At 46.9% G+C, this 144,179-nt stretch overlaps 1 protein-coding gene across 1 annotated transcript; it reads left to right on the top strand.

The window, feature by feature from the left end:
- The first annotated feature begins 34,259 nt into the window (after window positions 1-34,259).
- Window positions 34,260-114,843, top strand: LOC147692030 (cofilin-1-like). Its single transcript, XM_086938327.1, has 4 exons — window positions 34,260-34,442; window positions 54,441-54,739; window positions 112,059-112,135; window positions 113,929-114,843. The coding sequence occupies exons 1-4, from the start codon at window positions 34,440-34,442 to the stop codon at window positions 114,039-114,041; spliced, it is 492 nt and encodes a 163-aa protein (XP_086794453.1). The 5' UTR covers window positions 34,260-34,439; the 3' UTR covers window positions 114,042-114,843.
- The last annotated feature ends 29,336 nt before the right edge of the window (window positions 114,844-144,179 follow it).

Here is a 144,179-nt window from a genome sequence, read left to right as displayed (position 1 = left end):
TAGTTGACTTTATTTGTTTCTGCGACATTCAGCAGTTGGTAATGGACTATAGAGGACTCCGGCGCTGAGATGTGCCTAGATAGAGGCTTGGCTTCGCGCTTCCTGCAACTGACGGAGAACTGATATAAGCCGCTATTGCGGGTGGACACTGACTTGGCAGTAATTGAGCGGATTATACTTCTTGCATCCCTGAGCCTCGATGGTGACAGTCCCCGGAGTCCCCCCTGTGGGTCTTTTGATCTTTGTCGCTATGTCTGATTGGTTTTTCTCTGTTTTTTTGTTTTAAAATCAATAAAAATAACTTTGACAAAAAAAAAAATGAGGAAAGGCACACACACGTCCTGCACCAGGGTACGGCCACACACTCAGCGCTCAAGTAATCTGAAGCGCGGCGCAAAGCTATGAGCCGAATGTAGGGCAGCTGTGTCAGGGGGCGTGTTTCGCTCTCTCCCTGGTCCGCCCTCCACAACAAGCAGCTCTAGGCTGTGGTGGAACGCAGTCGGAGCGGGAGGCTTATGGCGCAGAGGCTTAGGTCTAGAGGTAAGGATTTAAAAGATTCAAGTGCAAAGTGCATTAAAAATGAGGAAAGGCACACACACGTCCTGCACCAGGGTACGGCCACACTCAGCGCTCAAGTAATCTGAAGCGCAGCGCAAAGCTATGAGCCTAATGTAGGGTGTCTGCATCAGGGGGCGTGTCTCGCTCTCTCCCCGGTCCGCCCTCCACAACAAGCAGCTCTAGGCTGTGGTGGAACGGGGTCAGAGCGGGAGGCGTACGGCACAGAGGCTTAGGTCTGGAGGCAGGCCCGGACTGGCCGTTGAGGGCACCGGGCAACTCCCCGGTGAGCCGCATGGTTGGGGGCCAGTTTTGGGCCCCTGGGGCCGTTTTTGTTACAGGGCCGTTATGCTGCAAAAACGGCCCTGTAACAAAAACGGCCGAAAACCGGCCCTGTCACAGAGCGCGGTCGCACCTCTCCCCGCTCCCCTCTCCTCCCGGAGGGGTGGAGGGGGGCCGGCCGAGCACTTTGCCAGGGCCGGTTCTGGTTCCCAGTCCGGCCCTGTCTGGAGGTAAGGATTTAAAAGATTCAAATTGCAAAGTGCATTAAAAATGAGGCAAGGCACACACACGTCCTGCACCAGGGTACGGCCACTCACTCAGCGCTCAAGTAATCTGAAGCACGGCGCAAAGCTATGAGCCTAATGTAGGGCGGCTGCGTCAGGGGGGTTGTCTCGCTCTCTCCCCGGTCCGCCCTCCACAACAAGCAGCTCTAGGCTGTGGTGGAATGGGGTCGGAGCGGGAGGCGTACGGCGCAGAGGCTTAGGTCTGGAGGTAAGGATTTAAAAGATTCAAAGTGCAATAAAAATGAGAAAAGGCACACACACGTCCTGCACCAGGGTACGGCCACACACTCAGCGCTCAAGTAATCTGAAGCGCGGCGCAAAGCTATGAGCCTAATGTAGGGCGGCTGCGTCAGGGGGGTTGTCTCGCTCTCTCGCCGGTCCGCCCTCCACAACAAGCAGCTCTAGGCTGTGGTGGAACGGGGTCGGAGGGGGAGGCGTACGGCGCAGAGGATTTGGTCTGGAGGTAAGGATTTTAAAGATTCAAAGTGCAAAGTGCATTAAAAATTAGGAAAGGCACACACACGTCCTGCACCAGGGTACGGCCACACACTCAGCGCTCAAGTAATCTGAAGCGCGGCGTGAAGCTATGAGCCTAATGTAGGGCGGCTGCGTCAGGGGGCATGTCTCGCTCTCTCCCCCGTCCGCCCTCCACAACAAGCAGCTCTAGGCTGTGGTGGAACGGGGTTGGAGCGGGAGGCGTACAGCACAGCGGCTTAGGTCTGGAGGTAAGGATTTAAAAGATTCAAATTGCAAAGTGCATTAAAAATGAGGAAAGGCACACACACGTCCTGCACCAGGGTACGGCCACACACTCAGCGCTCAAGTAATCTGAAGCACGGCGCAAAGCTATGAGCCTAATGTAGGGCGGCTGCGTCAGGGGGGTTGTCTCGCTCTCTCCCCGGTCCGCCCTCCACAACAAGCAGCTCTAGGCTGTGGTGGAATGGGGTCGGAGCGGGAGGCGTACGGCGCAGAGGCTTAGGTCTGGAGGTAAGGATTTAAAAGATTCAAAGTGCAAAGTGCATTAAAAATGAGGAAAGGCATACACATGTCCTGCACCAGGGTATGGCCACACACTCAGCGCTCAAGTAATCTGAAGCGCGGCGCAAAGCTATGAGCCTAATGTAGGGCGGCTGCGTCAGGGGGCGTGTCTCGCTCTCTCCCCGGTCCGCCCTCCACAACAAACAGCTCTAGGCTGTGGTGGAACGGGGTCGGAGCGGGAGGCGTACGGCACAGAGGCTTAGGTCTGGAGGTAAGGATTTAAAAGATTCAAAGTGCAAAGTGCATTAAAAATGTGGAAAGGCACACACACGTTCTAAACCAGGGTGTGGCCACACACTCAGCGCTCAAGTAATCTGAAGCCCAGCGCGAATCTATGAGCCTAATGTAGGGCGGCTGCGTCAGGGGGCGTGTCTCACTCTCTCCCCGGTCCGCCCTCCACAACAAGCAGCTCTAGGCTGTGGTGGAACGGGATCGGAGCGGGAGGCGTACGGCGCAGAGGCTTAGGTCTGGAGGTAAGGATTTAAAAGATTCAAAGTGCAAAGTGCATTAAAAATGAGGAAAGGTATACACATGTCCTGCACCAGGGTAGGGCCACACACTCAGCGCTCAAGTAATCTGAAGCGCGGCGCAAAGCTATGAGCCTAATGTAGGGCGGCTGCGTCAGGGGGGGTGTCTCGCTCTTTCCCCGGTCCGCCCTCCACAACAAGCAGCTCTAGGCTGTGGTGGAACGGGGTCAGAGCGGGAGGCGTATGGCGCAGAGGCTTAGGTCTGGAGGTAAGGATTTAAAAGATTCAAAGTGCAAAGTGCATTAAAAATGAGGAAAGGCACACACACGTCCTGCACCAGGGTGCGGCCACACACTCAGCGCTCAAGTAATCTGAAGCCCAGCGCGAAGCTATGAGCCTAATGTAGGGCGGGTGCGTCAGGGGGCGTGTCTCGCTCTCTCCCCGGTCCGCCCTCCACAACAAGCAGCTCTAGGCTGTGGTGGTACGGGGTCGGAGCGGGAGGCGTACGGCGCAGAGGCTTAGGTCTGGAGGTAAGGATTTAAAAGATTCAAAGTGCAAAGTGCATTAAAAATGAGGAAAGGCACACACACGTCCTGCACCAGGCTACGGCCACACACTCAGCGCTCAAGTAATCTAAAGCGTGGCGCGAAGCTATGAGCCTAATATAGGGCGGCTGCGTCAGGGGGCGTGTCTCGCTCTTTCCCCGGTCCGCCCTCCAGAACAAGCAACTCTAGGCTGTGGTGGAACGGGGTCGGAGCGGGAGGCGTACGGCGCAGAGGCTTAGGTCTGGCGGTAAGGATTTAAAAGATTCAAAGTGCAAAGTGCATTAAATAGAGGAAAAGCACACATACGTCCTGCACCAGGGTACGGCCACACACTCAGCGCTCAAGTAATCTGAAGCGCGGCGCGAAGCTATGAGCCTAATGTAAGGCGGCTGCGTCAGGGGGCGTGTCTCGCTCTCTCCCCGGTCTGCCCTCCACAACAAGCAGCTCCAGGCTGTGGTGGAACGGGGTCGGAGCGGGAGGCGTACGGCGCAGAGGCTTATGTCTGGAGGTAAGGATTTAAAAGATTCAAAGTGCAAAGTGCATTAAAAATGAGGAAAGGCACACACACGTCCTGCACCAAGGTACTGCCACACACTCAGCGCTCAAATAATCTGAAGCGCGAAGCTATGAGCCTAATGTAGGGCGGCTGCGTCAGGGGTCATGCCTCGCTCTCTCCCCGGTCTGCCCTCCACAACAAGCAGTTCTAGGCTGTGGTGGAACGGGGTCAGAGCGGGAGGCGTACGGCGCAGAGGCTTAGGTCTGGAGGTAAGGATTTAAAAGATTCAAAGTGCAAAGTGCATTAAAAATGAGGAAAGGCACACACACGTCCTGCACCAGCGATACGGCCACACACTCAGCGCTCAAGTAATCTGAAGCGCGGCGCAAAGCTATGAGCTTAATGTAGGGCGGCTGCGTCAGGGGGCGTGTCTCGCTCTCTCCCCGGTCCGCCCTCCACAACAAGCAGCTCTAGGCTGTGGTGGAATGGGGTCGGAGTGGGAGGCGTACGGCACAGAGGCTTAGGTCTGGAGGTAAGGATTTAAAAGATTCAAAGTGCAAAGTGCATTAAAAATGTGGAAAGGCACACACACGTCCTGCACCAGGGTGCAGCCACACACTCAGCGCTCAAGTAATCTGAAGCCCGGCGCGAAGCTATGAGCCTAATGTAGGGCGGCTGCGTCAGGGGGCGTGTCTCGCTCTCTCCCCGGTCCGCCCTGCACAACAAGCAGCTCTAGGCTGTGGTGGAACGGGGTCGGAGCGGGTGGCGTACGGCGCAGAGGCTTAGGTCTGGAGGTAAGGATTTAAAAGATTCAAAGTGCAAAGTGCATTAAAAATGAGGAAAGGCACACACACGTCCTGCACCAGGGTACGGCCACACACTCAGCGCTCAAGTAATCTGAAGCGCGGCATGAAGCTATGAGCCTAATGTAGGGCGGCTGCGTCTGGGGGCGTGTCTCGCTCTCTCCCCGGTCCGCCCTTCACAACAAGCAGCGCTAGGCTGTGGTGGAACGGGGTCGGAGCGGGAGGCGTACGGCGCAGAGGCTTAGGTCTGGAGGTAAGGATTTAAAAGATTCAAAGTGCAAAGTGCATTAAAAATGAGGAAAGGCACACACACGTCCTGCACCAGGCTTCGGCCACACACTCAGCGCTCAAGTAATCTGAAGCGCGGCATGAAGCTATGAGCCTAATGTAGGGCGGCTGCGTCTGGGGGCGTGTCTCGCTCTCTCCCCGGTCCGCCCTCCACAACAAGCAGCTCTAGGCTGTGGTGGAACGGGGTCGGAGCGGGGGGCGTACGGCGCAGAGGCTTAGGTCTGGAGGTAAGGATTTAAAAGATTCAAAGTGCAAAGTGCATTAAAAATGAGGAAAGGCACACACACGTCCTGCACCAGGCTTCGGCCACACACTCAGCGCTCATGTAATCTGAAGCGCGGCACGAAGCTATGAGCCTAATGTAGGGCGGCTGCTTCAGGGGGCGAGTCTCGCTCTCTCCCCGGTCCGCCCTCCACAACAAGCAGCTCTAGGCTGTGGTGGAACGGGGTCGGAGCGGGAGGCATACGGCACAAAGGCTTAGGTCTGGAGGTAAGGATTTAAAAGATTCAAAGTGCAAAGTGCATTAAAAATGTGGAAAGGCACACACACGTCCTGCACCAGGGTGCGGCCACACACTCAGCGCTCAAGTAATCTGAAGCCCGGCGCGAAGCTATGAGCCTAATGTAGGGCGGCTGCGTCAGGGGGCGTGTCTCGCTCTCTCCCCGGTCTGCCCTGCACAACAAGCAGCTCTAGGCTGTGGTGGAACGCAGTCAGAGCGGGTGGTGTACGGCGCAGAGGCTTAGGTCTGGAGGTAAGGATTTAAAAGATTCAAAGTGCAAAGTGCATTAAAAATGAGGAAAGGCACACACACGTCCTGCACCAGGGTACGGCCACACACTCAGCGCTCAAGTAATCTGAAGCGCGGCGTGAAGCTATGAGCCTAATGTAGGGCGGCTGCGTCTGGGGGCGTGTCTCGCTCTCTCCCCGGTCCGCCCTCCACAACAAGCGGCTCTAGGCTGTGGTGGAACGGGGTCGGAGCGGGAGACGTACGGCGCAGAGGCTTAGGTCAGGAGGTAAGGATTTAAAAGATTCAAAGTGCAAAGTGCATTAAAAATGAGGAAAGGCACACACACGTCCTGCACCAGGGTACGGCCACACACTCAGCTCTCAAGTAATCTGAGACTGTTCCGATTCTAAAGGGAAACAAGGTTGTCATGCTTATGCGGTTGCCAAAAACTACTCCCCTCTTGTTTACAAGGAATTTCTAGTGGCCTCTGAGTTAGCTGGCACACAAAGTAATTAAGTGTAATATACTCGATAGGGGCATACTGACCTCAGTCCTATGCCAAACCTATAGTGTATATTATTCCAATGAGCAGAGCCTATTAGGGAAATAGAAACTACACTACAGCGCAATGGGCCAACCTCCCGCTCTCTTTATCGGATCACATTGCGGATGTCAAAATGAAAATTTTACCCAAACTTCTTTACTTGTTCATTAATATCCCCATCCGCCTCAATCTTCCGGTTTTTAGCTCTTTTCAGCACTGCTCTCCTTTGTGTGGGGTGGCAAGAAGCCCCGATATAGCTGGGAGGTGATGGTATTGCCGTTTGAGAGGGGAGGCTTTGAAGCCCCAGATATGTGCTTATACTATCTCTGCGCACAGGCCCAGTTTGCACATTATTGGTTCTACCCACAACGATTCCAGCCGCATGTAGCTATTGAAGCTGACGCAGTCATCCGGATGGCCCTGGCTGTGACCACCTTGTCTAGTGGAGGTGGTGGACCAAGAATTGAAATGAACCCCGCACTTTGCATGGCATGGGCGTGGAAGACGCTGGCGACGCGTACACAATTGCAGTATCTCTATGCCCCAAGGTTATCGCTTTCTGCGCACCCAGAGATCTCAGCTGCAAAAGAGCCGGCTGCTCTTACAGCGTTGGGTGCGGTGGGAATTACTCAATTGGGGGACCTTTATAAACAGGGCCAGTTCAGATCGCTCTCTGACATACAGGGTGGTAGGGACCGAGGGTTTATGCTCGGGTTCACTTATGTGCGTGTGAGGCAGGCTATACGATCCATTTACCCCGATTACCCAGCCGTTGTTAGCACTGCAGCAAGTGTTAGCAGGTGCAGGTCGCACAGGCATGATCACGAAATTGTATGCGGCGTCTCTTAGGGAAAGAGAACAGCTCGACTCCCGTTCATATAACAAAAGGGTGGCAGTACTGGGGACTTCAATGTCACTGGAGATGTGGAGGTTTTGCTGCGTTCTCACTGGCCGGCTAACAGCAAAATGTAACCTCCACATCATCCATTTTAAATACCTGCACCAGCTATATTATACTCCGATTCATATGATGCGGTTTGGTCTGCGGGAGAGCTCCTGCTGTGTTCGTTGTGGACAGGGGGATGGGGGCTTCTTGCATCTCGCATGGAACTGCAAAGGTATATACCGTTTTTGGGGTACAGTTACTAGCCTGCTTACGAAGGTGGTGCCGTAAACTGTGCAATGCACTCCGGAGGTTTGCTTGCTAGGCTGGGTAAAGAATCTATAGCCCTGCAATCGCAGGCTAGTGGCGGTCTCAACCTTATTAGCAAAAAGAGCAGTGGCGCAGTACTGGGGCTCTAGACTCACCCCAACCCGGAATAAGTGGGTCCGGGATTTGCTGCATTGCAAAGATAAACTTGAGACCTAGGCTGAGGAATTGCCTGAAACTTCCCACCCTAAAGACTGTTGGGCTCCGCTCTCTGTGTATCTTCTTACAACCCTTGTTGTACAATAGATGTTGTAATCTGATGTTCTTGCTGTGTCTATTCTTGGGACTGCAATGGTCTGTACCGCTGTCGAATGTGATGAGATGCTCCTTTGGGGACACAATTTCTCCTTTTTCAGTGCCATTGGGATAACAGGTTGGAGGGTGGTGGGTAGTTACTTTGCTCTATGGGAACAAACAAACGCTTGCACTATTATTAATTCTTGATGTCCGCATTGGCCTCTTGCATGAGGACCTGCTGTGTATTATACAAACTGATCAATAAACAAATTTAAAAAAAAGAAAGCTCTTAGTTAAGCGCCCACCCTACAGAGTTTTGATACTTCAGCGACTCCATTTTGATTACTGATGTGAGTTCTAAAGGGTTTGGGGCGGTGCTTAAACAGGTGAAAGATGGCAAGAAGGTAAACATCATGTTTTTATCTAGGGCACTTGAAATACAATATTCCGTAATTGAAAAAGAGGCTTTGTGTATCTTTTGGGCCATCAAGAAATTGAAGACATTTCTCTGGGGGAAATTCCTTTGTAGTCAGGTCTGGCCATAAGTCTTTGAAAGATGTTTTTTGCAAAAAGAGCCTGGAAGCGTTCTCATCCAGGATATGTAGGTGGGTGGTTGTCTTACAAGATTATAGTTTTGTGGTAGAATATATACCAGGAACTGAAAACAGAGTTGCGGATTACCTTTCTCATCTGGTTACCAGTCAGTCTGATTACAGGACTGATGATCCTGAGAAGTTGTGAGAAGAGGATGACTATAAAGTGTGTGAAGTCGCAGAGCAGGCTATAAGTGAAAAGAAGTGGAGGAATATAATGAAATCTGACGTTGAGATTTGTGGAGTACATAAGATGGTGACCAATGGATGGAATGGAGTAAAAGATTTAAGTGAGGAAGTTTGCAAGTACTGGAATGTGCGGAACGGGTTGTCTGTGAGTGGGGGCTTGCTTTGGAGAGGCACTAAACTCATTCCCTCAGTATCAGTCAGGACGAAAATAATCCAATTAGGACATCAAGGTCACCAAGGTATTTCGAAGTCTAAGGAAAGAATCAGGTTACATTTTTGGTGGCCGGGCATTGATGTCCAGGTAGAACGTTTGGTGAGAGATTGCATGGAGTGAATGCGTGTGACAAGGTGTGCAAGACAAGGGTTCAACCCATGGTTATGAGAGAAATTCCCAAACTGAGTTGGCAGGGGGTGGCATTAGACATATCACCAGCAGAACAGGCCAGTCATATGTTCTTGTTTGGGTGGACATGTTCTCTAGTTGGCCGGCGGTGCAAGTTGCACAAAGCATTGAGACGAAAGATGTTGTAAAGTTTTTGGATCTTTGGCAAAGAGGGGCTACCTGAATGCTTGCTGACAGACAACGGTGTCCAACTGGTCTCACTGCCCCTGTAATTGAGTCCATGTTAGAGCAGAGCATCTTAAAGGAGATACCAGGGAGTCCATACAATTCCCCTATAATGGACCAGCAGAAACCAAATAAAAAGTGATGAATAGTGCAGGTCCTTGGAAAGGTCAATAATATTGTTATCATGTGGGACCAAACCCTACTGTGATACTGTTTGAAATACCCGTTGAGGCTGAGTGGGTCGCAATCATCAACCTGTGCCAAGCATTGTTATCCATTCCATTGCATGAGGACAAACAGTTCGTCTTTGCATTCCAATTTCAAATCAACATTTTGGCATTGTTGTCAAGTCCCACAAAGGATATACAGAAAGACCCTCAATCTTTAATCAGATACTGAAAAATAATCTGGAGACTTTGCAGTTATTGTGCAACTCAGTCCTGGTCCAATATATTAATGCCCTACTGGTGGCATCGACAAAGCAAGAGGCATGGGGACAAAATCACCCAGTTGAACCATTTAACTGAAAATGGACAAAGTTTCCCCAACAAAATTGCAATAGTGTTAGAAGGAAGTCCTATTTCTGGGACATCATATTGAGATATGAAGTTAAAAGGAAGTCCTATATTTAGGACATCATATTGAGATATGAACCAGAAAGTTGTCCAAAGTGAAAATCTCTACCATACTGAAAATGAATCCTCCTACCACATAAAGAGAAGTCAGGATGTTTCTGGGAATAGAGGGTTAAAGTGTTCAGTGGATTCCCAACTTCTGCCTAGTGGCAAGACCTTTACAGAGGCTTACATGCAAAGATGTGTCTGATCCGCTACCATTGTACAACAGATGCATGAAAACCTACCTCGAACGGAGAGAAACATTTCTGCCATGCCCCGTCTCTAGGAATGTCTATGAGAATGATTTAGTTTTATAGTGCGGTGAAAGGGCCGGGTGCTCCCTCACTTGTACTCACACAGATCTGTGGCAGTTCCAAATGCCCTGGGGAATGCTTATTCGCCACTCTTGAACAAGGAGCTGGTGTGTTGCTGAATTGCCTAAAGGCAGATGCTGCAGTTGGTGTCAGCATACAGCAATGTGAGGGTATACTAATGGGATACCTTCTTACAGTATTGGTTTCACACTCTGTTGAGGTCTTGCTCAACCGCACTTGAACCCAATACGTGACCAATAGCAGACTGACCAGCTATGAACAGGTTATCCTAGTTGCAGAGAACATCACTCTGTGGAGGGGCTCCTGTCTCAACCCTGCCACACCTTTGCCTTACCTGAAACTGATAAAAATGATGATGGGGTTGACCATGACTGTCTTGATGTTGCGGAATTGCGTACCAAGCCAAGACCCGACATTCAAGACATCCCTCTGGAAGAGCCCCATTATATCTTGTTTTTGGACTGCTCTTTGATCAAGGGATTTTGAAAGTAGCCTATTCCCTTTGCACTTTAGAGGGTATAGTGGAAACCTCCTGTTTGCACAATATAACCTCTGCACAGGTGACGGAACAGATTGCTCTCACAAGAGCCTGTTGCGTTTCTAACAATTTAGGAGTCTCCATCTACACTGTTAGCCAATATGGGTTTGGCATGGTGCATGATTTCACACAGTTGTGGTAACAGAAGTGTCATGATTTTCGCTGTCTCCCCCATGCGGGATGGGAACTATGTTATGGACCAACTTGAGGATATGCAATTCTATTACAGGACCAGAGGCTTCGGATTATGCTTCTCATTCTATTTTATTGCCACTCAGAGCAGCCAATCAAAATGTTTTTGTATGCAAACAAAACTACACATCCCATGATGCTTTAGGTATACCTCACTTCCTGCATGACCCTATAAGAGCCACCATATCCATTACGTGAGCCTCTTTCTTTGCTGTTCACGCAGGAAGTTAAGTGCTGAAAGTTATATTCATGATTTATGTGATAAGGATGCTTATTTAATGCATGCGCAGACATTGCGATAACTTTAATGTTTGTTTTTCTTGGATGCGCACGCATCGCACTGCTGTTCATAATACTGTTTGCTGAATATACGTGCATATCGCACTAATGTTTCAATCACTTCGTTTTATGGTGCGCATGGCTCGCGCTGATGTTCTAACCTCATTTAAATGTTAGCGTGTACATCGCGCTGGTGTTTCAGCCCCCGAACACTCTGTCAGACTCCCGCTAAGAAGCGGTAATTAAAGTGTATGCTGGCGGCCCAGTCGGGCTTCGGAGTTATCCCACGCTGGTACTGCACCGCCGTCGGCAGTGATCAGCTGCTATGTTTAACGCTACAGGCTTCCTCTAATAGCCGTTGCGCTTTCAGGAGAGTTTTTACTGATTCCACGTGCGTAGACCAATTGGGCTACTTTCCATGTAGGATTCGGCTAGGCATGACTTTTTCGCCCCTAAACTGCTCAGGAGCTCATTTAACTCAGAGCTTTTTCAGAGAAAGCCCCTGCTTACGCCTGACGTGGCTGAAAGAGTTGTCTGGCCTTGGAGTGTGCACAGACTCCTTAGAAATCTTTGTTCTCTTGGCTCTCCCTATGCCCTATGGGCTGTAAGAATATTTATACAGCTTTGATGAGGAGCTAGGTACTTTATTTGGTTGTGTACTGTGGGTTGGCTCCCTCTCTTACTCCTCTATTCTGTCCAATACAATTATAATTCTGCCCTACAATGGAAGATTGGGTAAGTTATGAGGATGACAACTTATATGAAGGGGAAGTGACAACCCCTTCCTTGGAGGATAATATTGTGAAGGCCCTAAACGCTTCTTTCCAGGAGTCCGTGAATAAGGCAGTTGAAAAGGCAGTTCCTGGGACTGTGCAGCAAGCGCTGGCTTCTGCGCTGAAGCCAATAACGAAACAACTAAAGCGATTTGCCAAACGTCACAGCTTTAATAACCCTGCTGAACCAGCAAAGGATACCACGACTAGTGGGCCCCAGTTTAAGTCTTGGCCTCATGCTGATGCTCTCTCCTCTCTACCTCCTTCTGGCAAGGCCAAGCGTCCTGACACTGATGCAAACATGGACACTAATACCATAGGGACTGACATCCCTGATGAGGCTCCCCTGAAGAGAAAGGCTAAGAAAACAAAAAACATGGAGCAAGACCTATCTCAAACTATGTCTACCCTGTTCACTTTCAACCCTACCAACACACTCCATCCTAGGTCTTCGGACTGGGCTCCTGCACCAGAGGTGGCGGCGTATCTGCATGACAATCTCCAAAGGAGGTGCGTAATAGACTACACTCAGAATGCCCCAGGCCCGATATTCCGGACAAGGTTACGGACACCCCGGATATCGACGCAAGTCTACTTCAGGGCTCGAAAAATCCACTTGACCGCTCGCATTTCCGAGCTATTTTTAGGTCCTACTCGTCCTTTCTGGCGAGTAGGAAAACATACTAAGTTTTGTCCTCCGTCTTTGAAAACGGAGCAAATGTGCCAAGATAACAAGATTTAAAGGCCTTTTTATTGCTCACAAAGCAAATAAGCAATAAAGATCCCTTTAAATCTTGTTATCTTGTCACATTTGCTCCGCTTTCAGAGACGGAGGTCAAGTAGGTAACTGTTAGGTCGAGGAGTTTTTTAAAGTACTAGACCTGCAGGACTAGTGCCATTTTTCAGATTTTTCGAGCCCTGTACTTACCATCCTCAAGAAGTTTGCGAAGGACCCAAAGAAAGGTATTGCTCGGGCCTGGCGAGGCTGCCAGGACAAACTCCTGGACGTGGGAGGCCCTCTTGCCAAGATCTTAGAAATGGCCGTAGAGGCACAAGAGCCGGGCACTGCGGTGAACGCAGATGTCCTTGCAGGGTGGACCCAGCGAGCCATATGCCTATTAGGTAACGCGAATTGCGCTATATCTATGGAGCGGCGCAAGTCACTCCTCATGCGGATGGACTCCAACCTTACTGAATTGGCTGCAGCAGAACCAGGCTGCAGCGGGACTGGGCCCCTTGGCAGAGGGCAATCTCTTCGGAGAACGTTTTGTCAAAGGCTCAGTCTGGCATCAAACGAGTCTTTCAGGCTGGCCTTTTTCGCCGGGCGAGGACGCTCGCCCGGCCGCCAATTTTCCCAAGGTCCTCAGTGGGGAGACTACGGAAGAGGCCACAGAGAGTAGGATTCCACTTGCGGGGGATCCTTCTACCCCACCAGACAACCCTTTAACCGGAGGCGTTTCCACAGGGGTGGCCACCGAGGGGGATTCCACACCCCAGACTCTGCATGTAAGTGCTCCCGACAACTTTCTAATACCCTTGGGGGGTCGCACTCAGTTTTTCTATCATAATTGGTTTCAAATTTCACAGGATGCATGGATCCTACAGACATATCAGGGGTTCCATCTAGACTTCTGTCAGACTCCCTATCAGGACAAGCGACCCAGGCAGCTTTCTTTTTCCCAACTAGAATGCAATTTATAGATTCCAATCTAGACGAATTGCTGCAGAAACACACAATTTTATTTCTTTATTTTATTTTTATTTTATACGTTTTATATAGCGCTAGCTAGACCCGGGGGTATCAGAGCGCTTTACATACATAGGTGCATAACATAGCATGAAAGAGGGATGCATACAGATAAAAGCTAAACATTATAAGTAGTCATACATTGCATAGCAGGCCATAACGGTGCTTGAGGATATAAGCAACACATTATAATTTGGCACGCAGTGAAGGATAGAGAGGGAGTTCACGAGGTTGAAAACAGTCCAATCTCCACTTATCCATGATGGACAAATAAGCAGGGAGTCAACTAGGTTATTGGAATCTTGGTTCGTTGACTAGGACGGTAAGGTATTTCTTGAGGAAAATTAGGTTCAGGTCCTTTTTGAAGCACAGAAAGGAAGGGTTGCATCTGAGGTCAATCGGAAGGGAGTTCCATATCCTGGGTTCGTTACAAAAAAAGGATCGGGACTGAGTGGTTGTCTTTTTGAATTTTGGAGGGATGAGAAGAAGTGAGTTGGAACTTCTCAGGGATCTGGATCTTCTAGCTTTGACCAATTTCCTGTTAAGGTAGTAGGGGGAATGTGAGTGGAGGGTTTTGTGTGTGATGCAGGCCAATTTGTAGATACATCTGCCCTCAATGGGTAGCCAGTTGAGGGAGGGGAGGGATGGTGTGATGTGATCAAACCTTCTAACCCCCGTTATGAGTCGAGCAGCCATGTTAAGGACTGACCTTAGAGGGGCTAGGTGAGTTTTTGTCGTCCCTGTAAGGATTATGTTCCCGTAGTCCTGTTTGGATAGGACATGGGATTGAACAACAATCTTGAAATCATCTTGGGGATTTAAAGTTTTCATTTTCTTCAGGTGTTTTAAAGAATACAGCGCACTTTTTGTAGAGTTTTTGATGCGGTCCTTCATCAATAAGTTCTTGCCCAAGGTAAAGCCTAGTGACTTAACCGAGTCGGTTATAGCGAGGGAGCAGTTTAGGGCATCCAGGTTCTTGAACCAGTCATGGATAGAAAGGTGGTTACTTTTTGTAGCGAACAGTATTTAATTCCGTTTTGTCTGGGTTCAACTTTAAGTGGTTTGCGTTAAACCAGGATTGGATTTTGGTTAGTGTGACATTGAGGTGTTGAATGTCGCTGGGTGATTTGATTTTGTGGTAGAGTTGAGTGTCATCTGCATATAGGTGATATTTAACTCCTGCTTCTTTCAGTATAATTGTAAGGGGTTTCCATGAAGAGATTGAAGAGGGCAGGGGAGAGGATCAAGCCTTGAGGGACCCCGAGTGGGACTTGTGTTGGCTTAGAGAGACAGGAGTTGATTTTAATTTGTTGAGACCGATGCTGGAGGTAGGAAGAGAACCATTTTAGTACCATGCCATCAATGCCAGAACGGCCTTTCAGAGTCTCGAGTAAAGCTAGGAGATTAAATGTGTCAAAAGCCACGGATAGGTCAATAAGGATGAGAAGACAGGCTTCACCTTCGTCTAAGGCTCTGTGTATATTGTCCAAAATATTAAGCATGGCTGTTTCAGTGCTAAACCGTTTCCTAAATCCCGATTAAAAGTGCCGAGGAGGTTGAAGTCATCAATATGTTTGTTAAGTTGTTGGAGAACACACTTCTCCAAGGTTATGGCCAGGAACGGGAGGTTGGAGATAGGTCTGAGGTTGTTGAGATCATTAGGGTCGGCTCTTGGTTTTTTGAGTATGGGTGTGATTTGTCCTAATTGAAGGGAGTCTGGTACACAGCATGATGTGGGAGAGGAGGTGATGCTCTTAGTCCGGAAAGGGGTAATGATGTGGTTGAGTTTTTGTACAATAGTGGCTGGGAGGGGGTCCATAGTGTGGGAGGTGGGCTTTACCGTACTGCAACGAGGGCCCTGGTGGTTTTTGCAGCAATATTTTCTTAGTGCAGACGAAAGGCGGAGGTCGCAGTTTAGTATTGAAATTGAAAGAGTTCAACCAGTTCATGACCTACAAGCACTTCAAGATGGAAGGCATCCACCTTTTCTTCTGAAAGAAGGAGACTGGATGGTCCGGTTGGACCTGAAGGACGCCTATCTGTCAATACCTATTTTTCCTCCTCACCACCATTTCCTACACTTTTAATGGCGGAACCGGTGGTTCGAGTACTTGGTCCTTCCTTTCGGGCTCTCCTCAACACCATGGTGCTTCACCAAGGTGATGAAACCGGTGATGGCTCACTTGGGAGAACAAGGTATTCGCATGATAGTATATCTGGACGATATACTCATCATGGTGCAGTCTCCAGGAGTAGCTGTTCAGCATTTACACATGACCATAACTACTTAGCAAAACCTGGGGTTTGTGATCAACAAATCCAAATCAGCTCTATCTCCCTCTCAGACTGTGGACTTTCTGGGGTTCGTCATAAATTCTCAGATGGCCCAGGTGAGTCTCCCCCGCTCCAATCTGAAAGTCATCAGAAAGGAGCTCTCCACTCTGTTATCCAAGCACACAGTCTCACTGTGAGTGATTGCCAGGATTGTGGGTCTTCTGGCATCCTCCATATAAGCAATATTTCCGGGTCCTCTTCATTATCGGGCCCCTCAGAGATTAAATATACAACATCTTCAGAAAGGTCTCTCTTACACGGACGTTGTCCCTCTCTCCCAGGAAGTGCGGGAAGAGATACAGCGGTGGCTGAGCCACGTGGAGGCATGGAACAGCTGAGCCATTTTCGAGTCCCAGCCAGAGGTAGTTATCAATCAATCAATCAATCATATCATTTGTAAAGAGCACTACTCACCCGTGAGGTTCTCAAGGCACTGGGGTGGGGAATGCTGATACTGCTCTAAAAGCCAGGTCTTGAGGAGTTTTCTGAAGGTCAGCAGGTCTTGGGTCTGCAGTAGGTGGATGAGGAGGGTGTTCCAGGTCTTGGCGGCGAGGTGGGAGAACGATCTGCCGCCAGAGGTCGCTCTTCGGAAGAGGGGGACTGTGGCGCGAGCGAGGTCGGCGGAGCGGAGCTGGCGGTTGGGGTGTAGAAGCTGGGTCGTCTGTTGAGGTACGTTGGTCCGGTGTTGTGGAGTGCCTTGTGTATGTGGGTGAGGAGCTTGAAGACTATCCTCTTGTTGACCGGGAGCCAGTGCAGGTCTCTCAGATGGGGTGTGATGTGGCTGCGGCGAAGGATGTCAAGGATCAGACGTGCAGAGGCGTTCTTGATGCGTTGGAGCTGTCTCAGGAGTTTGGCCGAGGCTCCTGCATAGAGGGCGTTTCCGTAGTCCAACCTGCTGCTGACGAGGGCCTGGGTGACAGTTCTTCTCGTTTCAGTGGGGATCCATTTGTAGCTCCTACGGATGGTGTTGAAGCAGGAGGAGGAGATCGCGTTGACCTGTTTAGTCAAGGAGAGAGTGGAGACATGGATGCCATGTAGATGTTAAACAGAGTTGGGCTGAGGGATGAGCCCTGGGGTACGCCGCAGATGATCTTGGTGGCTTCGGAGCAGAAGGGGGGGAAGGCGGACGCTCTGTGTTCTGCCGGAGAGGAAGGAGGTGATCCAGTCCAGGGCATTCTCTTGGATACCGCAGTTGTGGAGGCATGTTTGTAGTGTGCGGTTCAAAAATAGGGGGGGTGGTGATGAACAGAGTGTCTGAGTTAAGCAGACCACTCTTACCCAGTCCAAAGATCAGGGCTTGATCCATCACCGTTTTTTAGCTCACTGCACCATCCCAGCTCAGAACTTGGCTATATGCAAATTAGTCTGACCCTAGCCCAGTGCATCATGTAGTGTGTGGTGGCAGACCGTGTCGACGGCGGCTGACAGGTCCAGGAGGATGAGGGCCACCGTTTCTCTGTTGTCCAGTAGGGACTTGATGTCATCGGTGGCGGCAATGAGGCCAGTTTCGGTGCTGTGGTTGCTGTGGAACCCGGACTGGGAAGGGGCCAGGATGTTGTTCTCCTCGAGGTAGCTGGTCAGTTGTTCGTTGACGGTCTTCTCGATGACCTTTGCTGGGAACGGGAGCAGGGAGATGGGCCTGAAGTTCTTGAGGTCCACCTTGGGTTTCTCGAGTAAGGCGTTGATCTCGGCGTGCTTCCAGCTCTCTGGGAAGGTTGCTGTCTCGAAGGAGGTGTTGATGACTTTCTGGAGATGGGGTGCGATGGCTGTGCTGGCTTTGTTGAAGATGTGGTGTGGGCATGGGTCTTACGGAGATCCGGAGTGGATGGTGTTCATGATCTTGATGGTGTTGTCCTCATTGATGTTGGTCCAGGAGAGCAGGTGGTTGGTGCGGATGGTGGTCGTGGGGGCGGAGGTCTCAGTGGTTGTCTGGGCGATCGTGGCATTGAAGCGGTTGTGGATGTTTGCAATCTTGCGGTGGAAGGTGGCCACCGAGTCGCACAGGTCTTGCGAGGGTGGGACGTCGTTGGTGTTGGAGCTGGGGTTGGAGAGTTCCTTCACGATTTTGAACAGCTCTTTGCTGTTGTGCACATTGTTGTCTAGGCGGTCTTTGAAGGAGGCCCTTTTGGCGGATCTGATGAGGTGATGGTGTCTGCCGGTGGCGTTCTTGTGGGCTGCGTGGCTGTCCGGTGTTCGTTCACAGAGCCAGATCTTCCCCAGCTTTTGGCAGGTTTCCTTGGAGGCCCGGAGGTCTTCAGTGAACCAGCTGGCTTTTTTGTTGGTGTGACTGTTGGAGGGTTTCTTGATCGGGGCGAGGGTGTTGGCGCAGTCAGTGATCCACTGTCTGAGGTTGCGGGCGGCAGTATCGAGGTCGGTGGGGTCAGCGGGTGGGTTCTGGGCGAGGGTGGTGGTTAGCTGGTCTTCGGTGACTTTACTCCAGCAGCGGCGAGGCATCTGTTGGGTGCGGTGGTGCGTGGTGGGTTTCTTGAAGGTGAAGTGGATGTAGCGATGGTCGGTCCAGTGGAGTTAGGTGGTGTGGTTGAAGGAGACGTGGGGGCTTACGGAGAAGATGGGGTCAACCTTGTGACCGGCGGAGTGGATGGGTGTTGTGACGAGTAGTCTGAGTCTGAGGTTGGCTAGGTTGTCGATCGGGGTGTTGGAGTTGGTGTTGTTGTTCTCGAGGTGGAAGTTCATGTCCCCGAGGAGGATGTAGTCCGTGGAGGCGAGGGCATGTGTGCTGATGAAGTCGGCAATGGAGTAATTAACTGAGGTCGGCGTTCGGGGGGTCTGTAGATGAGGGTTCCTCTGAGGGTGGTGTTGGGGGTCGGTGTGGATCTGGAAGTGCAGGTGTTCTACGGTGCTGAGGGTGTCGGTCGAGACTCTGAGAGTGTTCCTGTGGACGATGGCGATTCTTCCTCCTGCTCCGTTGGTACGGTCCCTGTGTCAGGTCGCCAGTAGCACAAGATATAAAGTACACCACTAACCTTTCTCTTGTGACCAGGAGCGAGGATGGTAGATGATAATCCCCCAATACCCCTGAACGCGGCCCCCAACTGAGGAAGAGATTCCTGCTGCGTGCGTTCGTGCCCGGGGGATAAAGGGATAGGGATAAAATAACAAACTTGCTGCTAGCGCTCTGGTCCCTTCAAGGTCTGGTCTAGGAGACTGTACAGCACCCGTCTGGATATTACACTGCAGGACAAAAGGAAAACACAACAGGTATGAGGAGCACACTCTAATGTCAGACAGGCTCTAATAAGATTTCTCTACACCCACTCACCAGAAGTTCTGCAGCTAAGGTACAAAATAAGAAGGCACTGAGAAGTTCAAGACTAGAAAGGTTCACTACTAGTATGAAACCAGAAACAAGGGTAAGTGAAAGTCGCAATTCCAATGCAGTGAAAACAAAAAGACGACTGTTGAAATTCACAGCAACTCAAGTAGTTCCATGTAAACACTGCCCAGAGTTATAAATCCACAAACTCTTCTTGTGGAAATCCACGGTGTATACTCCTGCAATGTTAATGCCCTAGAAATATGGAGTGAATGTCAAGAGGAAAACAAGGTCCAGCTCACAGGTACATTAAACACAATGCACCCCTGTGCTGGCATGAAAATGTCATTTTTGAAAAAAGGTAAAACAATCTGGGATAAAAAAAACAACTTCCGGTATTACTCTTCGGTAAATTAATCAGATCACGGAATCTAGAAACAAGAGGCTGACAACATTTTAACAAAATGAAAGACAGACAAATGTTGCGGTGCAGAAGTAATGCGCTCCGGCGCGTCTTCTACAACTGCAGGGTTTGAAAAGAAATGAAAACCCTAGTCGCAGCAACAAAGAAAGTGCTCCGGCGCTTCTTTGGCGTTACCGCGGCTCTGGCAAGCAGGAAACAAAAGAAAAGGGCACACGAAGGAGGCGCACCAGCGCTCCTTCCAAAAATACCTAGACCACCAAAGAACCTCTCCAGGGAGTTCAGCGGGCGAGTCTCGGTCCGTGGGAAAAGTCAGGAATGATGCGGAAATGCTTCTTGCTGGAATCCGGCGGGGAACACCATCCGCCATCTAAATCTCCAAATACGATTGTCAAGCACCTTCCTCATGAGGAGGAGGTGCTTAAATAAGGACTGCCCTTCGTCTTTCTTTGACTCGCCCCACTGCCTGCTGGGTACTGTAGTTCATAGGGCCTTTTCTTAACCTAAGCCCGGGAACTGGATTGTAAATGTGGCGGTTCTTAGCTTGTTTGACTGTCCTCTGGTAGGTGATCGCTACACCCTGCGGGTGATCTAGTAGCCTTCCGGGACGGCTATGGATGTGTCGGGTGCCGAGGCGGGGTACAGCCAGGCCTTCGTCAGGAAGGCAACATCTGGGGATGTTGAGTCGAGTAGGTCCCAGAATTCAATAGTGTGTTTGTGGGCGGAGCAGGTGTTGAGAAGGATGCATCTGAGGTGGTTGGGTTCTTTCCTGGTCGGCAGCATGGTGGGCGGATGCTTGTGAAGCTGCAGTTCCGGCAGGTGAAATCTCCGTGGGTGCACTTCGGGGTGGCCAGGAAGCAGGTGTGTGATCGTCCGGTGTTGAGTGCGTGGAGGCTTCTGGCATCGTATCGGTGTTGGGTGTCGTGGCGTTCGCGGGGTCCAGGAGTCCTGGCGCGGGGCGCGGACAGGATTGCCTTAGGCGCGTCCGCTTTGCGGCCTCCATATGAGGGGATGTGGGAGGGAGGGGCAGCTGGGAAGTGGGAGCGGTCGGCGAATGGGATTTCAGGGGGGCAAGGGGGCAGGGCCGCAGGGACGAGGCAGCGGGAAAAACGGGCGGGCAGCGTGAGAACTGGGCACAGGAAGGAAAAACAAGTTTAGGCAAGAAAACAAGTACAGGCACAGAGGAATAAAAACAAGTCTGGGCAAGAAAGCAAGTACAGGCACAGAGAGTTATAGGGTCTGACGCCGCCTTCGGGGCTAGGGTGCGCGTTGCAGAGAGATCTCCACAGGCGGGCGATGGTCCCTGCGCGTACTCGATCTTCACATCAACTTCCTAGAACTCTTAGCGGGATCGTTTGCGATCCGGACACTGGCACCCAAACAGCTCTCGTGTTGCATCCTACTTCGGATGGACAACATCTCAGCAGTGAGGTACATCAACAAGTTGGGAGGCACAAGGTCCTCACTGCTTGCAGAGATAGCGAAGGACTTCTGGCATTACTGCCTAGGTCGTCAGATATCGGTGATAGCCGAATATATCCAGGGCAGTCGAACATAGTAGCGGACTGGAATTTCCGGCACCTCAGGGACTACAGCGATTGGCAACTTCAACCCCAGATAGTTAGTTGGTTGCAAGCGATCTGGGGCAGTTGCGAGATTGACTTCTTTGCATCCAGGCTGAATCAACAGTTGGAGAAGTTCTTCAGCTGGAGGCCGGGTCCGTTAGCTCTGGCGACGGATGCTGTTTCTCAGGACTGATCCAAGGGCCTGAATTATGCTTTTCCCCCCATTCATATTGATTCCCAGGGTAACGACACAAGTAAATCGCCATCTGGCGGAAGTGATTTTAATAACCCCCATGTGGAAGTCGCAGCTTTGGTTCCCAATATTATTGGAGATGAGTTGCAACTCCCCCAGGATGATCCCTTCGTCCTCGACAATGCTCCAGGGCCCTCATGGAGAAATGCACCCCATGGTGTTATCGGGACAGTTGTCTCTAATGGCCTGGAGGCTTTCAGGCAAAGATGGGAAATGCCTGGATTTTCGGACGAAGCTGCAGCTTTCATCAACCAAGCTTGGGCTCTCTCCACCAGGAAATGATATTCTTCGGCCTGGAATAGCAGGGTTCGTTGGTGCATGGAACAACATATGGATCCCGTGGGGGCTGACTTACCCCATGTTGTAAATTTTTTTGTCTGAAAAAGCGTCAGAAGGTCTGGTGTACTGTTCGGTTAACAATTTCCGTTCGGCCATTTCAACTGGTCATTCTCAGCTAGAAGGCAAGCCGGTAGGTATGCATCCAGTAATTTGTAAGTTAATAAAAGGTATTAGGGTAGCAAACCCTCCTAAACCAAAGTATTCCTCTCTGTGGGATGTGTCTCTAGTTCTTTCCTTATTTGACAAATGGCCACATAATACCATTTTGACGAGGAAACAACTATTGTGTAAGTTAGCTATGCTATTATGCCTATCTGCCTGTTGGCGATCTTCTGATGTGAAAGCCCTGGATCTTACAGGTAGAGTATTTACTCCGGAGGGCGTTTCCTTTAACATCACTGCCAGGCCTAAGACTTTGTCAAGAAGTGTTAAATACCATGCTTTTCCTGGTAATGCAAAGCTGTGTGTAGTTCAATGTCTAAAGCCTTATGAGGAATGTACAAGATCTATACGACCTGATGGTGTGGCACAATTACTAATTGCACTGCAGAAACCCTATAAACCAGTGTCTGCGGCTGCTATAGCCAGATGGTTAAAGTCAGTCATGCAAGGAGGGGTATTGATACCCAAGTGTATGGAGCTCATTCTGTGTGTGGGGCTATGGCCTCCAAAACCTTTATGTCGGGTTCTACTATTCAAGATATCATGCGATCTGCTGACTGGTCTTCTGAGTCAACTTTTCAACAGTTTTATTATAAACCGGTGGGTGATATAGCTTCAGTTGTATTTGATAAGCGTTAGACTAGCATAATCCAAAGCCTCCGGTCCTATAATAGAATAAAAAATTAGCTAGCATTCGCTCCAAGAATTTTCAATTCTATTAAGGACACGGAGGCGAGGATTATCCCACCTGGTTATATTACAATATTTGTAATGTTTACCCACCCGTCTTTATTGATTATTCTGTTTAAGCAAAAGTTATGGTTTCTTGTATCTCCTTCCTTCCAGGTCCTGAGAAGAAGATGGAGTAGCAGGACTTCAAGGTTAAGAAGAGGTTAACATTCCAGTTTGGTTTCTTCTACGTAGGAGGATGTTTGTTTGGACTTGTATTATTCTTTTGGGACTAAAACGTTCAAGCAAAGAAAGAGGCTCACGTAATGGATATGGTGGCTCTTTTAGGCTCATGCAGGAAGTGATGTATACCTAAAGCATCATGGGATGTGTAGTTTTATTTGCATACAAAAACGTTTTGATTGGCTGCTGTGAGTGGCATTAAAATAGAAAGAGAAGCATAATTCTTGCCTCCGTGTCCTTAATAGAATTGAAAATTCTTGGCAAGAATGCAAGCTAATTTTGTATTGCCTATTGAAATAGCAGTGATAAATTGTGCAAAAGAGTGGATGTGATTTTGTGATTGCTGGCAACTTGGCTTGGCTAGGTTGTCGATCAGGGTGTTGGAGTTGGTGTTGTTGTTGTTCTCGAGGTGGAAGTTCATGTCCCCGAGGAGGATGTAGTCCGTGGAGGCGAGGGCATGTGTGCTGATGAAGTCGGCAATGGAGTAATTAACTGAGGTCGGCGTTCGGGGGGGTCTGTAGATTAGGGTTCCTCTGAGGGTGGTGTTGGGGTCGGTGTGGATCTGGAAGTGCAGGTGTTCTACGGTGCTGAGGGTGTCGTCGGTGTCGGTCGAGACTCTGAGAGTGTTCCTGTGGACGATGGCGATTCTTCCTCCTGCTCCGTTGGTACGGTCCCTGTGTCAGGTCGTCAGTAGCACAAGATATAAAGTACACAACTAACCTTTCTCTTGTGACCAGGAGCAAGGATGGTAGATGATAATCCCCCAATTCCCCTGAACGCGGCCCCCAACTGAGGAGAGATTCCTGCTGCGTGCGTTCGTGCCCGGGGGATAAAGGGATAGGGATAAAATAACAAACTTGCTGCTAGCGCTCTGGTCCCTTCAAGGTCTGGTCTAGGAGACTGTACAGCACCCGTCTGGATATTACACTGCAGGACAGGAGGAAAACACAACAGGTATGAGGAGCACACTCTAATGCAGAGGTCTCCAAACTTTTTTAGGTTGAGCCCCCCCAGCTGAATTTATTTAGATGTCGGGCCACCCACCACTTGACAAAAAATTCTGGAACCTGGTATTCTACATAATCGACTGTCATCCGCATTTCCCATTCCATATCTGGCTAATAATGTTAAACACAGTAAGAGTGTTTAGAAAACTGCAGGTTTGCGAGTAGGTGTGGTGAAATGACAGAGGCTTACTACACAGTCCAAAACTACATTTTTCAAGATAAAATGTGTGCAAATTGTTACGGGTTCTCCACTTAATTCTTGCAAAGCCTCCTCAAAAAAATTTCTGTGGTCAATAAAATGAGTACCATTAAAAGACCATGCTCTCCACTGAGAAGCACTGTCCAATGGCATTAAAAAAAACAATTTCAACTCTGGCCATCCTAAGCAGCACTGGGTGTAAAATTTAAACTGCAGTCGGTGAGCAGGCAGCGATTTACGGCAGTGCTTCTGTATCCGATAACACATGAACTAAATAACCTGCAGAAAATCCTGGCACATTTTAAAAGCCCTTCTGGAAGGAGAATGCCATTTATATTCACAAAAGATTCCAAATTCAACTTTTTCTCAATCCATCTGCAGAAAAGTGCAAATAAGCATAAGCTGGGGAAAATGGGTTTCTCATACTTATGCTTTTTCTACCTAAGCGCGCTATGGTGAGCCCAGGCGGTCCATATGTTACTGTAAGTGACAAAAAGACCACTGTTAAACACTTTGCAAAACAATAAATACATAAATAACATACTCACGTTCTTGTTTTCACTTATTCTCGTTCACTTGCACTTTTTTCCTCTTTCTCTCTCCCTCACACACACTCTCATCTTCTCTCATTCCCTTTCCCTCCATTTTGTTGCCCAATTTTACGCTTCTTCTTTCCCATTTCGGTTTCTATCTCTTCCTTTCTCTTTTCACTCCCTTCTATTCCACACTCACTTCCTATCTCCCTCTTCCTCCTACTACCACCCATTTTTTTCATACCTCCTAACCTCTCTCTTCCTCTGCCCGCCTTCTTTTTTTCACCTTTCAGTATATACCTCTCCTTACTTCTAAGGCCTCGTTCATCCCCTTCCCCTGCCATGTTTTCTCGTCCTCCATTATGCTTCTCCCTCTTCCACTCTCCTTCCTCCTCTGCTTCTCCCACTTCCTCTCATTCTCCTTCCTACACTTTTTCACTCTATGCCTCGTTCTAATCCCAGATCCTTTCATGTGTTTCATCTCCTGCCTCCTCCGGCTTGTCTTTAACTGTCCCAGTTCCCTCTGGATGCCAGCAAAGCGTGAGTGTAAATGCCAGGCCGTGTATGATGCCCCTGCCCTCCCGTTCTCCGGACAGATCTGGATCCTTAATGGTACCCTTATTAATCTCTACCGGAAAGGGCACGGTTTCTACAAGGAGCCCGAAAATCTCTCTAAATGTTTTCATCTTACTGGGTACCCTGTTAGACAAGTATTGCAAGGACTCTGGAGAAGGGAACGCTATTTCCGTGGTGCCTTCACTACCTCTTCATTATTTTTATGCTGCCAGCAGCCGGTGAATAATTTTGCAGATATCACGAGCCAAAAACAGGCGCGCAACGCCCATTGGAATTAAAGGGCTTCTCTCGACCCCCCCCCTCCTGCGTCTCTGGGTGGCAGCCCAGGATGAGACAGCTTCAGCTTCGCAGACACACAGCCCCCTTCGAGTACTTCACAGGTCTTTTAAAGACCTTTTGCATGTTAATCAGCCGTTGATGGTTTTCACCCCTTCTTAGGGCCCCTGCAGCTCCACTCTGCCTCTCCGCCGTGGGAAACAATGAAAGGTGACATTTTATGGTGGAGAGTGCGCCCCCCCTGAGATGGCGTCGTGCCCCCTCAGGGGGGCGCGCCCCACAGTTTGAATAACTCTGCTCTAATGTCAGACAGGCTCTAATAAGATTTCTCTACACCCACTCACCAGAAGTTCTGCAGCTAAGGTACAAAATAAGAAGGCACTGAGAAGTTCAAGACTAGAAAGGTTCACTACTAGTATGAAACCAGAAACAAGGGTAAGTGAAAGTCTCAATTCCAATGCAGTGAAAACAAAAAGACGACTGTTGAAATTCACAGCAACTCAAGTAGTTCCATGTAAACACTGCCCAGAGTTATAAATCCACAAACTCTTCTTGTGGTAATCCACGGTGTATACTCCTGCAATGTTAATGCCCTAGAAATATGGAGTGAATGTCAAGAGGAAAACAAGGTCCAGCTCACAGATACATTAAACACAATGCACCCCTGTGCTGGAATGAAAATGTCATTTTTGAAAAAAGGCAAAACAATCTGGGATAAAAAAAACAACTTCCGGTATTACTCTGCGGTAAATTAATCAGATCACGGAAACTAGAAACAAGAGGCTGACAACAGTTTAACAAAATGAAAGACAGCCAAATGTTGCGGTGCAGAAGTAATGCGCTCCGGCGCGTCTTCTACAACTGCAGGGTTTGAAAAGAAATGAAAACCCTAGTCGCAGCAACAAAGAAAGTGCTCCGGCGCTTCTTTGGCGTTACCGCGGCTCTGACAAGCAGGAAACAAAAGAAAAGGGCACACGAAGGAGGCGCACCAGCGCTCCTTCCAAAAATACCTGGACCACCAAAGAACCTCTCCAGGGAGTTCAGCGGGCGAGTCTCGGTCCGTGGGAAAAGTCAGGAATGATGCGGAAATGCTTCTTGCTGGAATCCGGCGGGGAACACCATCCGCCATCTAAATCTCCAAATACGATTGTCAAGCACCTTCCTCATGAGGAGGAGGTGCTTAAATAAGGAATGCCCTTCGTCTTTCTTTTACTCGCCCCACTGCCTGCTGGGTACTGTAGTTCATAGGGCCTTTTCTTAACCTAAGCCCGGGAACTGGATTGTAAATGTGGCGGTTCTTAGCTTGTTTGACTGTCCTCTGGTAGGTGATAGCTACACCCTGCGGGTGATCTTGTAGCCTTCCGGGACGGCTATGGATATGTCGGGTGCCGAGGCGGGGTACAGCCAGGCCTTCGTCAGGAAGGCGACGTCTGGGGATGTTGAGTCGAGTAGGTCCCAGAATTCAATGGTGTGTTTGTGGGCGGAGCAGGTGTTGAGAAGGATGCATCTGAGGTGGTTGGGTTCTTCCCTGGTCGGCAGCATGGTGGGCGGATGCTTGTGAAGCTGCAGTTCCGGCAGGTGAAATCTCCGTGGGTGCACTTCGGGGTGTCCAGGAAGCAGGTGTGTGATCGTCCGGTGTTGAGTGCGTGGAGGCTTCTGGCATCGTATCGGTGTTGGGCGTCGTGGCGTTCCCAGGGTCCAGGAGTCCTGGCGCGGGGCGCGGATGGGATTGCCTTAGGCGCGTCCGCTTTGCGGCCTCCATATGAGGGGATGTGGGAGGGAGGGGCAGCTGGGAAGCGGGAGCGGTCGGCGAATGGGATTTCAGGGGGGCAAGGGGGCAGGGGGGCAAGGGGGCAGGGCCGCAGGGACGAGGCGGCGGGAAAAACAGGCGGGCAGCAAGAGAACTGGGCACAGGAAGGAAAAACAAGTTTAGGCAAGAAAACAAGTACAGGCACAGAGGAATAAAAACAAGTCTGGGCAGGAAAGCAATTACAGGTACAGAGGAATAAAAATAAGTCTGGGCAAGAAAGCAAGTACAGGCACAGAGAGTTATAGGGTCTGACGCCGCCTTCGGGGCTAGGGTGCGCGTTGCAGAGATATCTCCACAGGCGGGCGATGGTCCCTGCGCGTACTCGATCTTCACATCAACTGCCTACAACTCTTAGCGGGATCGTTTGTGATCCGGACACTGGCACCCAAACAGCTCTCGTGTTGCATCCTACTTCAGATGGACAACATCTCAGCAGTGAGGTACATCAACAAGTTGGGAGGCACAAGGTCCTCACTGCTTGCAGAGATAGCGAAGGACTTCTGGCATTACTGCCTAGGTCGTCAGATATCGGTGATAGCCGAATATATCCAGGGCAGTCGAACATAGTAGCAGACTGGAATTTCCGGCACCTCAGGGACTACAGCGATTGGCAACTTCAACCCCAGATAGTTAGTTGGTTGCAAGCGATCTGGGGCAGTTGCGAGATTGACTTCTTTGCATCCAGGCTGAATCAACAGTTGGAGAAGTTCTTCAGCTGGAGGCCGGGTCCGTTAGCTCTGGCGACGGATGCTGTTTCTCAGGACTGATCCAAGGGCCTGAATTATGCTTTTCCCCCCATTCATATTGATTCCCAGGGTAACGACACAAGTAAATCGCCATCTGGCGGAAGTGATTTTAAAAACCCCCATGTGGAAGTCGCAGCTTTGGTTCCCAATATTATTGGAGATGAGTTGCAACTCCCCCAGGATGATCCCTTCGTCCTCGACAATGCTCCAGGGCCCTCATGGAGAAATGCACCCCATGGTGTTATCGGGACAGTTGTCTCTAATGGCCTGGAGGCTTTCAGGCAAAGATGGGAAATGCCTGGATTTTCGGACGAAGCTGCAGCTTTCATCAACCAAGCTTGGGCTCTCTCCACCAGGAAATGATATTCTTCGGCCTGGAAGAGCAGGGTTCGTTGGTGCGTGGAACAACATATGGATCCCGTGGGGGCTGACTTACCCCATGTTGTAAATTTTTTTGTCTGAAAAAGCATCAGAAGGTCTGGTGTACTGTTCGGTTAACAATTTCCGTTCGGCCATTTCAACTGGTCATTCTCAGCTAGAAGGCAAGCCGGTAGGTATGCATCCAGTAATTTGTAAGTTAATAAAAGGTATTAGGGTAGCAAACCCTCCTAAACCAAAGTATTCCTCTCTGTGGGATGTGTCTCTAGTTCTTTCCTTATTTGACAAATGGCCACATAATACCATTTTGACGAGGAAACAACTATTGTGTAAGTTAGGTATGCTATTATGCCTATCTGCCTGTTGGCGATCTTCTGATGTGAAAGCCCTGGATCTTACAGGTAGAGTATTTACTCCGGAGGGCGTTTCCTTTAACATCACTGCCAGGCCTAAGACTTTGTCAAGAAGTGTTAAATACCATGCTTTTCCTGGTAATGCAAAGCTGTGTGTAGTTCAATGTCTAAAGCCTTATGAGGAATGTACAAGATCTATATGACCTGATGGTGTGGCACAATTACTAATTGCACTGCAGAAACCCTATAAACCAGTGTCTGCGGCTGCTATAGCCAGATGGTTAAAGTCAGTCATGCAAGAAGGGGTATTGATACCCAAGTGTATGGAGCTCATTCTGTGTGTGGGGCCATGGCCTCCAAAACCTTTATGTCGGGTTCTACTATTCAAGATATCATGCGATCTGCTGACTGGTCTTCTGAGTCAACTTTTCAACAGTTTTACTATAAACTGGTGGGTGATATAGCTTCAGTTGTATTTGATAAGCGTTAAACTAGCATAATCCAAAGCCTCCGGTCCTGTAATAGAATAAAAAATTAGCTAGCATTCGCTCCAAGAATTTTCAATTCTATTATTCTATTATGAACACGGAGGCGAGGATTATCCCACCTGGTTATATTACAATATTTGTAATGTTTACCCACCCGTCTTTATTGATTATTCTGTTTAAGCAAAAGTTATGGTTTCTTGTATCTCCTTCCTTCCAGGTCCTGAGAAGAAGATGGAGTAGCAGTACTTCAAGGTTAAGAAGAGGTTAACATTCCAGTTTGGTTTCTTCCACGTAGGAGGATGTTTGTTTGGACTTGTATTATTCTTTTGGGACTAAAACGTTCAAGCAAAGACAGAGGCTCACGTAATGGATATGGTGGCTCTTTTAGGCTCATGCAGGAAGTGATGTATACCTAAAGCATCATGGGATGTGTAGTTTTATTTGCATACAAAAACGTTTTGATTGGCTGCTGTGAGTGGCATTAAAATAGAAAGAGAAGCATAATTCTTGCCTCCGTGTCCTTAATAGAATTGAAAATTCTTGGCGCGAATGCAAGCTAATTTTGTATTGCCTATTGAAATAGCAGTGATAAATTGTGCAAAAGAGTGGATGTGATTTTGTGATTGCTGGCAACTGCTACACGAATGAAGTAGCCAGATGTTGTGTTCTTGGTCTTGCACTTTCAATGGAGATTGTTCAAATGATTTTGAAAATTATGTTTCTAAGAACCTCTTGTTGCTGAGCCATGGAATGAGATCTAGAGGAGGAAGAAATTGAAAGTGAGCTAAAGGAGTGGGTCAGAGCAGGGTGTGTGAATAATCAGGGTGAGACCTGGGTGTCAACAGACGGGAGGACTGTTTTGCCAGATCCTATGTTGCCAGCTACGGCTAGACATTTTCTCAGCCCAACTCATATATGGAGCGATGCGATGATGCGCTTGTTTAGGATGCTCTGGTTCAACCTGTTTCCATCTCATTGCTGAAAATGTATGTCACCTGCCAGCAGCTACATATAGGCAGAAGGCATGTGGTGACCATGAGAGATATAGGGAGATCAGGTGGTCCTTTCAATTGCATGCAACTTGATTTTGTTGAAATGCTTCTGTGTAACGGGCTCTGCCACATCTTATTTGTAGTATTTTTTCATTTTGGGTGGAAGCATATCCGACCAGGAGAAATGAGAGTCTCATGGTAATCAAACTGTTGTTGAGGGAGTTGATCCACCAGTTCCACCTTCCAGTTTCTTTGGAGTGAGATCGCGGATCTCAGTTTTAATAATTAGGTAATAAGGATGCTGTGTGTAGCTCTTCAGTTGGATCAGAGACTTAATTGTAGTTGCCAGCCTGAAGCATAAGGTACTGTTGAACAGATCAACAGGAAGCTGAAGTCCAGACTTGCCAAATTCACATCCCGTAAGTGGGTAGATTCTCTTCTTGTGATTCTGATGAGCCTCCGAAGTACCTCTCACTAGAGGGCAGGACTGTGCCCTCATGGGGAGAGTGAGGAGACATCCTGCTGTGCTTGAAGCTGCTCTTGTGAATATAGCAGATGATATGGTTCTTGCATACTGCACTTGACTGGCTAATGTAGTGCGTTCTGTCATCAGGTCGGAGAAGCAATTCCCCTTCCGAACCAAGATCAGTGCCACGACCTTAGTCCAGGGGGCTGGATCCTAGCGAAGAAACACATCAGGAAGTGGTTCCTTGAGACCTACTGGTGTGGCCCCTTTAATGTCATCCTGGTGACCAACACTAGTGTGAAGTGCGGTGCCTTTCTTAATTGGGTAAATGTTTCTCTCACCCAAATAGTGAGAAATGCTGATGAAGAAGTGGGGACCACAACCACTAATTTGCAGAGTCAAACTCCAGAGCAGAACAAACGGCCAGAAGAGAAAAGTGTACTAGTGTTTTTCAAAGTCTATCTGAGAAACGTGCTGACCCTGTAGCCACAGTGAAATGAGCTAAAGAGGCTGTGAATGATAAGTCATATCCTGAAGAAGGGTCAAGCAGTGCCTCCAGAAGTGGCCCAAGAAGAGAAATATTGCCAAGGATTGGCGAGACTGAGAGCGGTTGTGCCCCAGGAGTGCATCCCAGAGATGATTTACCTGCATTCATTGTGAATAGAATGACCTGCCATCACTTACCTCTTACCTACGCCCTTTTGTGTAGTATAATGATTGGTCTACTTTATCATCAGGGTCACTTTGAATATTATTTTTCAAATTTTTACCTGGTGCCTATGTAAAAACATTTGAATCCTCATATTAAAATGCTAGATACATGGATACTGTGTGGGATCTCTGAACACGATCAATGTTTGTAATGCTAAGAAGGAAGGGTTGACATGTAAGATGTCTACCTCTGAGAAAGAATGTATTGAAGTGTTGGAGGGCAGAAGGCAAGAACTTCAGAACAAGGCAAAGAGAGGGTCTTTGAGTAGGAAAAGGAGGAAGAAAATCTAAAGAATTCAGAGCTACACCAAAAGTTGAATTTGGATTAGCAAAAGCAAGTAACACTGTGTTTTAATCCTCAGATGATTGGCTGGAGTGAGTGCCCACAGGGATTTGAAATGTTGGGAGAGCAAGTATTTGGGGGAAGAGAACCTGTCATTCCTGGAGTTTATTAAGTTTGTGGAGAAAATGCTTTTTTCCTCCTTCCTTTGTATTGGGTTGGCAGTTGTTACCTAGCTTTAGTGCTTCCTCAGATGTACTATGTAAATAAATAAGATGTGATTTTTCATGGAAGACAAAAGCAAGTGCTTTGCAATAAGCAAGTGGCATGTCTGACACTCTGATTCCTTCTGTAGGAGTAGTTTTGGAATACCTGAAGGTTAAAAAGCTATCTACGTTGGTAAAAAGCTTGGTGTCCAATACTGCCGGAGCGTTGCCTGCTATTAACTCAGAGCTTGTGGCAGTTATGGTCATGGTTTTACAAAATAGGCTTGCTTTAGATATTTTACTTGCAAAGAAAGGTGGAGTCTGTGGCATGCTACGCATTAAGCAATGCTGCACGTATGTGCCTGATAAGAGCAAAAAGATTGACAAGTCTGTAAATAACATTACTGGGGTTTTGAAAGATTTTAAAAAGTTAGAAACAAAAGGTGCCTGGGAGGCACTTGGGAAAGATTTTTCTGCAGTAGGTAGCTGGCTTAGTGGCATACTGGGACCATTTTGACCCCCATACCAATCATTGCTGATATAGTCATCAGTTAATTTTTGGGTATGAGATGGACTACTGGAAGGAGTGTTTTAAGGAGTAAGGGAAGAGAATCCGAGAAAATGGGAAGCAAGAGAAATGGGAGAGAAGAAGCAGAGCTGAAGGAGCTACAGTGTCATATTTAAGACAAGTTCAAAGACTTAGAGGAGTCTCAACTTGAACAGCAGAAGTTAACAGACATTTGAAATGCAGTCATGAAGGGGACTTGTGAATATTTTGTGTGGTGTGAGCCACAGAGGGGGGAAATGGTGAAGCACTGCCACTGCTTTTTGTTTTGCTTTACACATGTACTGATGCATATTAAATATATTCATTGAGCAAGTATTATTTCATGTAAAGTTTGATCATAGTGATTTTCACATTCTAATTGACCATAATTAGAATGTGTGCGTGATAATTTAGCCATAGTAAATGTAGGCCTCAGTTCGACAACTCGTGCTAACGTTTAAAATTGCTTTTTGCCTGCTGTGTTATCTCACCCTTTTTTCTCGTTTCAGGAGTCAAGCTCTAAATTGTCATAGTTTGAATAATGAATAGTTTCAGTTGTTTACATTTCCACAAAAGCTGTTATTAATGTTAGTTTCACTGAAAGTTGGATAATTAGTTTCATGCAGCTGTGTTCGGAACGACCTGACCAGAAAGTATCCTCCTGTGTCAAATAGCTCCTGAAAGGTGTGCAGCTGTGAGCCTCCGTTGTGCGATGCCTGGGAAGGAGGGCAAAGTTATTTTATCATAAAACTATGGTTTGTGATTGGTCCCCTCCTCTTGGTAACTGTAGGGTGATGTACTTCACTTTACAAATAGTATGTTTAATTCTATATAGCTGAACTAGGTAGTTTCAGATGCTCCTATCTACTCTTTCGAGAGCAGATTCCCCTTTCCAATCTCTTAAGACTCAATGCTTATTTAAAATTAAACTCTTGTGCTAACCAATTCCTCTTTGTCTGACTGAACCTTCATGTAGTTCTGCCTTTAAGCCACACTTGCTAACATCTGCTACTTGACTCCCTCCTGCTAGCGACCACATCTGAACCCCCAGCTTAATTTGGAAGGGGGGGGGGGGGACAGAACCTTTTTTGCTTTCCAGATGACTATCTTTAAATAATTTGCCTCTGTATTCGCTGTATTGACCTGCACAGGATTATACTGAACAATGTGGCTTAACGGCTAGAGCAGAGACTTTGAAGCTGGGGAACCATGTTTGAGTCTAGCGGGAAGCTTAAACATCCTGTGATTCTTGGCAAAACCCTTAATCTTGGTGTGCGTTAAAATGAATGTCCCCATCTGGAATGCAACTAGTGCTCATGTAAAGCGCTCTGATACCTTTGGGTTGAGTTTGCGCTATATAAAAACTGAAGAAAATAAAGTGCTGTAACGTGATTATTGATTTAGGAATAATTTGAATTTGCAATTTTGCTAATAAACCTTCACGGATTGCAAATCTACTACTCTCTGTTCTTCCTTTTTTTCCATCTTGCATCCTATTTCCTATGTATTGTTCTTTAAATATGTCCATAATTTGTCCCCTCATTATCTAGTCCTCTCTCGTTCATTTATACGGTCAATTGTTCCAACCCCCCCCCCCCCCCGCCCCCCCTTATTTGCCACCCAACAGGTTCCCCAGCCTTCGCGTACACTCTCTAGTTTTAAATAATTTGCCTAGCTAAATTCTGGCACCCGCCCCCACCCGCTTTCCTTATGCGCTTTTCTCCCTTAGTCCATCTTTCGTACCTATTTGAAAGCCAACCTTCTACAAAAGAGTTCCCCTCCAATAATTATTCAAGCAGCTAATTTGACCCTATTTTACCTTCCTGCACATATATTTATATAAACCGCTTGCATACTTGTCATAGTTCTCGCAATAGTGTTTTGTAAATACAAGAACATGAAATGTATATGATGGAATAATATCTCGTTGAAATGAATACATTAATCAAATTTTAGTAAAACATGGGAAAACAATTGCTCCAAAATCTAATTAAAACTAAATAATATCCTGCATTTCAGCAAAAATAGCAGAGCCCTATATGGCTGAATCCTGAGAGCTGGCGATGGATGCCCTCTGCTGTTATGTTCTGCCGCTTTTCCACAAAGGCCAGCCTTCCCTGGAATGATGCCGCGGATCTCTGGATGCTAGTCACCCCACCTCTCTGCCGGGATTGGTGAAGCAGCTCCCAGCGTGCATCGCGCCAGCCCCTCCTCACATTCTGAGAAAGCTGAAGGGGGTCTCACCATTACTGTCTTTACTCACCGTCGGAGCGAAGCCGGGATCGTTTACCTCTTCATCCAGCCATGGTAAGTGGACACTGCAACGGCTCGTGCATTTTCCCACCCGTGGCAGTTGATTAAGAAGCCGCCCACCCTCCACAAACCAGGGCATTTAGACCCCCTCCCCCCGCCTGAGGTTTTGTGTTGCAGAGTTAACTGCCTGCAGGTCGAAAAGACGGCTAGCTCTATCTGATCTTTTGGCACTAAGGGAAAAGCGGCTTTTAACGTATAATTATTGTTGGGAGGGAAAGTACCGTTATCCTAACGGTCCGACTTGCGTAGCCCCGCCCCCTTCGAGCATACACCTGGCGCGAGCGGCCATTTGATGGTAGCTTGACTGACGCGGACGTCGTTGTGTGGTTTATTTTAAAATGTCTGGTTAAGCTTTAGACATTCTAGCACTAGTTGTGTCGTGAGTGCAACATTCCCAAAGGCGCAGCCACACCCAGCCAATGGCCGAGTTCGTCAACCATAGCTACGGAGGGAATACAGATCGCAGTACGCGCGCGCGTCTGGCGTCACAGGCATTGTGTTGGACTGAGCCATCACCTCGAGTTCTGAAAGGGGTGTTTTGAATTTTCGCGCACCCTTTTATTTCGTCCTTATTTTCGTCACAAGAGACGTTTTGACTTTATGTAGTTTACGTGCACTCGTCCACCTGCTACGTTCGTAACTTCTGTAGATAAATTGGTCATGTTGTTAGGTCTACCGGTGTATTCTCGAAGGGCTGCGGGGCCTTGATTCGAGAAGTGAAAGGCGCGTGGGTTCTGCAAAAGGGATGCGAGGGTCACTACTGCACTGCAGAGAGGGGTGTCGACCAGCCCGGCAGCTGATGTGTGTTGAGGACTCACTGGAGAATGGGTGCAGTCATGTTGTGGATAATGTTGTGCATTTTAAAATGCAGTTTAATTGCTTATTAGCATAGCTGAACAGCAAGGGAAACAAGCGGTAGACGCACGTGCTACTCCGATAGAGGGGCTTTAACCCAGAGATGGAGAGGACAAAGAGAGTAAGTCATTGACTGGTAGACGCGGAAGGGCGCAGAAACCGAGTGGCGTTCCTCGCAAATAGTGCAGCAGGCCGAAAGGCTGAATCTTTACTCCCCTAGAGTACTTTACCAGGCCAGCCCATGATGTCATTTAACGGTTAGTTAACGGTTAGTTGGATGCTCTCATTAAAAGTCTATCCTCTTAGGAAAGATCACCCTGGAGAAAACACTCTTCTTGCAATGCATTGTACCCACACTCGATGATTCCTCCTCAGTGACGAGATCAGAAAATGGAAGAAAAAAAATCTCTCTACAATGACAGCGTGTTTGTCGTGTGACACCGTCTGTCCTCATTGAAAAAGATTCTGCGGGTGCTCAGCTGTTTTTTTTTTTTGTTTTTTTTTTGTTTTTAATCGTTGTTGTCTTTGTCGAATAGAAGTACTGTAAAGAAGAAACTTTAGAGCCGTATTCCGTCTTAACATAAACCCAACTTACCCATCCTTCATAGCCTTGAACCCTCTACCAGTCATTTTAAATCACGCAGTGATTTTTAAGTTTACAGATGATACACCAGTCTTTTGGGGTTACCATTTCACAACATAATCTTTATTGCCATCTGTATCTGGCGTCGAGGACTCCACGGAAAAAATGCGCACCTGTTCTCTGGACCAGTTGAGAGATGGTGACCTAGATGGCGATGAATATTGTTTATGTGCAACATAAGTAACATCCACGCAGTTATTGCGAAAAAAGCTACCAGTTTTCAGATACTAATATAATCTGATAAAAACGCTGATGCGCGATGCTCGTGTGATGTTTCCTTTTAAGGATTTTTACTAGACTCACCCTTACTGCATTTCTTATATCCTGTGCCATTTTCTGCCTGCACTCTAATATCCAGTGGTCTGTAGTACCAAGTGTATCTGTGATGGTTAGGAGCAGACAACTAACATATTCCATGTTCCCGTAAAGCAATTCATGTTGCTTTTTCATTCCCGTTAGGTTGGTATGCGTGGTTAATTGTCGGGTTTGTTGCATATTCCGTTACACCAATTTAGCTTTTTTCCAAGTAATGCATATGTCCATTTAGGCTACTCTACTCGGTTGTAACCCTATTACTCAGGCAATAGAATAGGACCATCCCTGATTGCAGTGACTATGATCGGCTTACCCATCTATGTACACACTAGGCCTTCTGTAAAAACTCGCAGACGCATGGAAAATGGGATGGAGATTACAACAGACGGCAGATTTTTGATTTTTTTGTAGTAATCTGTTGACGCTTGTGGTGGTAGCATTTTCATCTATGTGATATTGTAGACTTGAACAGTTGCACCGTCAGAGAGGCATCACCAACACTGGTCACGTTTTGTGACAAGAATTTGGAACGTAGTTCAGATTGATATTGAAAGCACTGAGCCAATTTCCCCTCTTGCTTTGGCAAAGCTATAGTGTGGCCACTGGAATTATGCAGATGCAGCTGATCAACATTTTGTTTCTAGCTCAAACGGTTCAAAAGTTGAAACAAAATAGAACTGTTGCCGTGCAGTGGAAGGCCCTTTGCAAAGGTTGACTGCCACCTTTCTGTAGCTTATCACTATATATGGTGTTAAATTGGTGGTAATGAGGTAATGCGTGCTAAGCTTAAACATGGGAAACAAATGAGGTAATACTATGATTAAATGTGCTGCATAATTTGCCTTTTCTTGCTGCATAATTTGTGCAACCCTGCCACATAATCTGACCCTTCACTGCCACTTAATTCCAGTGGCCATGGCTATGTAAATGTAGTGTATTTTGTAAAGCGCACAGCTGCCCCAACGTGGGGCGTCCCGGCGCTGTAAAACGCTGTGGAACCCTTCCTGGCTCTCCCTGCGAGATGCCCTTCCTGGGCACCCCCAAGGTGAAGCCAGGCATCCCAGTGTTGTAGGGGCCGTTGTGGAGATTAAGCAAGCTCTTGCCCAGAGTTGCAGTGTGGGACCCATTATTAGAGTAGGTGCCGGGGCGAGAATTATAGAGTCTGCGGACATTGAGCCCAAGACCCTGCCGCGTCAGGACTTGAACCCTGGTCCCGGGCCTGATCTCTGCTTTCAGAGTCTGCTGCTCTAACCAGTGAGCCACACTTCTCCACTATAGTTGAGAAATAGACCCCCTTTTTTGTTTTTAAATAGTTACCTGGGTAAAATCTCAGTATTTTATTTTGCATCTGAAAACTGCATGGCTGTCTTAGAATGCATTTTGTGAAGCTGGAAAATATTTCTTCTTTGTTATGTTAAAAATGATTATTAAGCGCACTGACACAGATTTGGTTTCCTGGCACTGTCGAAGAACAGGAGACGTGACCAGAGGTTTTAATGCGTGCTGGGTTATTGATATGCTTGTCTATAGAGCCAGGTCTTTAGTGCTTTCCTAAATGACATGAGGTCCGGACAGGCACGGATCTCAAGTGGGAAGGCATTCCACAGGCGAGGAGCCAATGTAGCAAATCTGAAGCCGCCTGAGCGCTTGCGTTTAAAGGAAGGTGTCTGAAGAAGGCCCAAATGGGCTGAACGCAGATTGCGGGACGGAACATACTTCGTGATAAGTTTATCAATGAATTTAGGACTTTTACAATGAAGGGATTTGAAGATCGTGCAACCTGTTTTTAAGGTGCAACGCTGGGCCATGGGAAGCCAGTGGAGTTTCCTAAGCAGTGGGGTGGCAGATTGCCATCTATGGTTCAGAATCCATCTGGCAGCGTAATTTTGTACCATCCGCAGGCGTTTCAGCAGGTAGAAGGGTAAGCCTATGTAGATAAGATTCGCGTAGTCCAGGTGGGAAAGCACAGTGGAGATCACCATCTGGATAATGGCCTCCGGGGTGAGAAAGCGCCAAACCTTCCGAATTTTCCTAAATTTAAAAAAACACTTGGAGACCACCTGGCCCACTTGTGTTTTCAGTGAGAGATCACTATTCAAGGTGACTCCAAGTGTCTTTGCCGAGGAGGAAGGAATCGGAGCTTAGCCCATGTCTGGTGACCAGTAGTGCGAGCCCCAATATTTGACACTGTCTCCTGTGAGAACCAGCTCAGTTTTTCCCGGGTTTAATTTTAAATGATTTTGGTCCATCCAAGCTTGGATGAACCTCATAGTGGACTGCAAGTTGGAGATGGAAGTTTCAGAGTTGTCTATTGTGAAGAGCATTTGCAGGTCGTCTGCAGAAACAAGCTTCCGAAGACCGGTTTCTGGCATTCCAGCCGTCTTCAGCCCGGCTTCCTTGAATCCAGTGGCAAAGTGAGCAAGGGACTCGCGTCTGAGCATACCGTGCCACACTTATGGCGGCCAAAAGGGGGTGGTGATGGACGGAGCATCTGAATCAATCAAACACTCACACCCAGTCAAAAGATCTGGGTTTAATCCATCACTGTTCTTTAGTTCGGGCTGGACTGTTCCCATGAGGCACAGGGTCAAGGCTGATATGCATATAGCCAGTGTCTGACCTAGGGTGGTGTGGAGTGCAAAAAAATGATGGATTTAGGCCCAGATCTTTGTACTGGGGTGAATGTATGACATTGTTCTGCATTCTGTCCATCAACTGTGTTTTTTGCAATTTTCACCCAGAGTGGGCTGGGTATGCTCAGACGTGAGTCCCAGGCTCTCCATATCACTGGAGTCAAGCTATCCAGGCTGATAGCCAGAAACCGGTCCTTGGATGCTTTATTCCGGTCTAGGAAAGACATGGCTTGGTAGTTCGGGCTGGACTGTTCCCATGAGGCACAGGGTCAAGGCTGATTTGCATATAGTCAGTGTCTGACCTAGGGTGGTGTGGAGTGCAAAAAAACGATGGATTTAGGCCCAGATCTTTGTACTGGGGTGAATGTATGACATTGTTCTGCATTCTGTCCATCAACTGTGTTTTTTGCTATTATATCAGGGGCAGAGTCCGGGGTCAGCCAGGTCTCGGTAAGTAGGAGAATGTCAGGTTTATCAGTGTCTAACAGAAGGAAAATGTCCATCAGGTGTTTCACCAGGGAACAGGTGTTTAGATGGAGAATGGCCAAGGAGTGAGAGTGGGAGCCAGGCCCTGCCTGACTGTTGGGGTCGAGGCTCAGCATATTAGAGGGATCTATGGAGGGAGTGCAGTCGACTAGGATCCCTGGTCTCCTGGCCCGGTTGTACGCATCCCTTGACAGATGACCATGGCCTCTGTTGTATTTCAGACGGTCATTCCGGGATTATGAGAACAAGCAAGCAGCAGCATCCGCCCGAACACACAAATCGCCCCCTATCGTATCTCAAATTTACAGCAAATGTAGTTTTACTGGCACCTTTTTGTAAATTTTACTTTGACGAGTAATTTTAGGTATCTGTTCTTTGGTTTAATAATTTACAATTTCCGTGACACAATTGTGCTTCAGTGTGGTACTTTCTATTCCCTTTTGTTTTGCTGATGTACGAGGCAGCAGTTTGTGTGGTGTGGCATAAGAGGTACAAGCAAACTTTCAGTCTCTTAGTGGTGTCCACATTATCTGTATGCTGCAACCATTGACAAGTCGGAGATGGTCTCCTGTACGTGCGGAATTCACCTGCAACAGAACACTCAATCCGTTGCCACTTGGAACTGAAATTGCCTCCTTATCAGTCCTTCTTGTTCCAGTCCAAACAGTGAGCATCTGCTCCCTTAACAGTAAAATTAACTAAAATAACATTCCCCACTCACTAACATGTCCTCCTCGTGCCAGGCCTCCCATAGTGAATCAGCAGAGCTATCCCACCCAGTTACTGTCTGAGACTACATTTTGCAAAGCAGCACTTGTGAGACTAATCATGTTAATTTAAATGATAGTGTTTGTGTTGTATCGAGTACCTGATATATATATTTTCCCTTTTTAGGTCAATCCTCTCGGCAGCGCGCATGCGCTGCTCGCTCTGCAAGGCATGCTGTAGTCTAGTATGCTTTAGGAAGCCTCGCTTCTCACCTCCCATATTTTTCATATGCTGGTGTCCTAGTCCTAGGTAAACGCTGGCTTCCAATTCATTTTGAGGCTTCTAAGTCCTGCCTTGGTACCGCCCTGTCTCAATTTGTTGCCCCCCATAAGGACTGGACCTTTTACTTCGCTCTTAACACAGCATACTTTATCTAGTGGGTGAGCACTATTTAGTTTATTGACAATGGCGTCAGCTTTTTAGGTCTCGCCTAGACGAAAACAAAAGCGAAGCTTTTGCTGTCTAGGGCGAGACAACTTATGTAATCACTTTTGGGGGAATGTGGACAGCAGACTGTCACAAGCTTCTCCTGCCGGAGATTGGACCTCGTGGGCGCGCACGCCCAGCCGGCGCCGTGCACATCCCCTGCCTGGTGCGCGCTGTTCAATGAATGAAACAAACTGGCTGCAGTGCCTCGCATCTCGGGCTCAGGGCAACAGCAGGGCATGGGCGGAGTCCCTCTCGGGGGGACTCGGACGCGGTTGGAGCCTCTTGGGGCTCAGGGCAACAGCAGGGCATGGGCGGAGTCCCTCGCGGGGGACTCGGTTTTTGTTGGGGGCCTCTCGGGGCCGCGGCGGCAGGGCATGGGCGGAGTCCCGCTCGGGGGACTCGATGTTCGTTGAGGTCTCACGGGCCTCATGGCACAAAAAGTCTCGGCCTGGAGGGGAGGGGCGGGCACCAGCAATGTGCCCCGACACCCCTCCTCTCTATTCGGGACTCACCGGGTCGGCTGGCGCTCGGCGGCGGCCTGGTCTCTCCTTCTCCAGCGGGGGCTCCCTCTTCTGCACGGGGGCCCCCCGCCATGGCTGGCACGACATCTACGGTCTCCCTCACGACTCGGGAGACCGGAGGACAACAGGCAAAGCTTCCGCAAGGCAGTGGGAGCGGACACACCTCTTCCTGGCCCCGCCCACAACCAGGCGGCGGGCCGGACGTCTGCTTCCGGTGTTTTCCTCGGGGCTGCGGCGGTGATTGTTCTCTCGGCAAATGAGGGGGGGGCATCCTCGGGGCACGGCACAACGTTGTCAGGCCCTTTACATCATGGTGAGCTCTACGCATTAGAAAGTCACACATTAGGACAAAAAGGTAAGAGCAGAGAGAATCGATCCGCCACGGTGCTGTACAGCACTGGGGCTCTAGTATGGCAGCTCTTGTGAGAGCTGCGCTCACCGGTGCTCGGCTTTCACCGGATTAGAAACAAAATATATGCACCAGCAGGCAGCATAATATCACAACATACAGAGATGCAAACACAGCCACTGTATGGATACATTCAGGCAGAACATTTCTGAGCAGTTGGTGGAAATGACAGCGTTCCTGTGGGCAAAGGTGATAAAAACGTGAATATTTCATACTGGCGGATCACACTGCTGGGCCTCGGGGTAGGGGTGGGGGGGGGGGGGGGGGGGACTGGGGCAATTTGAACTGGCATCAGCAAATGCATTTCCCATCTTCAGCTGCCTGTATAATGAGCTGTGTGCGACTGTGAATCATCTCCCACGGCCCGGCTTGCTCGGCAGCCCAACTGCTCCGCTCGCCAGAGAGCACAAAACACACAAGCCACCGCTGCCTGCCAGCCAGAGCATCTGCACTCACTGCCAGCCCCCACCTAAGCCCCACAGCATCGGCTCCAACATAAATGTGTGTGTAGCATGGGCGATGTGCGTGTGTGTATGCGGTGAGAGTGTGAGGCTAGCGTCTGTGTGGGGTGTCATGCAAGCGTGGGGGCTGCATATGTGTGGTTTGGTTATAAGGGGAAAATGAGGTACATCATGCAGGGACGGCTCCTCTGTAATGGCGGACGAGCGTAGCCCCACTGCCAGCACAGGATAAATAAAATAACACATTACGTTGTTTTTATAGTTTATTATTAATTATAGTATTAATTATTAAAAAAAATAAAAGCCATTGTTATTTGTAATATCAATATATCTAAGTCATGTAAATACAACACATATTGCATTACAAATGCTATAGATGTCACATTTTCGAAAGTTAAAACTATTGGCATTGTAAATGACAACTATTAATTTCGCTATTTTCAAAACCAACACAAATAAAAAAATTGTCATTTACAATACCAATAGCTCAAACTTTCCTAATGCGAGACCTATTGCATTGCAAATGCTTGTTTTTTGTTGTAGGTTCATACTGAGTGCGGCGCCTGCTTCAGGGACACCGTGCTCTTTTTTTTACAATGCGAGAGGTTAAAAACTCGCTATTGCTACACCTATAGCATTGTAAATGCTTGTATTCTCTCTCTAGCTTTGCTGCCCTTGAGCACGGTGATTTGGCACCAGAGCACTATATAAAAGACAACAACGAACAAAAAGTTGTGGGTTCAAGTGAAGACGTTCCTTGCAGAAGGGTGGAGGGTGTGTGAAAGATATGTGGAAGTGCCCCAGGGGGGTAGTACAACGGGGAGGGCAGAAAAAGCCTTTTGTACGAGCCTCCAAGTCTGCATACATAAAGATCGGCATCTATCGCCATTGTACGTCCAGGTCCATGCAGCTAGACCGCTTCTGGGGGCGCGCTCAGGACCAACCCCCGCTTCAGGAAGCTCTCGGGCTGACATCTACTGCTCTCCAGGGGTTTCACCCCTCTTATTTGCCCTGGTCCCTGCAGGATCCTTCGCAGTGATTGTGGCCTCGGATTGCTCCGCCCTCCGGAGCGCATGGGCCCCTCGCAGCTCACGCACTAGTGTCCTTAGTAGAACATAGGCTGTTTGGATATTTGGACCCGAGTAACGCAGCGATAAACTTGCATCACGTGCAGCGGCCTCCTGCACGTTTGGAAAGATGCAGAAGTAGCCTTATTAGAACTTGGGGTGGTACATGTGTCATTTATTCCTCGCTGAGAGAAATGCCTTTGGTAGAGTTCTTTGGTTAATTCGCTCAGAACTCTTGGCTGCCTTGCTTTGCCGCCTACGTGGCAGCTCTGCATTGTTTCCTCGTGTGACTGCTTCTTTGTGGCTGAATAGTTTATCCAATTAGATGTCATTTTCAGGGGCATGTGTTTCGTACATTTCAACTCTGCTTTGTGGCAGGGCTTGGTGAGTGGTTTGAGCACTCACTGCGGAGGTCTGAGTGTAACCAGTGCGAATCCTAGCAAGGCTGCCTCAGCCCTACATCCTGAGTTTGGAGAAAAAAAACCTAGCACAGTGGAGGTTTCCAACAGTAGGGCACCTTCTCGTCCATTATTTTGTTACTGATCTAGCTTCTGTGTGGACTGACCCTCTGAATTAAAACTCAAGCAACCCCTGTCTGGTTTCTGCTTTGTTCAATACAACCATTAGTGCATTACTGAATGAATGCAAGGCTGAATATTTACTGGCAAAATGAGTGTGCACTAGTCCTTCACAATCACAACTTGTCTCAGTACCTCATGCAACAACTAATTCCTTGAAGTGCAGTTCTCTCCAGGTTCGCAAAGAGACCTGAAAGCAATATGTGGTGCAAGATGAAACTTTTAATTCTCTTTGTAGCTCCTCTTCGCTCCAGCTCACGCAAGAGAAGCTAGGAGGCAAAGTTGCAGTGTACTTATCAGGACACAGCACTGCAGCTTTCAGGCTCCTTCTTGGTAATATACCAGAACTGCATATACTGACATCGAGATGCTCCGATTGAGGACACCTTAAGAGCTAACTGCTCCAACGCAAAACATATACTGTAGACGGGGCACTTTGCACTCAAAAAAGAACAAGCATCGTTCCCAGACATTTGGAAGAAAACAGTAGTATTTCCACTTAAACCGCTTCGCCGTGTGCTGATGACGAGCTGAGCTCGTCATGTAACGTGGGTTTTTGAAATCTGCAGCACACCACTGTAAATCGTACCGCGGTTACGGTGTTAAGAAAAAAAACAGGACTCTGAATATATGACCCAGCTAACTATCGCCCCATCTCAAGTACCTTATTTATCCAAAGTTTTGGAATGTTTAGTTAATAAGCAATTCCAAATCCTTCCTAGAATCTAATAACCTATTCGCCCCTTCAGACAGGCTTTAGAGCCAATAATAGTACTGAAAACAACTCAACTGGCTGTTTATGATAATATTAGTTCACCAGTTGATCAAGGCAGATACGTAGCATTGAGCTTACTGCAGCCTACAATACGGTTTCACATATCAAACTACTCCAAATCCTGCACAAAAGAGGGATCTGCTCCAAAGCCCTGTCATGGTTCCCCTCTTGTCTGAAAGACCGAACCCAAACATTTCAAATTGGATCCTGCACCTCAACCGCAAAGAGCGTTAAGTGCGGAGTCCTGGTCCCTCCCTCTTTAATACTCAAGTTTAATCTCTAGCGGATATTAGTAGGAAATGGGAATTTGACATCCGCTCCTACGCTGATGATACGCAATTGGCGATTCCCTTGATAGACAGGCTGACCAACGCTGAGACAAAAAATACCATAATAAACTGTCTCACTGAACTTTCAGGATGGATGTCCCAACACGGTTTAAAATGAAACGCAGGGATATCTGATCCTGCTTTTCGGAGGTGCCCAGGGTAGTTGGGACAATAGCTGGTGGCACTAGGCACCGCCCCAGAACCCACGCGAGCGGCAAAAAAAAATCAGGGCATCTTTATCTATGCTAGACAAAGTACGCATGTTGTGTGGTAAAGCCTATGCTACATTGAAACTTTTCAGACAACTTTCCCTGGATTACACAAAATTGCAGACAAACCGTTACCCAGGCTCTGCTTACGAGCAGAGTTGATTATGGCAATACCCAGTATGTAGGCATGGCTGACTATCTTTTCACCAGACTTCATGTGGTTCAGAGCGCTGCCGCCAAACTAATGTTTAATTTGAAAAAATATAGTTAATCATCCCTCTGCCTGAAGGAATTACACTGGCTACCAGTCCGCCAGAGAGCTCGTTTCAAGCTTCTCTGTTTTGCGCATAAAACCCCACATAAAAAAGACCACACTTTCTACAAGATTAGCTACAATTCCACATCTCTTTGCGTAATCTAAGATCATGCCATCAAGCCCTCTCCTCAATTGAGCGCAGTTCCAAGACCAGAATGGGCAACTGGTCGTTCTTCAAATCAGCTGCGGTACTCTTGAACAACCTACCCCTTAACCCTCCCCTGGCAGGCGACTACCTACTGTTTAGGAAAAATTTAAAAACCATCCGTTCCCTAGATACTGACCCTACCAATGTTGAAATTGAATTGCACTAGTCTCTAATCTGTCCTAGCGCCGTGATGTCCCCCGAGATGATTGATGTGCTCTATAAATACTGCTAAATACAAAACAGGCAGATTCCACATGAGTCTCAGGCAGGCCAAGACAAGTCAGGGAGGTGGGTACAAAACTACGGTTTGAGTTTATGGAAGAGACTAGTCCCGGCTGTTTCAGTCAAGGTCCCACTGAGTAATCTTCTGCAGCTGTGGGTTCAAGAATGCCCCCTTGGGAACTCAACATTTATGGTCAGGTGAGGCAATGTGACTCATTCAGGAGGCGTATTTCAGGCATATTTTAAAACTTCTTTCTGCTTGGAGGGAAGCAATTGGTGCTTAGTATGGGTCGGTGGTTGTAGGTGAGGCCCACCAGCACTCTTTTTGGGGACAAGGACTTATTTTTAATCATCAGGCTTTGACCCAGAACAAGCGAGAGAAATACTAAAGCGGGAGACGGAGCAAGAGAAATGAAGGAAAACCGTGACAAGGATAGAAAAACAGGGATGAAAAAGAACCTGGGAGAGTGAGAAAGGGGCAAACGTGTGTGGCGGTGGATGAATGAGGACTCCGGTGGAATTAATATTAGACCGCCTTGGTATTCTGTAACACCGATATTAGGTAGTCAGTGTTGGGCTTCTGAGGGCTGGGCATTCTAGTGCTTCATTTTTGCCGGTGGCATGCTTCTGAGACCTGGGTGATCCATTTTCACCCACCTTATATTGGCATCTTGGTAGTGAGGCAGAGCTGAAATAAAGTTTAGATGCAAGAGTGCAGGGAAACTTTTTACTACAGGAGCTGAACCTGGCAAACACTATTTTTATTGCTTCACAGGAGTGAATATTTTTTTTGTTTCTAGCTCAAACGGTTCAAAAGTTACTAAAGCTGCAGTAAATAAGGTTGCCACAAAGAGCAAGGCCCTTTCAAAAGGTTCACTGGTCGCCTGTCTGTTGCTTTCTGCTATATGTGGGTGTTAAAACGAAGTGCAATCCATCCTCAGACAGTGTTAAAAATGACAAAAGAATTAAGTAATGCTATTACAAAATGTGCTGCATTGCATTATTTGCCTTTTCTTGTTGCATAATTTACTCAACCCTGCTGCATAATTTGTGCATCTACATCCGCCTAATTCCATTGGCCCAAGAGCTGGTATCTGTTGACATTTTTGTAGATCCAGGAATAAAACTCCTAACTCCTATAGTATGCTGGTTGTCATCTCTTCACAATACTGCCCCTTAGTAAACGAGGAAGCGCACAATAAAATTCCTCTTAACTGTAGAACAGATACTACTACTGGTACCTTTGTGAAGATCCATGGCGATGTTTAAAGACAAAGTAGCAGCGCTTGAAAATGGATGTACATGTCCTCTACTGCAAATGTCATGAAAGAATGACTTTTGAAAGTATGCATTCTGCATAATCCAACGTTGCCAACTTTCCTTTGGATGTGAAAGGTATGATCGTTTGCAGAGATGCCATCCCAAATGATTCCGCCAGAACAAACATTGTCAAACCCATTAAATTTATCATATGCCTTTATTTGTTTAAAAAAAAAACAAAAAAATAGGCGTTGTCATTTAAATTGATAATAGCTTAAACTCAATGAATGCAAGACCTATTGCATTGCAAATGCTAGTTTATGTTTGACATTTTGCACGCAAGGGAAGTCCTGCTCTTGCAGACCCATATGGAACACATGAAACTATTGTGTAGTGTAGTAGTTTTGCCCCAGTATTGTGCTCAGACCCCATCGTTGGATGGAAAGCGGTCAAACACGAGTAACAACCAATGACTGACTTTTAACGTTTTGGTAGTCTCGTGGATAACATGTGCCCTGAGTTGATTTATTTAAACTGCAGGTATTTTGATAGCAAGGACACATTGTGTTATCTCAGTCTCCTATATGCTTGGGCGAGTGCTGCCATGGATCCCCACAAGAGTCCTACCAAGAGGCACCATATGGAGGAGCCAACTGTCCAGAAGACATGGAGTTACAGCAGTCATAAGCACAAATTCTCACGGGTGAGAGGGGGGGGGGGTACACAGTGAATAATTTTAATTAGGTGTATCTTTAGCCTTTAAAGCAGTGGATGCACCAGCTTTTGCCAAGAGACACTGGATGAGTTCTCTAGATTAAGATGGAGGAAGTCGAGGGTAGATTGGTCCAGCTTGCTTGAAGAAAGTGCTTCAGCACTTAAGAGAACATTTAGGGTTCCTTGAGGCTTCGCTCCAGGAGAATGACTATTATATTCCTCTCCAGTACTGGTCAGAAGATACACTCTACTGGGGTTGCGAGACCGTTTTCTTCACAGGTTAGGGTAGACATGTTGATGGGTAAGTTTCTTCTCTCAGGATGTATCAGAAAAGGCCTCACTGTGGATACGAAGATAGAATTGCCAGTGAACAGGGCATATTCAGCCTCTAATTTTGCAGTCCGGGCCTCCACATACGCCAATTATTCAATATAGCCATTTATTAAAGGCCTTTTAGAAAATGTCAGAACAGATTGATCAAGGTCTGAAGTTTACCTCCACCTTTTTGATGATCGAGCTGCAAGTCTGGTTTCTGTCGGACTACTTTTGATTCACTGGGGGGCAGAAGCGGCAAGGTCACTTATAGCTGCAAGAAGGCAAATACAGATGGTCTTGTAAGGTAAGCTCTTCTGTACACAGTTGGCGACATGGGTTAAAAGAGAACCTGTAGAGGGTAGGAAATTGATACCTGCAAAGATATCTGCGATAGGGGAATTCCGCACCCAGAAAATGGTCTTTGGGTCATATTTCCAGCCTTAAGCTGTTAATCAGCCCTTTTGTTGATGTGGATGGGCAGTCTCTCCATATGTAGTTCTCGTGTACAGCCTGCAGGAGCTTCAAATTCGCCTCTGCTTGCCCCAAAATCATGACTGTTTGGCGTCACCCGTTAGTAGTGGGAGCAGGTTGATGCTTTTTCAGGACTGTTGGAAGGCGTCCAGTGCAGACCAATTGATTCCGGACAATTGTGCCGCAGGGTTCTCTTCGGGAAGGTCCGGTTCAAAGTCCTCTCCCTTGTGCTGACCTCTGAGCATCTTTACCAAGGTGTCAGCACTTTTGGTTGGGGTGATCAATGGGGATGAATTCGATGCTCCCTTATTTTAACAGATGGTTGATTTTGCTCTTGCTCTTCTGTTTTTAAAGCTTGTCAGAAAGCGGAAGAGATCTACGGGATATTGGAAAATCATTGGGTTTTGATAAAGCTCAAGAAGTCCCATTTGTCACGGGTCAGGATTTTCAGTACATAGAGGTGCGCTTCATAATGGATCAAGGAAAGGTGTTATCGCCCCTGTCCGAAAAGCAAAAACTGGGGGTGTTATGTTTTTTGACTAGTCTGACTGGGATTCTGCTAATCAGGACCCCAGTCACTGTACTTCCCTCTAAATTGACCATGGTAAGTACTGTTGTACATCCACAATTGGCTACTGGTATACCCTTGTATGTACCGAATATATGGTACTGAGGTACCCTGGGGATAGGTGCACCAGGGGTATCCAATGGGCTGGAGCATGTAATGTGCCACCAATGAGACCATTCAAACTGTGATTATAGGCCTGCCATTGCAACCTTTGTGAATTGGTGCGTTTACCTCTCATGACAGATATAGGTTTTAAGTGTAGTGACCTCGGGTAGAAGGAAACATAAGTCACCCCATGGCAGGCCTTTGAGTCCTGAAAGCTGGGTGCTTGGTTAAAATTGTGAGGGTGCCCCTGCATGAGCAGGACACCCCTACAAACCCTGAAGTTGATTCTCCAGACTTTGTGTTTTTTTAATTTATTGCTGTTTCATATAGTGCGAACATTACTCAAAGGTGTCGGAGCGATTTACAAAAGAACCAGTTGCGTTGCATAAGGGAGTTACATAAGAGATATAAACGGGAAACTAATTGCACATGTACAAGTGGAGCGAAAGGAGGGGGAAAAATTACAAATGTACAAGTTGTAAAGTCACTCAAGGAAGAGATACAAACAAACTCTAAAATCACATAGGAATGGTAGTAAGTACAAAGGTCTACTACATATACTAGTGGTTAGAGTTTTATTTATTTATATGGCAAATTCACTCAGGATTACGTTTTAACAGCGATTAGGCTTGGACAATTATAAATTACATATTTACAGAGCAGGAAGTTCTTGCCATCGTTCAGCCAGGTGTTCAGGTCGTGCCACACTCAAGCGTGGTACAAGCAAAGTTCGCTGAATGCGAAAAACTGTATACCGTATGTATAGTTCCTACCCTCAACAGGCACCACAGCTGAGACAGTTGCCCAGGACCATAGGATTCCAGCACCTAGACCAGTAAGGGAAGGAGCAGCGCTCACCGCACTTCACAAAAGCATGCCATCTTAGGGTCAGTTCATACAAGCAATGCTCACCGGAGCGAAGATCATGCTGTATAACAGCGGCAGAAAATTGTACCTTGGGGAAGAGAAGTGAGGAAGCCATGAACATCCGGCAACGGGCACGCAGAATGGAAATTAGGCCCCTATGCGATGCAGCCTGTGCTGTTGTTGTTAGTCAGACAATTAAGTCTAGTGCGGTCAGCAATTTTAATACACATGGTGGACATCAATCATTACAAGTTGTCGAACTACATAGAGGCTGCACCGAACACGGTCATGTTTGGTATCAAACATGCTGGACTCATATCCTAACACCGATTCAAGTGTTGGGACGTATGATCCCATGTACTGGGGAGCTCACTTGTTGTGCCCCCACCCCCCTTTACTCCCAGTAGCAGCCTTTCAAGGTCTGGCGGCAAGCTAGTGCTGCTGCAAACCACAGACCCAATTCTGCCCTCCTGCTGCTGAGCCGAGCTGGGGATGGTAGAACAATAGGTTTCCTGACACAACTTAGTATATTGAACTGGGGTGGGGGCACTTGCCAGTGCCACCAGACTGCTTTGAAGGCATATTTGGTATCCTCCTTGCATTCTCCAGTTTAGGGGAGCCCTTGGATCCTGCTCTAATGCGAAACTGGACAAAGGACACTGGAGTGTACTACCCTCTATCCAGCCCCTCCTTTGAAAGGGACCTATGAGCCGTTCCAACCCTTTCCCTAGGGTAAATTAAGGGCTTACTTGTTAGATTTGTTGTGGGATCAGATACAAGCCTGAAACCACGTCACTCTTCAATCGTCTGGATACTCTGACTTTTCCTTCAACAGAGACTGCCTCAAGGAAGACTCCTGCTGGTCTCGCTGTTTTACACGTTTTTTGTCATCTGTGCTTCAGCCAGGATCTTTAACAGACCTGTGGGCATCAAGGACATCCGAAGTAATCCCCCTGCATCTGCAGGCACTGCAACACATCTGGCCAGTCTGCTGCTCCTGGCGTCCCACGAGAGGCTCAGCAACACAGGTGGTGGTTCTGCAACTCCCTCGAGGCCTGACCTATCCTCTCTGCAACTTTGAAACCAGTTCCGCCCATCTGAACCGCTGGGACCAAACCCCTGTGCACCGTGTCGACTTGCTGTGGCCATGACTTGTTAGCTCTGCACTCTAGAGATCTTCGGGCTACAAGAAGCTCCAGCATTCCTTCCTGTCAAGTACAGTTCCTCACTGCATCCTCTGGACCGCGGGCCTTTCTTGGTGAGCTTCCGAGATCCTCTAGTGGCTCCTGTGCCTCCGGCCTGTGGATCTTCTTGATGGTCGTATTTTGCTTCAGTTGGCTCCCCTGTGTGCTCGGGCCTCCTTTGACTCCCCTGCTTGTGGCAAGTCTCTAGGCCCTTGCCAGTCCCAACGTTGCCCCTTCTTCACTTTCCTCGTCAGTTGCAGCTGCCATGGCTGTTGGTGTTCCCGCCAGACACTGACCCCCTAGTTCTCGACTTCAGACGTGGGACAGCTTGTGCACGGCTCCAAATCTTCCTCTGCGTCACCTGGTCCTCACAGTCCTCTGCGTCACCTGGTCCTCACAGCTGCAGCAACAAGGTCAGTCAAAACACCTCTGAACCGTCTGACATTGAGCATTGCTCTTCTGTTCCTTCTGGTTGCCTCAGTGGCATAGACTCTGTCCCCACTGCTTACAGGTTCTTCGCATTGAGAAGCCACCCTGGGATTCCACTGTTTTCCCCAGCTGCATCTTTCCTGAAGACCTCTATTGTGGTCTACAGCGGTTTCACGTCCCTTCACACCTACCTATGCACTTTGCTTCGCTGGTGTAGGTATTCTGGTTCCTGGGTTATCGACAGGTGGGGTGACTCTCCATCCTTCGGTCTTCCACTGGGTTTCTTCAGATTCTTCAGGACCCACTGGGAAGGGTCCTTATCCAAAACTGCAATTGCGACTTCCTTGTTTACTTCTGTTGGACACGCAGCAGTGTTTAAACTCTGCACACAGCCTCCGCGGGCTTCCTGTGGACTTACTTGAAGGGTTTCTTATGCCCCCAGCTCCTGAGTCTCCTGGTCCAAGTCCCTACTTTGGTCGCAGTTCGCATTTCACTTATTTAGAATATGGTTTGGTCTCTCCCTGGAGACCAGTGTATTTTGTGCATACCATACCTATTTGCAAGTGAAGTATTATTGTGCATTTGTATTTATATCTCCGGGTAAGAGATATCAATGTGTCAGTGAGTGTTGTGTAATAGACATATTTTTTTATATATACATACTGGTTCATTTTTTTTTTTTTACCTACATTACACAAACAACCTGGTTAAACCAGCTGCCTAACACTCCAAGATAAGCCTGAAGGCTACCACTTTGAGAACTTTCACAAGGTTATTAAAGACCACTAAAATCACCATAAGTGCTGCCTGGGGTAGTGCAAGGCACTTCACTTTAAGTTTGCACCATATACTAAGCCAGCCTCCTACATTTTCCCAGTAGCTAACCCAGACCAGTAAACCTTTCCATAAGATAATAGGGAGTTGGAATGCCAGAAGTGGATTTTTATGTATCCCAGGAGACTGTTCTTAGGTGTTGGTTCTGCACGCGTTTTCTTTGTATAGAGGTTTGGAGAATGAATGACCTGTTCTTTCTGTGGCCCAAGGTGCTCCTTTTTTACTTCCTCAGCCGCAAGGGTGCTACAGAACGCGTAGGAGGACCATACTGAAATGCTTCTTGTGATGCCATGTTGGAACTGTCTGCTATGGTTTCCTTTTCAGCTGTTCAGGCACACAGGATGATTCCATTGGCGCACTATCCTCAGAAGGGTAGTCCTCTTCCTCGGGCGTCCTTGACACCTGCCCCCTTTCAGCTGTGGGTATGGCACTCCATAGGACAAATTTGAGCAACATGGGATGTTCCTCCGAATTATCTGTCTTTTGGGATAGATTCCACTGGCGGAAGCAGTCGCTGCTTCAGAGGCTGAGTGGGCAGTGATGATGGATTTCAAGAGCCTACAGCCAAAATATATTGCTGTCTTGACGACAATGTTGTTGAGGATCTTGCTTTCTTTTTCTCTTTTCCCCCAGTTCGAACCCCCCGCCCCTTGGGATTCTAATATTGGAAGCACTTCAGGAAACTCCATTTGAGTCGGAGTTCTGGGGGCTTGAGATTTTTCCTGAAAGGTATTCATTTTAGTGACAATTTTTTTTTGGGGGGGGTGGGGATGAGCTCAAGTAGTCCTGGTAAGCTCACAGCCATTCTTTAAAAAAAATTCTGACAAAATAATTTTGAGGCCGCCTAATTCTTTTATATCCAAAATACTTTCTCTTTTTCATTGTTGGAGTAACATGTACTACCAGTTTGTGCCGCTTCCTTACCCACAAGGAGGAATTATCACACCCCATTGGTGTATGAAGAATGTTTAGGATTTATCCTGAGGGAAATGAACCTTTTTAGTAAGGTTCACTTTTTCTAAGTTACATTTGGTTTTTCGAGGAGGGATGTTGACACCCAAAGTTTTACCAAAGAAACACAAGAGGGACCCTGAGAAACTAGTTCTAGGGGAACATCCAAAACCAGGGAAAATGCAAAAAGAGCACATGTACGGATTCCCCTGCAGAATTAAGTAAATGGGCAGTAGCTCCAAGCGTAAAACATATCACCCACAGAACAGTTCAAATCCGTTATTTATTTATCATCTTTGCTTTTTACATTGAGCAAATGGTTTAAGTTAGCCCTTTAAAAATGTTATGAAAGTCAAGTGTAATCCATGCCAACTCAAGTCCAGGTGAGGTCAGTGAGGCGGTTGACTGCTTCTTTGCAAGTGGGCTTTGACTTCTGATATTTGCAATGCTACCAGGTGGTCTATACCCTATACTGTTAAGACATCATAGACTGCAGGTGAGGTGGAGGGAATGCATAATCCTCTTTTTGTTTTGCGGTTCTAGATGCAGATTTGTAATCATGATTACGTGACTAAAAAAGTAATTCAGAAGTAGATTTTTCTTAAAAGGAAGGGGTGAAGCCGAACAGCTGTCATTAGCTCACTGTTCGGGTTGAGACAAGGAGATAATGACGATTACCCATAAATGACCAGGTCAGTAGTTCCCTTCCATCATAGTATGGGTGCACTTAAAAGCAACCTATATCCACGACATATCCTCTGAGAGGACATTTTTGTCTGCTTCTCATTTGAGGTGGTATATTCCTTTTTCCAACTCTTGAACACTGTAAAGTTTGGGGTGTACAATTTCTATGTTATCTCCTTCAGCCTCTGTGTTTTAGAACAAGGACGACAACCTATGTAGCAGACTTCCATAAAAGAGACCTTTTATAAGCAGTCCATCTAAATGAAAATCACTTAACTGTGGTTATTCTGAAAATCTGACTACCTTGGCCTACGATGGGCCCTCTTGCTTCAGATCACTTTCACATGACTTATGGTTTGTTTTTAAGTAAAAAAAATGGTCAAGGGAATAGTTCGTCACGAACTTGAAATCTTAAATATACTTTTTTTTTTTTTTTTTTTTTGCAGGCTTCCGGAGTAACTGTATCGGATGATGTCATCAAAGTGTTTAATGAAATGAAAGTTAGAAAATGCGCTTCACAAGAAGATATCAAGAAGAGAAAGAAGGCTGTTGTGTTTCGCCTGAGTGATGACAAAAAAAACATAATCATTGAAGAAGGAAAAGAGATATTGGTTGGTGATGAGGTGGAAGATGTGTACAAGTGCTTTATCGAAATGCTTCCAAAAGACGATTGCCGCTATGCGCTTTACGATGCTACATATGAGACCAAGGAAACGAGGAAGGAGGACCTAGTCTTCCTCTTCTGGTAAGCCAGTTTATTTGTTAAGCCACAGCTGCAGTGAGAAATATTAGTGCACCGCTTGTACTAAATGTTTAAAGAAATATGCTATGAAAGGCAAATTCTACAGCGCGTTCTGTGGCCTGTTTTCTGTTGCAGCACCGAACAATCAATTGGGAAACCAATACAGGGTTCTTCAAAAAGAGGAGACTAGATAACCATTTGTAGGAAAAGAACGAAATGTTGGCTCAAGTACTAGTTATTAACTCTTACAGGGTAAAAGTGGATAAAACAAAAAGGCTCCAGAGAAACGCTCTAGCGGGTACACGCTTTGTAGTCTGCACACAGTCGTTTTAAAACTTGTCTTCGGTTTTAACCTCGTTACCCATTTTTACTCTGTAGGGCTTCTTTAGAACATATTTTCAGTAAGAACCAATCCTGCTAATTAAACTTGTACGTTTCACGTTTATTGTGAACACGTTTCACTAGGGGGAGCACTTCAGGATTTATGAATTCCGATCTTAAAATGTGATAGTCTTAGTCTATTCTGAATCTTTCTAAACCCAGAGTGCCCACTTGAAGTGATTTGGGCTCTGACCAGTGTCTGCGATGTAAACATGACTTTGCATACATCATATAAATGAAGCCCCACCCCCCCAACATGGGGAATCCTTTCCATCCTGCTTTGCTCGCTGCTGCAGACAAAAATCCTGCCAAGTATTCTGTTCGTTTCAAAACAACCACACAATTGAGGTGGCCCTGTTTAAACTGTGGCGAAGTGTGGCTCACTGGTTAGAGGAGGCAGACCTGGAAGCAGAGGTCATCCCGGGACCATGGTTCAATTCCCGGGACCATGGTTCAATTCCCGGCTCGGCAGGTCTTGAGTCCTAAAATGTCCACGGACTCGACAATTCTCGCTCCGGTGCCTACTCGATTCACGGGTTCACACTCTGCGACTCTGGGCAATAGCTTGCTTAATCTCCACAACTGCCCCTCGTGGTGGGATGCCTGGCTTTCACCTTGTGGATACCCTGCCGGGGTTCTCACAGGGGAATACCAGGACGGCTTCCCTAAGCAAGTGCTTAGATACCGGGTCGGTGATTTGCGCAATATAAATAAATTTACATTTACAAACTAGTATTACCTATTCGATCAGCAAAAGGTATATTCATCATGCTGAGGCCCTCCCAGAAAGGCTATTACATGGAACATGCACTTAGTGGGGCTGCTGAAGCAAATGGAGGCATCAGTCACCCTGCAAACATTGCGAACACGTTCTGATACCGGTTCCTTTTATTTTGAATCCATTGTATAGACTTTAAACCTGAGACCTATTTTGAATTCCTATTTATTGAAACCATCTGACTTCAACAACCAGTCCTCCTTCATAATCATGGGTGTTTGGAAGTTGCCTTTACTGGTGGCATTGTTATAAAAAAAGACATGAGGACCCGTTAAGCGTAGTTTATGTAAGCTTGTATTGCACAGTGTGAGAGTGGTTGTTTAGAGAGGGGGGGGAAAAAAGTCTGATCAGTGATCTTGTAGTTACGTGAAATGGATCTCAGCTAAACTAGGAAGTCACCAGGCACATACACCACAACAGAAGCACATTTTCTTTACCTGAAATTTTGGACCTTTTGTGAACGAGGGTTGCCACCATCCTTCCAGAAGTTAGCTAGACTTGCTCAATCATAGTATTTAGGAGGCGTGACAGTCCCCAGGACATGGTGTTAGGACTTTTTTGCCAAGCAGGTCTTAGCCGCCATTTAGAAATTTCCAGAGAAAGTTGCTCCGTTAAAAAAAAAAAAAAAAAAAAAAATTCCTCTGTTAAAAAACGGATATTAATGATCCCGGGACAGGATCGACCAACTTGATAGAAGGTTCCAGCATTGGGTTAATATAATTTAGAAGTGAGCGGATCTCTTCCATGGCCACTCTTAATTGGCTCCTGATAAAAGAATGTATCCTGTTCAAATCTCTGCTTCATACATAAAGCAGTTTACACTCCCAGTCTTTCTCCACTAATGCAGCTTTTTCTGTAGTATAGTCCAAACGTTGAGTTCTACTGGCAAATTTCTTGAAGATGAAAGGTTTAATCGGAAAACTTGGTGTGCATGATTTCTCTGTGAGGAAAAAATCAGTGATCTTATGAGTTACACTAAACATGGAATGCGATATCAGAGGGAAAGGGGAGCTTCTAGAGTCTCCACAAATGGAGGCGTACATACGTTTCCGCGGTAGGAGTTCCACTGGCTCCAATTTTATTCCATTTCCTGGGTCTACCCCGCGCCACATATACCGTATTCTCTCTAAACATACACCAGTCCATGTTCTCCTTCCATGCCAATACCGTGGGTGGCCGCTGGGAACCCCACAACTGCACAATGTCTCTTAGCAATCATATTCCCAAGGGTCGCCCACTGCGTCTGCGCCACATTAGTCATTCGGCTCCCAGACATTCAACAGGCGGCGCCTGGCTTCGGGCAACAATGCCACTCCCGTGACCCTTTCCATCACCGCATGCACACGATTCCTAAACACCACTACCTCCGGACACTCCCAAATTATATGGAGGAAGGTTCCGACCAGTTCACAACCACGCTTACATAACCCATCCAAGGAATAATCCATACGAATCAAGCGCGGGCCAGTAACCTATATATGATGTAGGATTTTGAGCTGAACGAGTGGGAGACTGGCTGGAATCGCGACCTCCTTAGGCGAGGCTAATGCCGACTGCCAGTCCTCATCATCCAACTCTAAACCGTCACTGGTCCAAACCTCCCAGAGTCGCACCAGCAAATCCGACCGATTATTAATCAATTTCTTATATATCAAAGAAAGTGCTGTCTGGCACATAGCCGCCAAGCACCCGATCTTCGAGTGGGGAGGATTCGGGGATGTCAATACCCTCAGGAAAGACCAAACTCACTGCGTGGTGAATCTGTGCGTAACGAAATAATTCCCTGTCACTCAGCTCATACTCTGCCTTCAATGCCTCGAAGGTCTTGATTTTACCTTTGATCCAAAGATCACTCACCCTACTAATACCAATCATATCCCATTTTTCAAATCCTTTCGTCCTCCACAGGCACCCCAGTCTCTCAGATGCATACAGCGGAGTCGCCCGGGTCAGTCGATCCCTCCATCCCGTTGCCACATTCGCATCATGCCACACTCGTACCGCAATCTTGGTGGGTCCCGATAATTCCCGTCCCGCTGCTTTGGAATAAAGCACCCTATTGTAGTCCCCGCCCGGTAACAAATATTTATCCATCTCAAATGCAGGATTAGAGGCTGGCGCATACGTTCCATGATTAATCGCTCCCAGCTGAGACCCAGTAATATCACCTGATATCCGGAAGTGCTATACCTCCGTCATACCAGGGAAGTGTGAGCTTGGCGAGGGCAATACGCGGGCGTCCATCCCATATCAATCGTCTCTGCAGATTCTCTACCTCTCCAAAGTAACTCGCCGGAATAACCTCAAATGTATTCTGGAGCGCATATAAAAATCGCGGTAAGGACATCATTTTAAAAAGAGCTGCACGCCCAAGTGGTGAAAGTGGTAGCCTGCGCCAGCCCACCACGTCAAGTTTTAACCTCTGGAGAGGAGGGAGCATGTTATGATCATAGCGAGCCACAGGATCCAAAAATATAAAAATCCCCAAGCACTAAAATCCCGTCTGCGAGACCTGGATGGGACACCCGCGTGGCAAAAAGGGCGCATCACCCGAAAGCACATACACACAGGACTTCGTCCAATTGATTACAAGGCCAGAGTTCCTTCCAAACGAGGTGAGCACATCAAACAAAACATTCAACAATTTTCGAGGGGACGTAAGATACAACAAAATATCGTCTGCGTTGAGCGATATGTGATTTTCGAATTCCGGGGTCCACTGAATACCCTTCATCGAAGGCTCCCATCGCAACTAGGCGGCCAGAGGCTCCAGGGCCAGAGCGAAAAGTGGGGACAACAGACAGCCCTGCCGCGTGCCCCTCCCGAGGACAAGCAGTTTAGACACTCGACCATTCACTACCACCTGCGCCAACGGCTCCTCATACAAAAGTTTCACCCAGCCAATGAAACCGGGACCAAAACCAAATTTCGCGAGAGCGACCCAGAGATATGGCCATTCCAACATATCAAAGGCCATCGTAGCGTCCAAGGAAGCCAAAATGGCCGGCTCACGTAGAAACGCCGCCCTCGCGAGAACAACGTGCAAGCGACTCTGGTTAAGTGCTGTATTGCGGTGTGGGATGAAACCGGACTGATCCGGGTGGATCAAGTCACTAATTACTTTTATCAAGAGGTTTGCCAGCAACTTAGCAAGAATCTTTGGTTCGGCGTTTAAAAGCGAAATGGACCTGTAGGACGCGCAGCGATCCCTTGGTTTCCCCTCCTTGTGAATTACCACAATGGTAGTAAGACGCTGATCACGAGGAAGGAAGCCAATGTCTTGCGACTCCAGAAACCTATCACGGAGATACTGCGCCATTTTGTCAGGACGCAACTTGTAGAGCTCAATGGGAAGACCATTAGGGTCCATAGCTATGCCCGAACGCACTGACCGAATAGCAATGGCCACCTCGTACGCTGAGAGTGCAGTGTCCATTAGGTCCCTATCTGCTTCCGATAGGCAAGGCAATGCAATGTCACGCAGCAACAGATGAGTCTTCCTCCGGTCTATCAGACTGGGGAATACACCGTTCGGAAATGTTTCGCGAAACCCTCCCGGATCAGTCCCACACACCATCAAGTTTCTCAATCACAGGAACCACACAACTCTCCCTCTCCTTTCTATCCGGCCAAGCAATCGGTTTCCCTGCCTTATCTCCCACATCAGTCTGCCCTGTTCTCTGCTCATGACTTTTGCGGCATCTGTCACCAGGGCTCTGTAATCCAGTTGTTTGAGGCTGAGGGAATGAAGCTTATTACGAGTCACACCCAGTTCCAAATCCCTTTCTAGCTCAGCTATTTCTGTCTCCAGAGAGACCACCTCCTCAGTTTCACTTTTCTTGGCACCAGCGATTAACGACAATGCCTGTCCACGGATGACAGTCTTGAATGCCTCCCACAGTGGTACAGAAGAGGACACGAACCCCTCATGCTCAGCAAAGTATTGATCCAGGGACTTAATCAACTCCACTCAGCGCAGGTCTTGGGGTTGCGAAGATAACCGGGATTAATCTGGGCGACCCGTCCCTCGTTACTCATATTAGTGTCCATCTGGAGCCACAGTGGGGAGTGATCTGATCTGCCCGGGCCAAATGTCTCCTCTCCCTGACGGAGGAGGCCTGTGCTGCCGGCATCAAAACATAGTCTAGTCTAGAGAGACTGCCGTGGGCCCCACAGTGGAAGGTGTATTGTACCTGTTCCGGATGCATCAACCTCCAACAATCTACCAAACCCAGTGTCTCCAAAAACCCACTCAACCAAGATTGCGCCTAGTAAGATCTCTGGGGGGGTAGCGATCTACATTGCCAGAGACAACCGAGTTGGCGGAGATTTCACCAGGACACCCTCCGGAAGCCCCAACACCACACACCCAAGATCAGCAAAAGTCTAGGTCTGTAGACCAGGTGGGACATATACAATCAATCAATCAAGGCAGTTATATAGCGCACTACTCACCCAGAGGGTCTCGAGGCACATGGGGAGGGGGGTCCGCTACTGCTCGAACAACCAGGTCTTGAGCTGCTTCCTGAAGGCGAGGTGGTCCTGGGTCAGGCGGAGGTGGGTCGGGAGGGAGTTCCAAGTCTTGGCAGCGAGGTAGGAGAAGGACCTTCCCCCTGTGGTGGCTCTTCGGATGCGGGGGACTGCGGCGAGGGCTTGGCCGGTCGATCGAAGCTGGCGTTTGGGTGCGTAGAAGTTGAGGCGGCTGTTTAGGTATCCTGGGCCTTGGTTGTGTAGGGCTTTGTGTGCGTGGGTGAGGAGACGGAAGGTGATTCTCTTGTTGGCCGGGAGCCAGTGCAGGTCTCAGGTGTCCGGAGATGTGGTTGCGACGGGGGATGTCCAGGATGAGTCGTGCTGAGGCGTTTTGGATCCGCTGGAGCCTCTTCTGGAGTTTGGCGGTGGTTCCGGCGTAGAGGGAGTTGCCGTAGTCCAGGCGGCTGGTGACGAGGGCCTGGGTGACCGTCTTCCTGGTCTCGGTGGGTATCCACCGGAAGATCTTTCGTAGCATGCGCAGGATGTTGAAGCACGTCGAGGAGACGGCCTTGACTTGTCTGGTCATGGAGAGGGAGGAGTCCAGGATGACGCCCAGGTTGCGTGCGTGGTCTGTCGGTTTGGGTGCGCTGCATAGGGCGGGGGGCCACCAGGAGTCGTCCCAGGCGGAGGGTGAAGATCCCAGAATGAGGACTTCCGTCTTGTCCGAGTTCAGTTTCAGGCGGCTGTTCTTCATCCATTCGGCTACCTCTTTCATCCCTTAGTGAAGGTTGACTCTGGCGGTGGCGGGGTCGTTGGTGAGGGAGAGGATCAGCTGTGTGTCTTCGGCGTAGGAGATGATGTTGATGTTGAGGTTGTGCTGGCGTGTGATGGCTGTGAGGGGGCTCATGTAGACGTTGAAGAGGGTAGGGCTGAGCGAGGAGCCTTGAGAAACGCCGCAGATGACTTCGGTGGCTTCTGATCTGAAAGGGGGGAGGCGGACTCTGTGTCTTTCCGGCAAGGAAGGAGATGATCCACTCCAGTGCCTTCTGGATTCCGACATTGTTGAGGCGCTGTACTAGGGTACGGTGGCAGACAGTGTCGAAGGCCGCGGAGAGGTCTAGGAGGATGAGGGCCGTTGTCGAGCAGGGTTCGGATGTCATCGGTGGCTGCGATCAGGGCGGTCTCGGTGGTGTGGTTGGCCCGGAAGCCAGACTGCGAAAGGTCGAGGGATCCGTTCGTCTCGAAGAAAGGCGGCTAGCTGCTTGTTGAGTCTTCTCGGTGACTTTTGCAGGAAACTGGAGCAGCGAGATGGGGCGGTAGTTCTTGAGGTCGGTGGGGTCGGCTGATGGTTTCTTTAAGTAGAGCGCTGAGGTCGGCGTGCTTCCAGCTCTCCGGGAAGGTAGCGGTGTTGAAGGAGGTGTTGATGTCCCGCAGGTAGGGTGCGATGACCGTGTCGGCCTTGTTGAAGATGTGGTGAGGGCAGGGGTCGGTCGGAGATCCGGAGTGGATGGAGTTCATCGTGCGGACGGTGTCTTCGGTGCTGATCGGGGTCCAGGCGCGGAGGGTGGTGGTGGGGGCGCTGGTTCGGTCGTGGCGTGCGTCGGTTGAGTGCTGAAGCTGTTGTGTATGTCCGCGATCTTGTTGTGGAAGTAGGAGGCGAGGGAGTTGCAGAGGTCTTGCGAAGGGGTGATGTCGTTGTTTCCGGCATTGGGGTTGGAGAGCTCTTTAACGATGTTGAAGAGTTCCTTGCTGTTTTGTGCGTTGTTGTCCAAGCGTTCCTTGAATGCAGTTTTCTTTGTGGCGTGGATCAGTTGGTGGTGTTTTCGGGTGGCAAGCTTGAGGGCAGTCATGTTGTCCGGTGTTGGGTCTTTGCGCCAGGCTTTCTCGAGGGCTCTGCAGTTCTTCCTGGAGCTCTTGAGTTCGTCGGTGAACCATGGGGCTTTCTTGCTGCCGGGTCTGCTAGGCGGGGTCCTCAGAGGGGCGAGGTCGTCTGCGCAGTCGCTGATCCAGAAATTAGCGATACAGCCCTCCCCTCCCATCTCCCGGTGAGAGCGGCATAGTGCCCCCTATCATCAAGGATCATGTCGTCTATTTCCAGAGGAAGGGAGGTCTTGACTAGGATGCCCACGCTCGGAGAACCAGAAGTGAACCCAGAGTGTACAGCGAGACGATATCCTCGCCGATTCATGGCATGACAAGTGTTTCCAATCCAGTGCGTCTCCTGCAACAACACAACATCGGGGAACAGGCGTCGCAATAGCTGTATCACTACTCCCCGCTTTATCCTATCTCCCAATCCATTAACATTCCAACACAGTAGTTTCAACCCACTACCCCCCCATCCCGGAAATACATGCAGAATCCACCCCATAGCGAACACAGTACCAGGATCCAAAAAGAAAACAATACGTTGCCTTGAGAAGAAATAAAACGCACCCAAACTCTCCCCTCCACCCCCCAACTTGACCTCATTACAATACCCTCCACCCCTGCGTTAGACACAAAAGCCGCCCTAACTTGCAGTATGCCTGTCGCCCTACCATTAAACTAGTCTACAAAAAGAAACCCGGAGGAGGAAAGTCCCACTCCCCCCGCTACCCTTGGGTATGCAACAGTAAATCACATTAGTATCAAAGTAATCAAACCCAGCTGTGTGGTATGCTAATTGTTCGGAAGTCGGGAACCACCTTGTCACTCTTGCTCCGGCACGCCACCCTCTGCTCCACCCGGGCGTTCCGTTCGGTCGCTCCGCTTTGGTAATGTCTATCCAGTCACTCACTCTCTCGGGACGATCAAAGAAAAACGTCCGGTCCTCATATTGGACACTGAGCCTGGTTGGAAATAGCATCGCGTATTTCAATTCCATGTCTCTCAAATGTCGCTTCACCCCCTGGAACCCTATCCTTTGCCTCTGGACGAACTGGGTGAAGTCCGGGTAGAAGCTCACCGCTGGGTTTTCCAACTTCACGGAGCCGCCCACCTTGATGCCTGCAGGATAGCGTCTGTCTCTGAAGTTGAACATTTTGGCGATGATCAGCCTCGGAGGGGCACCCGGCTTTGGTTTACCACCCGGCACTCGGTGCGCACGCTCCACAGCAAAGAATTTACTTAGTCCTGCGGGGGCGAGGTGATTTAGGATGAGGTCCTCCACGAGGAGATCTGTAGCAGGATTTTCCGAGTTTTCAGGGACCCCGATAATGCGTACATTATTGAGTCTGGCCCTATTTTCAAACTCCTCCAGTCGATGAGCTATGAGATCATTGGAGGATCGTAGGTTGCCGACCTCAGTCTGTAGGTCGGACACATCGGTTGTGAGGCTGGAGGTCTTCAAATCTAACAATTTGACCCTCTCATTAGTCTGTGGGAAGTCTGCTCTAATCAAAGTGACGTCAATGGCTACAGTGTTGAGTTTAAGGGCGAGCGCCTCATATTGCTGGCCGATGGAAGTCTTCATATTAGCAATGGCGCCCATGACATCCTGTAGAGGCAATTCGATCGACGCAGCCGGGTCTTCCTTTGCCTCTTCCAGAGTCCTACTCGTAAATGTGTTTCGATTTATATAGCGCGCTTTAACCCAGGGGCCTCAAGGCGCATGCTTAGGGAACCCGTCCTGGTATTCCCCTGTGAGATACCACAGCCGGGTATCCACAAGGTGAAAGCCAGGCATCCCGCCGCGAGGGGCCGTAGTGGAGATTAAGCAAGCTATTGCCCAGAGTTGCAGAGTGTGACCCCGTGAGTCGAGTAGGCACCAGAGCGAGAATTGTCAACTCCGTGGAATTTTTGAGCCCGAGACACGCCGAGGCGGGGAAGTGAACCCTGGTCCACGGCCGATCTCCGCTTCTGGGTCTGCCGCCTCTAACCACTGAGCCACACTTCTCCACCACTTTTCGTACCACCGGGGGACCCCTTGGGATGGGTATATTGATCCATGACATTTGTTTGGATAGTTTCCCCCCCCCCCCTGCCGAAGAGGCGTCTTGGTTTTTCGTGTCTCGTTATCTGGCCTGCCCGCCATATTGGGCAGTGTGCCCCGGAGGGCCCGTGAGACCTGGTGAAAATGGCCCTTCGCGGTCAGCCCACCAGGAGTCTTCAAAAGCCGGCGCCAGCAGCTGCAGCAGCGTAGCTCAGCACACAGACACTCACGATCGTTGGCACACTATGGGTCCACAGAGTTCAGGTAGACCTCCAGCAACTGTATCAATCTTGCGATCGGATACGACCAATGACCCAAAAACGAAACCGAAAGTTAACTCTAAGGCAATGAGCAGAGCCCCTCGGGCCGTTGTTCAACTACTCCCTGGGCGTCTTAGTGACTCGAGCCCCAGGCGTCGCCGTGGAGTGGGCCTCAAAAGTTCAGATTGTCGTTGTTGCGGTTCCCAAAGTCCAAATCAATTTTTGAAAGCAGCTAAGATATCAGCGGAGTTTCATCTCCAATAACCCGTCTTCGGAATCAGGATATATGCGGAGGGCGGCGAGGGTCTCAGGAGCCCTGTGCTCACGCGGCCATCTCGGATGTGCGTGAATGTAGAGTGGTCTTCAGATCATCCCAGATGGCGACCGCTGTTAATTCAGGGCCTCTGCATGGGTTACATTTTATGTGGGGGATTAGAAAGGTTTAGGGATATAGGCTGATTTTCTTATGACTTTACCTTTAATTGATCTGTTGGAGAATGTTTTTGATGCTAAACAGAACTGCTGTGTCAAGGCCTGATTTCTTTTCGATGGGTTTGATCAGTAATCTTGAGATTGTTATTGAACTTTTAGTGATTTATTTGATTGGTTTGGGAAGCGGTCCTGAGATTGTTGTGGAACTTTTAGTTGACATGGGCGTGTAGGGGTGTTAGTAGGGCCACTGGTCTTGTGAGTGTCCTGACTGATGCTGGAGAGCAACTTTTACTTAAGTGGTCTGCATTTGTGATCTGACTACAATCTCTTGAATTATGTAGCTAAGATTGAAGTTTTTCCTGAGATCCACTCGGCAGGTAATTTCCCAAAATCTTTGATTTGCATATTGGATATTTAGAAGTCTTCTGAAGTGTTGCAGCATTCCTTTTCATATGATCTGGTTGTGCGTGAGACTGGATGGTGAAAGCTTGGGGTTTGTGAGCGTGGGGGGCAGGGGGCTGGTGTGAGACTTGACTTGTCAAACCTGGTGTTCTTGTTACCCCAACTGGAGTGGTTGGTGTAGTTTGATTCTGAAGCCATGGTGGGGTCGAGGAATGTGTATTTTTGCAGTGTTAATCTTTCTGGATTCACTACGCTGTGCATTATTCCGCGGTCTAGTGGTTGGGTTTTTCGTAGCCCAGGTGGGCGTCTAAGTCTCACATTTTGGTGTCCTTCCTGTAACGTCTGCATGCTTCCTGCGGAAGCTCCCACCCTTGGGTGCCATCTTCAGATTCTTTTTTCCGCCGTTGGGTCTGGATCGTTCCCGAGAGGGCTCCAGAGATTAGGAGAGAAGAAGCAAGACTCGAGTTTTTGGAGAGAAAAACATTGGAGAAGACGAAGGAAGACTACACCATCGAAAGGACGACTAAGAAAGAAAAAAATGTCAACATAATTCTACGTCCAGAGGAGAATGCGCAATCAGGGGGCCCCCTGAACGCAAGACATGGACAACACACCATTCAAATTCTGCCGCAACTGCCATCATAAGTACGCGCAGAAGGACCAACACCCAGTCTGTAACCTCTGCCTGTCGGTCGACCACGAGAGCAAGGACTGCAACGCCTGCTCCGCATTCACGCCGAAGACCCTTCGAGTGAGAGAGAGGCAAAGAATAGCAAACTACACCATGCAGGGCAAGGGCCAACCACCGTACCTTCGAGACCTGGGGCTCTTGCCCGACTAGGAGGATTACGCCGCCGAAGAAGACATCGGCTACACGGTTGCAGAGACCGATAATAAGAAGACTATAGAAAAGGTAGGAGACTAGACGCCCCAAAAAGGCCCGAAAGATTCAACAGTCTACCCAAAACTCTCGAAAAAACGAGGGCAAGACCTAGGCGCCGGCGCTTTCTGGATCTTCGGTGTCCACAGCAGCATCCAGGCCCAGCGGATCCTCACAGAAGGACTCCCTGGCGCCGAGGGACGGCGACCAACCAAAGTCGTCGAAGCGTCCAAGAAAAAGAGCGCTCGACTCCGTAAACATCTAAGTCAAAGACGCAAGACCAGCCTCGCCGCCGAAACCCATCTCTACACCGTCTTGCGTGCCAAAGAGAGTGGCACAACCACTCGGCGCCGACCAGGCGACGGAGATGGAAAGAAAGAGGAGACTCGAAGCAGCGATGGAGAACATCTGCAGCAGAAGAAAGATTTCAAAGAAAAAATGAAATCTTACACAATTCCTTCGAGGCCCAAGTCACCTGTAGTACATTTGATCGAGTAAGAATTAGAGGTAGAAGCAGTGTCGGAGAGCTTGGAAGATCTGGCATATCAGGAAGAGGATACCCCCTATTACGAAGAGGAGGGAGATGACGACCAGAGGGTGTACCTAGAATCGACATACTCAGATACACAGGAGGTAGAGTGGCAGGACATCGAAGCTGAGAGTCCAGAAGAGGGAGTGGACACATATCCAGCGAGGCCCTCGCCGCCGGACGACATTGGACTTTACAATGAATGCATCAAGAACACAGCAACAGCGTTCTGAGTCCAGCTCGAGGAGGAGGTGCCAAAAGGGGTTTTCCTAGTAGAAACACTACTCCCAATGCACACTAGGAGCCAGTACCTGCCAATGCTTGAAAGCACACTAGAAGCCAGTAGCTGCCAATGCTTAAACATCAAAGGGCAAGGAAGAGAGGCATTCAAAGAGCCTGCTACTGGTAAAACCGTCATGCCAAGGACGGAGAAAAAATACAAGCACTCCTCAAAGGACCCACCCTACATACAGGGGGCGGTCGCTGCTGACTCCATCATGGCAACAGCAAGAAGGGCCAATGTGCCAACTACTTCAGGTCCACCCACTGACCAAGAGAGCAGAAGGATGGCCCTAACAGGAAGGAAAAACGAAAGGAATGCCGCTAGGCACTGGCGCATTGGCTAATTCCAACGCACTGCTGATCAGACACCATTACCAAATCATGGAAGAACTGGGGCAGTTGGTGAAACACCTCCCTCAGGAATACCAACAAAGGGTTTTGCACCTGGTGGAGGAGGGGAAGAACTTGGCAAACTCTTGCCTAAAAACAGCACTGGACGGGGCAGACACTGCCAGCAGGCTTATGATGCTGGGCATCACAGAAAGAAGACCAGCCTGGCTCAGAATATCAGGCTTTAAACCAGAGGTGCAACACAAAATCCTGAACACTCCGTTCAACGCTGAAACACTGTTCGGAGCACCAGTGGACGACCAGCTCACAGCTCAAAAAGGATAATGACACCGCAAGGTCCACGGGGGCCTTGCAATTCAGGGGAGCGAAGAGAGGGACCCCGTCACGGAGACCACACGGGAGAGGGGGGAACCAGCCGGGAACGTCGCATCAGTCCTTCAAACATTCCCACCAAAGCGACACCCATACACAACAAGGCCAGCAAAAACAGCAGTGGCAATACCAACATAGGGGCCAGTCCTTTTCGCGGGAGGGCGAGTGGACGTGGAAACAGGAGGGGTGGACAGCAAACCACCTCCAAGTGACTCGGCCACATTGATAGTGCACATCCTACAAAAAACTCCTAGGGTGGAGCACAAAAACAAAACAGGTGTCCCGCACCGAAAGATCACGAGCACGTAGCACCAGTGGGAGGAAGATTCAAACTTTTTCTCCAGGAGTGGAAATAGATTAAAACAGACAAATGGATCATCAACAGAATACAGTATGGGTACTGCATAGAGTTAGAAAAAACACCACCAAGCAGAAAACCAAAGAAAAGAGCACTAGCAAAGAAGGAACTTGAGCTTCTTCAGATGGAGGCAGAGGAACTCCTACTAAAGGAGGCTATCGAGCCTGTATCTCCCATGGAAAGGAACAAGTGGGTGTACTCTACGTACTTCCTAGTACCCAAGGTAGACGAAACAATGAGACGCATCCTGGACCTAAGGTTCAGAAACAAATTCATAAGGACACAAACATTCAAAATGACATCCCTGCAAGAAGTACTTCCACAGATTCAAACAGGGGACTTCATGGTCACCATAGACCTAAAAGATGCCTACCTGCACATCCCAATGAACAGACGGCACAAACATCTGCTACGATTTGCAATCCACTCAAATCACTATCAATGCACAGCTTTGGCCTTCGGACTAAAATCAGCACCAAGGGTATTCAGTGTGGCACCAAGGGTATTCAGTGTGGCAGCAGTCGCAGCGCACTTAAGGAGGGAAGGGATACACGTATACCCTTACCTAGACGACTGGCTAATAAAGACAGTCATACAACACGTGCAAACAGCACACTCAAATAGTGACCGACACATTGATGGCCCTGGGTTTCTCCATCCACTGGAAGAAATCCTCGATAAACCCAGAACAGGTCAAGATATTTCTGGGGGCAAAAATCAACACCGTGCAGGGGAAGGTGTTCCCCAGCGGGAAGGACTGCTTACAAGGGAGAGCAGTTGATGTGGAAACAGGATGGAGGAAAGCAGCGATGGGGCTGTGTCTTAATCTCTGTGGTTCGTGGTATGAAATAAGTGGAGGGGTGCAGGCATGTGGCGAGGGGCTGAGGTGATTAAAGGGCGGTGATAGAAGAGACCTGCGTAGAGATGTAGTGTGAAAGTAGGGGATAATTGTGCAGTCTGGAAGGTGTTAGGTAGCAAGCGAAATTGGAGGAAAAAGGTTTGGCAGTACTATGTGGATTGTCAGTGGGTAAGAGGAGGTGGGACAAAAGGAGTAGGGTGAAGAATTAAGCTGGGCCTGAGAATGGTATTGAGGTATTACAGGAGCTGATGAAGTGAAGAATGGAGTATTAGCAGGAGAAGTGAAGTTGTGGATAGAGAGCAAGGGACACGTTTTGTTTGTAAACTTAAAAGCGTTTTAAGTATTTTGGGGAGTTAGTCACTTCCTCTGCAGAGAGAAATCATTTAGCAGTAGGACATCAGCAGGTAATGCAATGTTTTTGAAGAATCAACAGGTGGAAGGTATTGGGTTCAAAATCCCTACCCACCTTCTGCAGGAGTCTCTTCTTCAAATGGTTTGGTGTCAACCCACCAAAAGACTCCACTTTCCCAAGGATGCGAGGACCGAGGCTTTGGCTTCACCCACATGTTCAGAACCAGGAGAACATGTTTTGATAGTGCAGAATTTGTGCTTCCACAAAAAAAAGGGCTTTCCCTCCATAGCTGTGATCATTTTGTTAATCTATCCAGCTGGCGAAGCATGAACTTTTAGGGTCACACACATGCCATGGTAATGCCATTAAAGTGTCTTTGATAACTAGCTAATTGTGGTGTTTTCCTCTGGCAGCAGCACAGATGGGAGGAAGGGCTGTCGTTAACCTAAAAGGATGTTTAGGTCGAACATTAAGTCCAACTGTTACCTGAGCTTTTAACATACACCAATATTCTACAGTTATTTGGTCCCACAAGATACATATCCATTCCCCAGCAATTTACTTTAAATTCGTTACATTGCGATACAACATTCCTTTTAAAGCTATTCCTATTGGCATTGCCAATGCTTGTTAGGTCTGGCTTGACTGCGCAGCTTTCGCCAGACATAATGGGATCAACCTAAAAAAAAGCTTTGCAGAGATCTTGGTAGCCAGGAGCACTCTTTCTTTGGTTTAGGCAGAAGTTGTTTGCTTCCACAGAAAAATTGCTTCCCTCGCCATATAGGTGTGATTATATTGGTATGTTAAGTTTCCTATGCTAGCAGCGGTATAGCTGCCGGTGCTTGAACGTTCAGTGGCATACACACATGACCCTACGAAGATGTTAAAACTCTCTTAGAAAATTAGATAATTCACTCGTCTGGCAGCAGCAGCACAGCCGCCCACGCCAATCCATGTTGGACTTCAGAATGCAGACCAGTTTTGGAAAGCAGTTGGTATGCGCAGGGCTAGGTCTGGCTTGTCAGTGCAAGTTGCATGACTCTATTTGATCAGTGAAAAATTGAGTACTAACGAAAGAGGGGCCCTGGTCCCACCCACACATAGGAGTTCTCCTAATTTGATTTTTGCAAATCTTTGTACTTCCGCTAAAAAAATTACTAGTATTGCGCTTTTTGGCTTGTGGCAAAGCTCGTACGATACAGCAGAACAAAGTTGGTTGTGGTGGAAAGCCAAATTCTGGCTAAAGGCCTGATCTTTTTATTATGAAATGTTATGATAAAGTACTAGTCTGACGTATTTATTGTGAAAAGTATATGTTAAAGTCCGTATGCATTGAAGTGTAAATGTTTTATTACTCCGTCATAAATCCTACTGATAGCTATTTTGTCACATTGAATCGCACAGAATACCGTGGTGGGAAAATGGTTTTGGTGTTACCCCATGTGACAAACCTTGATATAGGTTTGCTCTGAGAAAATCCTTGTTAGTTCGTCTTAGGACAGATAGTCTTTTGCTTAGCCAACAGTAATTTTGTATACCTTTTTTTAAAAAAAAATGTTTACATTTTGGTTGATGCCTTCTGGAAAAGCTTGTGTTCAAAACTGTAGGCCCGGTTTGGTTTTAACAAGCTATAGTCCTGATTGGTGCACCAGGAAACAGTATGTCCAATGCCATTGGTGTAGTCTGCTTATTATAAAAAGTTAAGACACAGGCAAGTGGTTTAGCTTATTAATTGTGAAACTAATTTGTTCAAACCAATCAGCCTAACACTTGGTTATCACATTGTGGCTGGCATTTTGTTACATGTAGTTTGCAATAGTTTTGTCATTTGCCACCCACTCTTGACAAAGCCTGGGGTACTTCACTGGTCTTTCTTGTTGGGCTCTATTGAGAGGGTGTGTATTGTTTTGCAAGCTATATTTTTCTATATATTTGTCATTTTATTACTGTATACGTGACTCTTGCCAGTTCATGAGTACTTGAATAGGCCGGTGATAAGGTGTAAAGCCAATGGTATAGTATTCATTGAAAAAAGTAATTGCAGATTTCATAGGTTTGATCTCTTTATTATGAAAACATTATGGCAAAGCCATTAGGCCTCACCTATTGTGACACTTGTTAAAGACAATAGGTTTTTTTTATGTGTGGATGGTTGTTCCAAACCTATATGCAGGTATTTTATTAGATGGAATTTCACAGTTTACTGTAGTAGACAAGGGTCTTTGTGTTTGGTGATCCACATGAGCAAACTGTGGGGAAAGATGTGCGCTATAATAGGTTTAGGCTTCCTTAGGATTTGCTTTGGCAACTGATATTGTAGATATTAAATGTTATGTCTGTCAGACGGCTGCCTTATGTAAAAACTCGAGCTCTGTACAGAAGGGCTCAGTTGGTTATGATAAAAAGCCAGTAGAACAGTGATGCTGGATTGGTTCACTAGGAAAAACTATTTTTTATGTCATGGGTTTGATCGGTTTACATTAAGATATGATAAACGCATTAGACCTGATATGATTTGTGAAAAGAATGTTAAAGTAAAAAGGCATTTAAGGGTGGATTGCTATCTCGGCATTAAAGCCTACAGAAAGTTATTTTAGTACATGAAATGTCGCAGATTAATTTTTGTTGGGAAGCAATTTTTGTGTTGGTTACCGCCTTGGACAAACCCTAGTTAGAGATTTACACTGTAATACCTTTTGCTAATATTTCTACGCTATCTCCCAGGATCTTCTAATAAAACAAATCATTAAGTAATAAGTACATCTAGTATATTAATAACCTAGATGAATACAGGGTCTTTAAGTAATCTGTGCCACCATTAGTCTTAGTGTCATTTACACTATGCTCCCGTTCTAGATGGGATCGTGCATGGGGGTTATGGTTCAGTCCTCATTAGATACGTGCTGTCATGTGAATGATTACCTTTTCTGTTCACGTGTATGTTCCCCTGAAAATGGATGCGCTTCAGTGTCTGGGCCAACAGGCCGAATCGTTTAGATTAAATTTGTTTTCATTTTTATCGTTTCCCTTTCTTTTGTCTCTACAGTTTTAACTTTAATGTTTGAGAGGGGATTGGGGTTTACGAACTCCTCACTTTGCAGTCATAAAAAGTAAATTGTGACAATCTTGCTAGGTTACAAGGGGTGTGTAAGGATGTATATCTTTAACACAATAACATGTAAATGCGTTTTTTTTTTAAATTTTTATTTGGCAAACAAGTCACAAGCAAAAAGACATTATAACAAAGAATAGCATAACATAGTTTACAGTGATATCAGGGATGGCATCAATATACTAATTAAGCCAGTATTCTTTAAATGTTACAGCTTCAGCCTAACAAAAAGACATTAATAAAAAAAAAGAAAAAGAAAAGCAAAAAACAAATAAGTTCATCTCATAACACTTAACGTTTATACAAAATTGGCCCAAATCCTTTCCATTCTATCTACAGATTTTCGGCTCCTGTTCTTAGCAAGAGCCTTTTCCATAGTGTATATTTCATGTAATAACACTAACTACTCAGTCCTATGAGGTGGATTCGGTGAAATCCAGGCTCTAGCTACTACCAGTCTAGCACAGGAAATCGCTATGTCTAACCAACTTAGATTATTTTTGCCCCTCTCGTATAGAAAGTAAAACCATAGATGAAGTAAGTGGAGAGCTAATCAGTTCTTTTTGATATAGAGTAATTTCTATTTCTCGCCAGAACGGTTTCAGTGCTGGGCAGGAATAGATCATATGAATAAGATTGCTGCCACCAGATCACATTTAGGGCATTTGGTGCGCTCATGATTTTGTGACCATTTGGCAATTTTCTGGGGAGTATGATAAAGTTGGCTGACCGTCCTGTATAGTTGAAGCTTTAAACTCGAAGAATGAATAGTTTTATTAAGAATTGTGAAAGCATTTGAGATATTCTGTGGTGTCACATTAATTCCTAATTCAAGCGTCCATTTTTGAGACAGTCGAGGACAATCATCCGAGTTATGCTGAATTAAATGTTTGTATCCTGTGCTAATTAGTGATTTCTCTTTAGTACTATACAAAAATTCCCAAATGTCCGAACTAGTAATTTTATTCAAATTCATTTTCCGTATAAAGTAGTTCCTTACTTGCAAATATTTAAGTATCATTTCACTTGGTAGCGAATATATTAATTGTAAAGTCGAGAACTGAAGAAAACCCTCAGAGCCATGTAAGTCTCCCAATCTCTTAATCCCATAGCTGGCCCACTCTCTCCTGACTTTATCATTAAAAATACCAGGTAACCCTGGGTTGTCCCATAATGGTAAGTCTGAGTGAAAAAAAGAGGTGTCACAAAATTTCATAACTAAATTAAAAATCCCTACCATGTCCCTGGCTGTCTTGAATTTGACTCGTTTGAAAAAATTTGGGTCTTGTATTCTTGTTAAAAATTGAGATGAGTTTATGCCTAACATAAATTGATGAAGAAAAAAAATGTTGTTCTTATTTAATAAGCTCCTAAAGCGTCCTATAAAAGATGCAAAATAATGACTTGAAGTCCGGAAAATCCAATCCTCCCTTCTCTAGGGGTAATTTTAGTATCGCCATAGACCTCCTAGGTTTTTGTAGCTCCAAATAAAGCTACTGCATATTCCTTCTAACTTCTTAAAAAAAATATTATTAACTCAGAGGGGAATAGAACGAAAAAAATATAAAAATTTGGGCAAAATATTCATTTTTATCAGATGAATTCTTCCCAGGATATTCAATGGAATTTTGTGCCATTTTTTTAAGCATCGATGTAACCTGTTTAAGTAAGGGTTCATAGTTCAGTTTGATTATTTCATTTATTTTAGAAGATATGGTCACCCCTAAGTAAACAGCCGAATTACATAGCCCAGTGACTGATTGGTTAGTTTGATAGTTCATGATGGTTTGGGTTTTATTAAAGTTTAATTTATAGCCGGAAATGTCTCCAAATTTTTTCGCTTCGTCTGTAATTCCTGATAGAGCATCTATTACATTAGTGGTAAATATAGCTAAATCATCTGCATATGCAGTAATTTTGAGAGTTTTATGTTCATGTTCTACCGGTATTATCTTCTCTTGATTCTGCAGGGCATTTATAAAAGGCTCCATAGAGAGGGCAAACAGCAGGGGTGAAAGTGGACACCCCTGTCGAGTCCCCCTTGATATTGCGAAAGTTGATGAAAGTACCCCCGCATAACTAATTTTAGCGTTGGGATCCCTGTATATGGCCTGTATACCTCAAAGGAAGCGATCTTTGAACCCATACTGCATTAACACGTTCCACAAATAATCCCACCCCACTCGGTCGAACTCTTTTTCTGCGTCCAGTAAAAATCATACCGAGTGGGGTGAGATTGGTTGCCGCTATATCGAATGCCGTAATCGCCATATTAACGTGGGCTGTAGTATCCCTTCCAGCTATGAAACCATGCTGTTGATCATTAACTAACTGCGGCATAAGAGATGCCAGTCGAATTAATATTAGTTTAGAATAGGCCTTAGCATCAGTATTTATTAAAGAAATAGGCCGATATGACCCACATTCCATTGGAGGTTTGTGTTTTTATTAAAAAAACATAATTTTCGCCGTTTTCCAGGATTCCGGGGCCTTGCCTGATGTGCCTATTGAGTTCACAACTAAGCAGAAAAGAGGAAGTAATTCTTCGGCACAGATTTTATACAATTCAATAGGGATCGTGTCCTCCCCTGCCGCTTTATTAGAAGGAAGTGAGAGCACAGCTAAGCGTAATTCTTCTATTGTATAATTCTGTTCCAGGTTATCTAAAATCTCCTGATCTAAAAAGTGTCTTGCGGGGAGATTATCATTTAAGTAAGATTGAATCTGCTCTGAGCTAGCCCTAGTCTCTGGAGTGTTTAGTTCTTCATAGTAAGAAACAAATTGCTCCATTATATCTACAGGCTGTGTGTATATAATACCATTGGGGCCTTTTATAGATTTAATTAGTGTTGATGCTCGATCTTTGGCTACCTTGTATGCCAGAAGCTTTCCTATTCGATCCCCAGATTCATATTGTGAAATTTTGTATTTAAGTATCTTGCAACAGTTTTTTTCCCTGAAAGAACTTTTCATGTCTGTGCGTATGTTCATAAGTTTATTTTCCAGAAGTGATATATCTATGCTATTCCTATCCCCATCTCTAAGCCTGTCTGCCAATAGTTTTTCAATATGTAAAATATTATGTCATTAACTTTGTTTCTTTTTTCCTTGTTGTATTTTGTTTAAATATATATTGTTGAGCTATTCCTCTAATAAAGGCCTTACAGGCATCCCAAACTGAGAGTATACTAGCAGTATCTTTATTATATGTAATAAACTCTATCTGTTTTTTAAGCAGGGTTACAAAGACCTCATCCGAGAGTAGGTATCTTGGAAAAGTAAAAGAGCGCCCTTCTTTTACGTCTGAGGCTAAATCAAATGTAAATATTATGGGATTATGGTCAGATGAGATTTTTGGCATAACCTTCATATCTCCCCTACTCAATAATTCATCTGAGGCCCAAGCTAAATCAATCCTAGAGCAAAGTTTATGGGGAGATGAATAGTATGTATATCCAGGTATGCCTGGGTATAGGCTACGCCAAATGTCTTTTATATTATGTATTTTTGCTAGTTCCAGTATTGCTGCTCTTGTTTTACGCATACGTAGTCCTACTCCCTTTTTAGTTGTGTCCTGTTGATAGTTCAATACACAGTTAAAATCTCCCATTAAAATAAGCTCTCCTGACCAAGATAATAATTCAATATTCAACCAATCAAATAACCGTGGCTCATCTTTGTTGGGGCCATACACTGAGCAAAAAACCTATAAGGTACCCTCCAGTCGTATTTGCATTATTGCCCACCGCCCTCCCTTATCTGCTGCCGTTTTAATAACTTCCCCTTGCCAATATCTTTTCTTTAAGATAGCCACCCCTCTTATTGGTGCATTTAAAGTCGTGCAAATCCACATGTAAATGCGTTTAAATAAACTACGCCTACAGCAGATGGGAAAGCAAAAATGGATCGCATTTTTTAGTAGTTCTGAAATGTGACCGCTAAATATTCTAATAGTATCCAAGCATTTTACTTGATGATGTACAAATTTAGAGCCCGATTTTACCCCATAATTTGTGTGCAATATAGTTTTATCAGTAAAACTGTACATCTGTGTAAATTTAGTGGCCATTTCAGTGGAAATTATGTTGTCTCTAAATGAGTGAGCTACTACGTGATGCTTTAGTCGGTTTAAAAAAATTGCCCGCCTCATGTTAAAGCTAGGTGGGTAGGGAGTTTGTCGTGCTAAACTGGTTGTGATAAGACTAATTTACAATACCTCTGCAAGACGTACATCTGCTTCCATGTTTAGTTTCATTATTGTGAGCAAATTAACTCTGTTTAGCTGGTAGAATGTTTCCTGTTTTCCTTGTATTCTCCTATTTATCTTGCATACCTTAAGTGTGCTTATGCTGGTTGCGTCAGTGAATGCCTGAATGAGACAGTGGATGGATGCATGAGTGCAGAGATAAGTGACTGTGTGAATGTATGCTGAGTTATTAAGCGCCTAAACACATTAATGACGAGACTTGGAGTAAAAGCCAGACCTATTGGCATTTCCAGTACTTGACTATTCTGAGGTTGAATTGACTAAGGATGTTAATCCTGCCGTGAAGTCCACGGTGCATGTGCTTAACGTTTTGGATAATTTTGCACTGAGACGATTGCTCTGATCAGTTCTTTTGAACATAGGTTCACATCTACCTTCCGTTTTTGTTACAGCACAGTTTGTCCTGAGAGCTTTTTGCTGGGTGTATGAAAGCGTGACTCTCGTACTGATGAGTACACTTTTTTTCTTTGACTCAAGCACCCCCTTGTTGATTAGGGTTCACTGCAATACTGTATTGCATTTCTGACCTAAACTGCTGAATTAAACTCTAGTCAAATAAGACTCATTCTAAACTCTTTCGTGTTTACCTGCCAGGTTCTGGTTTGTAGCTCATAACACTAGGGGGCATCAGTACGAGGCCATGCTGGTGGCACTAGTGGGCTTAGCAGAAAGTAATATATTTAGATCTTTGATAGCTGAAGCGGCTACTACATGAGGTGTTGTACACAGGCCTGTGTCGGTGGAGAGGAGACCAGATTATAATAACGTTGCTGTGTTGGAGAACTTAAATTAAGGAGTTTCCTGGTTGGTACTCTTCTAAGGGGGATACTGTTTAAATCCCCATGCCACAGAAAAGATCAGGAGAACTTGTTAGACAAGGGTCGCAGGAGTAACTATCTGATGACCCGGTTATGGTCCTTTGAGGTTGAAGAGCAGGAGCCCTAAATTTAGTTAGCAGTTTGTACTAGCTTCCCCAAATATGATCTAAAAATGTGACTGCTTAACTTCGTAATAAGAGTGAACACGTATAGTCTTATTTAGACCATCCTTGATAAATGAGGGGTAGATGATGCTCACCTAAAGTGAACTGGTGCTGAGATGTGAAGACCAAACCAAGGCTGCTTAGGATGAGAGCTCAGAGGGAAGCTATGCTTACTGACTGCCATAGGGTGAAATCCTTAATTGAAACGATAACCAATAATGCCCACCACCACCACCTCTACCTCTGACACCTTCGGGTGGGGGTTTTATGCTGCCACGGGTCATGAGGTGTATCAGCAGTTCTCCAGTGTGACGCAGTAGGAGGCTTAATCAGCTGAGGGAACCTCATGGCGGGCAAGATAGTGGCCTGCAAACGCCACTGCAAAGGGTCTGGGAGAGCACGGTTGCTGGTTGGATGTTGATCGGTGGGCCCTAGAGCATACCAGACTTCTCTGTTGCTCCAACTTTCTCCTCTTCGATGTTCATGGCTCAGGGGCTTAAATTGCTGTGCATGGCCCATATCTATAATCTCTGCTTCCCAGATGAGGAGGGAGGCCATGACACACTGGGGATAATGCACATCCAAAGATTGCCACCCCCTTCCATGGGAGTGAATAAACGCTCAGGAGCCCATCTGGAATCCACATCTGAATGGGGTTGTGGTCTGACTTGGGGGATGTGGTTGCTTGAGTGAGTTTGGGGGGTCTTTTGAGGACTATATCCTTTTACTTCTCCCAGCGTGATCCTCCATGAAGTCCTCAGTCCGGGGGCCAGCAGCGATGTGGCCATACTTGACTTGGAGGGCCCTGGTGAATTGACCAGACCACCTGGAGTGAACGGCCCCACCTACTAAGAGGCTGTAAACTTTGATTAGGCGCTATATTCCCCCCCCCAAAAAATATGGTGGAATGCAGATGCACTTGCCACCTGCGAGCACCCTTCACAAACACCACACCTTACTGGAGCAATTCACTGTAAATTGGAGTGGGCGAGAGTAGCTGCTCCAGCGGTATTCCTTGAGGGGGTGCATTCATTCTTGCTGGATCCCCCACTTGATACTAATTGTAGGCAAAAGTGCAGAGGCCTACACCTTCTGCTGACAGGAGCAGAGCAGTCTAGAACGAATTGTGTCTGGAACCCTACTGGCCCTTGTGGGGAGAAGGGACCCTGAACTGTCGGAGTGGTCTCTGAGGGGATGCCTCCTCCTTGATCTGCTGTACCTCCAGGCCCTCTTTGGGTCGCTGCAGGTTGACCTTACCCTGTGGTGGGAGACACAAGGAACCATGGGGCTTTACTAGGATCGTAGGTAGCGGACACAGCCTATGTGCAAAATGCCTCTCCCTCTAGCAAAGGATAACTGGTGAATTCCACCCCGTTCTGGGCCACTTCGCTGGGGAGTTTAATCTGCATCGTGGTAAAGCCCAAAACAGACAGGGCCTCTTCCCTGAGGTACTCGCACATGTTAATGGCCAAATGTACAGATCAAGATGAACCGCTCTCCATGTTAAACTTCACTGGATGCACAATCAGTAAAGTTTGAGAATATTTTGGGAGCCATCGCCAAAATGAAAGGGATGTTTGAGGATAAAATGGATTCATTTGCAATTGATGTGGGGCTCCTGAAAATTGATCACAGGAAACTTGCCTTGCGTGACATGGAGGTGTAGCAAAACAATGGAAAGTGACATCAGATATGGAGAATTAGAATGTTCATGTCGATGAACTGGCAGTGACCGTGTCCAAGTGAAGACTCGGAATGCTGCATATGCAGAAATTGCATCCGAGAGTCCGGAGTATAGAACAATACCTTGAACAGTGGCTCATAAGAATATTGACAGTGGAAATCCCTTAGTGTTTGTTTTTCTTTACTTTTCTGTGGCACATGTACACTGGCTATTGTGGCGTCCCCGGTCCTATGGACCTCTCCCATACCACTAGAGGCCAGACTACTGAACATTAGAGACTGAGTCCTTCAGGCGGCAAGAGCACATGTCCTCCTGCAATGTAGACGGGAACAAACTGCATCTTCCTTGACTGTGTTGCAGTTCCAAAAGCAGAAATCTGCTTGGCCTAAAATATGAACTCCTTCCCAGCCAAACTATGAGTGGTTAAATATAATTCTTCACAGTTCTGGATAAATCTGGACAAGGCAGTGGCTTGAACACAATTTTTTGAGGTTTATACTTGAGTCTTTAAAACATAAATGCATAACAATTTAAAATGTACATTGACGTTAAAATTTGCAACTTCTAACACCGATTTAGTCTTTTGTCCTAGCCTTGGTCACAATATTTAGCTACACATCAGTTAAACACTACTTCCCGCAGGGGTTCTACTTTTCTAGCCCAAACATATTTTTATTGCTATGTTTTATGCCATATTTTTTTTAATATTTTAAAAATGTAACGAACAGGACTATAAAAATGACGAAAATTAATTAGAAAATTGCCATTAGTGTCGGAATTTCCGCCCACTTGTACAATTATCCATATCCTAAAAGTTTTACATTTCTCCTCCCTCAGATACCGTTTATTCAACGCCACTCAAAATTTAAGAGCAGTGAACGTAAATTGGCGTCGGGGAAAGCAGCTCTGTATGAAAGCGCTATTCTATTTTCCCATGACTCTAACCTATTACTTGCAGAGGACTTCTTCCAAACCTATATCTCAGCCAATCTGAACTCTCTTATGCTGGCCATATGTACCTTGGCCTTCGAGAGAAGTGAAGCTTCGATCACCTTAAATTTTTCAATTTTTAAGGCCCTAGGAATGATGTCTAATCTGTACCTGACCTGCGCTCCCCACCTTTGCTCACTTCTTCCCATTTGGTAGCACAGAAAACTGCTATCTTCCGAGGCTTTGAGGACCAGAGTTTATCCCAGAATCTCAAGGTTATTCTGTGAGCCAAGAAACTCCAGGGTACTAAATCCCCTTCAAGTCTTATTGCTGGGGCCATTGCAGATTTGGGGAGACAATACCGTTTTTTTTTTCCCAGGCACTTATTCTTGCATCTCTTCCAACTTCCTGCCATACGTAAGGAAACTTCTGCCCCATAAATACATTAAGTGGGAACTATTGCACTATTTGCTGTTAAGAGGGGAGACCAGGTGAGATCACCAAAAGTATTTCTAAAGCGGGCTAGGCCCCCTGCCTGGGTCTCAACCAGTTCTTTATTAGGGGCCCAGCTCAGCTTTTTGCAAACATCACACTGAAGTATTTATATGAAGACGCCACCTTCACTATCTTATTTCCCAAAGCCCACTTGGAAGGTTTGTGTGCCCCCGCCCGTAAAAGGGATTATTTTTGTTTTACTCATACTCACCGTAAACGTATTTGCCTCGTAGTAGCTGTTGGATTTATTCCGGTTCCTCTGTAGGCCAATTTTGGTCATCAGGTCAAAAATCGCCAGGTTATCTGCATTATAGGGGGCAAGGCACATGTCTACACCCCATTTTCGGTGAGAATGACTGTAGCGGCCAGCATCCCTGGAAGGTCTGCAAGAAACAAGAAAAATCGTGTGGGGGCCAAACCGCAACCTTGTCTTAACCTGTTGCCTAGAGGTATTCTTTCTGAGAGGGACCCATCCATGTCACTCTCCACCTGGGCCGAATTTTGGGAGTGAGTTCCTGCAAGATTGTTTAAGGAGGGGGGGGGGGGAATACCCTGTTATAGTTTAGACCAAAGAAGCAAACTGCGATATAGCAAATCAAAAGCTGAACTAAAATCACATTGGTGTACCTAAAGTGGAAAACAATGGCTGGATAACTGTCAGTCGCAGAGATGTGGGCGACCCTCTAGGGATCAGGTGAAAAACAAAAGGTACATTGCAGAGGCAGAAGTGGGGACTTGTATACGCACACAGCGGGAGATGGTACAGAGCAGCCTTGAGGCCTGCCCCTAGGACCCACAATCTGAGTAAGATCCCATGGTGATCCTTCTCTGCCAAGGGATAAGACTCCCCACCATGGAGGAAACCTTGTATGACCTACCCTTTTACAGCCTGAATAATCTTGTGTCATAGACTGATATAAATGTAGTGGTGGTTGCCTGGAAAGGTTGTGGGTGGGGAGAGCTTTTGTTGAGTACATATATATGGGTATATTTTTTTCCAGTGGAGACTCCGGTCTGACGTATACGTGACTACAACCCCAATCCGACACCGTAGCAGGAAGGTTCTTGTGTGATCAATTTTCAAATAAATGTTGCTTTTGTTGTAAAGTGTCCTTTAGTTAATAGTAAGTGGATTACCGACATTTCCGCTGTTGTGTAGTAAGCAGTTTTTTCTTGACCCTATATGGTGGGGTGGAGAGAGATGTTTAATTATTGGCGTGTTTAAGAGCAAATGCGCACAGTGGACACTTGTTGGGAAAGGAAATGTGTTATATCGAATGAGGCGCCATGGTGGGGACTGATCTAGTTGTATGACAATCGCTAGCGGGATGGAGAAGGAACTCTTTGATTCTAACCTATAATGTGAATGGCATAGGGAACAACATCAAATGGGAAGCAGTAGTATAGTATATTAGACGGGCAGCACCAGGCAAATACTGGATGGGGACAGAATGTAGATTCTTTGATCGGGCCAATACTATTCCCATGGACATGCAGGTTTCTCCCGAGGGTCACATGGGATAGCAAAATTAGCACAATGCTCCCCAGTCACCCCCGCCTCCCTTCCTCAACACTAAAAGATGGTTGGACCATAGTGGAACAGGAATAGCAGTCTAAGGGACACAGGGCTACGCAGTTTTTAATGTGTTTGCACCTATAGAAAAATGTACTGGAAGGAATTTTTGAGTACTCCTGGAGGCTGGAAGCACTCTATCTGTGGTAGGTGGCGACTTTAATGTTACATCGGACTTGGACAGGACAGCCTTCAGTTAGGTACACACATTTGCGTAGCAGGAGCGATCCTTCCACTTCTAGAAACAGATTTTCGAGCATGTGGGATATCGAACCAACCACTGCTAGCAATAACACTGGGTAATAAAATCAGCTAGGTGGGACGCCACTGGAGTCTATGCTTAGGCACAGAGGGACCCCGAAACCATGAGTGATAGTGCAGAATCAGCAGACTCCCGTTTTTGTTTGGGAAGCGTATAAAGTGGTTTCCCACAACAAAATACAGACGACAGAAGGAAAACAAGCATTTACAATGCAACGGTCTCGCCTTTGCAAAAGTTAGAGCTGTTTGCATTGTAAATGACCATTTTTATTTATGTGTTGGTTTTGAAAACAGATAAATAAATGGCATCGTTATTTACAATGCCAATAGCTTAATCTTGCAAATGTGAGAATGTATTGTGCACTGAGAGGAACAGTAAGGAGGCATTTGCGCTGAGAGGGGCAGTGAGGAAGTATTGTGCATTGGGGGGGGGGGGCAGTGAGGAGGTATTGTGCTTTGAGGGTTCAGTGAGGAGGTATTGTGCACTGAGGGGGGGCAGTGAGGGGGTGTGGTGCCAGCACCTTTAAATCACAAAACTCTAAAGAAAGTTATTATTACTTGTGTTACCCAAAAGGTGCATCGCTGCTTGGCCTGCGAACAATAACCAGCACTGGAGTCCTCTTTCACCTTCTACTGCTGCGGATTCACATTACGTTCCTGCTTACCTAGTTTGTTGTCTCACCATCTTAAGAAATGGGAACGCGTCTCTCTGCAGGCCATGATCAGCAGTCCTCAGCTAGCCTCACACAGGCCCCCCTTGGTGAAGTCTTACTGGGGGAGCGGGATATGTTGGTGCCGTGGGACTGGCAAGGTTGTAGCGTGACTGAGGTGGGAGGGAGAAGGGGCGTGCAAGCGGGAGCGGTGAGGGGGGGGGCACTGGCTTGGGCACCTAGGGAAGAGGCAGCGTTTTGTTTGGTGACTGGGTTAGAGGAGCTGCAAGACACCCTGGAAGGAAGGGGGCAGGGTGGGGGCACCAGCAGGAGGGGGCAGGAGTGTTATAACCCGGCTGGAGGGCACCGGACCCCTGGTAGCAGAGAGCCCCTTGCAACATCGCGCCGTTTGCATTGGAAGTGGCTTTTTGCGCAGTGATTAAGCCATGAGGTTCCGGAGTCACTCCAGGTATTTTCCACACCAGGTCAAAACCATTACCCTAGGATAACTGTTTACCGGTTATGGCAAACACATTTTTTTCTGGAGCTTTCTATATGGAAATGCAACGTAATTTGAAGAACCGGTATTTAACGCATCAAATTCTACATGTTTAGATTTTCTTCTAGGTCTTTCTCTTGATATGTTTCAGCAGGTTTGACATTCTGTATCTATTACGCGAGAACTGCAAGGGTGTGATACCTATCACATGTGTAATGTGTGCTGAAACACTGGCAGAGTTTTGTTTTTTTAGAGCTTTGTACTTTAATTCATTATGCGTTCATCTTCAAAGACTTTCCTGTCCCTCTCAAGCCTCATCCATACAGCATCCATCTGTCTCTAACGCTTACGTCCTGTGATTTCATATTTTGAGTATTTTATTTTAAAGTTGGGTGAAACCACCCTCATAAAACAATAAAACTGGCACCCTTTTTTCAGGGAACTTCAGAGGCACATATTTGTTAGACGAGATGGATTTCTTTGTAGGAGAAGGCAATCATGCAAAATCAGTTTCACTTGGGACTACTTCCAGAAGTAAAATCTATAAACATCCGGTTTACTCCTAGCTTTCCTATATCATGCTAAATTGGGAGTTTAGTTTCATGAACTTTACCTTTATGCAACAAAAGAGAATTGAGGCAATAGTGGCTTGAATTGTGTTTACTTGAAATTGTCTAACGTGTTGGGATAGAATTATGAATATCCACTAATTACCAATTACAGGCCTTAATTCACAACCCTTTCTCTAAGTGTGGATCCTCCTGGAAACTTGCAAGTAAGTCACATTAACTTTAAAAGTTAGATAACTACCCAAAGAAAGAATACATTTGAGAATCAGGTTTTAGGTAATGATGGACCATTTTCCAAAGGTTTTTTTTGCGAGAGAGTACAATCTACACTTGAACGTTCCGGAGTAAGACGCACCTTTGTGAGGAGCAAGCAACACCTACTCACCTCGTTACTTATATTTAAATTATTATACCTCAGCGACGTACCTACCCTGGTGTAAGATGAAGGCATCACGCTGTAAAATAACCTAGGACAACTTGTAGGCCTTCAGACAAATGATATGTTTATATGAAACAACAAGAGAGCAAGGGTTTTGTTAGGACCACTCTTTTACCCCTTCCAACTAAATGTATTGCAATCAACATAAGAGTGTCAAAATAGAAATAAGAATTAAATAACAGAGGATGAAGCACAAAACCAGTTTGTGTCAATAGACAGAATAGGAATTACCACCGTCTAAGAGTACTGAGATATAGTAAAGAGATAGGGTGCACGTGCTCAGTGTAGAAAAAGGACCCTCAGGCACCGACTGTGAAGGTCGGTAGCCAATTATCTTCATTGGGTCCACAAAGGTTGAAAAAGAACGGAAATGGTGATAGGAAAGTGCCTTAAAAAGAGTGTGGGCTACTCATCAAATAATAATTTTATTAAGAAGGTAGCTCTAACTCTAGTAAAACAGTGAAAAACAATGGACTGGTGATTGGTTGAGTTAGTTTGAACCAATAAGTCCTCACTGAAGTGACAAGAAAACAAAGATGGTCAACATGTTTCTGCTAAGAAGCCCAAGGTCGGCTCAGCATTCGTCAGGACCAAAACACTCATTCATACTCCTTGGTGGGCACTCACTAGGGTGTCCATGCCTAAGGTGTAGAGAAGAAAAATTCTTTTGGAAACTAATGCAACCTGATTGGTGTAGACTTCCTATAATGGATGAATCTCCCAAAAGTCTCGCCTCAGGAGGGGAGACAAAAAGTATTAAAAAGTCCGTTGTGGGACATCATGGGCTGACGGTGGGAGGAAACCTTCACGCTCGGTCCATTTGCTCCGATGCGACTCCCCGCCTGTGAACCTGCTCGGACCACAACCGCCGCCCGTAAAAACCAAAGACAAATGAAACACGGAATAGCTGAGTGGAAGTTTGCATCAAGAATAAGGACAGCTATGCTTGGATGTGTTCAGAGAAAATCTATTCTGCTTAGGGCATCAGAGATCCAGAACCATTTCAGGAATGCTTAGGGACTGGCAGTGAACGACAGTTAGTACAGCAGGACAATAAGGGTACAACTAAGGGGGGGAAGAGCTGGGTGTGCACTGGGTTGTAAGGGGGTACAACCAAATGTGGCAGAGCGGAGGAGTGTGCATGGTGGTAAAGAGAGTACAACTAACCGTGGCAAAGCTGGGTGTCCGCAGGCGGTAAGGGTGTCACTGAAGGGCGGTTAGGTATGCAATGCACTAGGGGCTTTGTTGCCGAGAAGTCCTTACCTGCTTTCTGCAGCTCTGTCCGCAGCCCCTCCGGTCTGCCCCAGTCGGGCTGCCTGTTCCGTCCCACAGAAGATCACCAGGAGCTCTCTTGCATGCTTCCCATGGCTTCGACAGTGCTGTGACTGCAGAGGGATCTTCCCGGACCTGAGAGTCTCGGTCTTTGGCACTCCAGCGACTCATGCCTTGACTCTGGAGCGTTGAATTCGTCCTGCACCGGGTTGGCCACCATCGCAAACTAGCAGCCTACAGTCTGCAGGGTCGGCCGAAGAGCACCATTGTCCCACGACCACATAATCATCAAACCCGGCTTCGCCCGATGACATCACACAGGACCGAGTTCTATTTTAGTCAACAACATTTTAAAGAAGACTCGTGGCATTGGTGAAGTGTGCGCGTAGGAGCAAATATATGGATATTAAAGAAGCTGTGTGGCATCATTGCAGCCGGTGCGGTGCTGTTGTAAATATGCAGCCACATGGTGGAAATGAAATATAAAAATTAAAGCAGACTGTGAAGCCGATCAGACGTGTGGCGCTGGGGAAGCGGGAGCGGGCACGGTGCTGTTTTTAAACAAGCCCGTCAGAGGCCCGTGAACTCAGTCTTTTGGCTCTGCAATACCAGGGTGATCTGCGGCTCGCGCACTCGCTCACGAAGTGTGGTAGAGTGTGTAAAGAGATGCGCGCGTTCACAGCCCGGGTCTCCAAAAGTGCACGAGCCCCGCCCACAATGCCCAGCCGGCCGGCTGGCCAATTGCATCGCGGCCCGGCCTGAAGTCCCGCCTCCTCGAGCACCCGAGAAAGGAGAGGAAAAGTCCTCCCACGGCACGGGGCTCCCGTGAGCTGTGGAGAGCCCCGGAGCCGCCTGCGCAGAGGAGTAGCCTTTTGTCCCGTGGCCCTGGAGAAGAGCTGCACAGCCGAGGAGTCACACCGGGAGCAAAAAAGTGCTGCGGAAAGAGCCCCGAGGAGCAGGAGCTCTCGTGTAGCCCCCGCCAGCAGAGCCTGGTGAGTGTTGTCAGGTTGGGGGGGGGGGGGGAGAGCTCCGGACCTTGCCACAGTGCCACCGAGCAGCCCCACCTGGTCAGCAGGGCCGCTCCAACGAGACCCCCAAGAAAACGCTGTATTGCTTTGGGGGGGGGGGGGGGGCGCTTGTATGTATGCGGTGGTGGCGGCGGCTGGGGGGGGGGGGCTTGTATGTATGCGGCAGCCAGGGGGGGGGGGTCTCTGCATGTGTGTAGGTGCGCTCCTGTGTGTGCGGCGGGGGTGCCGGTGAGTTGGGGGGGGGGGGGGGGGGTGCGCGCGCGTGTCTTCCTGCCTGCGTGTGTATGTGTATGTGTGTGTGTTCAGGGAATCTGTGGCAGGGGACGTGCACGGCGCCGGGCTGGGCGTGCGCGCCCACGAGGTCAAATCTCCGGCAGGAGAAGCGTGTGACAGTCTGCTCTCCACATTCCCCCAAAAGTGATAACATAAGTTGTCTCGCCCTAGACAGCAAAAGCTTCGCTTTTGCTTTAGTCTAGGCGAGACCTAAAAAGGGGAAGGTTGTTAAGCTGCTCAGCCTTGGAAACGCCTCATAGCCCTAGAGGGAGAGGTCATTTACACACCGGAAGATAGAACGACCCAAATCACTGGAAACTTCCCTGACAGAACTGCAGTGAAATCTCGAACACTGCCCAACATTGTTATTTTTTGACACAGCAGAAATGGTATGAAATCTGCTACAAAACTGATTGCCTTCTTGCTTGGCTGAACAGCAGTGAAGAAGAGGCAAGGTGGGTAGGAGAAATAATCTCGATCACAAGAAAGGGTAACTGGGGCAGCCTCAGTAGTCCAGGATTTGCCCTGTACTATCATGCCTTCAAGAAGGCCAAATCCCACAGAAAGGAAGAAGAAGCAAAGCACTTCCTGGAGACCCTAGACATCCCAACCCTAAGCAGGGTCAAACTTAAGATGCTCAAGCAGGCCCTTACTGTTGCTTTAAAGAAAATGCGGAGCAGGAAGACAGCTGGACTCTAGTTTCAGTGAAATTTTATACAAGCGACTCGTGCCACCAGAAGGGCCCCATTTACTGAAGAGGTTTGAGGAACCCAGAGATCAGGGTACTCTAACCCAGACCTGCAACACACTCTGATCACTGTAATTCATAAAGAAGGTAAGCTGAGGTGAACTGTGATTCCTATCACCTAGTTTCTTTATTGAATATAGAAACTAAACTGCTGGTCACTAAATTGGCACATAGGCTGCATGAAATAATGCCATGACTGGTCTACTGTGATCAGACTGGATTTATACCCGATCGTCCAGCTAGAAAATTCTCAGACTCCTCCACATCTAGATGGCTATCGTGAGATTCTCAGGTTCATCATGGCTGTTCTCTGCTGAGGCTACCCAAAACATTTTTTTTAATTAAAATACACTGACCACACCTGTTCCTGGTGCTGAAGCATTTTGGCTTTGGGCCACGTTTCTGTAGCTGGGTAGCCCTCCTGAATAGGGATACTGCAGTGTTGTTGTGGGTCACTTGAGTAGCATCCGCAAGATCCCCTCTAGTGAGCAGAACTAGGCAGGAGTGTCCTTCCACTCCTTTCTTGTTTGCTATCTGAATAGAGCCCGTAACATGTTGGATTAAATAAAGCAAATAAGATTCTCATTGGCTTTGGAGACGGTGCTGATCAATGGAGAGAAAAGATCTCACTATGCAAGCATTCTACATAGCTGATCCTGCGGAGACTCTATGTACGAACCTGGCACTGTTTAAAGGTTTTAGAGTTTTGGGGATATAAGAGGAATTGGTATAAATCATTGCACCTTAAAATTGGTGATTGGGCCCCGGATCTTAACATCTCTGACCACCTTAGGGTGGTGTTCTATGGCTTTGAAATCCTTGGTCTTCTCTTCACTCGTCACCAGAATAGTTTCCTGCGGGGGAGACTTGGAGATGCTCCTGACTGATAAGCAGTGATTTTTATACAAGCACACAAACTCACAAAACCCAACATGCGAGCACAACCATACGCACACAATCACTCTTTAGGGTCATATGATAACTTGGGAGAAGGGTTTAAATGTATAGGGCCACACTTTTTGCTCCTTGTTGTGACCAAGGGCTGCACTGATGCCAGTGGGGGGGTGTAAAGTCCGTGTTGAGGAGGCAAAGCATGTATATTTAGTGGCTGAACTCCATTGCATAATGTGAAACCAGTAAACCTGGGATGAATCCCGGCTTCTCCACTCAACCAAATTGTGACACCCTGGGCAATTGCTTTATTTCAATCTCCATCCTATGTCTTTATTATTGCACATAAGAGGAACTTGAAATACGTGCTTTCACGATGCGTAATGTGTAAAACAATCGCCTGTGCTTCGATGTAATTATTGCACATAAGAGGAACTTTAAATACGTGCTTTCAGGATGCGTACTGTGTAAAACAATCGCCTGTGCTTCGATGTAATCACTAGTGGCATTGTTGAAGGGGGGAGAAGCATCAACGTTTCTAAATTAATGTTTGAAAACCAGCACTTTAAGAAAAATACTTATGCATGCACTGCTATAATTTGATTTACTACGGTGAAATGTCTACAGGCCAATGAAATACTTTTTGAATTTTGAAGACTATCACTTTTACACATTTGCGGTCTTTAAAAATGAAGGTATTCCTAAAGTTAAGGGCCTCGTAACTTCCTTTCCCTATGTGCAATTAATCTTTAGTGCCTGCTGTATATTTAACATTTGTATTCATGTTGATGCTGAATCGAGTAAACAGCAGCCCAGTGCTGCTGCTGCAGAGGGGGCCACAGGTGAACTCCGGGGCTGTACTTTTGGTTTCACTTGTATAGGCCATGGATTCTAGTGGTTGGGTCTGGCATAGTCTGTTTTTTGTGTGTTTTTTTTCTTTTTCTGTGTGGCAGTAGTCCACCACCATTTGGTAAATTCAGCTCCTGTGATGTCAAACAGCGCCCTGGAAGTCTTCCTGTGGGAATCAATGAGAAAAATAGCATAAATTACCAAAATATGTAATAAAATGTTAAATATAACCCATGTACAACAAGGTTCCAAAAAGAATTACAAAAATTGTAAAGTATAAATTAAATACTATAGCATTTAAATTATTTATAATTTGTTAAAGAACAATCATAATATATGTAAAATGTTTTTTAAAAAATATGAAAATCTATGGGACTTTAAAAGTCATAATGCAGCAGAGAGACCACCCAGAGTCTGGCGATCGCAAAACAATCGCTCCAATCAAGCCCTATATTCCTGAAAATGTATTCGGAAACATTCAGGGCCTGATCAGGATGTTGGGCGGACCGCTACCAGCAAGCCGTTGGTGGCGATCTGCACAACATTTAGGGCTTGGTGCCCGATTAGTATACCAGCAGTATGAGCGCTGAAGTTCGAGAGGAAAGGCCGTATCCTCTGACATGCTCCAGGAACCAGTTCGGGCGGCAGTCTGAGCCTAAACCCTACTGTAGAAGCAGTGTTTGCAGAGGCACCATCGTAGGGATTGTATGTCATTTTCCGAACGCCTTTTCATGGCTGTCCGACTGCCATAGTAAGGCTATCGGAAACCTCCTTTGGGGGCCCCCAGCAGGGCCTCCATCCCTGTAGGTCTTTTAATGTGGCCGGGGCGGGGGGGAGCAAACATGCTCCAAATGCTGCCTGGCCCACGGTACATGGATTTTTAAAAGCATCCCTTTTTAGGTTTCGCCTAGCATTGCAGCGCACATGTGCTGCTCGCTCTGCTAGGCTTCTTCTAATAGATTTCATTTCTGAAGTGGAGTTTAGGTTCCGCCCCTTATTTCGATTGGCTTGCATCATGGCTTATGGTAAACGCTGCCTTATCATAGTTTTAGTCCCTCCTTGTTACCACCCTGCTTCCTTTTCGCCCCGCCCACCCGGACTGTATCTTATACCGGCGGCGTAACAGTGTCTTTTATAATTACTGGGTAAGCACTTTTTTCCCCTTTTTTTTTTTTTCTATTACCGTCATGTGCGTTGGGCGTTTATATTACGTTTTATGTGTAATACTAATGACTGCCACAAGATGCTTGGGACGAGAACTACGCACTGAAGTTAAGAATACGTACAAGTAAGCATTTTCCGCGCTCACTTTATATTTTCACAGCGTCCAGTTCAGGGAAATGGCACTCCAGTGTTCTCCTTTTTTTTTTTTTTTTTTTTTTTTTTTTTTTTTACTTTAAAACTGAGCGCAGCGCCCGCTTCAAAGACACTCCGCTCAGTGGTAAAGTTTTAAAAAAAGATTGCGGTGTACTTCAAGCAGCGCCTCGCTCCGTTTTAAACTTAAGCATTTGCAATGCAATCGGACCTATTGCATTGCAAATGCTTGTTAACCAATATAAGGCAATTACACGTGACAAAGTAGCTTAGCTTGACTGGTATAACAAAAAAGTCAACCACTCTGGTCTGCGTAGCCATATTGTCCAAGGAATCCTGTGATTGGTTAGGAAAGCGGCCTGACCTCAGAAAAGACGGCCCTCTCAAACAGAAAGATGCCACCTCTGTTTTGCCGCACCAGGAGAGTCCACTCCGGAAGTGGTAGTCTAGCCGCAAACCGCTCTCCACTCTAGGATGTTAGTGCTGCCTTCTCCGGTTGAGTGACCATTTGGAATACCGGGGAACTTTCTACACTTACAGAACCAGAATGAAGTTATCCTAGAGAATCACCGAGCGATTGCTCCTTTACCCGCCCACGAACAGGAGCAAATGCTTGGTGATTCTCTGCAGTTATAGAGTGCAACAAGTTAGGAGGTGTAGAGTGAAAAAAAACCTCTACCCATGTGAACGGACACTAAGAGTGTACAAGAAAGTGAATACCCAATTAAGGCATTTACATACCGTAGCCACTGCAGGGAAATGAAGCGACCCTTCTAGTTGGTCAAAAGGAAGTTAGAAAGTATAAGTACATTGAGTGCACAAAGCAGAGTATCTGCATTAACTTACGAGAAATCTAACAGAAAAGTTTTAATCAGTAGAAGAACTGAACTTACAAAGGTTGAATCAAGAGGGCATGTAAACCAAGCTATACAGTAAGAATTCAGAGAAAAAAACTAATTTATGTCTTGATAAAGATGGAATAATATTCAAACACGTTGACGCATCATTTTCCATAATCCAAGGGAACACTCGGACCTGCAGATACGAAAATGAGTGTAATCTAGGCCAGGTTTCCAAAGTGTTCCATAGGATATGTTCCTTTGAAAGACAAAGTATACTGTCTAACTATTGGTTCGAGGCATATGAGCTGCAAATTACACACTGTGCATAGATGGCCACCTAGTGTTGGGCCCGGATGTTTGCAGTTTGTTTTGTTGTAGAAAGTTTTTAATAGTCACAGGATAGGTGACTCCTCCTTTGGATGATACTGCGCATGGGCATTGGCTCCATTCCCAGATTGTTTTTTTTTTTTGCCACCGGGCTCTGATGTGTTTCCAGCGCTCTGTGTTGGAACAGATTTTCCTTCGGCGCGCAATCCTCACCAACTTTCAGAAATTAGTTTTGAGCGCTTTTCCAGTCGACGCTACTCTTCAACACTGAAGATTTCGATTCCGGTCATAGTCGACGGCCTTCGGGCCTAACTCAGCCTCGACCAGCTCATGGAAAGGACGCCATTTAAAGTGTCCACAATGTGGGTCGAAGTTTCCCCACACCGACCTTCATGAAGTGTGTAAGCTTTCCCTCTCCCCGGAGCACAAGGCCAGAGACTGTTCCGCTTGTGCCTCTTGCCGCTTCAAAAAGACTATCCGGGACCGAAGCCCTTGGAGAACAATGGCTTGATCTTCAGCTCAGATTCCGGACGACATCTTTGGAGAAGGTGTCTACGTCCCAGAACAACACTAAGTTTACAGCAACTCCGAGGCAGAAGATTCCGAAGTCGAGGACATCACTCCAGCACAGCGGGTTGTAAGTACACGGTCAACCCCGACCCTTCCTCGGCACATAGGTTACAAATGGTCCAAAATGCAGCAGCCCCCCTCGTGCTACGTTGGCCACGGAGGTCGTCGGCTTCAGCAGCACTTACTATTCTCCACTGGCTGCCTGTAAGCAAAAGAATTCTGTTTAAAATTCTTTTAATTACCTTCAGGGCATTCCACCAGCGTGGCCCAAAATATCTACTCTATGGGTTCAAAAGATACCATCCGACGCGCTGCCTGAGGTCCGCCAGTCAGAACCTACTCACTCCTCGGTTCAAGCTGGCTACAAAGGAGGCAAATCCCTTTTTGTATTGGGCACCAAGGCCTGGAATAAGCTGCCTTTATCCTTGCGTACATTCTCCTTAGAAGCCCCTTTTAGGAAAGCATTAAAAACTTGGATCTTCTCTTCTGCCCGATGCTACATGTAGAACTCTGGTGTAATTGTGGTGTATAATGCAGAACATCCTTTCCCTCCAACTCTTCCACCTGAGTTGTGTGAGCACCAAGATACTCCTTGGAGTGAAAGTGCGCGGTAGAAATGTCTCTTACATTACATTACACATCCAAAGAAGGCCCCGGTCGCACCCTCGCCCTCTGGCTCGGGTGCACACTGACACACTGTTTCTACTGCCCCACCTTCGGGCCCGGCTAAGAAGCTAACTAAGCCTTCAGGTGACTCTGGCTCGAGTCGGCCTTCACACGGTGCCGGCGCACACCTATCTGCACCGAAAAAGACAACATCACCTGCCACGCCGACATCCAAAACACCAGCGCCAAAACAAACCGCTACTCCTTCGGCACTGAAAAACAGGTTGGAACCAAGCAAACCCACTTCAGATTCAAAAAGACCACTGGAACCGAAAAAACAATCGGATCCAAAAAATATATACCAGAGCCGAAAAAAATCATCCGAGCCGAAAGACTCATACTTGTCCGGTTAAACACATTGCCCAGAAACCGCTTCGGTGCTGAAACCTCCCTGCGCACCAAAAGATCGCCCCCCTGCAGGGGGCTTATTTTATTCAGACCCTGCACAAAAGACTCTGGCCTAAGATCCAATCACTGGTCAGCTAACTTTAGCTTCAAAGAAGCGACCACTGGATACACCAGTGCCAGCTCCTCATTCAAAGAAGGACATGGCTACCTCTCCTTTAAGTCTTCCTTCCCCTTCTCCACCTATACCATCACCACCTGCTCCTCTACCACAACACTCCCCTACATCCTCAATCATATCAGACGATGACAATAGAGATGATAGCTCTGATATAGGGGGTAACATAGATGATCCATCTATTCCTCCAGGCTCACCTGACCCGTGGGATGATTATAACACCCCAGACGTCCCAAATGTCCCTCAAGATGACATACTCCTCAAGGCCTTCCCACCAGAAGACCCTGTGGGTTTCATCAAGTTGATACACAGAGCTGCGCAATATCATGGGGTAGACATGGATACATACCCTGTAGATGAAGACTTCCTGATGGATACCTTTGATAATGCACAAAGGTCCTCATCACCAATGCTTAAAGGAGTGCTTAAACATGCTCCTGAAGTCTTCATGCACCCAGTCAACGCTCTTGTCCTTAACCCTCGAATAAATATGTAGCTGCCCCTTCAGACCCAGCATATATTAAAGGTCCAGTACCACTTGACTCACTTGTAGTTTCCAATGCACGCAAGAGAGCAAACTCTCAAACATCAGGTGAGGCTCCCCCACCAGATATAGTCCTAAGCTACTTGACGCATCAGGGAAAAGAACTGAAAGCAGCAAACATGTGGCGTATTGCCAATACACAAGCATTATTGGCCAGATACGACGGGGCACTGTAAGAAAATGAGGGTTACCCAAATCTCCAGGGGGTAGCATGGAACCAAGCGGGCAGGCCAAACTTCAGAGGACATGTGAAGCACTCACGCAGTACCCACAGTCAACACACCAGGCACACCACAAAGAGGCAGGACACCAGTTTGAGTTGGAAAAAGATAAGAAGTTTAGTAGGGTTTCCAACCTGCAAGGCAAAAAATGCAAAACAGTGGTATCAGTACACGGCGCCAACTGGCACCAGAGCCCAAGTGTATCCAGGGGGGATTATTTACATGAGAAGTAAGGGCTGAGTCTGTGTCCATAGCTGCAAATAAAGAAGCATGTTTAAAATGACTTTAGATCTGGGGCCAATCTGGCGGGGCCAACTCAGGACTCATCCTTGCGGGTAGGCTGTAATTGCAAAATACCACATTAGCATAGTTATACATCATGGCACAATAACGCCAACCCAACCCCTGTAAAGGAAAACTGCAGGGCATCACAGTAACTCCCAACAAACAGGAACACACTGTCATAAATAATCAGTGGGATATAACCAGGGGCCTGGAATGACACGTCAGGCCAACCTATAGACCAACATTAGGCAGAACATACATCACGCAGCATTAATATCAGGTAGGGGCCCTCCTCATAGACCAGGAACACCTGTAAGGAAACAGCTAGGCTCCCTCTACCATCAAACTAGGGGTATCAAACATCAGGGTGTACACAGCAGCCAACCCTCTTTACTTCCAGGCTCCCTTAGACCTTTCCTTCCTCAGACTTCCTTAATAACTGGGGACCTCAGGGCAACCCATACAGTAGGGACCTATATTTGCAATGAGGGGGAATAAGACTCTCTACCCCAAAATATGCAATAAGGGCAACCGGCTTGCTCCCGAGTTGTCTGGTTGGGCAGTTAGTTGCAGGAAAGTCAGGGCAGTTCAATACATCTGGAGCCCAAGTCGCAGGTGCCCTCTGCCATACGGGCACCTGATAAGGCAACACAGTCCCCGGGGCAGGCACAGGCAATGTACCCCGTTGCCCTCTCCAGCCCGCCACTCCGTCTGCATAAGGCCCCACTCACCGGGCTATTCCGGGGCTCCTCTCCCTCACTGCTGGCACAGGGAACACGCTTGGCACTCTCCTCAATACGGGAGCCCCGCAGGCAGCAACACCATCTGGCAGCCAGACTTCCACTGTGGAGGGGCCTGGCACCGACAGTGTGCCTCAGGCCCCCCTCTGCTGCGGGGGTCCTCCGGGACTATTGCGCCAGGCGGGGGAGGGAAGGGCGGGCACAGACAGTGCCTCGAGGCCCCCTCCTCCTCTCGATGGCAGGGCTCCCCCTTCACACGGAGCCCTGCAGGCGGGGCAGACTAGTGGGCGCTCTCCGTCCTCCCCCGGGCCCCTGCAACACAATCGGGGCTCCCTCTTCCTCACGAGAGCCCCGCAGGCACTCTGCACCTTCCGGCTGGCTTCTGGCCTGCACCGGGCCTCTACTCTCTCTCTCTCTCTCTCTCTCTCTCTCTCTCTCTCTCTCTCTCTCTCTCTCTCTCTCTCTCTCTCTCTCTCTCTCTCTCTCTCTCTCTCTCTCTCTCTCTCTCTCTCTCTCTCTCTCGGGGACCCGGGGCCTCAGTCGACCTCCTCCGGCTGGGGCACTCACCGGTGGGCCGGTTCACAGGCACAATCTGGGCTCCCTCTTCACCGTGGGAGCCCCGCAACGATGCCAACTGGCTTCTTCCTGCACCGGCGGGGCTGGCACCGACGGTGTGCCCCGGCCCCACCTCCAGCGGCTCCTCACTTACAGTGGCCACAGGCCGGCGGGGTGGGCTCCCGCTCCGGTCGTTCCTATCAGGGCTCCCCCTCGATCATGGGGGCCCTGCACCAATACTTCACAAGGGTCCCCCTCCTTTCACACTGGGACCCGGGGCTTCGGGTCGGCTCTTCTTCCCGGGCTGCCAGCCGGCAACCAATCCCTGCGCGGCCTTCAAGGCTCACGGTCGCGCAGGCCTATCGTGCACGGCGGGGGCGGGCTGATGACGCGGCTGGGCCCCCGTCACGTGATGCGGGCCCTGTCTGCTTCAGGGCCCAGCGCGGCCCTCTCTGGGATCCCGGCGGCCCTCTCCTGACATCGGGGGGCCGCCGCAACGATACACCCTGCGGGGGGGGGGGGCTTTCTCAGGCGGCGCAAGGCAGCGCCAACACTACCCGGGCCTCGGCAGTGAGATCGGCAACGATGAGGGGTAGGCTCCCTTTTATTAAATTATTTCAATAACCGATAACGCGCCAAAACGCAGGGTAGGCTCCTGCAGCACTATTCTCCTCACAGTTCCTTCAGGCCACACGGCACTATTCACAGCGCGCCGCTCGTCCCTCTGCCCACAGCTTCAGCTCCTTTCTCAGGCCACGTAGGAGAGGCAGGAAATTGACTCTTCCTCAGCGCTTCGCAATTATAGCGCTTCCAAATTATAGCTTTTGACAGGCAGGCTTTACAGCACTAGGGGGCCACAACAGTTCCAGGGCCCAGCGCTTCCACAGGGCCTCACAGCACCTCAGCCAGCAGAGGGGCCACAGCTTCACAAAGGGGGGTAGACAGTCCAACTCCTCACCTCCTGGGCGCTTCTTCCTCGCAGCGCTGGCGTAATTCCCGGTCCCCACAGTGTCAGGGACCTGGGTAGGGGCCCTCCCTTGTTAGGGGCCCAGGGAACAGCATAGTAGGGGGGGGGGTTTAGGGGTGCAGGGCCCAGCTCACAGGCCCATGTGGCGGTAGCACCTCACAGCAGGTCCCTTCCCTTTCTTGTCCCAGCTCTGACTGACTCTCTGGTGGCACTCCCCCCCCCCCCCCCCCCCCCCCTCCCGCCCCCCCCCCCCCCCCCCCCCCTTACTTATACCCTCCTCCCAGGAAGTGCCAGAACCTTCTATAATGTTGGCAAAGCTGGCCTAAACTGGCTCAAGGGGAGGCGGTGAGCACCCTGGGTGCCAGGCTTTCCCTCCAAAAGCTAGGGGTAGCTGGGTAATATTATCTAGACCGCTGCCCTATGGCAGTCCAGTGGCAAAACCCATGGCCATGGCATCCATTTTAAACATAGAACATTTCAGTCAGGTGCATTTTTAAAATGGGGAAATTTACAAGTGCTCACACCATTACATAGCATTACAATTTTAACAATGTGTCTCACACCACTCATGGCCTATACAGGTTTAATCCCATGGGGGAGACATTCTAGACAAAGGGGTCAAAAGCGAAAAATTTTGGGGGAAAAGGCCAAGTCCAACAGGCACATTATGACAAATTAGAATCCCTAATGCGGCACCTCCCTGATAAGTACAAAGATAGAGCAAATGAGCTTATCCAAGAAGGGAAAAATATTACAAACACCTCTATTCAGTGTGCACTTGATGCAGCAGACACTGCCTCCAGGGGAGTTAACACCAGTGTTTTATTGCGTAGACATGCCTGGCTACGCATATCTGGGTTCAAACCTGAATTCCAAAGTGCTATACTTAATCAACCCTTCGATGGGCAAGACTTATTCAGACCCAATGTAGATGTATCACTTGAAAAAATGAAAGGATACAGACAGCCAAATGTGTGGGAGCCCTGCAGTCGCAGGCTCTCAGACGTTAATTTTGCTGCATATCTTATCGAGGCGCCACCAGAGGATACTCTTCGGACACACCTACCTCGTACAAAGCCCCTACACAATCCACCTATAGTAAGGGCTACCAAAGGGGGGGGTTACAATGGTAACCATAATAAAGGCAGAGGTAAAAACAACTCTTAACCCCCCACCCCCCTACCTTCTCTGCCACTACCCATGCCCAATGACTCTCCTCCCCTTCCCCCGTGTCAGGGGAAGAATACAACAATACCTGCCAGCCTTGGAAAACATCACATCAGACAGGTGGGTGCTTCAAATAATTCAATCAGGTTACTGTCTAGAACTAAAATCCTCTGCCAAACATACCACCCAAGCAGCGTCCAATGTCACAAGAACATTTAACACTGCTCAGTCAGGAAGTAATATCCCTCCTGCAGAAAAATGCAATAGAAATAGTCCCAAAGCATCAGCAAAACAAAGGAGTATACTCCCTATATTTCCTAATCCCAACGAAGGACTGATCTCTAAGACCTATCCTAGACTTCAGACCTCTAAACATTTACATACAGTCTGATCATTTTCATATGGTCACACATTAAGTCCTTCCACTCCTGTTACAAAACGACTGATTTGTCACTCTTGATCTCAAGGACGCCTACTTCCACATTCCCATGCACACAGCACACAGAAAATATCTGATTTGTGCTAGACGGGCAGCACTACCAGTTCAAAGTGCTCCTATTCGGAGTCACAACAGCGTCATGGGTGTTTACCAAATGCCTAGCAGTATTAGCAGCACACTTAAGAAGACAACATATTCATGTCTTCCCATACCTAGACGACTGGCTCATAAAAGCCAGCTCATACAGCCAGTGTGTACAACACTTGCGCTACTATTCAACTGCTTCACGACTTCGGATTCACAGTAAATCAGTCACATCTGCAACCCTCACACATACAATATCTCGGCGCTACAATAAACACCCAACTAACACTATCCTATCCCTCTCCAGCCAGGATAACAAGTGTACAAACTCTCCTAACAAAATTCAAACTGCAACACTCGCTTCCAGCTCTAGTGTTAATGCAGCTCATAGGAATGATGTCATCTTGTATATTTGTAGTACCTCACGCAAGACTGCAAATGCGTCCACTTCAAGAGTGCCTAGCACGCCAATGGAATCAGGCTTGTGGTCAATTAACAGACCTTGTGTTGGTAGACGGTCTGACTCGTTCTCTGCAATGGTGGAACTCCAAAAACCTTTCCAAAGGGCGACAGTTTCTAGGGCCAGTTCCTCAAATAGTCATGACTGCGGACGTATCGCTCTCCGGCTGGGGAGCTCACCTACTGCATCACACCATGCAAGGCAGGTGGGCACCGCAACAAAAGTTACTCCATATCAACCACTTGGAGTTGCTAGCTGTATTTCTAGCCCTAAAAGCATTCCAAAATAAAGTGTCCGGCAAAGCTGTCTTAGTCCGCACAGACAATATGACAGCCTTGTACTACATAAACAAACGAGGGGGAACACTCACTCTGCAGCTCTGTTAGCACAGCAGATATGGAGATGGGCTATTCCACTAAAGATCTTCCTCTTAGCCCAACACATCCCAGGAGTACAAAACACCATAGCAGATCTGTTAAGTCGACAAACACCGCAGATCCTCGAGTGGGAACTTCATCTGAAAGTTCTTCAACCGTTCTTTCAAATGTGGGGACAACCTCAGATAGACCTCGTTGCCACCCACGAAAATGCGAAATGCCCAAACTTCGCTGCCAGATACCCACACCCATTGTCCAAAGGCAATGCGATATGGATGAACTGGTCCGGACAATTTGCATATGCTTTTCCTCCTCTCCCACTACTTCCGTTAGTGGTACGCAAACTACAGCAACATTCCCTAACGCTCATTCTAGTCGCTCCAACTTGGGCCAGACAACCGTGGTACACCACGCTGTTGCAAATGTCTGTAGTACCACACCAAAAACTAAGCCTATCTCCATGCCTATTAACACAGAACCATGGAGAAATCAGACACCTGGACCCAGCTCAGCTCAACCTAGCGATCTGGCTCCTGAAGTCATAGTTTGGTTACCTCCACGTTCCTCAAATGTATGAACGTTATCAAAGAAGCTTGACGTCCCACTACTAGAGCCTGTTATGCTGCTAAGTGGAAACAGTTTGTCATATACTGTCAAAACAACCAGATAAATCCTTTAGCTGTGTCTATTCAACACATCCTAGGATGTCTATTACACCTTCAAAAGTGTAACTTCGCCTATATGTCTACTAGACTACACCTCGCTGCCATTTCAGCATACCTACAAAATAGACAGCATCTATCTCTTTTTATAGTACCAGCTATAAAGGCTTTCATGGGAGGACTCAAAAGAATAATTCCTCCCAGAACGCCACCTTCACCCGTGTGGAACTTAAACATTGTTCTCTCAAGGTTAATGGGACCTCCCTTTGAACCCTTACATAAATTTGAATTGCAATTCTTAATCTGAAAAGTAGCTTTACTAGTAGCTATTACTTCTCTCAGAAGGGTTAGTGAACTACAAGCATTTACCATTCAAGAACCCTTTCTGCAAATGCATCATAACAAAGTGGTTCTTCGTACTAATCCTAAATTCCTTCCAAAAGTCATTTCATCAATCAGTTGAGCTGCCCGTATTTTTCTCGCAGCCTCAAACAGTCGCAGAAAGAGCTCTACACACTTTAGATGTCAAAAGAGCATTACTGTACTACATTGAAAGGACACAAACTTTTCGTAAAACAAAACCACTTTTCATGTCCTTTTTCACCACCACATAAAGGCAACCCTATATCAAAATCGGGGGTTGCTAGGTGGACTGTTAAATGTATACAAATGTTACCACACAGCCAAACGTACGTTAACAATTCCTCCAAAAGCTCATTCTACAAGGACAATGGGGGCTTCAGTGGCATTCTTAGGGAACATTCCCCTAGATGATATATGCAAAGCAGCTACATGGTCTACACCGCACACATTCACAAAACATTGTGTAGATGTGCATACTAAAGACACTGTGGGCCAGGCTGTGCTAAAAACAGTTTCGAACAACTGCAACAGATACTGGTGGTCGCCGCTAGGTGTGGGTACCTCTATACAATCTATGCACAGTGTGTAATCTGCAGCTCATATGCCTCGAACAGAAAATGCTACTTACCAGTATGCATCTGTTCTTGGCATGTAGAGCTGCAGAGTTGCACATGCCCACTCGCCTACCTTTATCTGTTCCAGTATTATCTTCATTAGATACAAATCACATGGACATCACTACTTCTTTTACAGCTCCGTCACTTCCCTAATGGCGAAAAACAATCTGTGGATGGAGCCCATGCGCAGTATCATCCAAAGGAGTCACCTATCCAGTGACTTCCAAAGACTTTTCTACAACACAACAAACTGCAAACATCTGGGCCCAACACAACAAACTGCAAACATCTGGGCCCAACACTAGGTGGCTATCTATGCACTGTGTGTAACTTTGCAGCTCTACATGCCAAGAACAAATGCATACCGGTAAGTAGCATTTTCCTTCTCTTTGTCATGGTATATTGTGTAGACTGATAGTAATTGGGGATTTTACATTTATTGTTTTTTATGAATTCTTTTTATTAATTGTCTTGCATAAAACTGATAGGAAGTGTATTGACATTTTTTCATTGTAACCAGTTTTTTTTAATAATAAAAGATTTTTGTGAAACTTCAGTGCTATTTAGCAATTGATTCAAATATTGGTGGGATTTTCCTTGATGAATCTTATTATTGTGAGGTGCGTCCTAGTTGTGAGTTGAAACTTTATCCTGTTCGTTTCATAACCCAAGGAAATATTTGTTTTACTTAAGGTTACCCTACTCCCTTGGCTACAACGAGGGGTCTCTTTCCTTTTTACATAATAAAAAGTAAAGTCACCATTTTTTCCACTCGTGTTTTTGAATGTTTCACATATGCTCCAGTACCGAGGTGAGATACTTTTTTGCGGGTGGTTGTAGCATCCCAGAAAGGGCTTTCTAGGAGCAGAGGAACTATGGAGTTGACTTACTCACTTTTGTCGTAATCTAGCAGCAACTAAAGCTACTGTGTCTTATCAATAAAGGTCAAAACAGCACAATAGCTAATTTTCTGGCAGCAAGCTCTATGTATGCAAAAACAAGATGTCTTCAGGTCGGAATTCCCTAACGCGCCTTAATCTTCCTTCGTTTCCACTCTGCAGGTGCCGAGTTAGCAGTCTTTACTGCAGGGATACACTTTCTACGTGTCCTTGGCTTAGTCAAGATGCTTCAGACTGGGAAAAGCTGGAGCGGGCCAGCTGCACCCAGCCTGTGTAAAGGAAAGCACTTTCAGGGGTCTAACAGCACCTCAGCAAGTCAAAGCACTTTCCACCCCAGAAATCCCAGTCACAACAAAATGATTGGTTTTGGCTGGCAAATAAATGTAGAGGTCCCCTTATAATTGGCAGCTTAAGCAAGTATTAAACCAATTAGCTGAGAATCGCTGGCAGCCTGAGGCCAGCAAGCCGGTCTGGGGCAGTGAGCTAGTAACACACTTTTGTTGGAAGAAATAAAGAACTCTGCGAAAAGAAACTATTTCAAACACTGCCCAGCTCTACAAGTAAATCTGGAACCAGGAACTAAACTGCACACCACATACACTCCATAACACATGGATAAAAAACATTGTCATTTAAAACGCCACTAGCTCTAACTTAAGCAAATGCAAGACCTATTGCATTTCCAATGCTTGTTATTTTGCTGCAGCCCTTTTTCGGCAACAAGCTGCAATAGAATAAGGGGTGCTTCTGACGGGTACACAGCTAGTGCATCCTAATCTGAAGGGTGTGACCACCGAATAAATGTCTGGCTGTCGCACTCCCGATGGTGGTCGAACGTTTGTCCGACAGCCATCGTAATGACCTCCCAATTCCAGATTTGTTTAACCACTATTAAAACAAGTATTCTGTTAAATATAATAACATATAATTATTTAATATATTAAAATTGATTCTGTTTAATAACTATGAAAATGTATGTAAAATGTTTGTGAAAAATATATAAAACATTCTCCAGTATTAGGGGTGTCTTTCATAGATTCACATGCCTGAATCATTCCCAGTCGTTGGAGTGGGAGTCCCACGGTACATAAAGTAATAGTATGCCAAAAATATATAGCAAATACCAGTTATACCAAACCAGGTAAAGTAGCCCCAGCTACAGTAGAAAAAACTTCCACATTAGTGACTATCCCTGTCATTTTGTATAGCCCAAACTGCAGCCAAACTGGACCCTGACATTTGGCCTCTAGCTTTGAATGCACAGCAAATGTAACAAAGTAAGAACTAGATTTAAAGGCTTGTTTACAGAAATTCATTACTGGTGGAAGAATAAAGTAAATAGTGTTTGGTCTAGGCCTGGGTGGTAAATTCCGTTCCGCTTGTGGAATTTGTGAAATTTGGTTCATATTGTGTTCCGCGGAGAACGGGAAATAGCCCCCCAAATTTTTTTTTTGCTTGTTCGCGTTCTCAAATGCGTGTTTGCAAGATATTCGCACGCAGCCATTGCGAACAGTAAAAAAAACATCGCTAGCAAGCTCGTGGAATTTTTGCGTGTTCGCTGAGATTTTTACAGTTTCGCTGAGATTTGCGTAATGAGATTATGCAAATTCCGCCCTCCCCTAGTTTGGTCACGGGAAGGGACGACTAACTCAAGCTGGACGGCCTAAAACAAATAAAGCTAGCAAATGGAAAGCAATCAAATGTGAGTTACTAATCACAAAGCCAGTGGTAAGCAATAGGCAAAATGCTTTCCCTGGGAACCTTTCCGAATGTCCCAAGATGTTGGCAAGCCAGATAGCTGCGCTGACTGGTAGGCTTTGACCTTACAAGGAAAGCTCTAAAGAGAACAGACGTCTGATAAATCTGAAGATGCTGATCATGCACAGTAATATCTAGGGCACCGTGTGACAGGGGGATGGACTCAACAACCAAACCGTGTTTCACACTCAAAAGAGGCGCATAACACGCAATTCCGAACCAACAGCTACATGGCGGAGTGGATGCACAGCATGTGAATCCAGAAAACTCTTCAGGCTGCAAAACTAGTCCTACTGGATAGTAACAGTTTGATTTTTCCGTAAAGTGTATGCAGATCATTTATCCCCATGTATGTGTGCATTCATGTTAAAATCTTTTTTTTTAAAAGATGGATCATTTTTGTTTTCATCGTAGTAATGGAATTTCATTAGAACAATTACTGAGAAACCAGATACCATATTTTAAAGTTATCCATCTTTAGCCTTGCAGCTTGTTTTAGCGAAGAATAACATAATATATGGAACCAGACCTATATACATAGTGACTTTCTGTTTAACCTTTTCGCTGCTGATGACGAGCTCAGCTTGTCATCAGCTACGGCGCTCGTATGCTGATGACGAGCTGAGCTAGTCATGTAACGCAGTATTTTGAGAATTGCCACACACAGCGGGAAAAGCCGCTGCAGTTAATGTAGCACTATGTTCGTTGATAAAGTAAAATTACAGTGTAGAGTTAGAGTAACTATACCAGAGCTGGCAAATCGTTGATTCAGAGTTGGCCATCCAATTAAAGTCTAGCCATTTTAACAAAATTGTAAAGTTCAAACCAAAAGCTTTCAACTTCTTAATAAGTTTAGCACTTTTTGCACCCATTCTTATCTCCGGTCGTATATCTGTCTAGAAGTTTGCCTCTCTCGTTAGGAAATTTAGCCACTCAGACTGCTGAGTGAACCACTATCGCAGCCGACCCTAGCTGGAAATTTTAAATGGAAGGTAGATACAGCCCAATAAGGTAGAGAATGAGTTGCCCGGAAGAGTTGAAGCCCTCTCACAAACTCGCCTCCCCCAACTCGTCATGGAGTCCCAGAGAAGAACAAGCATTGGCAATACCATTAAACTGGTCTTGAATGTGACTTTAGATACAAACTGCTTGTCAAGATTTTAGTTTGCTTGCACATTGAAGTCTAATGTATGCTAGTTATTTTGTGAAAACTTTAGGTAAAATACTGTTTATTTAAAGTTGTACATTAGAATACATTTAGCACACCTTCTCAAGACCTGCCCTGTAATGTTCAAATTACCAAACTGCGTCATTCAAAAAGTGGTTGAGCAGTTAAAGGTTTAGCTAGACCAGGTTTCTCCAGCCTCTTCTATATTGAAAACTACTTTTGCTCAAGGAAAATCAAATTGAGCTACTAACAAATTTTAGCACTCTGCAGTAGTGACCAAATCCATTAACATTACACTAATGATTGACCAAACATTTAGGCTAGAAATACCAGTAGAAGCTTTAGGGAAATCATTGGTACGAAATGCCTCCACATGGGTAAAGAAATAACAGCCAAACAAGCATGTGCCCTCAGGCAAAAAGTCATAACACATTTTGAAAAAAAGGCAAATTTCCATAACTAGTATCTATTTATGTGGGCAAACCTATTCAGTATAGCAAAATGGTTTCTGAACGATGCAATTGTTCTTCAAAATATAGTTTTAATATTTAGCAATTATAGTACTCCAACATCAGATTGTCCTTTGTGCCAATAACTCCAATGTGAAATTGTCTCACATGGACCGATTCTGTTCAAATGGCCAGGCATTATAATCGCATGTCGTGGATGATCACCACACCGTCACGGATGATCACTACACAGTCACATATGCTCCTGTTGAGTCGATAATACCCACCATTATTCCAAGGCCACCATTGTGTCAAGGCTGGATACCGTAATTGCTGTGATTCCCACAATGTAAGTTATGGCATCTATTCTGCCAGGGGTGGCCATCAATATGTCGTGGATGGCTAAAATTAGTTTAGCCATGCTCCCAATATCTGTGATGGCTTCCAGTATGTTCCAATTAGGCCACAAAGCTCCAAATAGATCATTAATACCATTATTTCAGTAATATACCAGGAATGGGCACCATTATTTCAGAAATTAAATGTGCAATCAGGAGCTGTATAATCTTTTGGTGGTACTTTACAACATGAACAGCTTCCAGTGCGCAATACTGTTTACCAAGGCAACACAATTTGAGACTCATTCGCACACAAATGTGAACACAAATACACATGCGAAGATGCATGTAACATTGTTGACTGTAATGTTGTGTTGATGTAATGTTATGTTGAACATGTGTGTAACACAAATACATTTGCATACTGCGTGTACACACACACTCAAAGATCCATTAACACCCGATGCGACTGCGAGCAAGGGGTATCTGCTACCGCAGTAGCAGTAAAAAAAAAGTTTTTGCTGAATTTATTTTTTAGCACCGATCTCAAACCTTTGGATGGCAGTCTTCTAGATGGCCCATCCAAGTGTGCAAAACGTGTCAAGCAATAGGGTGGGTATCATTGGCCCAGCCTTGCATTACAGTCCTGATAAAGGCCTTATGCCTGTCTGAGTAGGAAATGAACAAATTACTCTTTCTGCATTTGATTCATGTATAAGACTTTGTGTATGTGACGCAGTAGACCTCTTGGATATAAAACCAAACCAAATGCATTGCAGTAGAAGTGGAACCACATGCTAGGAGCACCAAATGGCCATCAGACTCTTCTAGTTCCCCCCCACCCCCACCCCATCCACAAAAAAAGCTCCGTGCCAATCGTCAGACTAATTTCTACTAATGCTGCAGCCTTTGTGGGTTTTCATTCATAAAGTTTGTCAACTCATGAATTATGGTTGAAACTGTTTGGTCTAAGTCTGCTACATAAGTTACAAATTTGTAAGTCCCAACCAATCCTAGATTTCCCTCCTGAATATGTAATCAGTACGCACCTCCTTTCCAATTTTCTGCTAGTATCGTATAGATGAAACACCACTTTTAAGGTAAGATTTAAGTGAACTCTTCTTGTGGACTCTTCTGTAACTGGCATATTTACTGTAGAGGTAATTTGGTTCTCCCAGTTTTAAGGGCAGCAAGCGGGCTTACCCTCAACTAAAGACAGTGTAGTCTACTCTCATCCAATGAACCCTACAAAATATCTAGGATTCAAATTTATTTATGCAAAAAACGTTAATTTGTATTTTGCTTGCCTGGTTTAGAGGGTCCCTCCTTTGCCTGCAGAGCCGGTCAATGATCAGCGAAGGGAGGGGCATGGTGAGTTTATTAATTTTTTTCCCAGGCCCACGAGAGATTGTTTTAATAATGGCACTTGGCATTATACAGTTCAGCTCTTGAACTGCAATAGTAGTCCTAGTTCTTCTTGGTGCTGGGGTTAATACCCTACCCCCTTTGTGTTCAGCCAGCATCACGCAGGCGAATTGAAACCTGCTTTGGGCTGTTACTCTTTGGTGGACTTCAAAGGAAAAAAAAGTTGTTTTCCAGATTATTTTCATGACTATTGGCTGTTAAAATACAGGGGGTGCATACTTTTAATTTCAAGTAACTTTATTAGGTATTTTCATAAGAGAAACACAAAAGAATGACCTTCGTGAATTGTACAGAAATAGAACATTGACGCAATACAACCGCTGGGAATAGCATGAGACTTATCAATATGAAAAACTATTATTCCAAGCAATATACAAGAAACGTGAGGACAAAGTTCCAGCTGATATAAAATATTGTACACTAATGGGTAATCTTCAATTAACCCACGAAATAAAGGAGAGGATAAAGAAAAACTAAAGTGATGAGAATAAACTAATAACACTAAAGGAATAGGAATAATGAAGCGATTCGGAGCAATATAGAGGCCTACTCCTGCTTATGTTGGGCATTATGTTTAAGTACATGTATTCGAGAAAACATTCTGTGGAAACAGAATCTACTAGGGTTAATACATCTACGGGTCCAAACAGTGTTTTATGCATCTTTGAAAATTGTTAAGAGGATATGTGAGTGAGGAATCTCTTGAAGATGGCGCCAGTATAGTGATCATGGTGGTTTGTGTAGTAAAGTATATATCTAGTGTATCCCACATACATCTGGTAGAAGGTTTCCAGGGAGAGTTTTGAAGAGTGATATCTGCGTCCCTGAGGTGAGAAATCCACTTCATCCATTCACAGGGATGCATACTTTTATACCTTAAAAAGCAGCTCACGCAACAGCAGAAAGGTTTTCTGTTGCCCCACTTAGTGGGTCCATCTCTGCATCCGATGGGCTATGGATAGGTTTGCCATGTCCTGGCACAGCAGGTCTGCAGACCCCCAGCAGCTAACCTGAAAGGAGAAACACACCTAGTTGATTGATGAAGGGAGCTTAAGGTTTGGTGGCACAGGGTGGGAAAGGTATTCTAGGGCTCTGAACCTTTTATCCCACTGTCTCGGTGGCCATGACACATTCTCTTTCCAGTGGACTTTAAGCTTACAGTGGAGACTTGGGAGCAGGGTAAACTACCCATTCAGCAGATAACTGGTGATGGTATGGCTAACCAAATACTTGAATAACTTGCTGTATACGAAGCTAATACATCTAAGGCATTTGTATGTTTTCTCAAACCCATCAGACTGGGTCTTGTCATGAACGCTGACATTTTCATGTGATGTGCTCTTTTTAAGAATAAACATTTGTCACTCAACCAAAATAGTAATTTGTCTTTTGTGCCATTATAACAAAAGGTCCCTTTGACTTACTGGCACCGGTATGACCAAAAAAGAGTGATCTTGGTACAGTTAATTCAACATTAAAGAATTGATACCCCTTTCTGTGCTTTTGAGAATGTAGGATGTTTTATATGAAGATGGCGTGGTAGATTATAGGTTGAAATATTTGTCTGAGTTTATGTATTGTAAACTACTGAACGGATTCCAGATATATCAGATTGAATATATTTTGCTGTTGTCTTCCAGAACAAGTCAGTTTACATGCTGTACATTTGTGCAATTAGGGTCGCTAGACACCGATGGTCGGGCTTTCTATAGAAGTTGGCAGAGGATCTAGAGTTTTCAGGGAGATGTTGCTGACAGGTTTTTAATTTTTGAATCCGAAGATGCAGAAGAGACACTGAAGTGGGAGGGGTGTAGGGTGATACGCAGAGGATGGTAACTAGTAATCTGTTTATTTATTAAAAACTGTTGTGCATAACTATGCAGTCCCGTTGGTTTTTGGTGGGAAAAGATGTGGTGGAATGTCGAAATTGATGGTCATACTGGCAATTGGATTGTGGGTAGAAGTTGGTCACCAATCTGGAGTGAGTCATTACGTTTTAAACTGGATCTGTCTTTTGAACGAGAAGGGTACAAGTGCATCATAAATACGCTGTTTTGTGGAAACGGTACATTTCACATGTACGCATCCTCTATTACCCTCGAGTCCACCTGATTGCCCAGAAGGTGCAAAGACCATCCTTTGTCTAAAGTAACTGAAAGAACAGCAACTTTGCCACGTTGTCTGGTGACAAACCCATGTCACTAGCACTTTTGTATGTAAACCTTATCGCCTGGTTTCTGTCTCTTTAGAACTTCAACATAATCAGATGGCCCAAGAGATTGTACTCTACATCAGCAGGTGTCCAAATTCAGAGGTTTACCGTAAGTGCCTGCTTATAGTAGCCCCAGCCACATTACTGAATGGCAGAGGACTTTTTTGCACTGCAACTTGCCCTCCTGAGAAGACCAGATCAGTCTGCTTTTTCTGCATGTTTAGTAGACTTAATTGAAAGCGTCAGATAATCGTAGGTCCGTGTTTAGAGCCCGTCTCCGTAAATTCACTGGCCCAGTGTCCTATGTTGCATTTGTTGTTTGTTCCGGCAGGCGTTCTTTTGCCCGGCGCTAATGAGGCTTTACTTACAGAACGGTTACTGGTTTTAAGGACCATGTCCGATTTGAACTAGAGCTTATGGAGCTGCCCTCTGATCATGTACCTGACTCTGGAAGAATGACGGAGTGGGGAGGCTTCCCGAATCTTCCACTCCTATCGCCAATCTAATGTTACAAGGAATAGGTCCTTTCACTTCTATTTTTGGACTAGGATGCATAAGTCATGTTATAACATTGTTGCGTAGTTTGCACATCGGTGCAAGTGCGCCTGGTACACTTGAAACTATTTCAGTTTTGATGGCACCTTCTTTAAACATGTAGTTTTTGCAACCCTGCCTACCACAAACCGGAAATTTGGGATTGCAAAAATAAGGTTGTATTTGCCTCGCATGTTTTAAAAACCTTGAAGAAAACTTAGTTTGCTCATTCTTGTGCTGTGCTTGTTTGTGTTAAAATGATCTCCATACATTTGCTGGTTTTAACCTGGCCGTGCAGGGCAGATATGCAGGTGATTGATTGATATGTGCAAGTCACCATTGCGATCTCAAATGAAGTTGGAATTGCAGCTGGGCATAATTTCTGTGAGACACTTGAGGGCTCTTTTTATTTTTTTAATGGAACATTTGGAACTGCCTTGGTCAAGTCAAGAATAACTTTATTCGGTTCCAAAGACCTTAAACGTTTGACAAACAACACAGTTGTAAAATTTCATAACATATTTGTAAAACAATGTAGTTAGAATTAATAAAAGATGACTTTCATTAAAAGCTGGCAGTTGGAAACAAAGTCCATAATACAAATGACCTCGCACAGCAAGATATCAGTGATCATAAACTTCCAAAGTTATAAAAAATTGTGCATTATAAATTAGAACGTTCTGGGTCATTTCAACTGGAAAGTACTGAATGCGGTCTGTCTGACCGACAATGTATCGACTATACTTAGAATGATTTATCCCTCAATGAAAGTGGCCTTTCATAAGTCCATGTAGGTTTCAAAATGTTGGGAGGGGGTGTATGGACTAATCCGGCTCCACTTCAGTTGTGGAAACAGGCATACTTCAGATCAGGATGTGAAATATGCCACTGCAAGCAAAGGGAGTTTTTCAATGTTAATTTCCTAATAGAAACGTCGTACACTCCTTCAGGCTACATACCTTTATGGACACAATTTAGCACGTGAAGCTGAATAAGAGGCCCATTTGTGATTTCTTACTAATCTGCCCAAAAGTATGGAATGTTAGAGATTTGTACTCGGGCTTGATTTGTTTGTGAATGGTGTAGCAAAATGTAGTTGCGAAGAAGATTTCAATAACTGTTGAAGTGGGGGCAGGTCCCACGTTTTTAAAATCCGATTAACCCGTTTAGGTATTGTGGATGAACATGCGGATAAGTGTCATAAGGGATCCTTTGATTTAAAAAAAAAAAAAAAAAAAATATAATTTAAAAATAGTTTGTGATAGACTCCAGTTTGTTACTCTAGTTTATTAACTTGTGATGTGAATTACTATTTTTTTTTTTACTTGTATCCAACAGCATGTATTGTAGCATTTACCAGGGGTATTTTTATTTTTATTTTTTTTACCACTTACAAGATGAATATTTCACATTACTAATAGAATTGTTAAGAGTTTTAAAGAGGTGCCCATTCACTTGCATACCGCTGCCCTCTGGTATTAGACACAGATGTCCATCTAGTTTCCTATATCTCATTCCTCTGCTGATGATTTTCAAACCTCTCCCAGCTGCACATTAAAATTGTAAAATGTAGCAAATCATCTAACTCGCCTTGTAGCCCCTTAATTTGATGCTGCTTTGTACTGCCTGATTAATTACGGTGGGTCCTTTTTAAGCATTATATTTGTCTTTTTAGGGCTCCTGACTGCGCACCATTAAAAAGTAAAATGATTTATGCTAGCTCCAAGGATGCAATCAAGAAGAAATTTACAGGTAAGGAACAGCAACTGCTTCCTGGAATTTAGAGGGTGAGGAAGAAAAGTAGCTTGGAAAAGCAAATTTTAATGGGCAGAGTAGACCAGGGTGCCGGTTGCTCTACAGATGGTTGTTTTCAGCTAGCATGGTATTTATGGATGAATGGCACTGTTTAAGTTAAACGGCATACAATGTTTTCTTAATTTTAATTTGTTTACATTTATAATAGAGCGCGATTTCATGGAGTAAAAACATTACAATTCAGCACCCTAAATAGAAAGTTGATACGTTACTGAAATAAGGCACCAGAACAAGATATGAATGCAAATACAAGGAAGTGTATGATTCTAAGCAAGGCGTACTGATTTCTGACACTGTATCAACCTATCTGTTGAACCTCAGCACCTGGTTAGCTTTACACTTAAAAGTTTCTTTACATTTTCTGTCCCCTCTTGTCGGATAAAATTGAAGTTTCGTCTGAGCCATTTTATTCTCAAAATAGAATACAGCTAGGATTGTATGCACCTAAACACCTCCTAGACGTGGGACAGGCATCCACCAACATTCCCAAGGATATAATGATCCTTAATCTTACATCTTCCCAAATGCAATTTGGGTCCAACTGAACAATACATTCGGTCCTGGCTGAACGTTTATGAAAGACTATCTCGTGACTTAGTTAAAGAACTTTGTCTGCTGATGTGGCCACATCTAAGGCGAGGATGTATTGGTCTGCCACTGAGCTACTTTTCTTTGGTGTAAATTAGCAAATAAAGTAAACCATGGTGCTGGAGTTTATTCTTGTTGCTCAATTTCCCTGAACGTAGTTGGCAACAGCATTTGTCCGGCTATATTGGGACATGCCGCCATTGTGTCCATTTTGCTGTCTACTCAAGTAATCAGTAATCCAACTCCTCTATTTACTGTATCATATAATATTTTGGGACCAAGGCATTAAAATTGTAAGTATCCTCATCAATGTCCTCTAGCCTCAATACCCCTTGAAGCTATCTCTCAACTGCAGGTAGTGCGAAAAAAAGCTGTCTGGTATATGCTGAATTCCAAACTACTTAAGGCTATAAGTAGTGAGTGGAAATGGGCTGCAATGCTTTAATGAAGACCTACAATGTTCTTATTAAATCAGAAAACTAGATCATGTAGATAGTTACAAGGGTTGTTTGAAAAAGCTTATCTTTTATGTAAGATGACAGGAATGCTAGATTTAGAGGAGATAATTTTCATTTAACTGACTCCAAAAGTTCTCCTTTTTAGGAAGAGTGCGACCTCGCCCTATAGTTGCCATGTTCCTGATGGACCATGGCTCAACAATCTTTGATACTCCAGAGGACTGACCGTAGCTATCTAATAATGAGATTCCACTTTACTGAATATAGCATGCTAGCCTGCTGAAAAAGTTTTGATGTCTCTGGTGCAATGTGGCTCAGGTCAATAGTGTGGTAAATGGCATACAACGTTAGGAGTAGCCTGAGGCAGAAGAAAGATGTCCATGGAATATACTCTTTGAGGGCAGAGTGTTCCATATATTTAACCAGGAGGAACGGAAAGACAAACCTTGGACTATTGGAGCAGATGACCTATGCCAGTTATTAGCTACACTCTTTTATGGATCGCATATTTATTGCTGAAGTTTTATCGTACTTTCAGAAAGGTGTAAGGGGCTGAGCTGGAATCTATTAACCAGGAAGGGAGAACTGGCTTCTCTTTCAACCCAGGGTGCTAATTTAGGTTAATGTAATTTTACTGGGATTGTGTATAGCCTCTGTTTTATTTGTGAACTTTGTATTTTGCAGGTATCAAACATGAATTTCAGGCGAACCACTTGGAAGACATCCAGGATCGCTGCAATATGGCTACCAAGCTAGGAGGAACTACGGTGATCAGCCTGGAGGGCAAACCAATATGAAGCTGCAGTCTCTGTGCCAGTTGCTGAATGAGTTTCCACCTTTGTCTTGTGCTAACTTATTTTATTTGGGATGGGGCACGGAGTTCAGGAAGAGGGTTCAGCATCTTGTGCTCAAATTAAGTCTTGTCCCCCATGTGTTACTCGCCTTTTTGACATTAATGGCTAATGTCAAAATTCGGTTGCATCACCCCAAAGCCTGCCAAGCTTCATTTTGAAAGGGATTGCTGTCCAAACCATTTGCCAAATTGATGCAACTCTTGGTGTTGATGTACGTATTACTCCCATGCCATTGTGTAGAAGTCTGGGCAGACTGCGCTGTCAAGTGGCTCATCCTAAATATTCCAGGTTTTATTTATTCGGTTCAGCACATTTCCACAGTTTATTGGACCATGTGTATTTTTTGTATTTAACCAATCCGTAAGGATAACCTTTTTTTGTTTTCCTTCTGAACTTTTTGGACCAACTGCTTAGCCAGCCATTTGAAAAGGGGCTACATGGACATGCATTAGAACCACCCTAAAGGAACTTTGTATTTGATTTCTCAGATTGATTAATTTTTAAATATACCAATCCAGCATTTCTTCCATTCCAGCCCGATAACCAAATTCAGTAAGACCAAACAAGGCTTGCATGGTGGCAAACGTCAGCTCTGGTTTTGATGTTCTTCTCTGAACCTCATCCTAAAGTACCCACCATCACTGGATGTTTGCAGATATCCCCTCAAAAATGGAGAAGCACTTTCCATCACCTGTTGTCAGTACAAAAAGAAAAATCAGCGCTTAATAAAAAAATAAAAAAATCATTTGTTTATTGTATGTCTTACAGAATGGTTCATTCTGGGAGGTGGAGGGGGATGCCAGGCTATTGGTTTGGCACTTCTAAAGAACAGTTTACTTGGTTGGCCTCAAATGTTGTGATATCCTTGTGAGTTTTGGTGCTAGCCAACGGTAGTGTGCCTGATTGGTAATGGATGGTTCCTGTGTGGCCTTTGTGGAAGCTTTGCATATGCCTACTTAAGCAATGCTTGGGTTTAGTTACTGCAAACCTAGTGATAATGGCACTCCTACAGCACTTAGCGTGTGTGGTTGATATAAATGTGCTTTATTAATGGATCTGATCAGTTTGTGGATTTGTACTGTCATTCATGCTCCTTGAGTTTGGGCTTGACGTAGCGTTTTTTTTAATACCACTTTTTGTACCCAGGTGCATGCCCGATTGTCAGTAGTGGCCTGCCATGCTTCATACAGATAGTAAAGAGATCTAGTCATGCCGTTACTTTATTTTTGCGCAACAAACACATTTGTTTCGAGCGAACAAATGTGTAATTATGCCAGTTTTCAAAACATTGTGGTTGTCTTTGTAGTGGAAACCATTTGTTCACTTACCCTAGATGGTAAGTGAGGAAGGGGAATACTTGGACCCTGTATAGGTTCTACATTCCCAATCCCTGCAGAGGAATGAAGGCTGCCTTTGTTTGTGTTTCGGTTTGCTCTGAAACATAGCTGTATACGGAGAGTATGGTCCAGGGTGGAGTTAATCTGTTGGTTGTGTTTTTTTAGTAAAACTCAGTCCCTCCCTCAAATGGCTGTGCTCCTCAATAGTCTTGATAGTCTTCTGAGATGGGCCTCCAGAAGGATTTAATAAAGTTGGAGAACCAATGTGGCTGTGACCATGACAAAAGATTTCAAGCTTGGCAATGGGAGACAAGAGAATCGAGACTACATTTTTCTGATCTTTTAGACTACTAGCGGCAGATTACTTAATCTAGAATATTCCCTAGGTGTCGTACTCTTATCTGGAAAATTTTGAGCAGTACCATTGCTAGTTGGTAAATGGTGCTGAACGGCTGCGTCGTAGGTTTCATCTGGACCAAATGGGACTTGCGTGGTGCCAATATAGGTTCTACCCCAGCACGCTAACTTCAGTTCTTTTCTTCACCAAAAGCCGAGAACCTGAAGAGCTACTTCAGTCACTTTTTTGTAAACTTCAAAGTTTTGTCTACTATTTGAGCATTTTTGCACCCAGTGTACCTTGAGGGCGTCGCCTAAGAAACCAGTGGGTTTTTAACTAGCCTGTCCTCGGCAAATGTCTGATGGACCCCCATCTGGTTTGCTTGGGGGGCATGGAGCTTGCCAATCACTCCAGGAGCTGCTTGATTGCTGTACTCATGAATCTCAAAGTTATTCGGGAGCGGGAGACCAACCTTCTGGTGGGCTGGAATCAGATGACTCCACGCTCCAGGGTTTCTCATGTGGAAGGACCCTTGCCCGCTCAGTCATTCCAGTCGGTCATTGTCTCATTCAGAGACATTGTCCGATAAAAGCCTGAAACGTAAGAAGTTGAAGCACTCTTAATTTGCTGCACCATTCCAATCATCAGGCATCACTCCCGGATTTCCCCAGTGCATCAGAAGCATAGGTATGCTCCATGCCTCTCCCTTTCTGTAGTTGCTAGAGCAGCCTCCCAACCCCAATGAAACTATTTACTTTTAGGAGGCCATGCACATCGTATTTGGCCAGCCTGACCCCTTCTGGAGTGCTTACAGGTCAAAGGCTCACTGACTAGGTTTCTAGCAGCAGTTTTTGGGGAGGGGGGGGGGGCTCCTTTTCATCTGTGCCATTCTGGACACGTGCAAATCCGACATCCAAGGTTTCTTTCAGGAATGGGAGGAACATTGACTTGATCTGTTTCCTCACCACCAAAAATATGCAGTGTCAGCACTTCTGTGCGCAGGAGTTTCTAAGAGGCTCAGAGATGCTTTCCAACTTGACTGGAATATGGGATTCCTATACTGAATTCTGGGAGAGGTCAGAACTGACCGAGCCCAAGTCATCCTGGTGGCTCTGGATTAGATGAAGAGTCTGGTATCCAGAGCTCCTGAGTATGAACATCTGTCCTCTGAGGCTGCCCTTCCTTGATGATTTCCTGTTGCAGCAACTGCAGCAACTGGAATGGTTCTAAACCCGAACTTGCATGCTCCACCTTCATGCCAGGTGAAATGAAAGTTTATTAGCGGTTTGATTAACATCATTACAGTAAAATGTATGCAACCATATTTCTCCACACCTTCCATCATTGTGAATAAAAACTGTGAAATACAAGCAGCTCCACAGATTAGCCTTTCTTCCACATTTCATTTACAAGCTCTTTCTTCCTGCCACAGTAATATCATAGTTGGGCCAACAGTAATAATTGCACTTATCCCGTTATTGCACTCAATGTTACCAAAAAGTGAGCTTTCAATAAATAATACACAAAGCCCATTATTTCATTTACTTTCTGTGACACCCTATGGTGTTAACCAGTTCTCGCTCTTACCCATTGCCATTCTATCTATTAAGGAAACCTTTCCATGCAATTTCTATATCCCAAGGGTGAAATTTTGCACTGTTTTTCTTTTCCTTTTCCTCGGCCCAGGGCACTTGCCCTGCCTCGAGCGTGCCCATATGGTAGTGTGAATTACACTTGCAGATGTAGAAGACAACAAATGGGGATGCCAGCACTTTGTTCATATGCGCGTACTTTCATCTACAATTAGTTGTATGACATGGGTCATATCTCATCCTAAAACCAATAAATAAACGCTTAAGATCAAGGGAAGCAACGATGCAATGCTCCAGGTAGGTGCTGCCACGATGGCGTCCGTTCTGGGGTCCAGTGGAACCGGTCAATCAAACAACCAGATGCTTAAGGCATCTGTGAAGCGCAATAGAGATGTGAGCAGATCGGGGTCCGGGAGGATAGTCCGTCCAGTGCAGCTAGTCCTGCTGAAACTACGGCAGCGAAGTGTGGTATCCATCCATCTGGGTTGCAGAGCCGAAGGGAGGGAGCAGCTGCTGAGTGGCGTTCTCCTGCAGCACCAGTGGAGAAAATCTCCAGAAGGTTGCAGAATCGCGGGACAGGAGCAGAAACGTGGGTTGGAAGCATTGGACCAACTATCCTCCCGGATCCTGATCTGATCACGTGGATTGTGCATCATATATGCCTTAAGCAACTGGTAGTTTTAATGACCGGTTATGCTAGATGCCAGAACAGACGCCCTCGCTGCAGCACTCATCTTGGGCATTGCATCTTTGCTTGCCCTGCTCCCAATCGTATTGTTTGCCTATCACAGGCATTTCTTCTCTGAGGCATATATGCATTTTAAGTCCTGATGATGGTCCCCAGATCTTAATGAGGGATCCGAACGTCGACACAGACTACCATGACTATTGCAGACCACCTTTATTTTGATAAGGATAGCATTGGTACCTTATTTAAAAAAAAAAGTGCCCCTGACTGTTTGGTATTTGTGGAGCTACTCTGTAAATGTTTTGACTTTTGTTAATCAAATTGTTCGTTGTCCTGTTGGTTTCTCCCCCTACATTAATCAAATTCATGCATTAATTGATTCTGATTAAGTGGTTATAGAAATGATTTGACTTCTATGTACATTGTTGAAAATATTCCTTTGGAAGGGATCTTTTGATCCTCTATAAATAGCATGATGGAGGGCTTTCGATCTTCCTTCTGAAGTTTGTGAGGTCATCCTGGCAGATGTCCATCAACAAACGCTGTTTATGCCTGCCATTGAGATAGGTTTGTGGTCCGGTTTCTGAAAAGTATATTGACCCACTTTCTGTACCCTTGTCTGAAGTGGTGGTGTTTTTCTGTCCTTGTCTCTGCACACAGTTAAAGGGTATCTTTCGAGCATCGCAACTTTTTTTTTGCAGTTGCCGTACAAACCCTCCGTTTGTCACCCATTGATGTTTTTAGAAAGGTCATCCGCACGTTTCCTCCCAAACCTTTTATTGTGCCCCCAGTGTTAATTTAGTTTTAACCTATTGAAGGGTTCCCTTTTTGAACCCATGCGTTGCTACCTTCAAAGACTTCTGACGATCAAGATAGTCTTCTCAGTGGCTATTAAATTGGTCAGGAGGATCGGGAGCGACCGGCTTTCTGTTCACCTATCGTACACCAGCTTCTTCCCAGACAAACTGGGGTCTCTGAACCTGTGCCTCTTTTCTGGCGGAGGTGGTGACCCCTTTCCATTGTTGCCTCTGCCTCACCCCCTTAAAGGAAGGAGAGACTCAAAGAGCACTTTCATTCTTTATCAGTTGCACCAATGAAAACCAGGTGGATGATCAGGTTTACTGGAATGAAGGGGAAAAACACTGCAGAAACATGCAATCTCTAGATGGTTTGTACTGTGCATCAAGCTCTGCTACATAAGCCAAGAAGTAATCCCCTGAGGGCTTGTTGACTCATTTGACCGCAGTCCGAGCTATATCTACTGCGTTAGTTTGTGGCATTCCTGTCCTTATCTGTCAGGTGGCTATATGGACATCATTCCACGCATTTGCTAAACACTACTACCTTGACCGTAAGATCTGTTGTGATGGGCACTTTGCCCCTTCTGTCCTCCATTACGTTTTGGTCTGAGCCAGTTACAAGGGACACCTCTGGGATGGTGTTGCTTTGGTATCTATTGTAAGGTAAGTTTCTTTCAGATGAACTAACCAGTTACTCTGGTAACGCCGTATCTGGTAGAGACTCGACCTAGCCTCACATGTCTTACCAATCTTCCCCTTTCTAAGAATTGAACCTAAATTGCTCCTTGGTAATCTTAGAATTTGCACACTGGGCTAAAACGTTCTGGTGTGGAATAGTTACAAACTGAAGTTAGCATGCAGGGATGGTGTCTATATAGGCACTGTGCACTTCTCATCCATTGCAGATGCCACATCAACTGTTCAATGCCACCTACTGGTGTGCAGATGTACTGTTCAAGACTTTCCATCTCTATTCTGATGCTTGGGGACTATCTTATGGCAGCGGTGGACCAGGTGCCCTTGGGGGTCTGCATTATGTGCTCAGGAGTCCATGACTGCTTAGAAAATTAAATGATAAAAAGAATATTAAAGTGTATAGAAGTAAAGTAGACCAATGTAAACTTGAAATTTTTCATTTTCTTTAAATGAATTTGAAATTTAGGGCAGAAAATGCACTGTTCCCAGGAATCAATCTGAGGAAACTACAAGTGCATCAAACAAAACGTAGCATGAACAATTGGTGGCCTCGGGTGAATTTAGAAAAGCTCCAGCCTTCCATTAAATAGTTTTTTTAGGTGCTTGTGAATCAAATATAAAAATTCATAATTTGTGTATTTTATTGATGAATGGTGTGTTTGTATTTTTTAACCCCTCCCATGCTTGTGATGGAACCGCTCCGTCACAAGCCACGGGTGAGCTGTGCTTGTGACGGAACGGTTCTGTCACGGCCCGCTCGCCGCGCCTACGCGGCGCTGATTTTGCGCCTGCGCTGACGCTTTGATGGGCGGGCGGGTTCATGACGGAAGCGTTCCGTCACAAGCACAGCTCGCCCGCGAGCCGGGTTCATGACGGAACCGTTCCGTCACAAGCACAGCTCGCCCGTGAGCCGTGACGGAGCGGTTCCGTCACTAGTATGGAGCCGCCGGGCGGGTGCCCCACCCCCTTAGCGTTGCGGCGGAATAGCCGCCGCAGCCAAGGGGTTAAACAGGTGACCTCTGTTCCATCAATAACGTAGTAGGGGGTGCCCAGATCACAGTAGTGAGGGGGGGTGGGTGTATGTTCCCTGGATTCCGTTAATGGTTTCAGGGGTCCCCAAACCGGTCCTGGAGGGCCGGATCCATGCCAGATTTTTAAAATTACTACATGTATCTCAATGGGGATATCCCAAAAAATCTGGCATGAATCTGGCCCTCCAGGACCGGTTTGGAGACCCCTGGTTTAAGTTGTGGTCCACCACAATCAAACGGTTAAGAGTTTTTACTCTAAGTTAAGGGATATGCTGGAAAGTCTATCAAATAAGGTTTTACCAAATGTAAGTCACTTGTTAGTCTCTTGCTGAAGGAGCTGGGTAGAGAGTGAGGTTGTAGTGTTCTAATGGATCTATTCACAGATTCCGCATCTTAAACTATTCCAAACCCTTTGGCTAGATTCAAAAGATTCATTGCAATTCTTGATCACCAGCTACAGGGAGCACTGGTGTGGCAGCTGCAGATACGTGTGATGTCATAGCAAGAAGTGATCAAGTGTGCCTATAAAGGCAATGTCCGTTATTTCGCCGGCGTTTAATATTTCATAGATTCACATACTTTAATCATTCCCCATCAGCATAAGTGTACATATACATGCAATTAACATTGGACCTGCCATTGATTTTTCTGTACTTTAACCACCCTGACCTCCCCACAGCCTCTGTTAGATTTTCTACTGCACATACAACTGAGACAGGGAATCCTTTGAGCTCTGTTCTTATTACTGAATATTTTTTGTGTTTAATGACCACTTCTAACCAGGCATGTACTCTTGTGATTGGAAGACTGAACTCTAGGATTATCTATGATCATTAAGGCTGATACCTTACAAAAACAAATCCCTCATATCAATGGTGGGGGTAAAGAAGATATTTGTGACGTAATCTCAAAATGCATGTTTTAATCTTCTTCACATATTTGGATATGTGGTTAAATATTGAACCAATCCTAAAACTTTAAACCCCCAACCTCATGGGTGATGGACATCTTCATGCCCAGGAAGCTGCCTTTGCAGGACTCGCCTATGTGAAGACAGCCTGGAGCATTTCCTTCCAAAGTGATGGATCAAAAAATGGTTTGTTAGTCTGTTCCTCAGACTCTTGTCACAGACTTCTCGAAACTCACTGTTGCTTACTTCTAAGGTACAGGGATCGGATTCTAGTGACTTACATTTGACAAAGCATCTGGGTGCTTAGCTGCCATGTCCACTGAGGCCAGTGAGCAAGACCAAGTGCCCATTGTCAATGGCTTCATTGCCTACAAGCCCTCGATTGTTGCTAACATTTACTGTCGATGACCACCCAACTGAGGACAGCGTCATTGATGACTGAATCATTAGTAATATCTTTATATTGGCTAAAATGCGATGAAAGAACATATCACAAGTTATGATCAATACATATATAACTTTTTTGCAACAGTTTCATCCGCATAATCAATAAAAAGTCCAATGTCAAAATTGGAATTGTAATACCTAAAAATAATAAACGGATAAAAGCATAAAATGGTCCCCCCATCTAACTATCATATACCAAAACGATCCAACGATAATTATATTCAGCATGTACAATAAGCCAGAAAACATTTTTGGGAGAAGTGAAACTGACACCATTTTGCTCAGGTGATTACGTCATGAGCCTACATATTGGAGACCTTTGCTCTCCATTTTTATGCCCACAGCCAGTATCTAGATACTTCAAACGCAATCAGTTCACTTGTATTAATTTTCAAGATTCTCAATGTATTCCGATAATCGTTAATCCCCAGCACCTTACATAATGGGATAGTCTATTTTTACAAGGGCTGTTATATTTAGCACAGAAAAAGACAAAGTGCACTTCTGTCTCTGTATAATGGGCAGTCACTTGTATCTTGGCCGACCATACCCCATTAGGCTGTGACTGTACTCGGAGCAAAAATACCCATTCTGAATTTTACATACAGATGTTTTTGCCTGGGGCGGGTAAATTCTGTCCAATTCTGTAGTAGGGGATCTCTGTGTATAGTCATAATCTAGTGAATAGTCCTGCCCATGTGCGTATACCCCGGAGCAATCAAAAAAAAATTCTTCAAGTGTCGAAAAAATGCAGAACTGCACAGACACTTAAGAGAGAATTTAAAGACATATAATGTATCCTATAAACAGGCTACACTGTCCAGTACTTCAACTAGAAATTCCACCAGAAATCTACAAACAACAAAGCCTGTCCAGATTTCCCTTGCCTTCAGCAAAAACCCTCTGGAATGATGGAGAGGAAGACATGGACAGACAAGCCCCATAGGCTGCCATTATGTGGCTCAAAACGGGATACTGTGCCTTTAAGAGAACTTTCCAGAACTTCACAGTATCCCAGAATGCACTGCAGGTCCCTTTTACTTTCAGTTCTTTTTTCCGGCTCCTGCTAGCAGGACCCTGAAGCATTGAGCTCTCCCTTTTTAGGGTTTTTGGTGATTGTTTCACTGTTTTTTCTCAAGTTAAGTGCTTTATTGTACTTTGGTGCCTTTCTCCTTGGTCCTTGCACTGTTTTTTGTCGAATATGCCTGCTTAATTAATTAAATGCCCGGAGTGCTCCAGGAAGAAGGCCAAATCGGATCCCCATGAGGTGTATCCTCTGCTGCCTTCCTTCTTCACATATCCCTGAGGAGTGTGTGATATGTCAAGGCTTCTCTGGCAGGACCCTGAAGGACAGGAAGATCAGACTTCAGGGCCTCGAGGAAAGAAGATTGAAGGCACAAGGTGGGTCTGGAGGGGCTTTTTCTGCCCATGCTGAGGCCTCTGGGGTGCTCCCCAGGGGCAGGAAGGCCAGCAAACACCACCATTCTCCGCCTGGGTCCTTTGCACCCACTACGGTGTCGAGAGGGATGACTACGGTCTGCTCCCCATCGTCGGAGACTAAACTACGTCGACGCTCGGCATCTAGGGATGTTACTAGACCTTCGAAGTCCCCGGTGACTGTTTCTTCGTCGTCGACGTCTAGCTTTCGACGTCTACAGGCCTGGGGTCGGCGCTCGCCGTCGAGGCGACACCGCTGTTTGCCGTCAGCGAAGAGGAGGCGTTCGGCGTCTGGAGTCCTCGTCGTCAAGGTCGCCGTCTAAGCACGGGTCGACGTCGAGGCCCAGGTCGCCGTCGAAACCCCGATCGCCGTCTAGGCATGGCAGATCGCCGTCGAGGCATGGCAAATCGTCGGCGAGGCATGGCAGATCGCCGTTGAGGAGCAGACGGTCGCCGTCAAGGTGCCGAAGAACGACGTCTGGCGTCTATCGCCGACGATCGGCATCAAGGTGCAGAAGGTCGCCGTCTAGGCGTAGAAGATCGCAGTCGAGGCGAAAGCGTTCGTCGCCGAAGAAGAGGCGCTCAACGTCAGGAGGCTGGCGCTCGCCGTCTGGTCGCCGTTCCTCGAGGTGGGAAGAAGCCTGACGCTGTGGGAAGTTCGCCAACGTCCCAGGCTGGTAGAGGTGGAGGATCACAGAGCTCGGGGTATTCCGAGGTGTATACCCCGTCGGGGAAGGTGACTCCCCCTCCTCCGTTACCGAGGGGACTCCCTCCGAGGACCCTTACTCCTCCTCCGTTGCCTCCGCCGCACCCTGGACCAGGGTTGCCAGTGAAGCAGCCTCCAGTTCCACCGAGGTCTACTTCGCTGCCTGTTCTTCCTACACCTATTTATTTATTTCAAGTTTTATATAGCGCGAACAAGATCTTTGCAGATATCAGAGCGCTTTACAGAGGCAGGGGTAAGGGCGGGGTACAATATACAGTATTGGGTACAATATGATAGCATAGTAGAATAGGATAACAATTGTGTACATATGAGGAACAGTAAACGATGTAACTAATAAAACAAAAAGCGGTGCAGAGTCTTAGATCCAGCAACAATCGAGATCAGGTGAGCTTAGGCCAAAACGGATGGCTATAACCTCTTTCTTAATGCTTGCAGGAACAAGGGGTAGGGGCAACAGGAAGGAAGTTGAAACCGACTATTAGGAACAAAATGGTAGTCGGTGGTAAGTGAAATAGCATAATAGGATATCAGTCATGTACAGATAAAAATACAATAAACAAACTGGTAACCAGTACTGCAGCAACGATACAGACGTCTGTTCCAGCATCAGAAGAGTTCAGGTGAACTTGGCCATAAGGATGGCTTTTACCTCTCTTAAAAAGTGCTGTGGAGGGGATATGCCTAGTTTCAGGCGGGAGTGAGTTCCAGGGCGCCATCCCTGAGAAGGAGCGTTTGTAGGTTTTTTCCTTCCGGAATCTGCGAGGTTTCAAGAGTAAATTGTTTGTACTTCTGTTGGATCTCGAGCCTCCTGATACATAACATGTTATGTTATGTCTTCTTGTTTAGCGCTCGAATCACCCTGGGGCATCTCTGCGCTTACTCAGAAAAGCCAAGGAAAGGAGCAGCTGAGGAGTAGGGAGCCATTTAGTACAGATAAGCCTTTAGATGTTTCCTGAATTTGATATGATGGAATATCTCGTATAGATAGTGGCAGGCTGTTCCAGTATTTGGGGGCCAGGTAGGAAAAAGCCATGCCCACTGACCTACAGAGTCTGATATGGGGTACATGCAGTAGCTGCAGCGAGCTAGACCTCAATGGGCGTCTCGGGATGTGTTTTTCCAATTTGTTCAGCAAGTATCTTGGTCCCTGCCCCCGAAGGGCGTTAAAAGTCAGACAGCAAACTTTGAAGAAAGATCTTTGCTTAATAAGCAGCTAATGTAGGTTTCTTAGCAGTCGCAGCAAAGAGGATCCCGTCTGCATGTTCAGCATCAACCTGGCCACCGTATTTTGGATCACCTGTAATTTAAGGATGTTATTCCAACTTCTGCTAGAAGGGCATTGCCGTAAGCAGCTGATTACCATAGCTTGGGTCAGTGTTCTACGGTGCTCCATCGGGATAACAGGAAAGATTTTCCACAGATGTCTTAACCTATAGTAGCAGCTCAATATATATGTACGCCAAAATTGACATGTATTCACGAAATATTTTTGTACTTGTAGAACGATTATGTGGCTATTTGTAAAAAAAAAAGATGTTTTATTGTCTAATTATTTAAAGCTGTAATCTGTGTGATAAATAGCGCATCTTTGGAAACCTTGTCCCCCAGCTTGGTTCCAGGGGCACTGCAGCTTCAGCTGTTAGCCATTACCCATGTAGAGATTACACATGTATTACCTTTGCTGGCAAAAGCAATTTGGTTTGTTGCAATAACTTGCGTAAACCGAAGGCTCCGTCCAAGTCACCCGCTCCGGTGGACCCGGTTGACCGGCCGAGGAGGTCACGTTCACGCTCCGGACGGAGAGAAAGATCGAGGAGTCGTCATAGATCCTCCACCAGATCAAGGCGTCGCCATAGGAGGCGGGGGTCGAGGTCCCGAACGGACTCTTCCAGGACCCGTTCCTACTCCCCGACCTTGTCGGACTCCCCAGAGACCAGGGTTTCTCCAGTGGATGGCATTGCCACTTTCCAGGAGGTCCTCCTGAGGGGGGCTCCGAAGTTGGGTATCGCTGTGACTGCTCCTACACCTTCAACTTCAGTGATATTTGAGACACTCCACAAGAGGCATCTGTCTCGCCCTTTGCTTCCGCTAGTACCTGGATTGAAGGAACCCGCAGAGGAGCTGTTCCTCTCACCGGCTGTGGTGAAGGCCGCTCCATCCCGACTTCTAAAGAAGTACAGGGCCCTGGATTCGGACCCTGCCTTTCTGAGAGTTGATCCTGTATTGGATTCGGTGATAGTGACGGCAGCCAGGAAGCTACACTCTACCTCCCTGTCCTCCACCGTGCCTCCAGATAGAGAGTAGATGGGTCGACTCAGCTGGACGGAAGGCGTGTGGGACCGCTTCCACAGCCATGAAGGCTTCCAGTGATACAGCTCTGCTGGGGCGTTATCACCAGGCTCTGGGTGACTCCCTGCAACAGTTCGTGGAACTGCTACCGAGAGACAAGAGGGAGCACTTCCAGGAGATCCTCAAGGAAGGGATGCTGGTGTCCAATCAGGTCATCAGCGCAGCTGCGGATGTCTCCTTGTTGGCTGCCCATGGTTACTGCCATGGAATCAATCTGCGACGACATGCCTGGCTCCGGCTCACGTCACTCAAGCCAGAGGCCCAGCAGCGGGTGAGCAACCTGCCTTTTTCCGGGGATACTTTGTTCGGAAAACACGCTGATGATGAGATGGCCCGCATGGAGGCGGAGACCCTTACGGCTGTGGGCTTGGAGAAGCCCAAAGAGAAGAAATCCTTCAGGCCTTTCCAGAGGCGCTACGGCGCACAAGGAAAAGGACGGGGGCAGTCTTCGGGACAGCAGCAGCAGCAACAAAAGCAGCAGTTCCGGAGACCCTTCCAGAAACGACAGAAGGGTAGAGGGGGACATCGGTCCTCTACCACGAACAAGGGCCCAGCCGGGTCTCGACCCTGAGCGGTTACTTCCCCTTCATCCGTTACCTGCTCCGGTGGGGGGAAGCGTTCAATTTTTTTCTGGCAGAGTGGAGAAAAATTACTCGGGACAAGTGGGTGCTGAATATTGTTTGCAATGGATACAGTCTTCGGTTCATCAGCCCTCCTCCAGCGATCCCTCCGGTCAGCTCGCAGTATCAACTGCGTGAGCTTCAGGCGGAGGCCGATATCCTGTTAAGGAAAAAGGCGATAGAAGACGTACCTCTCGCTCTAAGAGGAAGAGGTCTGTACTCCCGGTTCTTCCTGGTTTGCAAGAAGGACAAGAACGAGTTCAGGCCCATTCTAGACTTACGGCAGGCAAACAGGTGGATTTGCAGAGAAAAGTTTCGCATGCTGTCGTTGCACCAGATTTTTCCTCAGTTGCAACAGGGGGACTGGCTTTGTGCCATAGACCTACAGGATGCGTACTTCCACGTGCCCATCGCGTACAAACACAGGAAGTTTCTGCGATTTCAAGTCGGCACCAACCATTATCAATACACAGTGCTGCCATTCGGGCTGAAATCTGCGCCCAGAACATTCTCGAAGTGCATGGCAGAGGTAGCGGCACACCTCAGGAAGAACAAGGTGTTGGTCTACCCGTACCTGGACGATTGATTGATCAAGGCCTCCTCCTTCTCGGAAGCTCAAGCAGACTTCCAGAAGACGTGCGTTCTCTTGAACAAGTTAGGGTTGCACATCAACATGTCCAAGTCTGTCCCGATCCCGGTCCAGTGCATTCAGTACTTGGGAGCCGCCATCAATACGCTGTCAGCAAACGTGTCTCCTTCAGAAGAGTGACGGCGATCGATCCTTCGGAAGGCTCAGGCTCTTATGACCGCTCTTTCTACAACAGTGAGAACGGTGTCTTCTCTACTGGGGTCGATGGCCTCTTGTATCTTCCTCACCACTCATGCACGACTACACATGAGACCTCTGCAGGAGTGCTTGGAGGACCAATGGGACCAGAGGAAAGGATCTTGGGACGACAAGATACGACTGTCTCTGCATGCTCTTCAGTCTCTGAAGTGTTGGTGTTCAGCAGAGAATCTCCTCAGAGGGGTTCCCTTCCACAAGGACATTCCTACTCAGACTATCGTGACGGATGCTTCTCTCCATGGCTGGGGAGCGCATTCGGGAGACTTACAGATTCAAGGAACGTGGTCTCCGATGGAGTCCACGTATCATCAATTTCCTGGAACTCCAGAGCTGTTCACTTGGCGCTGAAGGCCTTTCATCCGTCCTTCCAGAACAACTCTCTGCTTGTACAGACGGACAATACGACCACGATGTATTACCTCAACAAGCAGGGGGGGTCGAGATAGCGCACCCTGTCTCGGGAGGCGCAGACGATCTGGCACTTGCTTCTGGCCAGAGGATTGACTAGAACGGCTACCCATCTACCAGGCGTGCAGAATGTTCAGGCAGACTCACTGAGCAGACTGATTCAGGAAAACCACGAATGGGTCATAAACGACGATGTACTAGGAGAAGTCTTCGAAGGTGGGGGACTCCAGACGTAGATCTGTTCGCCTCCAGGTACTACCAGCAAGGGACGCTGGGGAATGCACTTTGGATCAACTGGTCGAACAGCTTTGTTTATGCTTTTCCGCCCATTACCCTGATTCCAGCGGTGCTCATCAAGCTGTCCTGGTCCAGGGCACGGATGATCCTGATTGCCCCGGAATGGCCCAGGCAGTGGTGGTTCACGGACCTTCTACACCGGTCTCTCCTTCCGCACATACGGCTGCAGTGCAGGCCGGACCTTCTCACGAAGTTCGGGGGCAGATGTTGCACCCCAACCTCTCGTCCTTGAGTTTGGCGGCATAGCTCCTGAGAGAGTGCAATATGGCCATTTGAATCTGCCCGAAGATTGCATGGACATACTGAAGGAGTCTAAGCGACCTTCCACCCGGACATCTTATGCTTACAAGTGGAAGAGGTTTTGTGTATGGTGTGTGTCCAAGAACTTTGACCCTACGACGTGCAAGGAAGATGTCATCCTTCCCTATCTTCTACATTTGGCACGGTCTGGCCTTCATGTTCATTCCATTAAGGTTCATCTCGCTGCATTGACTGCCTACAGGAAAAGCCCTTCAGACTTCCTTCTTCCAGATCCCTGTGATCAAAGATTTTTTGGAGGCTTGAAGAAAGTGTTCCCTCCTGTCAGGCTTCCTTCGCCTTCATGGGAATTGAATGTGGTGCTGTCCAGATTGATGAAGGAGCCTTTTGAACCCATTCATAAGGCTTCGTTGCAGCACCTGTCCTGGAAGGCGGCGTTCCTCGTGGCCATTACATCGGCCCGCAGGGTGAGTGAAATTCTGGTGTTGTGTTGCCAAGAACCGTATACTGTATTTCATGCTGTTAAGGTTGTTGTGCGTACCCGCCCTACACTTCTTCCCAAGATTATTTCTGATTTTCATGTCAACCAGACTATAACTTTGCCTACGTTTTTTCAGAACCCTTCCTCTTCAGCGGAAAGTTCTTTACATTCCCTGGATGTTAGGAGGGTGTTGAAATTTTATCTGGATAAGACCAAAGGTATTCGTAGGTCAGTCCACTTGTTTATCAATTATGGATCAGTCAGGACGGGTCTTGCGACCTCTAAGCAGTCCATCTCTACGTGGATTGTGTCCTGCATACAACTGTGTTACCAGAAAGCTAATAAGACCTTAGGAGGTAAGCCTAAGGCTCATTCCACCAGGGGCAAAGCTGCCACGACTGCTTTGCTCCGTAATGTTCCTATTGCAGAAATCTGCAAGGCCGCCACTTAGAAGTCGGTTCATACCTTTGCTAAGCATTACTGTCTGGACAATGATGCCAGGGCAGATGCTCAGGTTGGACAGGCTTCGCTGCGGAATTTGTTCGCACAATAGTGGTGTTGATTTCTTTTCTCCACCGCCGCTTTGGTGTGGGGATGGGCTTGCCATTCTATTCACTAGATTATGACTATACACAGAGATCCCCTACTACAGAAGGAATAGTTTCTGTCCTGTAACTCCAGTTCTGTAGTAGGGGTATCTCTGTTCTAGTTATAAGCGCCCGCCCTCCTCCCCGGTGGAGAGATTTTCATGTACGGAATGCTACAGGTCTGGCGTGTTACGCCTTCAAAAAGAACTGAAAGTAAAAGGGACCTGTAGTGCATTCTGTGATACTGTGAAGTTCAGGAAAGTTCTCTTAAAGGCACAGTATCCTGTTTTGAGCCACATAATGGCAGCCTATGGGGCTTGTCTGTCCATGTCTTCCTCTCTATCATTCCAGAGGGTTTTTGCTGAAGGCAAGGGAAATCTGGACAGGCTTTGCTGTTTGTGGATTTTTGGTGGAATTTCTAGTTTAAGTACTGGACAGTGTAGCCTGTTTATAGGCTGCATTATATGTATTTAAATTCTCTCTTGTGTCTGTGCAGTTCTGCATTTTTTCGACACTAAGATTATTTTTGACTGCTCCGGGGTCCACGCACATGGGCGGGACTATTCACTAGATTATGACTATAACAGAGATACCCCTACTACAGAACTGGAGTTACAGGACAGAAACTACTCCATACTGCTCATAATTAGGGAATCACTTGTTAAGGAATTGACCAGTAATTCTATACTCAGCCTGATCATTCCAAATCTTTGTTAGTACAGAATTCCAAAAACCTAATTTGATGTCCTGCATGTCACTCTTCCGGGGCCCCTGTGGTGATGCCCATAACCCTTCCATGTCAATTTTTAGGAGTGTGTATTTAACATTTCTCTTTCAGGGGATCCTCCTCAATAGTCATAAGCACATGAATATTCCTGCCCATGTGCGGGACCCCGGAAATCATATATATAGCTTTACATATATACATATATAAAAACCCACAATGCAGTCCTCTCTGTAAGAGCTGAACAATGCTGCAATAGAAAACCTTTGCACATAAACATTCCAATAAAAAAAGCAGGTAGAAAGAAAAACCTTTGCAAACTGCTTTATTATACAGTAGAAAAGGTAATCCTGCAAGGAAAATGAAAGCATTGTCAGCACATAGGCTGCATTGTAGAAAAAAACCATAGAGTAGAAAGCTGAAAAACTAGCTCGTATAGACCGTATCAGAAAACTAGCACAGTGCCTTTAAGGCAGCCATGACCCCTAGCTCCCATCATGCCTCAGGGGTGACAGGTCAGTTGTTCTTTGAGGATAACCGCAGACCATTTTAAAAAACATATATATATTTCACATGACTACTTGACCGGGGAGGCGGTGGGTTGCTTATGACTTTGAGGATACCTCTGGAAGAGCTAAGGTTAAAGGTAAGTAACTAATTCTTCTCTTCCAGAGGATCCTCATCAATGGTCAAAAGCACATGAATAGGAATAGCAAGCCATCCCCTCATCCTGCGGGCAAGTAGACAGAGAATTATTCAGACATCCGAAAACCGCCATTAGACTAACAGACTGTTGGACCCGGGATCTCCGGTCCACTTAGGGTAGCTTGACATCAAGTGGAAAGGCTTAACTCCAAGACATTTGTGTTGTACTTGTGTCACACTCAATGCAGTAACACAGTGAATCACCACTAAAAATGACACTACACCATATTAGAAAAGAATTAAATACTTTATAAAGAACTTCAATTTGGTTTACTCTCTAACGGGGTATATCGTAAGCACAATTAGCACTTCTACATTTGAACAATTGTTTCAATAAATCATCACTTTAGTTATGAACTTTCTCTCCCAGAAGGAAGAATTCCAAAAGATATCTTAATACTTCCAACCCCCCCCCCCCCGTAAATACTACACAGCTTACATAAATCCAACAGTGAGCAATAAGTTTTCACTTAGTGAAACCAGGCAAAACATTACTTTGATACGAAAACATTATTACATCTTCTGTCAGATGGGTTTCTGCTCTATTAAAACAGGGACCAGAACTCTCATGGAAACTAGATATGCCTTAGTGTCGATCAATGCATGTAACCTCTCCAATTTCTAATCAGTTGTAGAAATAGGGCAGAAGCGTTTTTAGGACTGGCAGGACCCCAAGCTTCTATAGCGTGGTTTCAATGATTTAAGCTCATTCAATTCTTGTCACATCCCCAACCATTGAGCAGGATGTTTGATCAACCACTGGGTTCTACAGCGTTATCTCCTGGGTCTATGTCCCACACCAGCCCCAAGTCCCAGCTTACATATAAGTTCAAGATTGTCAAGAAAGATCTTGGCTGTTACCAGTAGCTTGGGGAGCTTACTTCTTTGCCGGTCGGCCCTCGGCGAGTTCGCACCGAGAACCAAGCCTTCTCTCCAAACCACGCAATCCCTCACGGGGCCCACGGTTGGTGGTCACCTCAGCACTGCACTGCCTCTACTCCGTGGAACTGCCCAACCCCCCACCGGGCCTGTGCGGTAATCGGGACACTTCTGCGTCTGTGGAGCCGCCCAGCCCTCCACCATACCTGCGCGGCAATCGAGAAACTGCCGCGCTGCTCCACCTCCTTAGTGCAAAGCGGATGCGTCAGCCCAGTCTCCACCGCCAGTTCCCCGCTCCGGGCAGAGAGTCGCGGCGCCCCACATGATGGCGCTTCCAGCCTCCCCTCCCAACGGCTTTGCAGAGCTCCCAGCCCGTCACCACCACCGGGACCAGACGCGAGGGCGCTGCCGGCTCATACCCACAAGCGCAGCTCCCTCTCCACAGGGAGACTCGAAGTCTGAAGGCAAGTAATCCAGTAAGTTCCTTGTCACAGAGTTTAGTCTTAGGCAGGACACGTCGGATTAGCCATGAGTTTGCTCACGCAGGGCACTGGGGGACAGCAAGAGTAGGAGACTACTTCCCCAAGGGTCTTGGCTTCATTTAGAGGTCAGCCTCAGTCGCCCTCACCTGGCAATCTCACAGTCCTCGCCTCGACTGTCCCACCTGAGGTACCCACAGGCCTCTTCTGCGTCAGTGGTACCACATGTCAATGTTCTTGCAGGGTCAGGTCAGCAGTTGAGGGATAGCATCGACCATCAGGGATAGCAGCCCGATAGGCTATCAAACCCCCACAGTGCGCAACCTCCTCACTCCATAGCCTGTACTCCAGACTGTTCACACTCCTCTCCAAAATGGCCGCCCAATGTTCCACCTTATATTGCCTGTGCTCAGAGTGACCAGAAAGGTCCAGAAGGTTCTGGAACCCCTCATGGTACCCTATGGCACAGAATTGTGAGGTGAAACTTGACAGTTGGTGGCCTCCATTTTGTAGTTGAATCATTACTCCTACCTTCATTTTAATAGAGCATCTGCGCCTCACTACTAATTGGTAATGAGGTGCCCAGTGATCTAAGGTCAACACCCAAAAATCTCAGTGGACACGCAAGAAAAAGAAATAGAGGCACAAAAGGAGAAAAATAAGGAGGGACCACCCAAAGGGCTGACGGGTCTAACACGTGTCCGTCCCCTCCCCCGCCCCCCCCAGCTGAAAGTGGGGAGAGCTACCCAATCCCTTGGGAGTTCTCATCACTAAGGCAGAAGTACCTCGAGAGACCGTCTGCATTGGTGTGGTCCAATCCAGGTCGATGTTCCACCCGCTAGTCCATTCCCTGTAGGGAGATGGACCATCTCAACAACTTGGGATTCTCTCCCTTCATTTGCATCAGTCAACAAAGGGGCTGATGGTCAGTCTGAACAAGGAAGTGCGAGCCAAACAAATATGGCCGCAACTTCTTCAGGGCCCATACCACCGCAAAAGCTTCCCGCTCAATCTCACTCCACCACTGTTCCCGGGGAAGCAGTCTTCCTATCTCCTTGATAGGAAGACAACAGGTTGGTCCAGGCCCTCTTCATTGAGTTGCGATAACACTGCCCCAATGCCATGCTCCAATGCATCCGTTTGAACAATAAACTCCTTAGCAAAATCGGGTGCCTTTAAGACTGGAGCTGCACACATTGCTTGTTTCAGAGTGTCAAAGGCTTGCTGACACTCCTCCGTCTAGACCACCCGTCGAGGTTGTTTCTTAGATGTGAGTTCAGTAAGGGGTGCCACAATTGTGCCATACCCCTTTACAAAGCGACGGTAGTATCCCGTAATGGCCCAGGAAAGCTCGGACCTCAGTTTGGATCTTGGGGGGGCTCCTAGGCCACGATAGCCTCAATCTTAGCCTGGAGGGGCTGCACCGTCCTTCTGCCCACCAAGTGGCCTAGGTACACTACTGACCCCTGCCTGATCTGGCATTTGCTGGCCTTGATTGTCAAGCTGGCTTGTTTCAGTGCTTGGAGAACAGCCTGTAAGTGACACAAGTGGTCCTCCCAGCTGCTGCTGAAGGCGGCGATGTCGTCTAGGTAAGCAGCAGAGAAGGCCTCCATTCCGGAGAGGACCTGGTTCACCAGCTGCTGAAACGTGGCAGGGGCGTTCTTGAGCTCAAAGGGCATCACACAGAACTGGTAGTGGCCCTCCGGAGTGGAGAAGGCTGACCTTTCCTTTGATCCATCTGTAAGGGAGATCTGCCAGTACCCAGTGGTGAGGTCAAAGGTACTAAGGTATTGGGCAGCTCCCAGCTGGTCAATGAGCTCATCTGCCCTCTGGATAGGATGAGCATCAGTCTTTGTCACAGAATTTAGTCCCCTGTAATCCACACAAAACCGGAGTTCTGGGATAGTGCCCGGTGTGGCAGCTTTTGGTACCAGAACCACCGACTGGACCAGGGACTGCTTGAACGTTCAATCACACCCAGCTCCAGCGTTTTAGTGACTTCACTGTGGATGCTGGCCTTAACCTTATCTGACAGCCGGTAGGTCTTGGACTTCACAGGTAGGCTGTCCCCTGTGTCCACGTCATGGGTACACAGGTGGGTCCTTCCCGGGATAAGGGAGAACAGCGAGGAATACTGCTCCAGGACTTGGCTGCAGTCTCTCCGCTGCTCGGGAGTCAGGGATGGTGAGAGGATCACCCCCTCCACCGACCCATCCTTTTCTTGGGACGCAAACATCAGGGAGAGGTTCACTTTCCTCTTCCCCATCAGTCACCATCATCCAGACGACCTCTGGCCTCTCATGGTGGGGTTTGAGGCGGTTGATATGGAGCACCCGATGGGGCTGCCGGGGGGGTCTTAAGATCCACTAAATAAGTGGCCTTGTCATTCTTCTCAACCACCTCAAAGGGGCCTGTCCAGCGATCCTGGAGGGCACTAAGCTCCCCAGGTTCCATCACCCACACTTTCTAGCCAGGCTCCAACTCCACAGGGTGAGCATTGTGGTCATACCACTCTTTCATAACTGCCTGGCTGGCTTCCAAGTTGTCAGAAGCTTTCTTCCACAACTTAGCCAGTTGGCTTCGGAAGGCCAGCATGTAGCTCACCACGTCTTGGGGAAGCTTCTTGGGAGTCTTTTCCCATTTGTCTTTCACCAGGCTGAGAGGTCCTCTGACAGGATGCCCATACAGAAGTTGGAAGGGGCTGAAGCCCACTCCTTTCTGTGGCACCTCCCTGTATGAGAACAGACAGGGAAGGAGGATGTCCCATTTCCTCCGCAGGCTCACAGGCAGACGTCTGATCATGCCTTTCAAGGTTTTATTGAACCGTTCCACCAGACCATTGGTCTGGGGGTGGTAAGGGGGTGGAGAACCGGTAGGTAACCCCACACTCCTTCCACATAGCCCGCATGTATGCTGACAGGAAGTTGGTCCCTCTATCAGACACCACTTCCTTGGGGAAACCCACTCGGGTAAAAATCCCCATCAGGGCCTGAGCCACTGCAGGTGCAGTAACTGTCCTCAAAGGAATTGCCTCTGGGTACCGAGTGGCGTGATCCACCAGAACCAGGATAAACCTGTGACCAGCTGAAGTGGGTGGATCCAATGGCCCAACAATGTCGATACCCACCCTTTCAAAGGGGGTGCTAACAGGTAGAGGTTCCAGGGGAGGTTTCAGTTTAACCCCTGTTTTCCCACTGACTTAACAAGACACACACACGTCCTACAGTAAGTGTCAGACGCCACCCACATTTGAGGCCAGTAGAAATGGGGGACAAGCCGAGCAAAGGTCTTGTCCTGATCCAGATGTCCTGCCAAGGGTATTTCGTGACCCAATTCTAGGAGAAAGGCTCGGTAATGTTGGGAGACTACCAAGGCCCGTGACGAACCGTGCACTGGAGCCTTGGGTTCGCTGTATAGGAGGCCATCCTCCCAGTAAATGTGGCAGTTCCCTGCAATGTTACCTGCTGCCTGGGCTTCGGCCTGACGCCTCAGACCCTCAAGGGTAGGGCACTTCTTTTGGCCCTGGCAAAACTCTTCCCTGGTAGGCCCCCCCACCCCCCTCCACATGCCATGCGGCAGGGATCGGTGGGTTCTCCAGGGAGACAACAGCCCCTTCCATGGACTCCGGGTCCACCACCACTGGTGCCCCATTTATCTCACGGTGTGTGGATGCAGAGGCAGGTGTCTCCTGTCCCTGGTTCTTCCCCTTTTTGGCAGCTGGCTGTGCCTTTGTTCCAGGCTCCAGCCCTGGCGAACGCCCCCTCCGGGCAGTCGCGGACCGTGTGCTGGCACAGGTCCAGTCAGGTGTACCCAACATCTCTGAGTGAGTCCGGTATTCCACCTCCTTACAAGCATTGTGCTCCATATCCTTCCCCAACAGACAATCGACTGGCATGGCAGGGCTTACCGCAACTTTGAGAGGACCTGCGACCCCTTCCCACTCAAAGGGAACTTCAGCCACAGGGTAGTGGCCTATTCTGCCATCAGCCATCGCGGCGGGGTGGAGTACGTTTGGGATCACCTGCTCTGGGGACACCAGCTGACTCCTTACCATAGTCATACTGGCACCTGTGTCCCTCAGAGCTTCCCCTCTTTGGCCATTGATGGTGACCCACTGCCCATACTTGGTGGTATTTGGGGGTACCTGGATCTTAGGAACCTTTTCTCTCCCAGGGACAGTAAGGTGATACCTGCCACTCCCCTCCCTTATCCGAGGGCAACTCCTCCCTGAGCACTACACTAGCCACTCCCGGGGTTTTTCCTCCAGTGGGAGGGGGTGGTCTCTTTGGGCATTTGGCATCTCCTTTATAGTGCCCAACACCACCACATTCATAACAACGGACAACCCTTGGCTGCTGACTGTGGTCAGGATGAGGGTTTTTCTGTGGGAGGCCTCTAGGAGTGAAACCTGATCTCCTTCCTTGAACTGTTTTGGGCGCCTTTTGAGAACTCCCTCTTCTTGTCTCCCCCCCCCCTCTTTCTTCTGGGGAGCGCCCTGTCCAGTCCTTTGGGAATCTCCTCCAGTCCCCTTTGAGGACACCCGGGTACTAGCCCAGATGTCCGCCTCCTCTGCAAGCTTCCTGGGGCTGGTCAGCTTGCTGTCCACCAGGTGTTGACGCAGCTCTGGAAAACATTTCTCGAGTAGGTGCTCCTTCAATACTAAGTCATACAATCCCTCGAAGTCAACCACCTCGCTGCCTTGCACCCAACCCTCTAGGGCCTTCTTGGAATAGTCTAGGAAATCCACCCAGTTCTGTGTAGTCAGTTTGTGGCTGCTCCTGAATTTGTCTGTATTTCTCGGGGGTCAGCCCAAACTTCCGGATCAGTGCCACTTTCATGGTGGGGTAATTGGTCTGTTCCCCCTGCTCTATGGCTAAAAGGGCATCCCTCCTTACAGGAGGCATATATTTATACAGGCCACCAAACCCCCCCGTGACTCTGATATCCCATGGGCTCTTAGTGAGACCTCATAGGCAGCCAACCATTTGGCGATGTCGTCCCCTACACTGTAACTGGCGACTACGTCTTTGGGCAAATAGGGTCTGGGTTCCCTGGTGATCACTTTAGGTACGCTGCCACCAACAGGAGTACTAGGGATCCCTATCTGTAGGGTCTTCAGGTCTAACTCCCTTAAACTTAGTTCGTGAGCCAGCCTCTTCTCCTCCCTCTCCTGTTCCAGCCTAGCTAACTCCCATCTCAATTCTTTCCTCCCTCCGGTCCGTTAATTCGGCATCGGTCAAACTTCTTACCGAGACACTACTGCCCTCCCTCGAAGGTGTCCTAGGACCTTGTGACAGGTTCCTCCCCCCGGTTTGGTCCAGCACGTCTACCTCAATGACAGTGTCACGATCCTCCTCCTCTTTCCCATTTGGGTGAGCTGCCACCCATGCTCTTCAGCTGGTTTGAAGTTCCACCTTCTTTGCCCCAAGCTTAAAGAACACCCCCTTTTCTTGGCAAAATTCCTTGAGCTGGGCCGCTGTGTAGGTCTCCAACCCATCTAATTCAAACTCCATTTTGCTAAGCGGGGCCTCACAGTTCTTTTGGAGAATTCAAGAAGAGTCGTTACTAAGGGCTACCTCCACCCACCACCAGATAAGAATTTGAAAAAAACAAGACTTCTAATTAGGGAGTCCGCCAGAAGGAAACTCCAGGTGTAGGCACGTGGTGCACACTAAGCCACTGCTAAGTGGACGCAAGCACGAGCTCTCATCCCACCGCTGAACACCAATATGGTGGACCCGGGATTTCCGGTCCACTTAGGGTAGCTTGACATCAAGTGGAAAGGCATAACTCCAAGACATTTGTGTTGTACTTGTGTCACACTCAATGCTGTAACACAGTGAATCACCACTAAAAATGACACTACACCATATTAGAAAAGAATTAAATACTTTATAAAGAACTTCAATTTGGTTTACTCTCTAACAGGGTATATCGTAAGCACAATTAGCACTTCTACAATTGTTTCAATAAATCACTTTAGTTATCAACTTTCTCTCCCAGAAGGAAGAATTCCAAAAGATCTCTTAATACTTCCACCCCCCAGTAAATACTACACAGCTTACATAAATCCAACAGTGAGCAATAGATTTTCACTTAAAAGGAAGATGTAATACTGTTTTCGTATCAAAGTAATGTTTTGCCTGTTTTCACTGTCAGATGGGTTTCTGCTGTAATAAAACAGGGACCAGAACTCATGGAAACGAGATATGCCTTAGTGTCGATCAATGCAAGTAACCGCTTCAATTTCTAATCAGTTGTAGAAATGGGTTAGAAGGGATTTTAGGACTGGCAGGACCCCAAGCTTCTATAGGGTGGTTTCAATGATTTAAGCTCATTCAGTTCTCGTCACATCCCCAACCAGAGAACAGGATGTTTGATCAACCACTGGGCTCTACAGCGTTATCTCCTGGGTATATGTCTCACACCAGCCCCAAGTCCCCGCTTACGTATAAGTTCAAGATTGTCAAGGAAGATCTTGGCTGTTACCAGTAGCTTGGGGAGCTTACGTCTTTGCCGGTCGGCTCCCGGCGAGTTCGCACCAAGAACCAAGCCTTCTCTCCAAACCACGCAAACCCTCACGGGGCCCACACGGTTGGCGGTCACCTCAGCACTGCACCGCCTCTACTCCGTGGAACCGCCCAGCCCCCCACCAGGCCTGTGCGGTAATCGAGACTGTGCTGCGTCTGTGGAGCAGCCCAGCCCTCCCCTGGGCCTGCGCGGCCATCGGGACACTTCCGCGTCTGTGGAGCTGCCCAGCCCTCCACCACCAGACCTGCGTGGCAATTGAGACACTGCCGCGCTGCTCCGCCTCCTCAGTGCAAAGCGGATGCGTCCGCCCAGTCTCCACCGCCAGTTCCCCGCTCTGGGCAGAGAGTCGCGGCACCCCACAGGAGGGCGCTTCCAGCCTCCCCTCACAACAGCCTTGCAGAGCTCCCAGCCCGTCACCACCACCGGGACCAGACGCGAGGGCGCTGTCGGCTTCAACCCACAAGCGCAGCGCCCTCTCCACCACAGGGAGACCTGAAGTCTGGAGGCAAGTGATCCAGTAAGTTCCTTGTCACAGAGTTCATTCTTAGGCGGGACACGTCGGAATAGCCATCAGTCTGGTCAAGCAGGGCACTGGGGGACAGCAAGAGTCGGAGACTACTTCCCCAAGGGTCTTGGCTTCATTCAGAGGTCAGCTTCAGTCGCCCTCATGTGGCAATCTCTCAGTCCTCGCCTCGACCGCCCCACCTGAGGTACCCACAGGCCTCTTCTGCGTCAGTGGTACCACATGTAAATGTTCTTGCAGGGTCGGGTCAGCAGGTGAGGGATGGCATTGACCAGCAGGGATAGCAGCCCCGAGAGGCTATCAAACCCCCACAGTGCGCCAACCTCCTCACTCCACAGCCCGTACTCCAGACTGTTCACTCTCCTCTCCAAAATGGCCGCCCAACGTTCAACCTTATATTGCCTGTGCTCAGAGTGACCAGAAAGGTCCAGAAGGTTTTGGAACCCCTCATGGTACCCTATGGCACAGAATTATGATGTGAAACTTGACAGTTGGTGGCCTCCATTTTGTAGTTTAATCATTACTCCTACCTCCATTTTAATAGAGCATCTGCGCCTCACTACTAATTGGTAATAATGATGTGCCCAGAGACCTAAGGTCAACACCCAAAAATCTCAGTGGACATGCAAGAAAAAGAAATAGAGGCACAAAGGGAGAAATATAAGGAGGGAGCACCCAAAGGGCTGACAGGTCTAACACAGACTCTGAACTCTCAACACTTGAACAGATTCCGCAAGGAAGCCTGGCCCACTTGTGTATCTGCTCTGGAGTCTGAATCCAGACAGTAATGTCTGGTAAATGTGTGAACCGATTTCCAAGTTGCCGCTTTGCAAATCTCGGCCATCGGTACATTATGCAAAAAAGCTAATTTTGCCACCTTGCCCCTAGTTGAGTGAGCCTTCGGGGTAGCGAGCAAAGGTTTATTTGCCAACTAGTAAGATAACTTTACAAGAGACTATCCATCTTGCGATGGTCCGTTTAGAAGCACCAAAACCTATTCTGACCGAACCATAGTTTACAAACAAATGGTCAGACTCTCACAGATTTCGTGGCTTCCAAGTAAAACTTGAGAACCCTCTTAAGGTCCAGCGAATGCAGAGTTCTCTCTGCTGGAGTCGCAGGGTTTGGAAAGAAAGAGGGCAAAGAGATTGTCTGATTTACATGGAACTCGACACAACCTTAGGTAGAACCTTAGGTAGAAAGGAAGGGTGGGTTCGTATAACCACTATTATGGTGGAAAACTGTATAGGGCTCTTTAGATGACAAACCCTGAATTTCGCTAACTCTGCGCGCAGAAGTGATTGCCACCAGGAACACCACTTTCCACTACAGGTGTTGCAGAGATGCTTTATGAATGGGCTCAAAGGGAGGGCCCATCAGCTTGGACAATACCAAATTCAACTCCCATGGTGGAGGAGGTCTCACAGGAGGGTAAACCTTCTTTAGCCCCTGTAGGAAATCCTTAACCACCTGAAGCTGAAAAATGAAGGTTGGTTAGGAGACTTATGATAAGCTGTAATGGCTGCCAAATGTACCTTTATAGACTAGTATTTTAAACCAGACTTCTTGACCAGTAACCGGATTCCAACCCTTCTGAACACACCACAAATAAAACCTCTTCCACTTCGAGTTCTGGGGTCCCGCACATGGGGGGGTAATATTAATGTGCTTATGACTTTGATGAGGATACCCCTGGAAGAGAACTAGGATTACAGGTAAGTAACTAATCCATCTAAGCCAAGGGGTCTTTATTTGAGTATCCAGAAAAATCAGTTCTACCAAGGCATCCCTATAAGGATGCAGCTCCTCTGTGGTCCAGAGGCGTGCCCAATACAGTAAAGGTTTGATGGATGTGCTTGAGGGCCATATCAAATATAAGTGGTATGTGTGGGGTGCTTGGGTGGGGTAAACTGAGCAGGGACCTGATGAATTTATTTTCAAACAGCATGAGGGCTTGACAGTTATATCCTCCATAATTCTGTGCCATATGTCAGTGCTGTGGCTTTGTACACCGTGAAGGCTGGGGAAATAGGACCTGCTGAAAAGTCCTTTCCAATGTCTGAGGCCCTTTGATGGAGGATCGGTTTACTTTTTTCTATTTTCGAGGCCCAGGACAGATCGGTCATTCTTAGCTGCTTCGCCTGCTCTTAGGCAACATCCCCTACACCCATTCCCCCCCCCCCCCGCCCCTTGGATGGATTTATTTCAAGTTGCGTTTTTGTGCAAAAGAGTCCAATTCTGCTTGCAAACCCATTGGGGTTCTTTGTATAAGGAGGGTATTGTCTGCAAACATTAAGATTGGGACAGGAAGGCCAAGGAGTTTCGGTGTTTCATGTTTGCTTTGCACTAAATAGTCTACTGCTCCATTAATGTAAAGACTCACACAGAGTGGAAGCCAGCACACAGCCCTGTCTAACGCCACGCTTTATCGGTATCTAAGTCTTAAGGTGTCCCCCCTGGTTCAACCTCACTTTGGCATCTGTGTCGGTGTGTGCAAGTCTCAGCGTCTGGAGCAGGTCCTAAGATTCAAGGACCTGCCACAGCTTCTCCCTCTGGACCAGGTCGAATGCTCCCTTAAATCAATAAAGGCGACATCGAGATGGCCCGTCTTAGGGTAATGTAGTTCCAGCACAGTATTTAGAAGCAAAATACTTGATCAAGAATGCTGACCCCTTTCCTGAACTCTGCTTGGGAGTCAGCAAGAATGTGGTGATCAGATAACCATGTTTGGACCGGACAAAAATGTGTCTACTAACTATCTTTTTTGACTTATGCCAATTAAACTTATTGGTCTGGAGTTGGCAGGTGAACCGTTGCTCCCTTTGTTGTAAATTGGCACTATCACAGCACTGTGCCGAGGTGGGGTATAGGCCCATCACCCCTCGTGACTGCATTGCTTAAAGTATTAAGATAGGGTGCCCAAAACTCATGGTGCAATAAATACATGTCCCTGGGAAGGCCAGTTAAGCCAGGAGCCTTTTCTGTTTTCAATAACTTTGGCCCTGCAATGGTTCCTCAATACTGAATGTTAAATGCCCTCTCTCAGATCTCGTGTCTTGAGCAGTTTCCATCTTGGAGCTTAATGATTGCTGCTTTTGGTTGCTTGCCCATTCCTTATAAGTCTCTTGATGTACCTATATGCCTCCGGATGAATTGCAAGCGCTAGAGAGCTCTCTGTGGCTGGTGAATAGATTTAAGACCGTGTTTATTGCTTGGTGATCACGATCCGATCTTTCGACAATTGTCCTGTCCCGTAGATGGGCCAGAGGGCATGATCCAGGAAGATATATTCTAGGTAGCTGATGTATGTTCTTCTTTTAAGGCTTGGTCGGGGCAGACGGTTGGGCTTCGGTTTCCCATTCACTAGCCTGAAACCTAGAATCACAGCCAGCTCCTCTAGTTTGGACTACCACCCTGGTAGTTTTCTTCCTGATACCCTGGACAGCACAAGACTTTATCATTTTCCCCAATCCCTGAGGATTCATCAGTACAACATTAAGATTGTGAAACCTGTGTGTTGCAGGCCCTAGCCATGATAACTTGGGCACCCGTATTTGTATCTGAGCGTCTAAATTCTACACAGTTAAGAGTATGTAGGGACTGATCGAAGATACATATGCACAATGCCTAGATAACCTTGTACCTGAATGGCGTTCTTTTTAAATCTACAACTGGAGCATCCATACTCTTGAATGGAAGAACTCTGGCAGCTGGGAAGAAGTCCTGTTTCAGGCAGATTAACAGATCTCCAGAAGCTCCCCTTATATGTGATGGCACTCTAAATGTAAGGAATCCAGGTCTTAATTCCGGCTCCACAGCCCAGGTATATTGTAAGAGCATTATGTTGTGATGGGCTATAAAATTGCATCATTCCAAATTGCTAAGCTTTGCACATTCCACAAGAGGAGTTTAATAGTGACCTCTTCTGTGACGCCATTCCCCAACTCATTAGCTGGAGTGCTACTTATCTGGGGCACTTCTGAACCCACTCTTCCCTGCAGTCCCCCTTGCTCTATACTTAGTTCCACTAGCTCCTCCCTCACAGATGGACATTCACATGGGAAGTCTAAAGGCCTTTCAGAAAAACGTGCCTTCCTGTGCTGCTGGTCTGACTGGAGCCCAACCACCCAGTTGACCTCTGACAAGACTTCTGTAGATTCATGTTTTGTTGTTGGGGAGTATTTAAATGTGCCTTTCTGTTTTGTGCCACTCTGGTTTGTTGTAAACCCATCTGGAGTATTTAGCTTCACCCTTAGTGATGATACTTTCGGAGGCCTAACCCTACATTCAAGGGCAACAAGTCCCTCTACTAGGTCGTGGATGACTAACGTCAACCCTATACAATCCAATTGGGAATCGGAGCTACTAATACATGTACCATACCTTATATC

The sequence above is a fragment of the Lissotriton vulgaris genome, chromosome 9, assembly GCF_964263255.1.
Source record: "Lissotriton vulgaris chromosome 9, aLisVul1.2, whole genome shotgun sequence".
In the NCBI taxonomy this organism is placed as follows: Eukaryota; Metazoa; Chordata; class Amphibia; order Caudata; family Salamandridae; genus Lissotriton; species Lissotriton vulgaris.
The sequence above is the reverse complement of the archived record's forward strand: the minus strand, read 5'-3'. Positions and strand labels throughout refer to the sequence as shown.

What these genes read in the sequence shown, in the direction of transcription:
- LOC147692030 (XM_086938327.1), top strand. An exon ending in GACCTAGTCTTCCTCTTCTG is followed by an intron (nt 54,740 to 112,058) that starts GTAAGCCAGTTT and finishes TTGTCTTTTTAG; the next exon opens with GGCTCCTGACTGCGCACCAT. An exon ending in AATCAAGAAGAAATTTACAG is followed by an intron (nt 112,136 to 113,928) that starts GTAAGGAACAGC and finishes TGTATTTTGCAG; the next exon opens with GTATCAAACATGAATTTCAG.